A 126,516-nucleotide genomic window follows, 5' to 3' on the forward strand; every position below is an offset into this window, starting at 1 on the left:
ACAATCTACCCATCTGACAAAGGGCTAATATTCAGAATCTACAAACAACTTAAACAAATTTACAAGAAAAAATCAAACAACCCCATCAAAAATTGGGCAAAGGATATGAACAGATACTTCTCAAAACAAGACTTTTATGCAGCCAACAGACACATGAAAAAATGCTCATCATCACTGGCCATCAGAGAAATGCAAATCAAAACCACAATGAGATACCATCTCACACCAGTTAGAATGGCCATCATTAAAAAGTCAGGAAACAACAGGTGCTGGAGAGGATGTGGAGAAATTTGAATGCATCTATACTGTTGGTGGGACTGTAAACTAGTTCAACCATTGTGGAAGACAGTGTGGCCATTCCTCAAGGATCTGGAACTAGAAATACCATTTGACCCAGCCATCCCATTACTGGGCATATACCCAAAGGATTATAAATCATGCTGCTATAAAGACACATGCACACGTATGTTTATAGCAGCACTATTCACAATAGCAAAGACTGGGAACCAACTCAAATGTCCATCAATGATAGACTGGATTAAGAAAATATGGCAGATATACACCATGGAATACTATGAAGCCATAAAAAAGGATGAGTTCATGTCCTTTGTAGAGACATGGATGAAGCTAGAAACCATCATTCTCAGCAAACTATTGCCAGGACAGAAAACCAAACACCACATGTTCTCACTCATAGGTGGGAATTGTACAATGAGAACAATTGGACACATGTTGGGGAACATCACACAATGGGGCCTGTCATGGGGTGGGGGGAGTGGGGAGGGATAGCATTAGGAGACATACCTAATGTAAATGATGAGTTAATGGGTACAGCACACCAACATGGGACGTGTGTACATATGTAACAAACCTGCACATTGTGCACAAGTACCCTAGAACTTACAGTATAATAATAATAATAATAATTTTAAAAAATGAAGAGCACCAGAGAAGAAATAAATGAAAGTAAAATAAAACATCACTATACCTTGAAAAAAAAAGAACCATTGCTGGGGAACTAGAGTGGTTGTTTGGAGGTAGAAGACACTCTGGCTTTCGGAGTTGCCAGAGTTCTTGCTCTGGTTCTTTCTCATCTGTGTGGGCTGATGTTCCTTCAATATTTGAAGTTACTGTCTTTTGTATGACTTTTTTTTTTTTGCTTTTATCTTCTCTGATGTCCTTGGGGTTTGATTGTTGTACAAGGTAGGTTCAGTTGACTAGCTGAACTAGACAAACAAAGGTGTGATGGACGGCACCTGGAAAATTGGGTCACTCCCACCCTAATACGGCACTTTTCCAATGGTCTTAGCAAATGGCACACCTGGAGATTATATTCCATGCCTGGCTCAGAGGGTCCCATGTCTATGGAGCCTCACTCATTGCTAGCACAGCAGTCTGAGATCAAACTGCAAGGTGGCATTGAGGCTGGGGGAGGGGCACCCACAATTGCTGAGTCTTGAGTAGGTAAACAAAGCAGCAAGGAAGCTCAAACTGGGTGGAGCCCACCACAGCTCAAGGAGGCCTGCCTGCCTCCGTAGACTCCACCTCTGGGGGCAGGGCATAGCTGAACAAAAGGCAGCAGAAAACTCTGCAGACTTAAATGTCTCTATCTGACAGCTTTGAAGAGAGTAGTGGTTCTCCCAGCATGGAGTTTGAGATCTGAGAACGGACAGACTGCCTCCTCAAGTGGGTCCCTGACGCCCGAGTAGCCTATCTGGGAGGCTTCATTTCTGGGAGATTTTAGGGTGCCAAGGCTTAGCTCAGCACTCCTGGGTTACAGGCTCTAACTCTCAGGGACTAGTATCTGGCTCCCAGCTTTGTTCTCCTACCCTTTGAGGTTAGGAACGTGCTATGCTGATGGTAGTATAACTGTTTCCGATTGTATCCTGTTATAATGAGAGCAGATTTTTATTGAATTCGTGCAAATAACCATATTACCATAGAAATACTCATGAATAGTTTCCCAATTTTGGAGGGATCAAGTAGGGGTAAAAGGTAAAAATTTCTACCTTTATTCACAAAAGTGTACTTTACCAAATTGCTATAAACTATAAATAGCTGAAGAGAAAAGTTTCCTTAAATCTGCAAAACATTAAAGAATCAACAAGGTTTCAAATAATAGTCATAAAAATATCATCTTTATCAGTTATTTGATCTCACATAATTTTTTTTTTTCCTGTGGTGGACTATCATGATGAATATTTACTTAATTTTCATTCTGCTTGATTTGGGTTAGAAGTTGTACAAATCCATCAGTTTCTTCATTAGAGCCAGGTCTGTGCTATAGGTAATATTACATGCTTTAACTGAATAAATTCCTCTGGGAAAGCTGAGACCCATATATATAAAATAAGAAAATGGGCCACATGGTTACACGTCTCACTTAATTCCCTATGGTCATTTGATTTTTCAATTGATTGCCTTTAAACCTAGGTCCATGGCTTAAAACTATTTTACAAACTGAGATTATCATGCTACTATTAATTACTTTGTATTTTCCTTTTTGTGTTTTTACCTGTAACTTGTTAAATTTCTGCAGAAGTGCAATTCCTACAGAAGAATGCTGGCCCAGCACTTTGAGATTATAGCCATTATCTACAGAACAGACAAAATTAAACTTAACAGTAAACTCCAGGCAGACAGCCTGGGGACCACTTTTCTGAAACTTCCTTGTTGCCCAGATGTGGCTAAAAGAGTTTTGGCACTGAGTCCTAGTCACCGATCACTTCTTTCCAATGTGGGACCAGTCCAAATCAAATAGGGACAGCTTCATCTCAGCACCAAGAGACCTCAGTATTTATCTAAATGAGTTGAAAACTTATTTCTACACAAAAACCCACACATGGGTGATTTTAACAACTTTTTGTCATTGCCAAATACTGGAAACAACCAATATGTTTTTCAATAGGTGAATAAACATGGTGTTAAATCCATGCAATGGAATATTGCTTATTGTTAAAAAGAAATGAGCTGTCAAGCCATGAAAAGACATAGGAGAAACATGCGTACCAGTAACTAAAATAAACTAACCTGAAAAAGCTATATACTGTGTGATTCCAACTATATGACATACTGGAAAAGGCAAAACAATGATGACACTAAAATATTATAATTTTTGCCAAGGGCTTGGGGAAAGAGAGGAATGAATAGGCAGAGCACAGAGGACTTTTAGGAGATTGAAACTATTCTATATGATACTAACATCCTGGATACATATCATACATTAGCCAAAGCCCATCGAATGTGCAACACAAAGAGTGAACCCTATATAAGCTGGACTTTGTTGATGGTGATGTGTCAATATTGGTCTATTGATTGTAGCTATGAAACCTCATTGCTGAGAGTAACTAATTGTTGGGGAGGTTATCTGTGGGTGAGAGGAGGGAGTATGTGGGAACTGTGTCCTTTCCACTTAGTTTTGCTGGGAATCCAAAACAATCCTAAAAAATAAATTCTACTAATTAAAAAATCCCCACTGTAATCCACAATTCTAGCCAAGCTGTGGAGGGCTTAATGCTGATACTCTTCTGATCATTTTGATTGAGATGTGTGTTTTACAGGATGGGATGTGGGATGTCATTAAACTGGGAGTTGAAAAGCTGAAATTTTAACACACTTTTGCATTGGTGGCACTTTATCTCATTGGGTTACCAAATGCTCATTCCTAAAAAAAAAAAATTCAAAATTAGAGGTCCCTTCTATCTTGAACTTATCTATGATTCTTTCATTCTATCAATAGAAAGGTCTAGGCAGGAGACTCAGACTCATTTCATCAAAAGGTAGGAAGGCAAATCAGGGACACTCACCTCTCAAGGAATAAAATGATTGCTATAAAGAGAGCAATTGACCTTATTTTATCAAAAATAAGATGGTGTAGTTCTTCTAGAATTTGTAGGTATGGGAGTTAGGCAGTAACTCTTCACCCTGGGTGTAGAATTAACCAAGATCTAGACTCACTCAAGTACTAAAGGTTGTATAAAACTACACTCTCTGACCCCCATTTTAGTTGATTGGCACTGTAATTATTAACTAAATTAATATTTATTTTGCAAGTCACTCATTAGGCTGAATCGTGAAATATTGAAACACAGCACACAATCAGTCAATGTTAGCAAACCCAGTTGAATTGAATGTTTTATTTGGGAGAAAGGATGCAAGACTCAGAGGTTATGGGTTCCATAGCACCTGTAGACACCATGTCCTTGGTCAAGACACTGAATTTCTGAGGCCCAGCTTCCTCATACCTAAAATGAGAGTAGGCAAAAGTAATTGAGATAATAAAGGGAGTATGATGGGTATGAAAATTACATTGTAGGTACTTATATTTATGGAGTACATTTGATGTTTTGATACAGGCATACAATGTGTAATAATCACATCAGAGTAATTGGGGTCATGTCATGTGCCTACTGGTGGCAGACACATTCCAATTCCAATCTTTTAGTTATTTTCAAATATATAATAAATCATCATTGATTGTAGTCACCCTACTGTGCTTTCAAATACTGGGTCTTATTCATTATATATAACTATATTTTTACACTCACTAACCATCCCCACTATATCCCCCAGTTTCTGCTAACCTTCTCAGCCTCTGGAAACCATCATTCTACTATCTCCATGAATTCAATTGTTTTAACTTTTAGCTCCCACATATGAGTGAACATATATTTGTATTTCTGTGCCTGGATTATTTCATTTAACACAATATCTTCCAGTTACATCCATATTGTTGCAAATAACAGGATGTCATTCTTTCTTTATGACCGAATAATATTCTATTGTATAAATGTACCACATTCTTTTTATCCACTTATCTGTTGAATACACTCCAAATCTTGGCTATTATAAATAGTGCTGCAATAAACATGGGAATGCAGGTATCTCTTCAATTTACTGATTTTCTTTCCTTTGAGTATATATCTAGCAGTGGGATTGCTGCATAATATGGTATTTCTATTTTTAGTTTTTGAGGAACCTCCATAGGTTGCTAAAATGTTTTCTATAGAGATTGTACTAATTTGCATGCCCACCAACAATGTACAAGTGTTCTCTTTTATCCACATCCTTGCCAGCATCAATTATTGCCTATCTTTTGGATAAAAGCCATTTTAAGTGGGTTGAGTTTTAATGATGTTGAGTATTTTTTATATATCTGTTTGCCATTTGTGTGTCTTCTTTTGAGAAATTTCTATTCAAATCTTTGGCCCATTTAAAAAATAGAATTATTAGATTTTTTTCCCTATTGAGTTGTTTGAGCTCCTTACATATTCTGGTTATTAATCCTTTGTTAGATGGATAGTGTGTAAATATTTTCTCCAATTCTGTGGGTTGTTGCTTCACTTCATTGAATTTTTGCTTTGCAGAATCTTTTCAAATTTAATATGATCCCATTTGTCCATTTTTGCTTTGGTAGTCTGTGCTTTTGTGGTATTACTCAAGAAATTTTTGCCAAGATCAGTGTCCTGGAGAGTTTCCTTGATACTTTCTTTTAGTAGTTTCATAGTTTGAGATCTTAGATTTAAGTCTTCAATTTATTTTAATTTGATTTTTGTATATGATGAGCGATATGGGTCCAGCTTCATTTTTCTGCATATAGAAGTCCAGTTTTCTCCGCACCATTTATTGAAGAAAATGTCCTTTCGCCAGTATACGTTCTTGGCAATTTTGTGAAAAATGAGTTCATTTTAGGTGAGTGGATTTATTTCTGGTTTCTCTATTCTGTTCCGTTGGGTATGTATCTGTTTTAATGCCAGTACCATGCTGTTCTGGTTACTATAGCTCTGTACTATAATTTGAAGTCAGGTAATATGATTCCTTCAGTTTTGTTCTTTTTGCTTTGGATAGCTTTTTCTATTCTGGGTTTTTTTTCATTCCCTATGAATTATAAGATTTGTTTTTCTATTTCTGTGAAAAATGTGATTGGTGTTTTGATGGGGATTACATTGAATATGTGAAGTGCTTAGGATAGTATGGACATTTTAACAATATTAATTCTTCCAGTCCATCAACATGGAATATCTTTCCATTTTTTGGTGTTCTCTTCAATTTCTTTTATCAATGTTTTATAGTTTTCATTGTAGAGATCTTTGGTTAAGTTATTCCTAGGTATTTTATTTTGTGTGTAGCTATTGTAATGGAATTACTTCCTCTATTTCTTTTTCAAATTGTTCACTGTTGGCATATAGAAATGCTACTGATTTTTGTATGTAGGTTTTTTATCCTGCAACTTTACCGAATTTGTCAGTTCTAATAATTTTCTTGAGAAGTTTTTAGACTTTTCCAAATATAAGATTATATCATCTGCAAACAAGAGTAATTTGACTTCTTCCCTTCCAATTTGGATGCCCTTTATATCTTTCTGTTGTCTGACTGCTCTAGCTAGGACTTCCAGTAATATGTTGAATAGCAGTGGTGACAAGTAGGCATCTTTGTCATGTTCCAGGTCATAGAGGAAAGGCTTTCAGTTTTCCCCATTCAGTATGATACTAACAGGGGTCTATCATATATGGCTTTTATTATGTCGAGGTATGTTCCTTCTATCCCCAGTTTTTTTAGGGCTTTTATCATGAAGGAATGTTGAATTGTATTAAATGCTTTTTCAGCATCAATTGAAATAATCATATTGTTCTTATCCTTCATTCTATTGGTATATCACATTGCCTAATCTGTGTATATTAAACCATCCTTGCATCCCAGTGATAAATCCCACTTAGTCATGATACATGATCTTTCTAATGTGTTGTTGACTTTGGTTTGCTAGTATTTTTTGAGGATATTTGCATCAATATTTATCAGAGATATTAGCCTGTAATTTTCTTTTTTTGTCTGGTTTTGGTGTCAGGGTAATACTGGCCTTGTAGAATGAGTTTGGAAGTATTTCCTCCTCCTCTATTTTTTGGAATAGTTTGAGTAGGATTGGTATTATTCTCTTTAAATGTTTGGTAGAATTCAGCAGTGAAGCCATTAGGTCCTTGGTTTTCTTAACTGAGAGACTTTTTCTTAAGGCTTTGATCTTATTACTTGTTACTAGTCTGTTCAGGTTTTGGATTTCTTCATGATTCAATCTTGGTAGGTTGTATGTGTCTAGAAAATTGTCAGTTTCTTCCAGATTTTCCTATTTATTGGCATGTAGTTGCTCATAATAGCCACTAATGATCCTTTGAATTTCTGCAGTATCAATTGTAGTATCTTCTTTTTCATCTCTGATTTATTTGTATTTTCTCTCCCTTTTTCTTAATTTGGCAAAAGGTTTGTCAATTTTGTTTAACTTTTCAAAAAACAAATGTCTTGTTTCATTGATCTTTTGTATTGCTTTTAAATTTCAATTTTATTTATTTCCGCTTTGATCTTTATGATTTCTTTTTTTCTGCTAATGTTGGGTTTGGTTTGCTCTTGCTTTACTTATTTTTTAAGATGCATCATTAGATTGCTTATCTGAAGTTTTTCCTGTTTTGTGATGCAAGCAGTTATAGTCGTAAACTCCCTCTTTGTACTACTTTTGCTGCATTCCATAGGTTTTCATATGTTGTGTTTCCACTGTTATTTTTTTCAATAATTTTTTCAATTTCCATCTTAATTTCTTCATTCACCCACTGGTCATTCAGGAGTGTATTGTTTAATTTCCATGTATTTGTACAGTTTCCAATATTTTTGTTATTGATTTCTAGTTGTTGTTTTTTTTTTTTCTTTTTGAGATGGAGTTTTGCTCTTGTTGCCAAGGCTGGAGTGCAATGGTGTGATCTTGGCTCACCGCAACCTCTGCCTCCCAAGTTCAAGTGATTCTCCTGCCTCAGGTTCCTGAGTAGCTGGGATTATGGGCATGCACCACCACATCTGGCTAATTTTTTTATTTTTAGTAAAGACGGAGTTTCTCCATGTTGGTCGGACTGGTCTCAAACTCCTGACCTCAGGTTATCCACCCACCTCAGCCTCCCAAAATGTTGGGATTACAGGCGTGAGCCACTGAACCCAGCTGATTTCTAGTTTTATTCCATTGTAGTCAGGGAAGATGGTTGATACTATTTCAATTTTTGTGCCTATGTGTGAGAGGAAAACATTATGTTTCTGCCTATCTAGGACATGGAGCTGGTGCAGCCCAGTTGCCCTTTGCAGAGATATCAGTGAGTCTTACCAGGAGTTCCTCTCAGCCATACTCATCAAATCCCATGCCTGTGCTCATCACTGAGGTATTTATGGGCAAGCCAGCTTTGTCCAGCTGTGGCCCTGCATCCCCACAGAACAGGAAGCTCAGGGAACTGGGCACTCCAATGTCCAGCCTATCACCTGAAACAACAGAGAACATCTCACAGTAAACAAAGATCCACTACATACCCATCTGCTTGTGCCACAGCTGGTTCTTACCTGTAAGTGCCATCTACTTGCTTGTAAGTTGAGTCAGACAGTTTAATATAAAATCTGCTGACAGAGGGAATAAGGCTATAGAAGAAAATCCAAAAGAACTTACCCAATATACTCTACAGTCACACCCCATAGGAAGGGAGAGAAGGATAAGGGAAAATAAATAATAAGAAAAGGAAAAATTCTATCCACGGAAAAATAATTTCAAAAATTTAAAGTGGCATCCTCTCCACATGAGAAGGAACCATCATGAGAATTCTGATATTATGAAATATCTGAATTTGTAAACCATCAAAAGATCATGCTAGCTCCCAGAAATGAACCCTAACCAAAATGGGAACTCAGAAACGACATATAAGGAATTCAAAATATAGATTGCAAGGAAGATCAATGAGATTCACGACAAGTTGAAAATCAACACAAAGAAACTACTAAAGCAACCGGGGAAATGAAGAAAAAGATAAACATCTTTAAAAAATCAATCAAAATTCTGGAATTGAAAAATTCACTTAAAGAATTTCAGAATACAATGGAAAGATTTACCAAGAGACTAGATCAAGCAGAAGAAAGAATTTCAGAGTCTGAAGACCAGTCTTTTGAACTAACCCAGTCAGAGAGAAATAAAGAAAAAGAATTTTAGAAAATGAAGAAAGCTTTGAGAAATATGTGATTATGTCTAGCAATGAAACCTATGAATTATTGGCATTCCTGAGAGAGAAGATAAAGTAAACAACATGGAAAACATATTTGAGGGAATACTTCAAAAAATTTTTTTAAGAAAAAAAGCAACAAAGTCTCAACGACAGCACATCAGTATGCATCATAATTTACTGAATATCTCAAGACCACTTTTGAGATCTACCACTCAGAAAAAAATTCTTTTGAAAATATTACTGCTCCTTGACAATGCACCTAATCATGGCACCCATGAGCTCTGATGGAGATGGATCAGGAGATGTTCTTTTCATTACTGATGACACAACATTTATTCTGCAGTCATGAATCAAGTAGTAAATTCAACTTGTAAGTCTTATTATTTGATAAGTACATTTCAGAAGGCTATACCTGCCAGAGATACTGATTCCTCTGGTTAATGTGGGCAAAGTAAATTAAAAACATTTTGAAAAAATTAAGAACATTTGTAATTCATGGGAGGATTTAAACTATCAATATTAACCTGAGTTGGAAGAAATTGATCCCAACTGTCATAGATGACTTGGAGGGGTTCAAGACTTCAGTAAAGAAAGTAAATGCAGATGTGGTGGAAATAGTAAGAAAATTAGAAGTGGAGCTTGAAAATGTGACTAAATTGCTGCAATCTTATGATCAAACTCTACCGGATGAGAAGTTACTTGCTTCTTACAGATAAGCAGTGAAATTGTTTCCTTGACAATGAATCTACTACTGTTGAACATTGTTAAAATGACAAAAAAAGGTTTAAAATATTACATAAACTTTGTTGGTGAAGAAGCAGTGAGATTTCAGAGGATTGATTCCAATTTTGGAAGAAGTTTTACTGTGGATGAAAGGTTATCAAACAGCATCACATGCTATAGAAAAATCTTTCATGAAAGGAAGAGTCAATTAATGTGGCAAGCTTCATTGTTGTCTTATTTTAAGAAATTTTCACAGCCACTCAAAGATTCAGCAAGCACTACCATGATCAGTGAGCAACCAACACTGAGGTAAGACCCTCCACTAGCGACAAGATTATGACTTGCTGAAGACTCTAATGATCACTAGCATTTTGTAGTCATAAGGTGTTTTAAAATTGTTATGCACACTTTTTAGATGTAATGCTGTTGAACACTTAACCTACAGTATAGTGTAAATATAACTTTTATACATACTAGGAAACCAAAAAATTCATGTGTCCTGCTCTATTGAAATATTTGCATTATTGTGGTGGTCTGGAATTGAGCACATAATATCTTCAAGATATGCCTGGTGATCCTCATAACAAAAAATGTAGTTTTCCATTCCGTTTTGTACATTGTAGTCATTCTGTACTGTGTGTCTGTTTAATAATATACCTACCTCCCATATACCACTGAAGCACATTTTTTTGCTGTTCTATCATCTCCATTTCTTGGTGTGTATTACTTTATTCTATTATCTCTGACAATGACAGGGCAAAAAAGTTACAGATACAGCTATTTCTGGAGGTGACTGAGAGATGGGAGAAGCCATAATTTCTCAAGTGTTCTCTACTAAATTCTCTGAGATTGGCTCTTCTATTGGTTATTCTGAGCATGTCTTAACTTCTGCAGTAATGGAGAGAGGAAAACACTGTATTTTTTCCATCTTCTTGAACACCTGTGACCCTTGTCTCCTTGGAGTGAAATAACAGTCTTCTATTCGATGTGATGACTTTTTTGATGAAGGAACAGAATTACTAGAGTACACATTCAGGGCAACTAATGCTTTTGGAGTTTGTTTTGTTTTGCTAAAATTGCTCTTGAGGCAGCTGTGGTATAAGCAATAATGTACCACAATGCAAATCATAAGATCTCCATTCAAATCCGAGTTCCACCACATAACGAGATATGAGACACTAGATAGATCTCCCATTCCCCATTTGAAAAATAAAAAAATATTATTCTTTGCCTTCTAGTGCTTTGGAAAAAGCTTAATGATAAAGTAGTGAAAATTCTCTTTAGTTGCTTTCAGAAACTCTGTTATTGTCTTTTGAAAATTAAATTATAATGTGTCTTGATGTGGGTCTCTGAGGATACAGTCATTGGAGTTTCTTGAGCTTCTTTAATGTTTATATTCATAACTGTCATCAAATTTGGGTAGTTTTAAATGACTGTTTCTTTAAATATTCTGTCTATTTATCCTTTTTCCTCCTTGGATTTCCATAATGCGTATGTTGGTCTGCTTGATGGGCTCCCACAGATCCCTTAGGCTCTATTTAATTTTCTTTAATCTTCTTTTCCATCTGTTTATCAGGCTTGATACTTTCCACTGACCTATCTTCATGGTCTCTGATTCTTTCTTCTGCCTGCTCAAATCTGCTTTTGAATCCCACTAGTGAATTTTTAATCTCAGTTATTACACTTTTAAGCTCTAGAATTTCTTTTTGGTTTAATTTCAGGTTTTTTATCTCCTTATTAATATTTATATTTTGTTCATACATCTTTTTTTAAAACCTTTATCGTATCTTACTTTAGTTTGTGAACTCAAAATATCTCAGACAAGTCTCAGTCAATTTAGGAAGCTTATTTTGCCAAGATTAAGGACACACCCATGACACAACTTCAGGAGATCCTGATAACATGTGGTCAAAGTCGTCAGGGAACAGCTTAGTTTTATACATTTTAGGGACACATGAGACATCAATCAATATATGTAAGATGTGCATTCATTTGGTCTGGAAAGATGGGACAACTCAAAGTGGGGAGGGGAGTTCCAGGACATAGGTAGATAAAAGACAAACGGTTGCATTCTTTTGGGTTTCTGATTAGCCTTTCACTTAATACACAATTTACAGGAATAGTCGCTTATTCCTTAGAGTGGCTTAGTAAAACAATAAGGCAGGGGAAGCAATCAGATATTCATTTGTCTCACATAAACAGAGAGATGACTTTGAGTTCTGTCTGTCCCTTGTCCACAAGTGATTTTCTTGTGGGCAAATTGTGAGGGAGGTATGTAGCTTTTTAAGCTCTTTGTAGCAATCTTATTTAGGAATAGAATGAGAGGCAGGTTTGCCCAACACGGTTCCCAGCTTGACTTTTCCCTATGGCTTAGTGATCTGGGGACCCTAAGATGTATTTTCCTTTCACATTTTCCAGCTTTTTTTTTTTCTCTTGGAAAAAGCATTTCTCAAGAAAATGAGTCTCTAGTTTCAGGTTTTGTCTGATCTCTCATGGTTAGGACAATGTATTCCAAGATGGATAGGTCCCATATTATTAGGAAAGCTCATTTTTAACAGGTGGTAAAGTCTCACATTTTATAAAGAGAAAATCAGAAGAAGAAGGGAGAAAAACAACAACAAACAACAACAACAAAAAGGACAATCCTGGAAAATTGATATATTACCCTGAAGTCCATATGTTAGTAGGCAGGTATGAAAGTGGTTTATGTATGTAAATAGGTTACTGTCATTTTCTTCTGAAGTTTAAGTTGTCTAGCTTCAGTTTGCAGGACTTTAAGAAAGAATAGCTTAAATTTTAGTTGCCTCAAATAAGGAAAAAATGGGGAAAAAATGAAAGGAAAGAAGAAAAAAAGAAAAACATTATTTTAGAGAATTGTAGGCAGGAAAAATTCTCAAATTCAGCCCAAACTTTAGAAAATAATAAAAATTGAAAATTATTAGGCAAGACTACAATCTAAAAACAATTGTGCTATAGCTTATTGTGAAACATAATTTTTCTCTTTGTAGTCCCATTTTCACTAAAGACAAATCATAGGACAAATTCATTTGCAAAATAAGTTTTAGTCTTATACTTGGCCAGAGTATTTGCATAAAGTCAGCAAGAATAATTGTTTGCCATTTAGGCTCCTTTTTTTTTTGGTTTAAATTGGTTTTGCTAGAACTTTATTTCATAAAAAGTCTCAGATTTAGCTTTAATGCCTTAGGCCCAGCTTGTACCTGCAAATTCCTGTGTTAATTGGATGAATTCCTCACCTCAAGGTCCCAGGAAAATTTGGGGCTCCTGGGCTGTCAGAAAATGACATTCTTTAATTATCATGGGACAGAAACTTGTACAGTGACTGTGTAAACCAGGTATGAGGCCAGCTTTCCCAGGGGCACTTTTATTGGCTCTGCAAGTCAATTTTGATTCCTTACAAGAGCCTGTTTGTAGCTGAATGCATGCCATTCCAGTCAAAACCTTGTAAAATAACCAGGATCTCCAACTGTGTCCCGTTACAAAAGAAAATAAATTCTTATTAATCTTATGTAAGTAACTGTATTGTTATAAGTTAAGAATACTCATGGCTAGCTTCCAAGTTTTGAAGAAATCAGGTAGAAAGAAATATGCTCCAAATTTTGTTTATACTTTACTCAATTATTAAAAGCTGTATATAGCTCAAAAGAAAAGTTTCCTTGGCTCTGAAAAACAGACAAAGGATTAGCAATATTTTAAGCCAAATGTCATAAAATAATTATTTCAGTCTACTGTTAGTTCAGCTCATGCAGTTAACTGTTGTTTTGCTTGATATTCATGAATATTTCAGTTCTCCAAGGGAGTCTTGGAAGTTTTTCCTTTATTCTAGTGTCACAATCTCCAAAGTTATCAGAAACTTGCATTCAAGCACACTTGTCAGAGTCTTATAGCTGATTATAAAACCACCTTTTGAAAAGGATAAAAGTAAAACAACTGTGGATGACAAAAGTCTCAGAACAGTCATAATTAAATATACAATTGACAAGGAAATTTGGTTAATTCTATGGCATATAACAATTTTACATAATAATCAAAATTACTACTGATAACATATGCTAAGACATATCAGAAACACAGGAATTTCATAGAATTCTGGAACACATACTAGTAACACATTTATATAAATATAATCCAAAGAAGGCTAAACACCACTTTATATATGACAATATTTTCTGTATGATTTTATTATATCAAATAAGCCAAATATATCTCTTTTGGACTTCAGAGGACTAATATCAAAAAATTAATGAGGACCAAAGATAGAATTTGATTTTGGAAAGTTTGTTAAAAATAAAATGTTTAAGACACTTGATATCACAAAATAGGATCACAGGTCATTGTAAAATAAGTCATTCATTTAACCAAAGTGATAACTCAAAGATTTGAGAAAAAAAAGTTGAAAACCTTTATTCTTTGTGAGAGAAAATGTAATTTCCCAAACTATAAGTCCTAATAAAGACAGCATGAGGCCAGTTAAATTTGTTTTTCAAAAATTTATTAAAAATCTATGAAGTTTTGATCATCTTGACCATAAGATATATCCTTTTTTTTTTTCAAGATGGAGTCTCACTCTGTCACCCAGGCTAGAGGGCAGTGTCACAGTCTCAGCTCACTGCAACATCCACCCCCCTGCTTCAAGCTATTTTCCTGCCTCAGCCACCTGAGTAGTTGGGATTACAGGTATGCACCACCACACCTGGCTAATTTTTTGTATTTTTAGTGGAGATGGGGTTTCACCATGTTGACCAGGTCAGTCTTGAACTTCTGACCTCAGATGATCCACCTGCCTCAGGCTCCCAAACTGCTGGGATTACAGGCATGAGCCACTGTGCCCGGCCCATAAGCCTTTTATGTAACCTTTATAACCTTTTATTTAGGAGTGGGTTAACGCTGCAAGAAAACCTTGTTAATCTGACACAGGGCCCCATGTGCTGGTCTTGCCTTTGACATTAATGGTTAATTTATAGAGAAACAACTTATTTTTTCTCTCAAAATCGACCCTCACAATCTCATGTGCCCACCTCTTCCATGATAGTCCCTGCGCTTTGAGGAGTTGCATAGATTTAATTTCTGGCCTGTGTCTCACAAATGAAGTTTATTTTGATTGGTATCTTCTACTGGGTCTGAAGATGAGGCTTTAACTGGTTTCAGTGTTTAAGATTAAGCAAGACTTGGTGTCTGCCAGGCGAGGTGTCAGAGCCCCGGCATTGGAAAGTGGTGGACTTGTGGGTTGGTAAGAAGAATTTACCGATGACAGTATAGGGTTGGGAGCTAAAGGACAATTTGCATAATACATGATTACATTTGTAGACATTTTGGTGCCTTAATGTCAGCAGGGGTTGCATGAGTTTGGCATCATGCATTCTGGAGATGTGTAGAAATTCTAGTTACTTGTAAGTTAAAGTAAGTGAAACCAGGTGCCAATTTTAGATAATAGGGAAGCCCAATTACTTCTAAAATTCTTAGGTAAGGAGTATTAGTCTCCTTGTCCTTGAGGTTCTCAGGACTCTTCTGTGGCTAGGATCTCAAGAATCCTTTGTAGGAATGCAGAGTACCAGGGGTCTCTTACTTACTTTTCCCCAAAATAGGGAGACTCCCCAGGCTCCCAGATAATCCTGGTCCAGCAGGCTGCCTCACTTTTCTCTACTTCCTTCCTTTACATGTTTCTGGCAACTGCTCTGTTGAATTCAAACATCTCTTAGATGATCTATTCAATGTGTGATTATCTACTCATTATTTTGGTTACTTTTTGTGGAGGAAGTGAGTGCCAGATCTAATCAGTAACGTTGCAGCCCTTCATTTGTTTTTAAAGTTTGTTTGCTGTAGGCTGTCTCGGTGCCACTTATTAGCCCAAGGTATTAAAGTAAGGTCTATTCAAGACCTTAGTGAAGACTTTGCTGTGGCATGTGTGTTAAGTGTCTAATTTTTCCCACATATCCAGTTTTTAAATGTCTTAGTCTTTAATGTCTATCTCCCAAAAGGGAAAAAAGAGAAACATAAATAGGAGAGGGAAAAGGTGTCAGTCCTTTAAATACCCTGGAAGTCACTTGTTGGGGGAGCTTGCCAAGACTTGGGGGAATTGTAGCAATAATGGGTTCCCAATCTGTGTCTGTACCTAAGTTTTCAAAAGCAGCAGTCATCAGAGGACAGGTCTTCAATATTCAGAAGATAGGTTCTTTTTTGCCCATCCCAGCTCCTGCAAGCTGTGAATAAGCTGCTCCAGGAACATGTGTATAGCTTCCTGCCAGGGGTTGAAGTATGGTGCATTGGTAGGTGCCACTGTGCTAAGAACTGAAATTGACAAAATTGTTTTTTTTTGTATAGATTTTTTTTAAATTAATTTTTTTTTTTTTGAGACAGAGTCTCACTCTGTCAGCCAGGCTGGAGTGCAGTGGTGTGATCTCGGCTCACTGCAACCTCTGCCTCCTGGGTTCAAGTGATTCTTGGGCCTTAGTCTCCCAAGTAGCTGGGACTACAGATGTGCATCACCACACTGGCTAATTTTTTGTATTTTCAGAAGAGACAGGGTTTCTTCTTAAATCATTTTATTAAAAACTAGGACACAAAACACATTAGCCTAGGAGTATGCAAGGTCAGGATCACCAATATCACCATCTTCTACTGCCACATCTTGTCCCACTGTAAGGTTTTCAGGGGCAATAACACATATGAAGCTGTAATCGCCTATGTAACATTGCCTTCTTCTGGAATAACTCCTGAAGTACCTGCCTGAGGTTGTTTAATAGTTAACTTAAAAGAAAATGAGTCATAGAAGAACACAACACATTGAAATAACAGTAAAAGTATAGTATAGTAAATACATAAACCAGTAACAGAGTCATTTACTATAGTTATTGAGTATTATGTACTGTACCTGATATATGCTATATTTTTATACAACTGGCAGTGCAGTAGGTTTGTTTACATCAGTGTCACCACATACACATGAAAAATGTGTTGTACCAAGATATTATGATGACTATGAGTATCTAGGTGGCAGAAATCATCTTTCAGCTCCATTGTGATCTTTTTTCTGAGACAGAGTTGCACTCTGTCACACAGGCTGAAGTGCAGTGGTGTGATCTTGGCTCACTGCAACCTCCATCTCTGAGGTTCAAGCTATTCTCCTGCCTCAGCCTCCCTAGTAGCTGGGACTACAGGTGCCTGCCACCACAGCCAGCTAATTTTTGTACTTTTAGTAAAAATGAAATTTCACCATGTTGGCCAGGCTGTTCTCGATCTCCTGACCTCAAGCGATCCACCTGCCTTGGCCTCCCAAAGTGCTGGGATTATAGGTGTGAGCCACCATGCCCAGCCTCAGCCCCATTATAATCTTATGGAACAACATAGTAAATGAGATCACCTGTTGAACAAAATGTTGGTATATGGTGCATGACTGTATTAAAAGTATTGGAAAAAATCCCACCCATCTTGATTTGTGTATCTGGCAAAATTCTCCTTCACAAGTGATGGAGAAATAAAGATTCTCACACAAAAAAAACTGAGAAAGTTTATCTCTAGTTCCTGCCTTGCAAAAAATGTTAAATAAAGTTCTTCAGAGAGAAGAAAATGGTGTAAGTCAATCACTGATCTACATGAGGAAAGGAAGGGAGTTACTGAAGGAATAATAAAAGGAACATAACATTTTTATTTTTCTTATTGATTGGTCTAACAGACAACACTTTTTTCAAAATAATAACAATAACATGGCCCTGCAAAAGTGGCTCACGCCTGTAATCCCAGCACTTTGGGAGCCCGAGGAGGGCGGATCACCTGAGGTCAGGAGTTCCAGACCAACCTGACCAACATAGAGAAGCACTGTCTCTACTAAAAATACAAAATTAGCGAGGAGTGGTGGCACATTCCTGTAATCCCAGCTACTTGGGAGGCTGAGGCAGAAGAATTGCTTGAAGGCAGGAGGCAGAAGTTGCAGCGAGCCGAGACCATACTATTGCACTTCAGCCTGTGTAACAAGAGTGAAACTCCATCTCAAAAACAAAACAAAACAAACAAAACAGCAACAACAAAAATATATATTTGGTGATTACAGTTTATGGATAAATGAAATAAATGACAGTGATGATATATGAAAAAGGGAGGAAAGAAGTAAGAATATTTTGTTACAGGTAAGTGCACTACCTATGAAGTAGTATAGTGCTATTTTAATGTAGACTTGGGTTAATTGTAAACACATATTGCACATAATATGGGAACTACAAAAAAGTAAGAAAAAACAAGTAATATTAAGGAGAAAAAGAAAATAGAGTCATATAACATGCTCAATTAAAACCACAGAAGGCAGAAAAAGAGTTGAGGACAAAAATAGAAACAACAAACAAGGGCAATGAGTAGAAAACAGTAACGCATATATGGTAGATAATAGTTCAACTATATTAAAGTCATTTTAACCATTGGAAAGACAGAGACGGTCAGAGTAGATAAAAAAACAAGAGCCAAATATGTGTATATTGTCTATAAGAGACCCATTTGAGATATAAATATACATATAGATTTCAAGTAAATGAAGGAGAAAAATATACCATGCTAACACCAACCAAAAGGAAATGGGAATAGCTATATTAGTTTCAGATGAAGCCATCTCCAGAGTAAGAAAAAATTATTAGAGGTTAGGAAGAGTGTTATATAATGATAAAGAGTTAAATTCTCTGAGGAGAAATAATAAAGTGTATGCACCCAACAATAAGATGTCAAAATACATGAGGCAAAAACTGATAGAACTACAATGAGAAATAGATGACTCCACTATTACAGCTGGAGAATTAAACACTCCTCTATTAAAAATGGACAGATTCAGCATGCAGAAAATCATTAAAGACAGATTTGAACTGAATAGCACCATCAATCAACTGATTTGAATTGGCATTTATAGAATACTTTACCCTACAAAAGCAGAATACACATTCTTCTCAAGCTCACATAGAACATTCACCAATATAGACCACATTCTGGGCAACAAAACATATCTTAGGAAGTTTAAAAGAATGTGAATCATACAATGTCTGCTATGAGACCACAGTTGAATTAAACTAGAAATTGATAACAGATATTGAGCTGGAAAATCACAAAATACTTAGAGAGTAAACAGCACATTTCTTAATAAAATATGGGTAAAATAATAAACCTCAAGAGGGATTAAAATACTTGGAACTTAACAAAATAAAAATAGAACTTTAAAAAATTTGTAGGATGTAGTGAAAGCAGTGGTTAGAGGGAAACTTCTAGCATTGGGGGCATAAATTAGAAAAGAAAAGGATACAAAGTCAGTAATATAAACATCCACCTTAGGGAACCAGAGAAAGAAGGACAAATTATATCCAAAGAAAGCAGAGCAAAAGAAACAATAAAAGAGCAGAAATCAATGAAATTGAAAACAAGAAATCAATAGAGAAAATTAGTAAAAACAAAAGCTGGTTATTTGAAAATTATATCAATATATATCTAGCCAGCCTAACCAAGATAAAAAGGGAGAATACAGATTTTCCTATTGTCAAAATTAAAAGAAGAACCATCGCTATTGATACCATGGACATTAAAAGGATAATAAATGAATATTATAAAGAACTCCATGCCCACAGATTATATAACTTGGATAAAATGGGTCAATTCCATAAAGAAACAATCTGCTAAGTCTCACACAAGAAGAAATAGATAATTTGAATAGGCCCTTATTTATTAAGGTAATAAAATAAAAAATAAATAACCTCCAAAAGAGAAAACACCAGACCCATATACGTCCACTGGTAAATTCTACCAAACATTTATAGAAGAATTATACCCGTTCTCTACAATCTCTTCTAGAAGTAGTACCAGAGGAAATTCTTCTATTCTTAACTCATTTTATGGGGCCAGCATTACTCTAATACTCAAATCAGACAAGGACATTGTAAGAAAGCAAAACTATATATCAGTATATCTAATGAAAATAGGTGCAAACCTCAATAAAAGATTAGCAAATTGCATCCAATAGTGTAGAAAAACTGTATACACCATAACTAAGTGGGATTTATTTTAGAAATGCAAGAGTTACTCAACATATGAAAATCAAATATTTTACTTCATCACATTAGTTACTAAAGAAGAAAAGTCTCATCATCATATCAACAGGTGCAGAAAAAAAATTTGCCTAAATCCAGCACACATTCATGATAAAAACTCTCAGCGAACTAAGAATAGAGGAGGAACTTTCTCAATTTAATAAAGAATATGTGCAAAAAACCTACCGCTAACATCATTACTGGTGAGAAACTTGAAATTTTCTGGCTAATAACAAGAATAAAGTGAGATGTTCCATGAAACTACTCCTATTCAACATCGTACTAGAAACCCTTTTTAATGAGATAACAAGAAAAAGAAATAAAAGTGATACCAATCAGGAATAAAGAAATAAAACTATTGTGTTTAGATCTCATGATTGTTTATGTAGAAAATCTCAAAGAATCAAAAAACCTCCAAAAATAAAACAAAACAAAACAAAACAAAAAGAAAACAACAATAATGAAAAAACTCCTAAAAGTAATAAGCTATTGTAGTAAGGTTGCAGGATACAAGGCAATCAAATTCTTTTCTCTATATTAACAATAAATAATTAGAATTTGGAATTAAAAACATAGTATCATTTATATTAGCACCAAAAATATGAAGTCCCTAGGTGGAAGTCTGTCAAAATACATATATCACTTGAAGAAAACTACAAAACTCTGATGAAAGAAAACAAAGATATAAATAAATACACAAATATTTCATGTTCATGAATATGAAGACCCTTGTTAGTCTTTTTGATTTGATCTATAGATCAACACAATAAGAATCAAACTCCAGGAAAGTTTTATTTTTATTACTTTTTATCTTTAGATGCTAACAATCTGATTGTAAAGTTTATGTGGAGAGGCCAAAAAACCCAGAATAGCCAACGTTAAGGAGAACAAAGTCAAATGACTGACCTTACCCAATTCAACTTCAAGACTTACTATGAAGCTAATCAAGACAGTGTGCAATTGGTGAAAAAAGTCAAATAGATTAATGCAAGTGAGTAAAGAGTCTGAAGTAGATCATCAGAAATATAGTCAACTGATCTTTGGAAAAAAAGGAAGGACAATTCAATGGGAGAAAAATGGTCTTTTCAATGAAGACTAATGGAGTAACTGGAGATTCACATACAGAAAAATGAATCTGGAAATAGACCTTACACCTTTAATGAAAGTTAACTAAAAATATATTATAGATCTAAGCCAGGTGCGGTGGCTTATGCCAGTATTCCCAGTACTTTGGGAGGCTGAGGTAGGCAGATCACAGGTCAGGAGATCGAGACCATCCTGGCTAACATGGTGAAACCCCCATCTCTACTAAAAATACAAAAAATTAGCTGGGCATGGTGGCACGCACCTGTAGTCCCAGGTTGTCAAGAGGCTGAGGCAGGAGAATCGCTTGAACTCAGGAGGCAGAGGTTGAAGTGAGCCGAGTTGAGAGCCACTGCACTCCAGCCTAGGTGACAGAGTGAGACTCAGTCTCAGGAAAAAAAAAATAAATATATATATATATATATATGTGTATATATACATATATATATATACACACACATATATATATATTAGATCCAAATATAAAATGCAAAACTATGAATCTCTGATAGTATAAGATAGGAGAAAATAAAGATGACCTTGATCGGCAATGGTTTTTAAAATACTACAATGAAGGTATAATCCATGAAATAAAGAATAACTAAGCTGGACCTTATTAAAATTTAAACTTCTACTCTGCAAAAGACACTATCAAGGGAATGAGATGAAAAGACAGAGACTGGGAGAAATACTTTCAAAAGATATAACTGATAAATGACTTCTATCCAAAAATTTTTAGAACTCCACAATTAGAAATCAGACACCTTGATTTAAAAAATGGGCAACAGATCTGAAAAGACACCTCACCCAAGAAGAAATACAGATGGCAAATAAATATATGAAAAATGCTCGTCATTAAACGTCACTACGGACCTGCAAACTAAAACCCCAATGAGATACAACTACACACTTATACAATGGCTAAAATCCAAAACACTGATAAAACCAAATGTTGGCAAGGATGTGCAGCAATGAGAACTAAGTCATTGCTGGTGGAAATGCAAAATGATAAAGACACTTCAGGAGACAGATGGTCAGTGCCTAAAAAAACTAAAATATGTTTACCACATTATCTGGTACTTGTGCTCCTTGGTATTTGCCAAATAAGTTGAAAATACATTTCCACACAAAAATCTGCACATGGATATTTATAGCAGCTTTATTCATCATTGTCAAAAATTAGAAATCACCAAGATGTTCTTCAATAGATAAATGAATAGACAACGTGATAAACCTATACAATGAATGTTATTTAGTGTTAACAAGAAATGAACTATCAAGCCATGAAAAGACATGCAGAAACGTTATACATATGAGTAAGTTAAATCTTAAAAGGCTACATACTGTATGATTCCAACCGTATGACATTTTGGAAAAGGCAAAACTATGCCGACACTGCAAAGATTATTTGTTGCTAGGGCTTGCAAGGAAGGGAGAGAGAACACAGAAAGCACAGAGGTTCTTAGGGCAGTAAAGCTATTTTATGTGATATTACAATGGCACATGTCATTATGCATTAGTCAAATCCCATAGAATGTACAACACAAAGAATGAACCCTACATAAACTATGAGCTTTGGTTGATGATGATGCGTCAATGTTGGTGCATTGATTGTAACTAATGAGAGTTCTTGATTGTGAGAGAGACTGCGTGTGGATGCAGGGAAAGAGGCATGTGGTAATTATATACTTTCCACTTAGTGTTGCCAGAAACCCCAAACTGTTTCAAAAGCCTACTCTAATCCACCATTCTAGTCAAGCTGAGGTTTGTATTACTCAGTGACTGTGGAGGGCTTAATGTTGATACTCCCCTGATCATTTGGACTGAGATGTGAATTCTATGAGATTGGATGTGACATGTCACTGAATTGGGAGTTGAAAAACTAGGATTCTAAGAAAAAGTCTTGGCTGGGCGTTGCGGCTCATGCTTGTAATCCCAGCACTTTGGGAGACCTAGGTGGGTGGATCACAAGGTCGGGAGATCAAGATCATCCTGCCTAACACGGTGAAACCATGTCTGTACTAAAAATACAAAAAAAATAGCTGGGCGTGGTGGTGGGCACCTGTAGTCCCAGCTACTTGGGAGGCTGAGGCAGGAGAATGGCATGAACCCAGGAGCTGGAAATTGCAGTGAGCCGAGATCGCACCACTGCACTCCAGCCTGGGTGATCTGTCTAAAAAAAAAAAAAAAAAGAAAAAGTCTTATACTGAGGCATTGTGATTGTGATACTTTGTCTCACTGAGTCAATAATTGCTCATTTCTTAAAAAAAAAAAGCAAAGTTTAGAGTAGTTGATCTCAGATATCCTTTCTATCTACAAATTATCTATAATTCTTTCTTTCTGTAAACTGAAAGGTCTAGGAAGGAGCCTCAGCTCAGCAGGAGAGAGGAGGAGCTGAGCTGGGACCCCTACCTCCTGAGGAATGAAATGATTATTCTAAAGACAGCAACCGAGCTTATTTTACCCAAAATAAGGTAGTATATTTCTGTTAGAGTTTAGAGTTTCATGAGTCAGGGACCAAGTTATTGCTTTTCTTTGCCCTGTATAAAGGGTTCTCCAAGGCCTTTGACTTACCTAAGTACTAAATGTTATAAAACCAAACTCTTCTGACCTCTCAATCTAGTCAACTGGGGCTGTAATTATTAATGAAATTAATGTTTATTTTGAAAATCATTTACTAGACTGAATTACAAAATCCTGAATCATTGTACACTATCAGTAAATATTGGTGGACCCAATTGAACTGAATGTTTTGCTTGAAATGAAACCTTTGAGATGCAGGGCTTATGGGTTCTAGTCTCAGCTCTAGTACTAGCAGACAGCATGTTCTTGGCTAAGATACTGAATCTTCAAGGCTCAGCTTCCTCATTCTTGAAATGGGTCAATTTTATTGTAAGCAAAGGTAATTGAGAGATTCAAAAGGGACATGAGGTGTAACAATTCTCTGTAAATTGTTAGAATCCCTGTTAAAAATGACCAGTAAAGCATTGTGCAACTGTGTCTTGACATAACTTTATTTTTCTTAATAAAAGAAATGGAAATAACCTCACTAGGGAATTTAGAACAAATATGATGATATCTTTAAAGAAAATGGCTTTGCAGAAGTATTGACATTAGTGATCTAGTAAAGTGTATCTTTCTAGTTGTATTTAGATCCTCAACTCAGTATGTCAGCTCCTGTTAAGGTCTATACATTGTGGCAGTTCTGTGCTGTGGGTCCATTTAGTGATTTCCCTACCTCCCATCTTCTATTGCATCCACAACTGTGGTTTCTGTCCATAATTTCCTTTGCTTTCTGTGCATTATTACATCATTTCTGAAAATGAGAGACCAAAAACAATAGAAAGCAGCCATGTCTGGAGGTGACTGGGGGGTCGAGAAGCCCTAGTTTCTCAAACCCTTAGCACCAAATTCTTCCCTCAGTTACACTGAGCGTTTCACTTCTGCAGTGATGGAGAAGGGAGATCCCTTATTTCTTCTCATGAGCATCTCTGGTGCTGTTTGCCTTAGAGACAAATAAGGGGTTCTATTTAATGTGAAGCCTGTTTTATGAACAGAATAAATGTGATGTATATTCAGAATAACTAATGTTTCAAACTTTGTTTTATTTTGCTAAAATTGTTCTCAAGGCAGCTCTGGTGTAAGAGATAATACACCACGATGGGCATCAGAAGACCTCAGCTCAAATCCCAGTTCTGCCAGCTATGAGCTGTGTGTCACCAACAGGTGTCCTGTTCTCCCAGGGTCTCCCTTTTCCCATTTGAAAAATAAAAAATAACAATTCCTGCCTTCAGGAATTGTTTTTTTAGGGGGTTTAATGGTAAAGGTGTTTATATCTGCTGAGGTAATTTACTTGATATATGTTTGGTTATTTAAGATATATGAGTTATGTTAGCTATTTCATGTTTAGGCTGCTGTATTTTTAGTAGGCTATATTAAATATTTGAAAGGATTTCATTATAAAGAACAAAGTCTCCTAATCTTTGATATAGCATTGACATACTTTTTAAATATACAAGGCATAGAATACGGCCATTTCTGTTAAATCATAAATTCCCAACTGGTTATTAATCTAAGAATTCAGAATTTTGAGTAATTGCTTTTGCCTCAGATTATTTACTTCAGTGCTCTCAATTATGATGGTGCATTGGAACCATCTGGGTTAACATTTGTTTTTTATTACCAATACCTAGGCTACAACCAAGAACAGTGAAACTGGAATGTACAGAGTGGACACTGGAACGAAGGAGAACAAGACCAAAGGACATTTTATCTTTATCTCTATCAGTGGGTCAAAGTCCTTTCAGAAGGAGCATATAGTGGACCTAGGTGATTGGTCAATTTATCCATCAAAGAGGCACACACCGAATTAGCATGGAGTGTTATAAAAGGCTTGGAGTGCAAGCTCATGGTTGTCTTAACAAGAAGAGAAGGCTTCAATGGATTCTTTTGTGGTCCTTGTGCTCTGTCTCTCATGTTTGCTTCTCCTTTCACTCTGGAGACAGAGCTCTGGGAGAGGAAAACTCCCTCCTGGCCCCACTCCTCTCCCAGTGATTGGAAATATCCTACAGATAGATATTAAGGACATCAGCAAATCCTTAACCAATGTAAGTATGCTCCTTCAGTGGCTTGCAAACGGTAAGTAAATTCACCTGTATTTTTTAAATAAAGTGTATATCTAGAGGTACATTGTTACAAGAGGTAATGGTAAAGTAAAATACTTTGAAAGGCTTTTGTTGCCTTTTCCAGTCTGTCAGTGTCAGAAATAGTGGAATGAAACCATGTATTTTGTGAGTAGAGAAAGATTTGGGTCTTTGCATGTTAGATTCAAAATAACAAGTGTCAATAGTTTGAAAAGCTGTGTTCCTTCTTCATTTCATAACCATTTGCTATAATTTTTGGCTGAAGGTAAATGGTAAGGTATTGTGGGATCTGGCCAGCAGCCCGCAAAGCAACTGGGCTCCCTCTTTGTTCCCAGGTGGATCGGCAGGTTGAGAAATATTAGACACACACAACATAGTGAAAGCTGGGTCCAGGGGGGTCACCGCCTTCTGGTCCCATGGTGCCAAGAATGCACTGGATATACCAGCATTTATTATTAAGTTTAGTGAGGGTGGGGGTAGGTTAGTGAGGGATTTAGGGTCATTTGATTATGAGGTGAGATGGTCACATGGGGATGAAGTAATTCTTTAACATAACATTTGTATGTAGAAGTACAGTACATTTGTATGTAGAAGTACAGTATACGGAGATAAGAATGTACAATATAGTGTGTGCGTCAGTAATTTCTAACAGAGCCTTAAAACAGAAACACAATCTTTCCATAACCTATGATTAGCAAGATATTAATCAGCAGTAACAATTGCAACAAAAGCTGGTTACAAACAACCCATGGAAACAGGATGTGAAGCTAGACAACCAGTCAGACCAGAAATTCTCAGAAGGGAGTATGCCTTAACCCTAAAGAGGCCTAGAAGAGCCATGGCAAGATGAGGGCGTTTATAGCCCTATCTTATCCATATGGACAGGTGCCCCCCATGCGTCCATTTATAGGTTCTCCACAAAGGTCGCATTCCATTCCCAGAGCTATGAACATCTGCTTTTCTGGGACAGGAATCTTGGTGATGTGAAACTTCCTGACTGCATGTCCACTCATAGGCTCTCTGCAGGGGGAAGCACATCACGCGCTGTTGGCTCGTTCTGGCAGTCCAACCTGGCATTGTCTTTACACAATCCTGCATGCAATTTTGTATTTACAATAATCAGGAGCATTTCATCTTTTATTCCTTAGCAGTAGTTTCAGGGGGTCTCCCTACATCTCCCCATTTTCTCTGATTTAAATGAACCATAGCAATCATAGCTTGGCACTGATCACGATTGGATTGAAGAATATTTTTTCCAATTTTACACATGAACAATAAATCAATAGCACAAATTATACACAGAACAAAATTAATGATAGTGGATCCTCCCAAAGATTTTACCCATTGACTGGGGTTGAGATTAGATAATCCCTCAGAGATGTGGTCTAAAACTTCAGCACCGGGTAAAGCAGTTAAGTGTGCTTGAGAGGCCTCAAAAATTTATTCTTTTAGCTTGCTTATGTCTAAACTTAAATTATCTTCACTTCCTTGTAAATGGCATTTTACTGATTCCCAATTGTGAATAGAATCATTATATTGGAATGGAGGTATACAAAAGTCAGAAGTATTCCAATAACATTGCATTTGTAATCTATGTTCTAAACTCATAATTCTATCTCCCATCCATATAACAGTTTGTCTTAGATCATTAATTTGATTAGCCAATTTTTGATCAATACCTGACTGAGAATTCCGCATCTGAGTAGAACTTTTTTGCCATTTATCCACAAAATGAACAGTTTGAATAGATTGATGTAATGCAACTCCAGCAGTAGCAGCAGTCGCACTAACAGCAATCAAGTCCATTATTATTGCAACTAATGTAAAAATAAATCATTTACTCCTTTTAAGAATTTTCTGTGGAATATTGTTAATAACATGGATAGAGAGGGAAGATTCCCAAGGCCTATGTAAGGCTACAGGGAGCCAAATACCTTCTCTGGCTCTGACTATTAAAATACTATGATATTGATTAAAGGATGAATCAATACTAGTATACAAGTAAAAATTAACACAGGTCATTATGTCAGTTTCTGAACTAATATGCATCTTTCCTACTAATAACATATATGGTGGCTTAACACAACTTTTAAGTGGTATAGTTTTGTTGGACTCCATATAGATAGTATACATATTTTGAGGTGACAAGGTGGATTTACTTATAACACTTTCTCCAGCCCAAACTCTCATACCAGTCATAGCTATTGTTAATCTCTATAATTCTGAATGTTCAGGTCCTAAGTGGGGAATAATGAGCCTTGGCTTTAGAGGTGCAACTCCTGCCCCTTTCCGCTTAAGAGGAAAAAAGGAGTTAAATCTATGATATAATAGGGGAGAGTTGTCACTACTTTTTTGATAAGTAATATTATAGAGAAAATGTTGACAATCTTTGTGACCTTGAGAGCAATCATTAGTAATATGACCTTGGGAGCCCAATCAACAATGGTGTAGTGAGAAGAATTAAATAACACAGTTCCTTCTGAGTTAACACAATCTTTCCGTATTAATTTGTCAGCATTTGAAGACAAGTTGAGAGGACACAGAGGTCCTAAAGGCTTATATTGGGATGTGTGAATATAATCAGTGATTCCTGTTTTGATCTGCCTTAGAGGTTTTAATGAGAGCCCTGATACCAAATGTCCTAAAGGAGGGACAGAGTGACCAGATGGTAGTGTGACAACCCAAGTTTGAATATCTAATGAGAGACATCCATTAGTGGGTCCCAGGCACAAAGGTGGATACCTAAAACCTAAAGTGATATTGAAAGGGGTTCCTTCTTCTGAAGGTTGGGCAGGACAATGATCATCTATAGAACCAGGCATCCAAATACTATCATTAACATAGACCTCGATAGGAGTGTCCATCCATGTCATGGCTCGAATAAGAGGAGGAAAAAGAATATAGGCCCAATATGTATAGTTTTCAACAGTCTGTGGAGTGACAGAAGATAGAAGGATCAGTGTTATCAGGAGGAGGCAGAGGTTGAGCCGGACCTGGATCACTGGAGAAAAGTTGTTCAGGATGTCTGACTGGATTGTCTGTTGTAAAGGAGTTAGCTTGGTCATTTTCTTCTTTTTGATGATTGGATGTGTTAGTTGTTTCTTGCTGTGGCACTTTTTCAGCAAATTTCTCTGTCTCATTGTTGCATGCATTTTCAGGACACAATTTTAGGTGTCTAGCAGGAATCCAAACAGGAGATTGATGTTCACCTGGGGAAACACAAGCATAGACTCTTCCCCACATTAAAATAGAAGCTTTTGACTGTATATTAGATTGAACATCTTTCCACCATAGTTCTCTTCCTTGGTTTACCACAGGACGGTTACCAGAGAAATGTTTTTCAGCAGCAGTAACAGAACTAGATTTAGGAATATTAAGAAAATTTAATGTGAGCAATGCCAAGTTTAGTTGTATGTGAGGGGTGAACAACTCCTTATCCCCCTCTTTTGGTTTAAGTAATTGTAATTTTAAAGTTCTGTTACTTCTTTCTACAATAGCTTGGCCTTGTGGGTTATAAGGAATACCAGTAATATGTTTAATATGCCACTGATCAAGAAAAATTTTAAAAGCTTTACTGCAATAGGCTGGACCATTGTCTGTTTTGAGCTCACTAGGAATTCCCATAACTGCAAAACATGAAAACATATGTTTTTTAACATGAGATATGGCTTCTCCAGTTTGACAGGTAGCCCAGATGAAATTGGAAAAAGTGTCAAGTGTGACATGTACATAAGCTAATTTTCCAAAAGAAGGAACATGAGTAACATCCATTTGCCAGATAACATTAGGAGAAAGACCTCGGGGATTAACTCTGGGAGACTGTGTGTGTAAGACAAGAACCTGACATTGAGAATGGTGTTGTACAATTTGTTTAGCTTGTTTCCAACTGAGAGAATATTTATGTTTAAGACATGAGGCATTAGTATGAGTGAGTTGATGAAATTGTTCTGCATCTGTAATGGCTGGAGAAACTAGAGTATCACCTTTGTGATTACCACTGGCTAAAGATCCAGACAAGTTAGTACGAGAATGAATGGGAGTGATGAAAAAAGGGTGGTTTCAGTTTCTGACAGTTTTCTGTAACAAAGAGAACAAGGAAAACAGATTAGTGTTAGCAATATTTTTGATAGTAGCTGTTTCTATTGCCTTAGTGGCATGGATGATATATGCTAGTCAGAAACAATATTAAGAGGCTGATCAAAATCCTGTAATGCAGAGATAACAGCAAACAACTCGGCTTTTTGAGCAGAAGTGTATGGAGTAGAAATGACTTTATCTTTTGGTCATACATACCCTGCCTTTCCATTACGTGATCCATCAGTAAAAATGGTAACAGCTGTCTCTAGTGGTGATGAATGAGTAAGTTTTGGTAGAATCCAGGAAGTATTTCTTAGAAATTGAAAGAGTTTTGACTTAGGCAAATGGTTATCAATAGTGCCAATGAAGTCAGCCAGATTAGTCTGCCAGCACAAAGATGTAGAAAAGGCATTTTTAACTTCATTTTTTGAAAAAGGGACCACAATAATGTTTGGATCAAAGCTGGAAATTTTAGTGATACTTTGATGTCCTAACCCAATTAAAGTGGTTATTTGATCAAGATATATTGAAAGAGTTTTAGAGGCTGAATTAGGAAGAAACACCCACTCAACCAGAGAATAATTTTGTACTATAAGTCCCATAGGAGAGTGGATGGAAGGAAAAACTAAAAATTGTAAAGGCAAATTTGGGTCAATATGAGAGACTTGTGCCTCTCTCACTCTTCGTTCTACAGATGACAACTCTTCTTTTGCTGGCTCAGGTAGAGAGTGAGGACTGTTTAAATCTGTATCTCTTGATAAAGTAGCAAATAGATGAGATAAGGCATAAGTAGGGATGCCTAGGGTTGGTCTGAGATAATTGACGTCACCTAGTAATTTTTGAAAATCATTTAAGGTGTTTAAATTGTTGGTATGAAGTTGGACTTTTTGGGGCTTAATGGAGCAAGCCTCTAGTTGCATTCCTAAGTACAGAAAAGGAGTGGCTTGTTGAATTTTATCAGGAGCAATGTGGAGTCCTGCACTGGCAACAGCTAATTTTAAAGGGGTAAAACTGAATTAATTTATCTTTAGTGGGGGCAGCCATCAGTATATCATCCATATAATGAAGAATGTAATTATTTTTAAAAGTCTGTCAGATAGGTTGCAACACAGTACCGACAAACAACTGACAAATAGTAGGACTGTTAATCATTCCTTGAGGTAAAACTTTCCATTGATATCTAGCTGTGGGAGCTGAATTGTTAACGGAAGGTATAGTGAAAGCAAATTTTTCACAGTCTGACTTGTCTAAAGGAATATGGAAAAAGCAGTCTTTAAGGTCAATGATAATTAAAGGCCATTCCTTAGGAATCATGGAGAGGGAGGGCATACTGGGTTGTAATGCCCCCATAGGTTTAATAACTGCATTAACAGCTCTTAAGTCTGTTACCATTCTCCATTTTCCTGACTTTTTTTGTACAACAAACACAGGTGAGTTTCATGGAGACAAGGCGGGCTCAATAATGTTTGCTTGTAGTAAATCATTAACAATTTCAATTAAAGCCTCCAACTTGTGTTTGGACAGTGGCCACTGCTCTACCCAAATAGGTGATTCACACATCCATTGTAAAGGGATTGGTGGGGAAGGCTCAGCATTGACTGCACCTAAAAAGGGTATCCAAGTCCTGATTTATTAAGTTTTGGGGAGGGTTCGAAGGGCTCTTTAATTCCCTCTCTGTTAACTCCCAATCCTTTTCCAGGAACAAGATTCATTTTATACATTATGTTTTTGCTAGCTTCACTATGATTTGATAAAGGGATAGATACCTCAGCCCCCCATTGTTGCAGTAAATCACGTCCCCATAAATTTATGGGAATTAGAGTAATAAAAGGTTGAATAGTGCCAATTTGGTCATCAGGTCCTGCACAAGGAAGTATAAGAGAACTTTGGTATACATCAGATGGCGTTCCAACTCCCACTAAATTAGTTGAAGAGGGCTGTTTTGGCCAAGAGGAAGGCCACTGATTAGCAGCAATTATAGAAATATCAGCCCCAGTGTTGACTAAACCTTCAAACTTTTTTCTGGAAATTTTAATAGTACAGGTGGGACGATGAGAAGAAATAGCATTAACCCAATAAGCAGTTTTGTTTTGTTTAAAGGTATTTTCCACAGCTCCTGTGTGAGTAGCAGATTCTGCAGAGGGGCACAGTGCAGGGAGAAGTAGTAATTGAGCAATGCGTTCTCCTGGGTCAATGAAAATGGGAGATTTGGTAGAAATAATCAAACAGATTTCATCTGTAGTGTTGGCATGGATAAGGCCAGTATGAACAATTACACCTTTTAATGCTAATGAAGTTCTACCCAGAATTAAACCAGTATGATTTTTTTTTAATTTATAAAGAAGAAAAGGTTTATTTGGCTCACTGTTGTGGTATCTGGTTCAAGATTGGGCACCTGGCGAGGGCCTTAGGATGCTTTCATTCACGGTGAAAAATAAAGGCCCTTTAACTCCAGTAGGAGCAAGGACGGGTTGTTCCTCAGGAAGTAAAGGCAAAGGGAGAGTACTACATAAATCTATTGAGCCCCCTCCTGTGGTGGAGGCAGACAGGCATTGTACTGGGACAAGAGGAGGGGGTAATTGGCATTGGGTTGTGGGTATGGAATTTGAGGTAACGCCTGTGGCACTGTTTGCACTTGAGTCTGCGGCATTGCTGGTGCAGTTATAGGGGTAGCCACAGGGAGGGGGAAACGAAACCCCGGAGCCCCGAATGGGATCGGGGCTCGAGGCTGGCTCCTCCCCCCGATTCCCTGAAATGGAACGGGATTAAAAACAGTGTTGGCCACATTTAAAGGAGGCAACAGATTACCACTAATGTCAAATTTAGATCGACAAGAACTCATCCAATGTTTACCTTTTTTACATCGTGGGCAAATAGTAGTAGGTGTTTTTTGTAAATTTGGAGTTTGCGGAGTAGGTTGTTGGGATTAGCATTAAGTAAAGGACAAGATTTTTTAAAGTGTCCTACTCCCCTACATTTGTAGCAAGTACCAGGAAAAGTATTGGGCACACCTGTTGTAGGAACATTAGGAATAACAGCAGCTGCTTTTAAGGATGGGGTCATGGCTTGAGCCATGAGCACAGCTTTATGAGTTTCAGAACCAATACCATCACAGGCTCTAATGTAGGAAGGAATTATGGTATCATCAGGTATGTTTTGAGTTTTACGACGTAATGGTCGTATGGCAGCCTGACACTCAGTGTTAGCATTTTCAAACGCCATAAGTCGGATAACCACATCTCTTGCTCTAGTATCAGAAATAGCCTTTTCAGCAGCATCTGTGAGTTGAGCCACGAAATCAGGATAGGGTTCAGAAGGACCTTGTTTAATAGCACTAAAAGATAAAGGGGCCTTGCCTGTGTCTTGAATACATTCCCATGCTCATAAACACACTTGAGTAACCTGCGTTAGAATACGTTGATTATATTCCAATCGTTGAGCAGGAGTATTCCACAAATCACTAGTACCCATAAGCATATCATAAGACCTTTCAGTCTCATTTTCAGAATTTATAGAAGCTTGAATCACGGCCTCTTCTGACCATCATATCTTAAATTGTAGGAATTGAGAAGGGGTAAGAGATTAGAGAATCCCTCAGAGATACCGTCTAAAACTTCAGCACCGGGTAAAGCAGTTAAGTGTGCTTGAGAGGCCCCAAAAATCTGTTCTTTTAGCTTGCTTATGTCTAAACTTAAATTATCTTCACTTCCTTGTAAATGGTGTTTTACTGATTCCCAATTGTGAACAGACTCATTATATTGAAATGGAGTTATACAAAAATCAGAAGTTTTCCAATCACATTGCATTTGTAATCTATGTTCTAAACTCATGATTCTATCTTCCATCCATATAACAGTTTGTCTTAGATCATTAATTTGATTAGCCAATTTTTGATCAATACCTGACTGCGGGATCTGGCCAGCAGCCTGCAATGCAACTGGGCTCTCTCTTTGTTCCCAGGTGGATCGGCAGGTTGAGAAATATTAGACACACACAACATAGTGAAAGCTGGGTCCAGGGGGGTCACCGCCTTCTGGTCCCATGGTGCCAAGAATGCACTGGATATACCAGCATTTATTATTAAGTTTAGTGAGGGTGGGGGTAGGTTAGTGAGGGATTTAGGGTCATTTGATTATGAGGTGAGATGGTCACATGGGGATGAAGTAATTCTTTAACATAACATTTGTATGTAGAAGTACAGTACATTTGTATGTAGAAGTACAGTATATGGAGATAAGAATGTACAATATAGTGTGTGCATCAGTAATTTCTAACAGAGCCTTAAAACAGAAACACAATCTTTCCATAACCTATGATTAGCAAGATATTAATCAGCAGTAACAATTGCAACAAAAGCTGGTTACAAACAATCCATGGAAATAGGATGTGAAGCTAGACAACCAGTTAGACCAGAAATTCTCAGAAGGGAGTATGCCTTAACCCTAAAGAGGCCTAGAAGAGCCATGGCAAGATGAGGGAGTTTATAGCCCTATCTTATCCATATGGCCAGGTGCCCCCCATGCATCCATTTATAGGTTCTCCACAAACGTCACATTCCATTCCCAGAGATATGAACATCTGCTTTTCTGGGATAGGAATCTTGGTGATGTGAAACCTCCCTGACTGCACATCCATTCATAGGCTCTCTGCAGGGGGAAGCACATCACATGCTGTTGGCTCATTCTGGCAGTCCAGCCTGGCATTGTCCTTACACAATCCTGCATGCAATTTTGTATTTACAATAATCGGGAGCATTTCATCTTTTATTCCATAGCAATAGTTTCAGGGGGGGTCTCCCTACAGTAAGGAACATGTTTGTTATTAGAGATTTTATTAAATAAGTCCTCTACTATATTAGCCATGTGTTTTATTCAGAACAGCCATGAAAATTAAACTTCTCTGAAGAATTAATTTATGCCTGTTGTAAAGGAAACAACTATGGCTTCAGGACCAGCAAAAGCAGATAAGTGGTAGAAAAGAAGTTATAGACTTCCATTTTTAGATCCACAAAGTAGTGTTTTAATTATACTATAGCTACAATATATAAACCCCAAAATGACCTTAGCATTTAGTAATGGTAGGAAGAAGGTCAGAAGATGTATAAGTATTAGGGTTTTTTCTCAAGTGAAAGATGGTTTAGCAGTGTTAATATGATATGTGAACACCCCTCGTTGTGTAATAATTACCATATACAGAGAGTAAAGGGCTGCTATTAGTATATTAAGTCTTATAAGCATGATGGTATGATTAGATCAAGAGAATGATGCTGTAGTTATGAAGACTACTCCTACTAGATTGATGGTAGGGGGCAGGGCAAGGCTGGCAAGACTAGCTAGGAGTCATCACATGGCTATCAGGGAGAGAGGTGTTTGAAGGCCTTGTGTTAGTAGTATGGTTTGGCTGTGAACTCGTTTGTAGTTTGAGTTTGCAAGGCAGAATAATAGGGATGAGGTTAGTCTGTGGGCAGTTATTAGGGCAGTTGCACTGGTAAAACTTCAGGGGGTTTGAATGAGAAAAGCTATGATAACAAGTGCCATGTGGCTTATGGAAAAGTAATGAGTGATTTTAGATCAGCTTGGCACAGACAAAAGGAGCTTGTTATGATTATTTCTCATAAGGATAGTATGAGGGAGGAATAAGCTATAAACTCTGTTAGGGGGTTAAGAATTAAGGTGATTTGTATAATCCTATAGCCATCTAATTTTAGGAGTACTGCTGTGATGACTATTGACCTGGCAATAGCGCCTCTATGTGGGCTTTTGGGAGTCCTAGGTGGAGTCCATAGAGAGATATTTTTAGTATAAATGCTATGATGCATGCTAATCATAAAAGGCTATTAAACCAGGAAATTGTTAGTTCTTGAAGCTGGGTATTGGTCTTAAGGTGGACTCAAAAGTGCTGATAAATTTCTCAAGCATCAGTGTTTGAATAAGCGGAGTTTCAAATTTGGGTCTGCTGTACATTAGCTGTGAGACACTGAAAATGAATTTGTCATTCTCTGAGCTCAGTTTTTTTTTTTTTTTTGAGAGAGTCTTACTCTGTAGCTCAGGCTGAAGTGCAGTGGCACAATCTTGGCTCACTGCAACCTCCATCTCCCAGGTCCCCATTCAAGAAATTCTCCTGCCTCAGTCCCCCAAGTAGCTGGCATTACAGGCATGCACCACCATGCTCAGCTAATTTTTGTATTTTTAGTAGAGACGTGGTATCACCATGTTGGCCAGGCTGATCTTGAACTCCTGACCTTGTGATCCACCTGCCTTGGCCTCCCAAAGTGTTGGGATTACAGGCAGGAGCCACCACACCTGGCCGTTTGTTTAAAATAGAGTAAATAGACCTGCTGAATATGTTGATGTGAGTATTAATTGTAATCTGCATAGCAATTGTCTGACCATTGCCTTGAACATCATAGGCCATCTGAGTGGCAAGTATAATCATCATCGTGTTTCTATTTAAAATTCAGAAATATTTGAAGCCTGTGTGGCTGAATAAAAGCATACAAATACAATGAAAATATCATGCTAAATCAGGCTTAGCAAATGGACAAAATAGTGACTTCATTTGCTGTTATCTATATCTACTTTCCTAGCTCTCAAAGGTCTATGGCCCTGTGTTCACTCTGTATTTTGGCCTAAAACCCATAGTGGTGCTGCATGGATATGAAGCAGTGAAGGAAGCCCTGATTGATCTTGGAGAGGAGTTTTCTGGAAGAGGCCATTTCCCACTGGCTGAAAGAGCTAACAGAGGATTTGGTAGGTGTGCATGTGCCTGTTTCAGCATCTGTCTTGGGGATGGGGAGGATGGAAAACAGAGACTTACAGAGCTCCTCGGGCAGAGCTTGGCCCATCCACATGGCTGCCCAGTGTCAGCTTCCTCTTTCTTGCCTGGGATCTCCCTCCTAGTTTCATTTCTCTTCCTGTTAGGAATCGTTTTCAGCAATGGAAAGAAATGGAAGGAGATCCGGCGTTTCTCCCTCATGACGCTGCGGAATTTTGGGATGGGGAAGAGGAGCATTGAGGACCGTGTTCAAGAGGAAGCCCGCTGCCTTGTGGAGGAGTTGAGAAAAACCAAGGGTGGGTGACCCTACTCCATATCACTGACCTTACTGGACTACTATCTTCTCTACTGACATTCTTGGAAACATTTCAGGGGTGGCCATATCTTTCATTATGAGTCCTGGTTGTTAGCTCATGTGAAGCGGGGGTTTGAAGCTGAGAGCCAAGGGAATTTGCACATATTTGTGCTGTGTGTGTACAGGCATGATTGTGCATACAGTATGGGTATAAAAGGTTCATTTAATCCCATGTTCTCCTGAACTTTGCTTTTTTGCTTTCAAATAAGAAATGATGAATATAGATTTTGAGTTCATTTTTTGAAAGGGTTAAAGAGCAGTGTTTTTCCCATTACCTATTCCAGAACATGTCACCAGAGAATACTTGACAAGTCGACATGGTGGGAATGGCGCTATCATACCCATATGGAGCATGAACCAAATGGCATGTGCTTTTATTTAATTGGACTGTGTTTGTATGGTTGGCCTCACTGACTTCTCTGGGGTTTCTTTTAGGCCCATGCTTGCCATTCTGGCCAGTAATGACATTCTACAGTTTTTATTGCTTAGGCATATCTTAGTGCAGTTCTCATCAATTATTATTTCTCTGTAAACACAGCATTATTTAAAAAATAGTATTAATTATTTCTTGTTACTGTATTGATTTATATATTTTCAGTAAATACATCCTGTAGCATAATTCTGTGAAATACCCAAATGTCAATTTATGAAATGATTTATTTAACAAGATTTTACTTATTAGTAATAACTCTGTAATCTGCATTCCCTATGTATGATTTGGCTCTGTTTCAGTTTTGCTTATCTCTTTCCAACCATATTTATGAAATTTTCGCTTAGAAATTTATGTTAATTATTTTTTTTCCATGGCCAACTCTACTCATCTATGAAGTTTTACAATGAATCTGTTTATCAGCTTGGATACCAAATTACCTTGTTTTTAAATTCTGTTTTCCCAATGAAGTGAAAGACTGAAAATCAGATTTATCTGTGAATGACACACACAAACTAACAGATTTCCAACTGTTCAATGCCTGGCCATTCATTCAGAGTACTTTTGATTAAAGTCACTATTTAGGGCCTATAGATATCAGGGGAAATTCAGCCCCTGATGTTTCAATGTGAGTCCTTTTCTATTCTCCCTAAGTGTTGGCTGGTCTGAGAAATAAAGGAAAAGAGTACAAAAGAGAGAAATTTTAAAGCTGGGTGTCCAGGGGAGACATCACATGTCGGCAGGTTCCGTGATGCCCCCTAAACCACAAAACCAGCAAGTTTTTATTAGTGATTTTCAAAAGCGGAAGGAATGTGTGAATAGGGTGTGAGTCACAGAGATCACATGCTTCACAAGGTAATAAAATATCACAAGGCAAATGGAGGCAGGGCGAGATCACAGGACCGGGGGGGAAGTTAAAATTGCTAATGAAGTTTCAGCCACTCATTGTCATTGATAACATCTCATCAGGAGACAGGGTTTGAGAGCAGACAACCAGTCTGACCAAAATTTATTAGGCGGGAATTTCCTCTTCCTAATAAGCCTGGGAGCACTATGGGAGACCAGGGCTTATTTCATCCCTTATCTACAACTGTAAAAGACAGACGTTCTCAAAACAGCCATTTTAGAGACCACCCCTTGGGAATGCATTCTTCTCAGTGATGTTCCTTGCTGAGAAAAAGAATTCAGTGATATTTCTCCTACTTGCTTTTGAAAGAAGTGAAATATGGCTCTGTTCTGCTCAGCCCACAGGCAGCCAGACTTCAAGGTTATCTCACTTGTTCCCTGAACATCGCTGTTATCCTGTTCTTTTTTCAAGGTGCAGATTTCATATTGTTTAAACAATTTGTGCAGTTAACACAATCATCACAGGGTCCTGAGGTGACATTCGTCCTCAGCTTAGGAAGATGATGGTATTAAGAGATTAAAGTAAAGACAGGCATAGGAAATCACAAGAGTATTGATTAGGGAAGTGATAAGTGTCCATGAAATTTTCACAATTTATGTTCAGAGATTGCAGTAAAGACAGGTGTAAGAAATTATAAAAGTATGAATTTGGGGAACTAATAAATGTCTGTGAAATCTTCACAACTTATCTTCTTCTGCCATGGCTTCAGCTGGTCCCTCCGTTCAGGGTCCCTGACTTCCTGAAACATATAGATGTGAATTTGGGAGCTCTTTAACTATAAAGTTTAATATCTCAAAATAATAAGAGCTATTTATGACAAACCCATAGCCAATATCATATTGAATGGGCAAAAGCTGGAAGCATTCCCTTTGAAAACCAGCACAAGACAAGGATGCCCTCTCTCACCACTCTTATTCAACATAGTATTGGAAGTTCTGGCCAGAGCAATCAGTCAAGGGGGTATTCAAATGGGAAGAGAAGAAGTCAAATTGTCTCTGTTTGCAGGCGACATGACTGTATACTTAGAAACCCCATCATCTCAGCCCCAAAACTGTTTAAGCTGATAAGCAATTTCAGCAAGGCCTCAGGATACAAAATCAATGTGCAAAAATAACAAGCATTCCTATAGACCAATAATAGACAAGCAGAGAGCCAAATCATGAGTGGACTCCCATTCACAATTGCTACAAAGAGAATAAAATGCCTACTTACACAACTTACAAGGGATGTGAAGGACCTTTTCAAGGAGAACTACAAACCACTGCTCAAGGAAATAAGAGGTGACACAGATGGAAAAAAATTCCATGCTCATGAATAGAAAGAATCGATACTGTGAAAATAGCCATACTGCCCAAAGTAATTCATAGATTCAATGCTATACCCATCAAACTATCATTGACTTTCTTCACAGAACTAGAAAAGAATAACTTAAATTTCATATGAAGCAAAAAAAGAGCCTGTATAGCCAAGACAATCCTAAGCAAAAACAAAGCTGGAGGCATCATTCTACCTGACTTCAAACAATACTACAAGGCTACAGTAACCAAACAGCATGGTACTGGGAAAACTGGCTAGCCATATGCAGAAAACAGAAACTGGACCCTTTCCTTACACCTTATACAAAAATTAACTCAAGATGGATTAAACACTTAAACATAAAACCTAAAACCATAAAAACCCCAGAAGAAAACCTAGGCAATACCATTCAGGACATAGGCATGGGCCAAGAGTTTGTGACTAAAACACAAAAAGCAATGGCAACAAAAGCCAAAATTGACAAATGGGATCTAAATAAACTACAGTGCTTCTGCACAGCCAAAGAAACTGCATCAGAGTCAACAGGCAACCTACAGAATGGGAGAAATTTTTTGCAATCTATCCATCTGACAAAGGGCTAATATCCGGAATCCACAAAGAACTTAAATTTACAAGAAAAAAAGAAATATCCCCATCAAAAATGGACAAAGGATATGAACAGATGCTTCTCAAAAGAAGACATTTATGCAGCCAACAAACATATGGAAAAAAGCTTATCAACACTGGTCATTAGAGAATGCAAATCAAAACTACAATGAGATACCATCTCATGTCAGTTAGAATGGTGATCCTTACTAAGTCAGGAAACAACAGATGTTGGTGAGAATGTTGAGAAATATGAACCCTCTTACACTGTTGGTAGGAGTGTAAATTAGTTCAACCATTGTGGAAGACAGTGTGGTGATTCCTCAAGGATCTAGAACTAGAAATTCCACTTGACTCAGCAATCCCATTACTGGGTATATGCCCAAAGGATTATAAACCATTCTACTATAATGACACACACCCATGTATGTTTATGTGGCACCGTTCACAATAGCAAAGACTTGGAACCAACCCAAATGCCCATCAATGATGTACTGGATAAAGAAAATGTGGCACATATACACCATGGAATACTACGCAGCCATAAAAAAGGATGAGTTCATGTCCTTTGCAGGAACATGGATGAAGCTGGAAATCATCATCCTCAGCAACTAACACAGGAACAGAAAACCAAACTCCATGTTTGCACTCATAAATGGGAGTTGAACAATGAGAACACATGGACACAGGGAGGGGAACATCACACATGGGACCTGTTGGGGCATGGGGGGCCAGCAGGGGGACAGCATTAGGACAAATACCTAATGCATGTGGGGCTTAAAACCTAGATGACAGGTTCATAGGTGCAGCAAACCACCATGGCACATGTATACCTCTGTAACAAACCTGCACGCTCTGCACATGTATCCTGGAACTTAAAGTAAAATAAAAGAAAATTTAAAAAATATAAAGTTTATCGATCACTTGATTATAACAACTTCATTTCAGAGATCCTCCACCAAACAAGAAAACTTTTCCTATAATTTAATTTATTTAGCTATTAAATGATAGGCTGGGCCTAATCAATATCAAATTAAATAGGTTAAATTTGCAGGATGATTAGAGATGAGGGCATTTTGTTCCTAAAGAAGAAAATTCATTTTAAAAAAGCTACAGAAGAAAAAAACTCCACTTATCAATTTACACTTTCTTGTTTGCCTTACCTGGGATTTATATTTAAAATAAAAGTTTTTGGCCAGGCACGGTGGCTCATGTCTGTAATCCCACAACTTTGGGAGGCCAAGGCTGGTGGATCATCTGAGGTTGGGAGTTCGAGACCAGCCTGACCAACATGGAGGAACCTGTCTCTATTAAAAATACAAAATTAGCTGGATGTGGTGGCACATGCCTGTAATCCCAGCTACCTGGGAAGCTCAGGTGGAGAATCACTTGAACCTAGGAGGCAGAGGTTGCGGTGAGCTGAGATCGTGCCATTACACTCTAGCCCAGGCAACAAAAGTGAAACTCCATCTCAAAACAAACAAATAAACAAAAAACAAAAACAACAAACAACAACAACAAAGTTTTCATTTAATTTTTTAACAAACTAAGCTATGTTAATTTGATATTAGCTTGTTAACATAACAAACTAATAATATGTTAGGCATATTATTCATTTATATTTGTTTTCCTTCTCATAAAACACATTCTGCTTCTTACATTTATTTTCTTAAATACATGAATTCACCCACAGTCTCTTTGGTTCCTCTCTACTGGTTCAACACATGACTCTTTCAGCTATTCATTATATATAAAAAGCTTTGAAATCTCCAACTATTCTTGCCCTTTCCATCTCAGTGCCTTGTTGTCTACTGACTTTGCAGACTGATGTGATTCCCTCTGAAACATGAATTATTAGGTTTTTAGAAAATGTCTTTTTGTTCTTTCCAAAGTAAAAGACAAATAGGCTGGGAATGTAAATTTACGTTTGAACAACCATTATTTAACCAGCTAGGTTGTAATGGTCAACTCAGGATTAATGTAAAAGTGAAGTGTTGATTTTATGCATGCCAAACTCTTTTTTGCTGTTAAGGGAATTTGTAGGTAAGACAATTTCTAAACTACTATTATCTGTTAACAAATACAGTGTTTTATATCTAAAGTTTAATAGTATTTTAAATTGTTTCTAATTCTTTAGCCTCACCCTGTGATCCCACTTTCATCCTGGGCTGTGCTCCCTGCAATGTGATCTGCTCCATTATTTTCCGTAAACGTTTTGATTATAAAGATCAGCAATTTCTTAACTTGATGGAAAAGCTGAATGAAAACGTCAAGATTCTGAGCAGCCCCTGGATCCAGGTAAGGCCAAGATTTTTGCTTCCTGAGAAACCACTTATTCTCTTTTTTTTCTGACAAATCCAAAATTCTACATGGATCAAGCTCTGAAGTGCATTTTTGAATACTACAGTCTTGCCCAGACAGCCTTGGGGTGAATATCTGGGAAAGACGGTCAAACCCTTTATTTTATGCATGGGAAATAAATGCCTCAATATAGGCCTGATTTCTAAGCCCATTAGCTCCCTCATCAATGTTTTTTTCTGCTAAACTCCAAAGCCCTGTTTCTGTAAAGTACTTTGTTGACAGCCCTAAAGCGTGCTCATAGCACTCCATGGATATCCAGGCACTTTGGAGGCTCCCATTACTCACAAGACTTGTCCTTCAATTCACACTTTGTCGTATTATGTGGCAGAAATATCCTAATTTAAAAGACATTATCTCCTTCAAGGAGGGAGAATATTTGGGACCATAGAAGCTGCCAAGAAACACTGAATAGGGCAGGGGTGTTTGATATCTCAGTTGGGATCCTAGCTGATGAGATAGCTGGGTTAGGAATGACAAAATTATTGGTTTTATGGTGTATGAACCGTAAACAGACATCACACTTATACCCTGTGCTGAGTTGGCATGTTTTATTCTCTGCCTAAATAATAATTGTGTGATTTTATAGAAGTCATTTAAGTGCTCTGGTGCACAGTTGGAATTTGAAGTATCTTTGAGCCCCTCCCACTTCTAAAATACTAATTCCATTTCAGAGGCTGCTTGATAGAAATCAATATAGTAGGGACTAGCTTTGTACTATCAATCAGGTTGTCCAAATTCTTTTAACCTATGCTGTCATCTACAAAACGTGAATGTAGTAATTCATGCCATCTTATATTTCAAGATTATAGAGAAGAATTGTAAAAAGTAACAGAATTAACATAAAGATGCTTTTATACTATAAAAAGGAGGTCTGAGTCTAGGAAATGATTATCATCTGGTTAGAATTGATTCTCTGGTCAGAATTTTCTTTCTCAAATCTTTTACAATCAGAGAATTACTACATATGTACAATAAAAATTTCCCCATCAAGATATAGAATATATTTTATTTATATTTATAGCTGTAATTTACAACCAGAGCTTGGTATATGGTATGTATGCTTTTATTAAAATCTTTTAATTTAATAAATTATTGTTTTCTCTTAGATCTACAATAATTTTTCTCCTATCATTGATTACTTCCCGGGAACTCACAACAAATTACTTAAAAACGTTGCTTTTATGAAAAGTTATATTTTGGAGAAAGTAAAAGAACACCAAGAATCGATGGACATGAACAACCCTCAGGACTTTATTGATTGCTTCCTGATGAAAATGGAGAAGGTAAAATAACAAAAGCTTAGTTATGTGATTGCTTGTGAATTTGTGATTTGTTGACTAGTTCTGTGTTTACCAAGGATGTTTAACTGGTCAAACAGTAATGCTTGAGAAGCACTTTAAGTTTTTATTGTATGAATGAATAACAAAATAGACCACTAGCTAGACTAATAAAGAAGAAAAAAGAGAAGAATCAAATAGACACAATAAAAATGATAAAGGGGAGATCACCACTGAGCCCACAGAAATACAAACTACCATCAGAGAATACTATAAACACCTCTATGCTAATAAACTAGAAAATCTAGAACAAATGGATAAATTCATGGACACATACACTCTCCCAAGACTAAACAAGGAAGAAGTCAAATCCCTGAATAGACCAATAACAAGTTCTGAAGTTGAGGCGGTAGTTAATAGCCTAACAACCAAAAAAAGTCCAGGACCAGATGGATTCACAGCCAAATTCTACCATGGGCACAAAGAGGAGCTGATACTATTCCTTCTGAAACTATTCCCAATAATAGAAAAAGAGGGACTCCTCCTTAACTCATTTCATGAGGCTAGCATCATCCTGATACCCAAACCGGGCAGAGACATAACAGAAAAAGAACATTTCGGCCAATATCCCTGATGAACACCAATGTAAAAATCCACAACAAAATACTGCCAAACCAAATCCAGCAGCACATCAAAAAGTTTATCCACCATGATCAAGTAGCCTTCATCCCTGAGATGCAAGGCTGTTTCAATATTTGCAAATCAGTAAATGTAATCCATCACATAAACAGAACCAATGACAAAAACCACATGATTGTCTCAATAGATGCAGAAAAGGCCTTTGATAAAGTTCAACACCCTTCATGCTAAAAACTCTCAATAAACTAAGTAATGATGGAACATATCTCAAAATAGTAAGAGCTGTTTATGACAAACCCACAGCCAATATCATACTGAATGGGCAGAAGCTGGAAGGATTCCCTTTGAAAACCAGCACAAGACGAGGATGCCCTCTCTCACCACTCCTATTCAACATAGTATTGGAAGCTCTGGCCAGGGCAGTCAGACAAGAGAAAGAAATAAAGTATTGAAATAGGAAGAGAGAAAGTCAAACTGTCTCTATTCACAGATGACGTGATTGTATATTTAGAAAACCCCGTTGTCTCAGCCCAAAATCTCAAGTTGATAAGCAACTTCAGTACAGTCTCAGGTTATAAAATCAATGTGCAAAAATCACAACCATTTCTATACACCAATAATAGACAGACAGCCAAATAATGAGTGAACTCCCACTCACAATTGCTACAAAGAGAATAAAATACCTAGGACACAAACAAATGGAAAAACATTCCATGCTCATGGATAGGAAGAATCAATATCATGAAAATGGCCACTGCCCAAAGTAATTTATAGATTCAATTCTATCCCCATCAAGCTATCACTGCCTTTCTTCACAGAACTAGAAAAATCTACTTTACATTTCATATGGAACGAAAGAAGAGCCCACATAGCCAAGAAAATCTAAGCAAAAAGAACAAAAATTTCATCATCACTGGGTCATTAGAGAAATGCAAATCGAAGTCCCAATGAGGTACCATCTCATGCCAGTTAGAATGGTGATCATTAAAAAGTCAGGAAACAACAGATGCTGGAGAAGATGTGGAGAAATAGGAATGATTTTACACTGTTAGTGGGAGTGTAAATTAGTTCAACCATTATGGAAGACAGTGTGCTGATTCCTCAAGGATCTGGAACAAGAAATACCATTTGATCCAGTAATCCTGTTACTGGGTATATACCCAAAGGATTATAAATCATTCTACTATAAAGACACATGTGCATGTATGTTTATTGCAGTACTATTCACAATAGCAAAGACTTGGGACCAATCCAAATGCTGATGAATGACAGTCTGGATAAAGAAAATGTGGCACATATACACCATGGAATACTGTGCTGCCATAAAAAAGGATGAGTTCATGTCCTCTGCAGGGATATGGGTGAAGCTGGAAACCATCATCCTCAGCAAAACTAACACAGGAACAGAAAACCAAACATTGTATGTTCTAACTCATTAATGGGAGTTGAACAATGAGAACACATGGACACATGGAGGGGAACATCAACACCGGGGCCTGTCAGGGGGTGGGGGACTTGGGGAGGGATAGCATTAGAAGAAATACCTAATGTGGATGACAGGTTGATGGGTGCAGCAAACCACCATGGCGCGTGTATACCTACGTAAAAAACCTGCATGTTCTGCACATGTATCCCAGAACTTAAAGTATAAATATATAAATCTACCCAAGGAGAAACAGAATGCACATTCCAGCTGAAATGGAATCAATTACTGACAAATATGAAAACATAAAGTATGCCCTATGATGAAGATGGGTGTCATTATTGCACACAGTTTATTTGAGAATGGGAAAGAATGGTTTAACCTAGGTGGGTTTCCTGCATTCCTGCAAATTGAAATAGGCCATAAAATATTTGCAGTGAGAGTCAGAGGAGGGGTTTCAGATGGGTTGGAATGCTCTACATGGAGGTGCAGAGGTGGGTGATGGGAAAGAGTAGGTGGATGGAAGAGGGAAAGGAAGCCTTTATTGAGTGAGAACAAAAATGATTTGTACAGATAACAGTTGGAATTTAGTGTCTATCAGATAACGCGTAAACATCAATGCCGTCGTCATCGCACCATTGTTGAAAACGCTATTTTTTCCCCTATTGAATTGCCTTGGCAACCTTGTCAAGATCCAATTGACTATAAATGTGTGAAGCGTTTTTTTCTGTGTGCTCTCAATTGTACTCCATTGATCTATATGTCTGTCGTAATCCCTACAGTACACCATCTTAATTACTGTAGTATTGTATTAATATCAAGTTATTATATCAAATCAAGGAGTGTGAGTCTTTGTTGTTCTTTTTCAATACGTTTTCACTATTCTGGGTCCCTTGAATCTTCATATGAAATTTAGAATACACTTGTCAATTTTCTCAAAGGAGCCAATGGGGATTTTGACACGATTGCATTAAATCAGTAGATCAGGGAATTATGCCATTTTTAAAATTGAAGTGAAATTCACACAATATACAATTAACCATTTTAAAGTGTAGACTTGAGTGGTATTTAGTGTATTCACAATGTTGTACAACCACCAGCTTTCTCTGGTTTCAAAATGTTTTTATCACTCCACAAAAACATATCATATTCATTAAATAATCACTCCATTCCTCCAACCCATCATGTAATTACCTCTAATCTTCTTTCCTTTTCTATGGATTTGCCTGTTATGGATATATAAAGGACTCACAGCATATGTAACCTGTTATGTCTGAGTCCTTTCACTTATAATGTTTTGGAGGCTCATCTAAGTTGCAACATGTATCAGTACTTCATTCTTTTTTGTCGCTGAAATATATTTTATTTTTCCATGCACATATATCACAATTTGTTATTCATCTGTTTATGGACATTTGCATTGTTTCCAACCTTTGGCTCTTATAGATAATCTTGCTTTGATCATTTGTGTATGTTTCTTTATGGGCATATTTTCATCATTCTTGGGTATATTCTCAGGAGTTGAATTGCTGGGTCAAATGGTAATTTTATGCTTATCTTCTTGTATATAAGAGCCAAACTTTTCTACAGTGAATGTGGCATTTTATATTCCTTCCAGCAATGTAGAGGGATTTCTATTTTCCACATAGTTGCTAATACTTGTAATTTTCTGTATTTATTGAAGCCATCCTAGTGAATATAAAGTGTTATCTCATTGTGGTTTTATTTATTTGTTTATTTAGAGACAGAGTCTTACTCTGTCACCCAGGCTGGAGTGCAGTGACATGATCTCAGCTCCCTGCAACTTCCACCTCCTGGGTTTACACAATCCTCCTGCCTCAGCCCCCAGAGTAGCTGCGATTACAGGCATGTGCCACCACACCTGGTTAATTGTTATATTTTTGGTAGAGATGGGTTTTCTCCACTTTGGCCAGGCTGGTCTCGAACTCTTGACCTCAGGTGATCTGCCCATCTTGGCCTCCCTAAGTGCTGGGATTACAGGTGTGAGCCACTGCACCCAGCTCTCATTGTGGTTTTTAACTTGTGTTTAATGACCAATGATTTTGAACTTCTTTTAATATATTATTACCCATTTGTATATCTTCTTTGGATAAATGCCATTCAAGTACATTTTCTGTTTAAATTAATTTGACTTTATTTTTCTTTTTAAGCTGTTAGAATGATTTATGTATTCAAAACATTAAACTCCTACATATACATAATATGAAGATATTTCCTCCCATTCTATTGGTTGTCATTTCACATTCTTAATTATATTCTTGCTGCACAAAGTTTAATTTTGATGAAGTTTGGTTTATCTATTTTTCCTTTTGCCACTCTGGTATCAAATTTATAAATCTATTGCCAAATATGAAGTCATGAAGATTTACCTCTACATTTTATTCTAAGAGTTTTATCGTTTTAGCTCTTATATTTAAGTTTTTCCATCTGTTTTCAGTTATATTTTTCATTTGGTGTGAAGTAAGGGAGATCTCAGCTTCATTCTTCTGCATTTCGCTGTCCTGTTGTCTCATCACCATTTGTTGAAGAGACTCTTTCCTCGGGTTGAATGGTCTAGGCACCCTTGATGAAAGTAAATTTGCCATAGATCTTTAGGTTTATTTCGTGATTTCAGTTTTATTCCATTTGTCTTGATGTCTATCTTTATGCTAGTACCACACTGTTTTGATTATTACAGTTTGTAGTAAGTTTGAAGTTGGAAACTGAGTACTCACAGATACAGAAATTAAGTAGAAATTACTTAGGCAAATAGTAAGCATTTGGGAGTCCTCAGTAAGGTTTTTCTTTATAATGGAAAGCAGCCCCAAATCATTTTCTAACAAAGAGCAGCTTGTAAAATCGAGCTGCAGACATACACGAGGAAGCTGGAAGCTTGCACGAGTTAATGCTGGTAGTAAAGAACTACCTGTGACCAGGCAAGTTCAAAATGGCGGCTCCTTCCCCACCCACTATGTAAATGTCGCACCTGATTAAACCAATCTCTGGGCCATATGTAAATCAGACACTGCTTCCTCCAGCCTCCTTATGCAATCTGCTGTGGTCCATCTCCTTCCCCCTTTTCTGATGTCCCTCTCTTTCACAAGAAGCTGCTTTTTTCTCTCCTTTCTTCTATTATACTTTCTGCTACATAACCCACTCAGATGTGTCCGTGTCCTAAATTTTTCTGGGGCATGATGACAAACCTGAGGGTGTATATCCCAGACAACGTAGCTGCTTCATCACCATGTAGTTGCATATTAATTGAACAATCAACTTTCCCATTTCTGGAAAAAAGACCATTGGTATTGTGGTAGGGATTGCATGAGTTTTTAGATCACTTTGAGGAGTACTGCCATCTTAACGATATTAAGTCTTCCAATCCTTGAACATGAGATAGTTTTCAATTTATGTAGGTATTAGATATTCTTTTTTCTTCTGTTGCAAGGGTCTGGTTTAGTTTAAAAGGCAAGTTTATCTTAAATTTTGTATTTAGTTATGACCATTGAGGATTTTAAAATGATACCATATGAAATGCCTTCTTTTAAAAAAAATTTCAACTTTTATTTATTTATTTATTTATTTATTTTTATTATACTTTAAGTTTTAGGGTACATGTGCACTATGTGCAGGTCTGTTACATACGTATACATGTGTCATGTTGGTGTGCTGCATCCATGAACTCATCATTTACATTAGGAATATCTCCTAATGTTATCCCTCCCTGCTCTGCCACCCCACAACAGGCCCCAGTGTGATGTTCCCCTTCCTGTGACCATGTGTTCTCATTGTTCAATTCCCACCTATAAGTGAGAACATGCGGTGTTTGGTTTTTTGTCCTTGCGATAGTTTGCTGAGAGTGATGGTTTCCAGCTTCATCCATGTCCCTACAAAGGACATGAACTCATCATTTTTAATGGCTGCATAGTATTCCATGGTGTATATGTGCCACATTTTCTTAATCCAGTCTATCATTGTTGGACATTTGGCTTGGTTCCAAGTCTTTGCTATTGTGAATAGTGCCGCAATAAACATACGTGTGCATATGTCTTTGCAGCAGCAGGATTTATAATCCTTTGGGTATATATCCAGTAATGGGATGGCTGGGTCAAATGGTATTTCCAGTTTTAGATCCCTGAGGGATCGCCACACCGACTTCCACAATGGTTGAACTAGTTTACAGTCCCACCAACAGTGTAAAAGTGTTCCTATTTCTCCACATCCTCTCCAGCACCTTTTGTTTCCTGACTTTTTAATGATCGCCATTCTAACTGGTGTGAGATGGTATCTCATTGTGGTTTTGATTTGCATTTCTCTGATGGCCAGTGATGATGAGCATTTTTTCATGTGTTTTTTGGCTGCATAAATGTCTTCTTTTGAGCAGTGTCTGTTCATATCTTTTGCCCACTTTTTGATGGGGTTGTTTGTTTTTTATCTTGTAAATTTGTTTGAGTTCTCTGTAGATCCTGGATATTAGCCCTTTGTCAGACAAGAGGGTTGCAAAAATTTTCTCCCATTCTGTAGGTTGCTTGTTCACTCTGATGGTAGTTTCTTTTGCTTTGCAGAAGCTCTTTAGTTTTATTAGGTCCCATTTGTCAATTTTGGCTTTTGTTGCCATTGCTTTTGGTGTATGAGACATGAAGTCCTTGCCCATGCCTATGTCCTGAATAGTATTGCCTAGGTTTTCTTCTAGGGCTTTTATGGTTTTAGGTCTAACATGTAAGTCTTTAATCCATCTTGAATTAATTTTTGTATCAGGTGTAAGGAAGGGATCCAGTTTCAGCTTTCTACATATGGCTAGCCAGTTTTCCCAGCACCACTTATTAAATAGTGAATCCTTTCCCCATTTCTTGTTTTTGTCAGGTTTGTCAAAGATCAGATAGTTGTAGATATGCAGCATTATTTCTGAGGGCTCTGTTCTGTTCCTTTGGTCTACACCTCTGTTTTGGTACCAGTACCATGCTGTTTTGGTTACTGTAGCCTTCTAGTATAGTTTGAAGTCAGGTAGCTTTGTTCTTTTGGCTTAGGATTGACTTGGCGATGCGGGCTCTTTTTTGGTTCCATATGAACTTTAAAGTAGTTTTTTCCAATTCTGTGAAGAAAGTCATTGGTATCTTGATGGGGATGGCATTGAATCTATAAATTACCTTGGGCAGTATGGCCATTTTCACGATATTGATTCTTCCTACCCATGAGCATGGAATGTTCTTCCATTTGTTTGTATCCTCTTTTATTTCACTGAACAGTGGTCTGTAGTTCTCCTTGAAGAGGTCCTTCACATCCCTTGCAAGTTGGATTCCTAGGTATTTTATTCCTTTGAAGCAATTATGAATGGGAGTTCACTCATGATTTGGCTCTCTGTCTGTTATTGGTGTATAAGAATGCTTGTGATTTTTGCACATTGATTTTGTATCCTGAGACTTTGCTGAAGTTGCTTATCAGCTTAAGGAGATTTTGGGCTGAGACGATGGGGTTTTCTAGATATACAATCATGTCATCTGCAAACAGGGACAATTTGACTTCCTCTTTTCCTTATTGAATGCCCTTTATTTCTTTCTCTTGCTTGATTGCCCTGGCCAGAACTTCCAACACTATGTTGAATAGGAGTGGTGAGAGAGGGCATCCCTGACTTGTACCAGTTTTCAAAGGGAATACTTCCAGTTTTTGTCCATTCAGTATGATATTGGCTGTGGGTTTATCATAAATAGCTCTGATTATTTTGAGATACATCCCATCAATACCTAATTTATTGAGAGTTTTTAGCATGAAGAGCTGTTGAATTTTGTCAAAGGCCTTTTCTGTATCTATTGAGATAATCATGTGGTTCTTGTCATTGATTCTGTTTATATGCTGGATTACATTTATTGATTTACATATGTTGAACCAGCCTTGCATCCCAGGGATGAAGCCCACTTGATCATGGTGGATAAGCTTTTTGATGTGCTGCTGGATTCGGTTTGCCAGTATTTTATTGAGGATTTTTGCATTGATATTCATCAGGGATATTGGTCTAAAATTCTCTTTTTTTGTTGTGTCTCTGCCAGGCTTTGGCATCAGGATGATGCTGGCCTCATAAAATGAGTTAGGGAGGATTCCCTTTTTCTATTGATTGGAATAGTTTCAGAAGGAATGGTACCGGCTCCTCCTTGTACCTCTGGTAGAATTCGGCTGTGAATCTGTCTGGTTCTGGACTTTTTTTGGTTGGTAAGCCATTAATTATTCCCTCAATTTCAGAGCCTGTTATTGGTCTATTCAGAGATTCAACTTCTTCCTTGTTTAATCTTGGGAGAGTGTATTTGTCGAGGAATTTATCCATTTCTTCCACATTTTCTAGTTTATTTTTGTACAGGTGTTTATAGTATTCTCTGATGGTAGTTTGTATTTCTGTGGGATCGGTGATGATATCCCCTTCATCATTTTTTATTGCGTGTATTGGATTCTTCTCTCTTTTATTCTTTATTAGTCTTGCTAACAGTCTACCAATTTTGTTGATCTTTTAAAAAAACCTGCTCCTAAATTCATTGATTTTTTGAAGGGTTTTTTGTTTCCATGTAATTGAGTTTCCATTGTTTCCATGGAATGCAAAAATTCCATGTTTTGAGTGAGTTTCTTAATCCTGAGTTCTAGTTTGATAGTGCTATGGTCTGAGAGACAGCTTGTTATAATTTCTGTTCTTTTACATTTGCTGAGGTGTGCTTTACTTCCAACTATGTGGTCAATTTTGGAATAGGTGTGGTGTGGTGTTGAAAAGAATGTATATTCTGTTGATTCGGGGTGGAGACTTCTGCAGATGTCTATTAGGTCTGCTTGGTGCAGAACTGAGTTCAATTCCTGGATATCCTTATTAACTTTCTCTCTCGTTGATCTGTCTAATGTTGACAGTGGGGTGTTAATGTCTCCCATTATTATTGTGTGGGACTCTAAGTCTCTTTGTAGGTCTCTAAGCACTTGCTTTATTAATCTGGGTGCTCCATTATTGGGTGCATATATATTTAGGATAGTTAGCTCTTCTTGTTGAATTGATCCCTTTACCTTTATGTAATGGCCTTCTTTGTCCCTTTTGTTCTTTGTTGGATTAAAGTCTGTTTTATCATAGAGTAGGATTGCAATCTCTGCCTTTTTTTGTTTTCCATTTGCTTGGTAGATCTTTCTCCATCCCTTTATTGTGAGCCTATGTGAGTTTCTGCATGTGAGATGGGTTTTCTGAGTACAGCACACTGATGGGTCTTGACTCTTTATCCAGTTTGCCACTCTGTGTCTTTTAATTGGAGCATTTAACCCATTTACTTTTAACATTAATATTGTTATGTGTGAATTTGGTCCTGTCATTATTATGTTAGTTGGTTATTTTGCTCATTAGTTGATGCAGTTTCTTCCTAGCCTTGATGATCTTACAATTTGGCATGCTTTTGCCGTGGGTGGTACAAGTTGTTCCTTTCCATGTTTAATGCTTCCTTCAGGAGCTCTTTTAGGGCAGGTCCAGTGGTGACAAAATCTCTCAGCATTTGCTTGTGGGTAAAGGATTTTGTTTCTCCTTCACTTATGAAGCTTAGTTTGGCTGGATATGAAATTCTGGGTTGAAAATTCTTTTCTTTAAGAATGTTGAATATTGGCCCCCGCTCTCTTCTGGCTTGTAGAGTTTCTGCCGAGAGATCAGCTGTTAATCTGATGGGCTTCCCTTTGTGGGTAACCCGGCCTTTCTCTCTGGCTGCCCTTAACATTTTTTCCTTCATTTCAACTTTGGTGAATCTGACAATTATGTGTCTTGGAGCTGCTCTTCTCAAGGAGTATCTTTGTGGTGTTCTCTGTATTTCCTGAATTTGAATGTTGGCCTGCCTTTCTAGGTTAGGGAAGTTCTCCTGGATAATATCCTGCAGAGTGTTTTCCAACTTGGTTCCATTCTCCTCGTCACTTTCAGGTACACCAATCAGATGTAGATTTGGTCTTTTCACATAGGCCCATATTTCTTGGAGGCTGTGTTCGTTTCTTTTTATTCTTTTTTCTCTAAACTTCTCTTCTCACTTCATTTCATTCATTTCATCTTCCATCACTTATACCCTTTCTTCCAGTTGATCAAATCGGCTATGGAGGCTTATGCATTCATCACGTAGTTCTTGTGCCATGATTTTCAGCTCCATCAGGTCCTTTAAGGACTTCTCTGCATTGGTTATTCTAGTTAGCCATTCATCTAATCTTTTTTCAAGGTTTTTTACTTCTTTGCCATAGGTTCAAACTTCCTCCTTTAGCTCAGACTAGTTTGATTGTCTGAAGACTTCTCTCAACTCATCAAAGTCATTCTCCATCCAGCTCTGTTCCATTGCTGGTGAGGAGCTGTGTTCCTTTGGAGGAGGAGAGGCACTCTGATTTTTAGAATTTTCAGTTTTTCTGCTCTGTTTTTTCCCTGTCTTTGTGGTTTCATCTACCTTTGGTCTTTGATGATGGTGACATACAGATGGGATTTTGGTGTGGATGTCCTTTCTGTTTGTTAGCTTTCCTTCTAACAGTCAGGACCCTCAGCTGCAGTCTGTTGGAGTTTGCCAGAGGTCCACTGCAGACCTTGTTTGCCTGGGTATCAGTAGCGGAGGCTGCAGAACAGCGGATATTGGTGAACAGCAAATGTTGCTGCCTGATCGTTCCTCTGGAAGTTTTGTCTCAGAAGAGTACCCAGCGTTGTGAGGTGTCAGTCTGCCCTTAATGGGGGTGCCTCCCAGTTAGGCTACAAGGGGGTCAGGGACTCACTTGAGGAGGCAGTCTGTCCATTCTCAGGTCTCAAGCTTTGTGCTGGGAGAACCACTATTCTCTTCAAAGCTGTCAGACTGGGACAATTAAGTCTGCAGAATTTTCTGCTGCCTTTGGTTTGGCTATACCCTGACCCCAGAGGTGGAGTCTACAGAGGCAGGCAGGCCTCCTTGAGCTGCGGTGAGCTCCACCCGGTTCGAGCTTCCCAGCCGCTTTGTTTACCTACTCAAGCTTTGGCAATGGGGGGCACCCCTCACCCAGCCTCACTGCTGCCTTGCTGTTTGAGCTCAGACTGCTGTGCTAGGAATGAGCGAGCCTCAGTGGGCATAGGACCCTCTGAGCCATGCATGGGATATAATCTCCTGGTTTGCCATTTGCTAAGACCATCAGAAAAGCACAGTATTAGGGTGGAAGCGACCTTATTTTCCAGGTGCCTTCTGTCCTTGGCTAGGATAGGGAATTCCCTGACCCCTTGCACTTCCCAGGTGAGGTGATGCCTCACCCTGCTTCAGCTCAGGCTCCATGCACTGCACCCACTGTCCTGTACCCACTGTCTCACAATCCCCAGTGAGATGAACCCAGTACCTCAGTTGGAAATGCAAAAATCATTCATCTTCTGCATCGCTCATGCTGGGAGCTGTAGACTGGAGCTGTTCCTATTCAGCCATCTTGGCTCCAAATGTTCTCAACTTTTATTTTGAAGTGCACGTTCATGTATCTTACATAGGTATATTGTGTGATGCTGAAGTTTAGGGTACAAATAATGCTATCACACAGGTAGTGACACTAGTACCCAATAGGTAGTTTTTCAGCCCTTGCCTTTATATCTCTCTACCCTCTATAGTAATTCCTTGTGTATTTTTTCCATCTTTGTGTCCCACTTTTATATGAGAACATGTGGTATTTGGATTTCTGTTGCTGCATTAATTCTCTCAAGATAATGGCTTCCGGCTACATCTATGTTGCTGCAAAGACATGATTTTTTTTAATGGCTGCATAGCATTTCATGGTGTATATACACCACATTTTGTTTATGCGACACATGATTGGTTGGTTCTATGTCTTTACTATTGTGAATAGTGCAGGAATGGACATACTAGCACGTGTCTTTTTGATAGAACAATTTGTTTTCCATTGGGTACATACCCAGTAGTGGAATTGCTGCATCGAATGGTAGTTCTGCTTTTAGTTCTTTGAGAAATCTCCAAACTGGTTTCCATAGTGGCTGAACTAACTTACATTCCCACCAGTAGTATATAAGTGTTCTTTTTTCTCTGCAGTCTCACCAACATCTGTTATTTTTTGGCTTTTTAATCGTATCCATTTTGATTGGCATGAGATGATATCTCATTGTGGTTTTGATTTGCATTTCTCTGATGATTAGTGATGTTGAGTATTTTCTCATATGCTTGTTGGCCATGTGTGTGTCTTCTTTGGAAGGACATATGTCCTTTGCCCACTTTTTAATGGGGTTACTTGTTTTTTAACTTGTTGAATTGTCTAACTTCCTTATAGATTCTCGCTATTGAAACATTGTTGGATTCACAGTTTGCAAATATTTTGTCCCATTCTGTAGGTTGTCTGTTTATTCTGTTGATAGTTTCTCTTGCTGTGCAGAAGCTCTTTAATTAGGTCCCACTTGTCAATATTCATTTTGGTTCCAATTGCTTTTGAGGAATTATTTATAAGTTCTTTGCTAAAGCCTGTATCCAGAATGTTATTTTATAGATTTTTTTCCATCAGATTCTTATAGTTTGAGGTCTTAAATTTAGATCATTAATCCATTTCGAGTTAATTATTGTATATGGTTCAAGGAAGTGTTCCAGTTTCATTCTGCATATGGCTAGTCAGTTATCCTCATTCAATTTACTAAATAGAGAATTCTTTCCTCATTGATTATTTTTTGTCAACTTTGTTGAAGATCAGATGGCTATAGGTGTGTGGCTTTATTTCTGGCTTCTCTACTTCTGTTCAATTTGTGTTTTGTACCAGTTACATGCTCTCTTGGTTACTGTAGCTTACAGTATAGTTTGAAGTCAATGTGAAGCTTCCCACTGTTCTTTCTGTTTAGAATTGCTCTGGATTTGGGCTCTTCTTTGGTTCCATATGAATTTTAGAATAAAATAATATTGGTAGTTTGATAGGAATAGCATTGAATCTGTAGATAGCTTTGGGCAGTCTAGCCATTTTAATGATATTGATTGTTTCAATCCATAAGCATGAACTGTTTTTCCATTTGTTTGTGTCATCTATGATTTTGTTCATCAGTATTTTGTAGCTCTCCTTGTAGAGACCTTTTTGCCCCCTTTGTTAGTTGTATTCCTAGGTTTTTTCTTGTGGCTATTGTAAATGGGATTGAGTTCTTGATTGGCTTTCAGGATGAACATTTTTGGTGTTTAAAAATGCTACAGATTTTTGCATATTTATTTTGTGTACTGAAATCTCACTGAAGTTGTATGTCAGTTCCAGAGGTTTTTGGAAAGTTCTTTAGGGTTTTCTAGGTCTGAACTGGGTCTTCTAGGTCTGAGATGGGTCTTCTACTTCTACTAGTAGGAGATGGGCCTTGCAGTCTTGAAGACAGTAGAAGGATGGGTCTTATTTTTAATCCAACTTCCTACTCTTTGCCTTTTATGTGGAGCATTTAGACTTTATCTTCAATGTTAACACTGATATATGAGGTTTTGATTCTATTGTGAAGTTGTTAGCTGGTTGCTTTGTAGTTTCTATTGTGTGATTGCTTTATAGAGTCTGTGTGCTATATACTTCAGTGTGTTTTGTGGTAGCAGGTATTGTTCTTTCACTTCCATATTTAGAACTCCCTTAATGATCTCTTATAAGGCTGGTCTAATGGTAACAGATTTTCCTGGTACTTACTTGTTTGGACAAGATTGTATTTCTTCCTTGCTTTTGAAGCTTAGTTTGGCAAAATATAAAATTCTTTTTTGTAATTTTTATTAAAATGAATGTTGAAAATAGGCTGAGCATCCTTTTAGCTTGACAAGGTTCTCTTTGTATGTGATCTGATTTTTTTCTCTAGCTGCCTTTAAAATTATTTTTTAGCCTTGACTTTGGGCAGCCTGGTGAGTAAATGCCTTGGTGATGTTAATTTTGTATAGTGTCTCACATATATTCCCTGGGTTTATTGTATTTGGATGTCTACCTTTCTAGCAAGTTTGGGAAAATTTTCTCAACTTATTAGCCCAAATGTATTTTCTAGATTGTTTACTTTTTCTTCTCTCTCAGGAATGCCAATAATTCCTAGGTTTACTCCTTTTAAATAATCACATATTTCTTGAAGACTGTTCATTTATTAAAATTATTTTTTCTTTATTTTTGTCTGACTTGGTTAGTTCAAAAGACTGGTGTTCAAGCTCTGAAATTGGTCCAGTCTATTGATAAACCCTTCAATTGTATTCTGAAATTCCTTAAGTGACTCTTTCAATTCCAGAAGCTTTGATTGATTTCTTTTTAAGATGTTTACTTCTCGTTCCATTTCCTGGACTGCTTTAGTAGTTTGTTTGCATTAATTTTCGACCCTGCCTTGGATCACTGAGCTTACTTGCAGTCCATATTTTGAATAGTTTATCTGTCATTTCTGAGTTGCCAGTTTGGTTAGGGTTCATTGCTGGGGAGTTCATGTGATCCTTTGGAGGTTTTACAACATTCAGACATTTCATGGTGCCAGAAGTCTTATGCTGGTTTCTTCTTATTTGGAGAGGCTGCCGCTTCTGATTTTTGAAATTATTTTTGTGCAGATAGAATTGTTTTTCTCTCCCTATTTTTGTTCTTTCCTTTTTCTCTCCCCCTTCCTATGGGATGTGACTATAAAGTATGTTGGGTAGGGCCTTTGACTTTGATTCTATAGCTGTGTTCACTTCTGTGGGTAGTTTTATATTGGCCTGTGCAGTTTGACATACATGTCAGTAGATGGCACTTATGAGCAAATGCCAGCTGTGACTGGGACAACTTGATATAGCACAGCTTGATCCTTGTTTTCTGAGGGAACTTCTCTGTTTCCTCAGATAATCTGTTCATCTGTGGAATTCAGAGTAGTCTGGGCTCCCTGCTGAGCCCCAGGGGGATAAAGATCGGTGTCGCTGGACTGGGCAGTCCTGTCTACAGTTCTCCTAATGGCAGGCACTAGCACCAGCACTGAGAGACAACTGATTTTTGCATTGATCTTGTACCCTGAAATTATGCTGAAATCATTTATTAGCTCTACTTATTTTCTATCTGTATTGCATGAGATTTTTCTATATAGAGAGAATCATGTTTTAGTCAAATACACATGATTAGAATTTTTCCTTTCCTATTTGAATGTGTTTTCTTTCATTTCTTGCCTAACTGCTCTGGCTAGAACTTCCAATACTATGTTTAATAGTAGTAAAATGGATGTCCTTGTTTTTTTTCTTTTCTTTCTGATTTTAAGTTACAAGTTTTAGTCTTTCTCAATTTAGTATGCTTTAGCTTTGCAGTTTTCATAAATATGCTTTATTATGATAAAGGAGTTTTATTTCATTTATAGTTTTCCGAGTGTTTTTGTTATGATGGGTATTAAAAGTTGTCAATTGTTTTCTGCATCTAATGAGATGAACATGATTTTCTCTTTTATTCTGATATGGTGTAGTACACTGATTGACTTTCTTGTTGAACCACTTTTGCATTTCTGGGATAAATCTCACTTGCTTATTGTGAGATTTATTTTTATAATGTTTGTTATTATAATTTTTTAATTTTGTAAAAAAAATGTTGCAAAATACACATAACAAAAGTTTCTGTATTAATCATTTTAAGTGCATAGTATATTGGTATTAATTACATTCACATTGTTGTGCAAATGTCACTGCCATACATCTGTAGAATTCTTTTCATCTTGCAAAACAGAAACTTTATACCCATTTAATAATAACTCTTGGCCGGGCATTGTAGATCATGTCTGTAATCCCAGCACTTTGGGAGGTTGAGGTGGGCAGATTGGATGAGCTCAGGAGTTCGAGACTAGCCTGGGTAACATGGCAAAACCCTGTCTCTACCAACAAAGCAATCAACAAACAAAATGAAAGTAACATAATTTCCTCAACTGTGCAAACTAATTCATATTAATAATTCCATGAAATGTGTCCATAGTAACACAACAGCAGAAGATGGGCCTTGTAAAGGCGGCCCACCACATTCTTTGAGGTCTTTGTCAGTCTTATCTGCCAGAGACTGTGTAGACTAAGTGCAGTTAAAATTCCCATTCCCTTATCACTTGCCCTGAAATTTATCTGAAATCAAAGGGAATGGGTTGCCCAAAGAGAAGTGTCCAGAGACATGGATGATGCGACAAGAAATGTAGAACCCCACCCCCACCTCAAATGATAACTCTACATTTCTCCCTTCCACCACCCCATGGCAACCAACATTCTACTTTGTGTCTCTATAAAATCGAGTATGCTGGGTACCTCATAAAAGTGGAATCATTACATATTTGCCTTTTGTGACTGGTTTATTTCACTTAGCCTAATGTTATGTTCTCAGGGTTCATTCATGTTTTTGCATGTGTCAGATTTTTCTTCCTTTCTAAGGGTGAATAATATTCCGTTGTATGTGTAAACCAAATTTGCTTACCCATTTATCTGTTGATGGGCACTTGGATTATTTTCACCTTTTGACTTTTTGAGTAATGCTATTATGAATATGGGTAAACAAATATCTCTTTGATGTGCTGCTTTCAATTCTTTTGGGTATATACCCAGAAGTGACATTTCTGGGATATGTGGTAATTCTATTTTTAATTCTTGAACTGCCTTATTATTTTCCTTAACAGCTGCACCATTTTGCATTTCCATCAGTAGGACATGAGGGTTCCAATTTCTCCATATTCTCACCAACACTTGCTATTGTCTTTTGTTTTCTTAGCCTTTATTTATTTGATTTAATTATTTATTTAGTAATAATGTATAAATATTACAAATTATAGTAATGCAATGTATAATAAAATATTATATATTATAAATATATTATAAATGTATATTATATATCATATAAAAATTTATATTAGGATTGATATATTATTATAAATTTATAATTTATTATTTTAGTGGGCACAATAACTGTACATATTTATGGGGTGTACTGTAATATTTCAGTACATGTATACAATGTGTAATGATCAAGCAGAATGATTAACATATCCATAACCTCAAATATTTTTCGTTTCCTTGTGCTGGAAACATTAAAAATCTGCTCTTCTAGCTATTTTAAAAAGTATAATAAAGTGTTGTTAATTATAGTCACCCTATACTGCTATAGAATACTATAACTTATTCCTTTTATATAGCTGAACTTTTGTATCTGTTAACAACTTCTGGCTATCTCCCTTACTTCTCTACCTCTACTAACTATTCTGCTATTTCTTTCTTTTTTTTTATTGCACTTTAAGTTCTGGGATACATGTGCAGAACATGCAGGTTTGTTACATAGGTATACATATGCCATGGTGGTTTGCTGCACCCAACAACATGTCATCAACATTAGGTATTTCTCCTAATGCTATCCCTCCCCTAGCCCCCCAACCCCTCAACAGGCCCTGGCGTGTGATGTTCCCCTCCCTGTGTCCATGTATTCTCATTGTTCAACTCCCAGTTATAGGTGAGAATATGTGGTGTTTGGTTTTCTGTTCCTGGTTGAGTCTTGGGAGGGTGTATGTGTGAAGGAATTTATGCATTTATTCTAGATTTTCCAGTTTATTTGCATAGAGGTGTTTTTAGTCTTCTCTGATGGTAGTTTGTATTCCTGTGGGGTCAGTGGTAATATCCCCTTTATTATTTTTTATTGTGTCTATTTGATTCTTTTCTCTTCTTTGTTAGTCTTGCCAGCTGAGTTCAAGACCTGGATATCCTTGTTAATTTTCTGTCTCACTGATCTGTCTAATATTGACAGTGGGGTGTTAAAGTCTCCCATTATTGTTGTGTGGGAGTCTAAGTCTCTTTGTAGGTCTCTAAGGACTTGCTTTATGTATCTGGGTGCTCCTGTATTGGGTATATATACATTTAGGATAGTTAGCTCTTCTTGTTGCATTGATCCCTTTACCATTATGTAATGCCCTTGTCTTTTTTTTATCTTTGTTGGTTTAAAATCTGTTTTATCAGAGACTAGGATTGCAACCTCTGCTTTTTTTTGCTTTCTAATTGCTTGGTAAATCTTCTTCCATCCCTTTAATTTGAGCCTAGGTGTGTCTTTGTACATGAGATGTGTCTCCTGAATGCAGAACACCAATGGGTCTTGACTCTTTATCCAATTTGCCAGTCTGTGTCTTTTAACGGGGGCATTTAGCCCATTTACATTTAAGGTTAATATTGTTATGTGTGAATTTGATCATGTCATTATGAGGCCAGCTGGTTATTTTGCCCATTAGTTGATGCAGTTTCCTTATAGTGTCGATGGCCTTTACAATTTGGTATGTTTTTGCAGTAGCTGGTACTGGTTCTTACTTTCCATATTTAGTGCTTCCTTCAGGAGCTCTTGTAAGGCAGGCCTGGTGGTGACAAAATCTCTTAGCATTTGCTTGTCTGTAAAGGATTTTATTTCTCCTTCACTTATGAAGCTTAGTTTGGCTGGATATAAAATTCTGGGTTGAAAATTCTTTTCTTTAAGAATGTTGAATATTGGTCCCCACTCTCTTCTGGCTTGTAGGGTTTCTGCAGAGAGATCTGTTGTTAGTCTAATGGGCTTCCCTTTGTGGGTAACCCGACCTTTTTCTCTGGCTGCCCTTAACATTTTTTCCTTCATTTCAACCTTGGTGTATCTGATGGTTATATGTCTTGGGGTTACTGTTCTCAAGAAGTATCTTTGTGGTGGTCTTTGTTTTTTCTGAATTTGAATGTTGGCCTGCCTTTCTAGGTTGGGGAAGTTCTCCTGGATAATATCCTGAAGAGTGTATCCCAACTTGGTTCCCTTTTCCCCATCAATTTCAGGCACACCAATCAAACGTAGGTTTGGTCTTTTCACATGGTCCCTTATTTCTTGGATGCTTTGTGCATTTCTTTACTTTTTTTTCTCCAATTTTGTGTTCAGGCTTTATTTCATTAAGTTGATCTTTCATCTCTGATATCCTTTCTTCCACTTGATCGATTCAGCTATTGATACTTATGTATGTTTCATAAAGTTCTTGTGCTTTGTTTTTCAGCTCCATCAGGTCATTTATGTTCTTCTGTAAACTGGGTATTCAAGTTAGCCATTCTTCTAACCTTTTTTCAAGGTTCTTAGCTCCCTTGCATTGGGTTAGAGCATGCTCCTTTCTCTCAGAGAAGTTTGTTATTACCCACCAGCTGAAGCCTACTTCTGTCAATTCATCAAACTCATTCTCTGTCCAGTTTTGTTCCCTGCTGGTGAGGAGTCATGATTCTTTGGAGAAGAAGAGGTGTTCTGGTTTTTTTAATTTTTAGCCTTTTTGCACTGGTTTTTCCTCATCTTCATTGATTTATCTCCCTTTGGTCTTTGATGTTGGTGACCTTCAGATGGGGTTTTTGTGTGGACATCCTTTTTGTTGGTGTTACTGCTATTGCTTTCTGTTTGTTAGTTTTCCTTCTAACAGTCAAGCCCCTCTGCTGCAGGTCTGCTGGGGTTTGCTGGAGGTCAACTCCAGATCCTGCTTGCCTGGGTATCACCAGCAGAAGCTGCAGAGCAGCAAAGATTGCAGTCTGTTCCTTCCTCTGGAAGTTTGTCTCATTGGGGCACCCACCAGATGCCAGCCAGAGCTCTCCTTTCTGAGGTGTCTGTTAACCCCTGCTTGGAGGTGTCTCCCTTCAGGAGCCACGGGGGTCAGGGACCCACTTGAGTGTGTCCTTTAGTAGAGCTCAAGCACTGTGCTGGTAGATCTCCTGCCCTCTTCAGAGCCAGCACGCCAGAATGTTTAAGTCTGCTGAAGCTGCACCCACAGCTGTCCCTTCCCCCATGTGCTCTGCCCCAATGAGATGGTAGTTTTACCTATAAGCCCCTGACTGGGGCTGCCCTTTTTTTCAGAGATGCCCTGCCCAGAGAGGAGGAATCTAGAGGGGCAGCCTGGCTACAGCTGTTTTGCTGAGCTGCATTGGTCTCTGGCCAGTCCAAACTTCCCAGCTATTTTGTTTACACTGTGTGGGGAAAATTGCCTACTCAAGCCTCAGTAATGGCAGATGCCCCTTCCCCCACCAAACTCGTGCATCCCAGGTAAACTTCAGACTGCTGCGCTGGCAGTGAGAATTTCAAGCCAGTGGATCTTAGCTTGCTGGGCTCCATGGGGATGGGATTTGCTGAGCAAGACCACTTGGCTCTTTGGCTTCAGCCCCCTTTCCAGGTGAGTGAAAAGTTCTGTCTCACTGGTATTCCAGGTGCCACTGGGTTATGAAAAAAGTCTCCTCAGCTAGCTCAGTGTCTATGCAAATGGCTGCCCAGTTTTGTGCTTGAAACCCAGTGCCCTTTTGGTGTAGGCACCTGAGGGAATCTCCTGGTCTGCAGGCTGTGAAGACCATGGGAAAAGCATAGTATCTGGGCCAGAGTGCACTATTCTTCATGGCACAGTCCCTCACTGCTTCCCTTGGCTAGGGGAAGGAGTTCCCTGACCCTTTGGGGTTCCCAGGTGAGGTGACACTCCACCCTGCTTCAGCTTGCCCTCTGTGGGCTGCACCTACTGTCTAAACAGTCCCAGTAAGATGAGCTGTGTACCTCAGTTGGAAATCTAGAAATTATCTGCCTTCTTTGTTGATCTTGCTGGGAGCTGCAGACTGAAACTCTTCCGATTCGGCCATCTTGCCAGTCACCCCCATTATTGAGTTTCTTCAAGGTAAATATTTTGAATTCCTTTTTTGAATATTTGTTGATTTTATTTTCATCCAGTTCTGTTATTTGAGAGTTATTATGTCTTTTTGGTGGTGTCATATTTCTTGACATTTCACATTGTGTCCCTGTTTTGATGTCTATGCATGTGGTGGGACAATGGCTATTCCAGTTTCTAGAGTGGATTTCATAGAGAAAAACTTTCTCTGAAGTTGAGTGTTTGTGTGCAGGTGATGAAGAGTGGGTAACTCAGTTTTTGAATAGATGCAGTGTGATAGTATCTGTGTAGTTTCTCTAGCTGTGGTCAACATCAGCAATTCAGCAATAATTTTGGGTGCCTCAGTGGCCTAGGCTGTAGAAGGTTGCAGCAGTATCAGGAGTAGTGTAGGTTGTTAATGTCCTTGGTGTCAAAGTATTTGGGCGTGCTCCTATTTTTATTTTCCTAAAATTGGGGTAACTTAGCCTAAGGGATTCCTTTTGATGTCAGCTCTGACATGGCATACATGCAGTTGCATTGGTGCTGGGTTACAAGTACAGGTCCTTGAAATTGTCATAGAAGCATCATTCTAGACTCAGGGTCTTTTAATCATGTATTGTGACACCTGGGCCTTGGGGCGCAGGTTCACTCTCTGTGGCAGGGTTGAATGTAGATTGCCCACAGAGCCAAGATCTGTGACTCTGTAGCACACCCTAGCAGCTGAAGCCCACAGGCTGCGTTGTAGCTATGAGTCTGTTTCTGAGGGTGAGGTGCAGGACAATGCCCTGGCCTGACTCTGAGGTAAAAGTGGCGCTCTTTAGATTTGAGCCCAGCAAGTAGAATATGGCTACTATCATTAATAAGATAGGATAGGCGCATAACTGCTAAATAACCAAGCTCAAGTCAACAATTGGAAATGTTGATACTGGTTTGTGAGTGCACTGTTCTTAAGAGTAATTTTTAACATGACAAGCTTAGAAAACTGTATGAAGCTGATGTTACCAAGGGAGAGGACTGTCTTCATCTAGTAAGTAGACATGTTGAGAGTATCTAGTCTATTTCAGTGGTGTTGATTACACAATATTCAACATGACACACATCACTTGGAGAGTCTAAAAGCATCATTAATTTATTGCTGCTGGCCTAGGGACTGGTTAAAAAGTAATATGTTTTTTATATTGATGATCTCTTTCAACTAAGTATTCCTTATCCATTGCTTTCTTTCTCCTAACTTCCAAATTATGAGAACTCCAGTCTCTAAGCCTTGGCATATGCAGTACCCTTACTCTCTCCTTTATCCCCTGTGGCAATTAATCCCTTTATTCTCCATCTTCATCATTGTTCTTTCTCTTCACTTTGTATATTTTTGTTTATTCCTGCACTACTGCACCCTAGAACAAGTTGTCTGTTGCCTCCCATCTAGATTATAATAGTGTGGGCCCATCTTGTCATTGTAAACCCATTCTCTTCCTCTATAATTTATCCTAGGTTTTGCTGTCATATTGCTTTTTTAATATTTGTTTTTACAAAATTTCAACTTTATAATGAATCTGGGGTCAATATTGAGTCCATGTACCTTTCTGACAGAAAAATATAATTGCAGACTCTTGATTCAGGCTCACAGTATCTAATGATATGGCCCTAATTTACCTTTTCTATTAATTTAGATTGTGGTTGTCTACAGGTAATAATGGCTTTAACACATAATGTCTTTATTTACCTCAAATACAGGGATTCTCTTGGTGGGGCAATCTAGGATAATACAGCAGCCCCAAAGCAGCAGAGAGTCAAGTGCCTTCCTTTTTCCCACTAAATTTAGTATACAGACCTTCATTTTGATGATTAAATCCCAGGATGGGGTCTACTCTACCTCCTACTTCACATTTGTGTCTTGAATATGAAAGAGGAAATAGAGGAAATGGACCTAGAGACCTTCTGCTTATATATTTTCGTAAAAAAAAATATGCTGTGTGACTCAGCTAGCTGCAAAGAGCTTGATGAATGGAATTTTTAGGCAAGCATGGAATAAGGGAGTAGGAAATAAAGTTTGGGCAAGTTGGTCTACAGCCTCTGCTATACAAGCAGTATTTTTTTTCTAGTACTGTACTTTCCAGTTTCTATGTTGGTAACTATATAACTGTGAGTAATTTTGAATTCACTGTAATCAAATATGCTGGTAAATAATTTGTCAGATAATTGCATCAAATCATTCCTAGGAAAAGCACAACCAACCATCTGAATTTACTATTGAAAGCTTGGAAAACACTGCAGCTGACTTGTTTGGAGCTGGGACAGAGACGACAAGCACAACCCTGAGATATGCTCTCCTTCTCCTGCTGAAGCACCCAGAGGTCACAGGTATGATCACAGATGATAAGTTAATTAATTTTCAGAAAAGATTTTGGGAAGGTGTTGCTAGTGTCCTCCTTCCTGTTTCTCTTAGAGAAGCTTCATTATTTAAACTTTTGTGCTTCCAGCTGTAATCTGTTTCAAACTAATGGTGATTACAATGGGATATCTTGGCCTGGCATGGTGGCTCACACCGGTAATCCCAGCACTTTGGGAGGCTGAGGTGGGTGGATCCCTTGAGGCCAGGAGTTCAAGACCAGCCTGGCCAACATGGCCAAATCCCATCTGTAGTAAAAATACAAAACTTAGCCAGGCCTGGTGGCACATGGCTGTAATCCCAGCTACTTGAGGGTCTGAGGCACTGGAATCGATTGAACCCAGGTGGTGGAGGTTGTAGTGAGCCAAGATTTTGCCACTATACTCCAGTCTGGGCAACAGAGTGAGACTCTGTCTCAGAAAGAAAAAAAAAGAAAAAAAGAAAAAGAAAAGATAAAAGGGGCATCTTTGCACAGTAGAGGAAGATAACTGAGAGAAATGAAGACAGCATGGCAGTAGGAAAAGCAGCAGAACTCTGGTCCAATGTGTCTGGATTTATGGCAGGAAGAGACAAGATAAATTGGCCTGGGATTGCACGTTGGTTTTATTATGAGAAGGCCATTTTAAATAGCAAGTATATTCTTCAAGATAACTTTTCTCATTCTCAAAATTTCAGGTTCGAAAACTGGAAACTCTCCTTATTGAAGGATAAATGGTAATCCTAAAAATGTAGTGATCTGCCTGAGAAAATTCCTAGTCCAATAAGTACTCTAAAAAGTTAGATTCATAAGAAAGGTGATTCTGTTTACTAGAAGAGGTATACAAAGAATGTTCCATTTAGGCAGAATATGTACCTGAGACAGTTTCCATGAAACTGGTGTTGGGCAAAATAAGATTTTTTTGAGGAAGTCAATAATTTTATCTTTTATGAACAACTTTACTTTAGAAATTTACTTTTAAGGACTTTTGGTTATGCTGCAGATAAGAAATATTCTTTTTTTCTCCTATGTCAGTATCCCCCATTGAAATGACAATAACCTAATTATAAATAAGAATTAGGCTTTTTTTTGAACAGTTACTAGCCTATAGAGTTCTAGAAGATTTTTTGTCAAATTTTATTGTAGATTAAAGGGTACAAATACAGGTTTGTTACATAGGTAAGTTGTGTAACACTGAGGCTTGGGATCCCAGCTATTCCATCACACTGACAGTAAGCATATTACCCAACAGATGGTTCTTCAGCCCACATCTCTTCTCTCCCTCCCCCATCTAGTGATCCTCAGTGTCTATTGTTCCCATCTTTAAGTTCTTGTGTATTCAATGCTTACCTCCCACTTATAAGCAAGAACATGTGGTATTTGGTTTTCTGTTCTTGTATTACATTGCTTAGGATAATGGCCTCCTGCTTCATCTACAATGCTGCAAAAGACATAACTTTTGTTCTTTCTTATGGCCGCATAACATTCCATTATGTATGTACTAGTCTGTTCTCATGCTGCTAATAAAGACATACCTGAGACAGGGTAACTCATAAAGGAAAGAGGTTTAATGGACTCTCAATTCCACACGGCTGGAAAGGCCTCACAATAAGTCTCTGATAGAGACTTATTCACTATCACGAGAATGGCATGGGAAAGTCCTGCCTCCATGATTAAATTACCTCACATTGAGTCCGTCCCGTGACGTGTGGGAATTATGGGAGCTACAATTCAAGATGAGATTTTGGTGGGGACACAGGCTAACCATATCAGTGTATATTTGCTACATTTTCCTTATACAATCCACTGTTGATGGGCACATAAGTTGATTCCATTTCTTCACTATTGTGAATAGCACTACAGTGAACATATTGGGGTGTGTGTCTTATTGATAGAATGAATATTTTGGGGGCATATACTCCATAGTGGGATTGCTGGGTCAACTGGTAGTTCTATTTTAAGTTCTTTCAGAAATATCCAAACTGGTTTCCACAGTGGCTGAACTAGTTTGCATACCCACCAACAGTGTAAAAGCATTTCCATTTCTCTGCAACCTCACCAGCATCTGTTGTTTTCGGACTTTTTAATATTAATAATTGCTATTCTGACTGGTGTGAGATGGTACCTCATTGTGATTTTGATTTGCATTTCTCTGATGATTAGTGATGTTGAGCATTTTTTCATAAGTTTGTTGGCTGCTTGTATGTCATCTATTGAGAAGTGGCTGTTCATGTCTTTTGCCCATTTTTAATTGTTTTTTTGTTTTTTTTGCTTGTTGATTTGTTTAAGTTTTTTATAGATTTTGTCTGTTGATACATATTTAGATTTTGGATATTAGACATTTAGGTCCTTTAAGGTAGGAAGAGTACAGGAAATAGTCAAGAAGACTTTAACAAATTTCTAAAACACAGAGAGCATATAGAGGAATGATAAATCTGTACAGAGAGGGTAAACTTATAACCAAAAGGTCAGAAGAGAAAAATTTATCAAAGATGAAAAGTTAATCAGTGTCCCTTAAATCCTCCCAATATTGGTATTTAGAAGTACCAAGAGTCAAAGATGGCGGAGAATGAGGCTGAAAAAGGAGGCTCTCCCTGCCTACGTTTCCTCCACAACTCTTTTCATCAGGTAACTGATTTCCTCCCACAAGAAGAAGGAGGCTCACTCTCTAGAGAAACTGAGCTTAAGAAGCCCTGTACTCAGAGACACACAGCAGTGCCAGAAAAGGCATGAAGTGTAGGCTAGAAAGGCAGATTTGGTACTCATCCACTCCTTGAATTCAGACTCTTAGCTCTTTTATTCATCTTCCTTCCTAAAATTCAGCAGCTAGTTTTATCCTACAGAAAGGGAACTGATCTAGAGAAATGGCATTTTTCTTTTGCCATCTTAACAGACAATTCTCTTCAATGTCCAACAGAGTGAATGAAATGAAAACATATACTGCTAGATACAGGGTTATGGAATTTCAGGACATGAGAATTAAAGGGAAAATCACAAAAACTTTCAGAGCTGTACCAGGTTATATTGAAAGAATTAGAATTCAGAATTCTCAAGAAGAACTATTAATATTATCTTGTATATTAATAAAAATAGAGTGTTTTCAGATGTGCATGTTGGCCAAAAATTTTACCATTTTTCCTTTCTCAGAAAAATACTGAAGAATGTGCTTCATTCAAATGCCTGAAACCTTGTTAGAGAAAGTCCTGAGCTCCAGCAATCAGGAAACCTCGTGTAGGAGAATGAGAGTGTCAGGGAGGCTGCCTAGCACCAGATCTAGAAAACAATTACTTCAGAACAGACCTGGTGGATAATTCAGAAGTGAGATGAGACAGCAAGAACAAAAGAGATGTGACAGATTTTATGAGAGTTTCCAATAACTAAAAAGGAGTTTCAAACATCTGCCGGAACACTTGTAAATAATTCTAAGTTGGGAAATGGAAAATAACAAATTGAAATAAAGAGACATTGTTAAGCCCAGGAAAGTACAAAAATAAAATTTAATCATAGTTGTCTTACCAGAGAACCATATTTGTGTAGTCAGAATGATGTAAGCAATGAATACTGATATCATAAAAATTGTCATCTAAATATATTCTGGAAAAAGCAGTGTGGAAAAGTGAGTGTGTCTATCTGAGGGTGTGTTCAAATATGAGGGGAAGATGGAGATTAAAATTCTCAACTTTCATAATAAAAAATTATTAAATATAATCTACAAAAAGATAAGTAAGAATTAGAAACAGAGTATTTAAAAATGTGAATGTATGTTCAGAAGAAGCTGCTAGAATGTTCAAAATGGTGGATTTGGAAAGTGTGAGAATGAAGAGAATACCATCGTGATTTGTGACCCCTCCCACACACAGATGCACAAATACAGTCATATATATGCATAAATCTGATAGTATAATTTAACGTTTAAGCAACATATGTTATTTTGATATGAAATTAATCTGTTTTTCCAAGACAGTAATTTCATGACTAAATTATATGCTTACTTTATGTTTTCAAACATTTTATTATTTTTATTTGTATTAATTATCATATATACTAATGTATATGTATATACATATTTATCTTTTATCTTTTTTAATTTTTATGGGTACAAAGTAGGTATATATCAATATGTTTGGGGGCACATGAGATGTTTTGATACAGGCATGCAATGCGAAATAAGCATGTCATGGAGAATGGGTTATCTATTCCCTCAAGCATTTATTCTTTGAGTTACAAACAATTCAATTACACTCTTTAAGTTATTTTAAAACGTACCATTAAGTTATTATTGACTATAGTCACCCTTTTGTGCTATCATATAGTAGTTCTTATTCATCTCCACCTCCCCTCCCCCCACACTACCCTTTCGAGTCTCTGGTAACCATCCTTCTACACTTTATGTCCATTAGTTCAATTCTTTTATTTTTAGATCCCTCAAATAAGTGAGAACATGCTATGTTCGTCTTTCTGTGCCTGGCTTATTTCACTTAACGTAATGATCTCCAGTTCCCTTCATGTTGTTGCAGATTACTGAATCTCATTCTTTTTATGGCTGAATAGAACTACATTGTGTATATGTACTACATTTTCTTTATACATTTGTCTATTGATGCATATTTAGGTTGTTTCAAAGTCTTAGCTGTTGTAAACAGTGCTGCAACAAACAAGAGTGCAGATACCTCTTCGATATACCTATTTCCTTTCTTTTGGGTATATACCAAGCAGTAGGGTTGTTGGATCATATGGTCGCTTTATTTTTAGGGTTTTGAGGAACATTTAAACAGCTCTCCATAGAGGTCATACTAATTTGCATTCCCACCAACATTGTATGAGGGTCCACTTATCTCCACATCCTCACTAGCATTTGTTATTGCCTGTCTTTTGGATAAAAGCCATTTTAACTGGAGTGAGATGACATCTCATTGTAGTTTTGATTTATATTTCTCTGATGATCAGTGGTGTTGACCACCTTTTTGTATGCCTGTAACCCATTTATATATCTTCTTTTGAGAAACATCTATTCAAATCTTTTGCCCACTTTTGGATTGGATTATTAGATTTTTTTCTATAGAGTTGCTTGAATTTCTTATATATTCTGGTTATTAATCTCTTGTCAGATGAATAGTTTGCAAAATTTCTCTCCATTCTGTGGGTTGTCTCTTCCCTTTGTTGATTGTATCTTTGGCTGTGCAGAAGCTTTTCAACTTGATGTGATCCCATTTGTTCATGTTTGCTTTGAATGCCTGTGCTTGTAGGGTATTGCTCAAAAAATTTTTGCCTAGACCAATGTCCTGGAGATTTTCCCTAGTGTTTTCCTATAGTAGTTTCACAGTTTGAGGTCTTAGATTTAAGTCTTTAATCCATTTTGAGTTGATTTTTGTATATGGCAAGGGATATGAGTCCAGTTTCATTCTTTTGTGTAGGATATTAAATTTTCCCAGCACATTTATTGAAGAGACTGTCTTTCCCCCAGTGTATGTTCTTGGCACCTGTGTTAGTCTGTTCTCATGCTTCTAATAAAGCCATACACAAGACTAGGTAATTTATAAAGGAAAGAAGTTTAATGGACTCACAGTTCCACATGGCTGGAGAGGCCTCACAATCATGGCGGAAGATGAATGAGGAGAAATGTCATGTCTTACATGGTAGCAGGCAGACAGCTTTGCAGGGGAACTCACATTTATAAAACCATCAGATGTTGTGAGATTTATTCACTACCATGAGAAAAATATGGAGGAAACCACCTCCATGATTCAATGATCCCTACCTGGCCTCCCCCTTGACTTGTGGGGATTATTTCAATTCAAGATGAGATTTGGGGTGGGGACACAGCCAAACGATATCAGCCCCTTTGTCAAAAACGAGTTAACTCTAGGTACGTGAACTTGTTTCTGAATTCTCTATTCTGTTCCATTGGTCCATGTGTTTGTTTTTATGTCAGTACCATGCTGTTTTAGTTAGTATAGCTCTGTAGTTTAATTTGAAGTGAGATAATGTGATTCCTCCAGTTTTGTTCTTTTTGCTTAGGATAGTTTTGACTATTCTGGGTCTTTTGTGGGTCCATATACATTTTAGGATTTATTTTTTCTATTTCTGTGAAGAATGCCATTGATATTTTGATAGGAATTTTATTGAACCTGTAGATTGTATTGATAGTATGGGCACTTTAACAATATTGTCATGATTTTTTCCAATCCATGAACATGAAATATTTTTCTGTTTGTTGGGTCCTCTTAAATTTCTTTCCTCAGAGTTTTATAGTTTTCATTATAGAGATCTTTCAATTCTTTGGTTAAATTAATCCTAGGTATTTAATTTTATGTATGGCTATTTTCAATGGGATTATTTTTTAAATTTCTTTTTCTTTTTTTTCACTGTTGGCATATAACAACACTACTGATTTTTATGTTGATTGTGTATCCTTCAACTTTACTGAATTTGTTTATCAGTTCTAATAATTATCTTGTAGAATCTTTAGTTTTTCCTACTATAAGGTTATATCATCTGTACACAAGGATATTTTGACTTCTTCCTTTCCAATTTTGATAGCCTTTATATCTTTCTCTTGTCTGATTGCTCTTGCTAGGTCATCCAGTACTATGATGAATAACAGTGGTGACAATGGGCATCCTTGTTGTGTTCCTGATCTTAGAGGAAAGACTTCCCATTTTCTCCATTCAGGATAGTACTAGTTGTTGGTCTGTCATATAGCTTTTTTATGTTGAGGTATGTTCCTTCTATCTCAAGTTTTTTTAATGAATTTTTATCAAGAAGGGATGTTAAATTTTATCAAATACTTTTTCAGCATCAACTGAAATGATCATATGGTTTTTATCCTTCATTCTGTTGATATGATGTATCACACTGCTTGATTTGCACATGTTGAACCATTCTGGCATCCAAGGGATAAATCCCACTTGGTCATTGTGAATGACCTTTTTATTGTATTGTTGAATTTGGTTTGCTAGTATTTTGTTGAAGATTTTTGAATTAGTGTTCATCAGGTGTATTGGCCTGTAGTTTTTTTTTTTTTTTTTGATGTGTCTTAGTCTGATTTTGGTATCAGGGTAATGCTGGCCTCATAGAATGAGTTTGGAAGTATTCTCTTCTCCTTTATTTTTTGGAATAGTTTGAGTAGGGTTGGTATTAGTTCTTCTTTAAATGTTTGGTAAAATTCAGCAGTGAAGCTAGCCAGTCTTGGGATTTTCTCTACTGAGATGATTTTATTTCTCGTTTGATCTTTGTGCTGGTTATTGCATGTTCAGATTTTGGATTTCTTCCTGGTTCAATCTTGATGGGTCATATTTGTGTAGGGATTTGTCCATTTCTTCTAGATTTTCCAATTTATTGGCATATAGTTGCTCATAGTAACCACTAATTATTCTTTGAATTTCTGCAGTATCAGTTCTAATGCCTCCTTTTTAATTTGTTTTTATTTATCTGAATCTACTCTTTTTTTTTCTTAGTCTGGCTAAAGGTTTGTCAATTTTGTTTAACTTCTCAAAAGAGCAACTTTTTGTTTCATTGATCTTTTGTTTTGTTTTCTTCACTTAAATTTTATTTATTTCTGCTCTGATCTTTATTATTCCTTTTCTTCTACTAATTTTGGTTGTAATTTGCTTTTGCTTTTCTAATTCTTTAGGATGCATCATTAAATTGTTTGTTTGTCGATTTTCTCCATTTTTGATATAAGCTCTTGTAGCTATAAACTTCTCTCTTAGTACTGGTCTTGCTGTAACCCCTAGGTTTTGGTATGTTGTGTTTCCATTATCATTTGTTTCAAGAAATTTTTCAATTTTCTTTTTAATCTCTTCATGGGCCCACTGTTCATTTATGAGCATATTTTTAAATTTCCATTTATTTGTGTAGTTTCCAAAATTCCTCTTGTTATTGATTGCTGGTTTTATTACATTGTGGTCAGAGAAGATGCTTGATATTATTTCAGTTTCTTTGAATATTTTAAGACTTGTTTTGTGACCTAACATACGATCAATTCTTGATAACAATCCATGTGCTGTGGAAAAGAATATGTATTCTGTAGCAGTTGGATAAAATATCCTGCAAATATCTATGAGATCCATTTGATCTATAGTGCAGATGAATTTCAATGTTTCCTTGTTGATTTTCTATCTGGATGACCTGTCCAATGCTGAAAGTGGGGTGTTGAAGTCTCCAGCTATTATTATATTGGGGCCTATCTCTCTCTAGTTCTAATTATATGTCTTTTATATATCTGGGTGCTGCATTATTGGTTGCATATATATTTAAACTTGTTCCATCTTCTTGCCAAGCTGACCACTTTATCACCAATAGTGATCTTCTTTGTGTCTCCTTATGGTTTTTGTTTTGAAATCTACTTTGTCTGTTTTAAATATAGTAACTCATGCTCTTTTTTTCATTTCCATTGGCACGTAGTGTCTCATTCCATTCTTTTATTTTCAGCCTATGTGTGTCTTTATAAGTGAAGTGTGTTTCTTTTAGGCAACAGATTAATAGGTCTTGTTTTTCCATCCAGGTCAGTAACAGGTCAGTATGTCTTTTGATTGGAGATTTTATTCCATTTACATTCAGTGTTGTTATTGATAAGTAAGGACTTACCCATGCCCCTTTGTTATTTGTTTTCTGGTTGTTTTGTGGACTTCTCTTCCTTCTTTCATTTCTTCCTGTCTTCCTTTATTGAAGAGAATTTTCTCCACTTATATGTGTACAGATTTTTCTTAATGCCTGGTTTATGGCAGTTACACATTTGTGCATCTGTAACCATCCTCTCTTTAAGTTTGCATATACTTCCAGCACTATAATTTAAATTTATAATGATGTTTGGATACCTTCATGATTCATGTACCCCTGAATTGCTACAACAAGTGTGCCATTTTTCTCCTTTTCCATCAGTTTTTACTTGTGTCTTATCAGCTAAAGTCCAGGAAGAGATTGAACGTGTGATTGGCAGAAACCGGAGCCCCTGCATGCAGGACAGGAGCCATATGCCCTACACAGATGCTGTGGTGCACGAGGTCCAGAGATACATTGACCTTCTCCCCACCAGCCTGCCCCATGCAGTGACCTGTGACATTAAATTCAGAAACTATCTCATTCCCAAGGTGAGTTTGTTTCTCCTACACTGCAACTCCATGTTTTTGAAGTCCCCAAATTCATAGTATCATTTTTAACCTCTACCATCACCGGGTGAGAGAAGTGCATAACTCATATGTATGGCAGTTTAACTGGACTTTCTCTTGTTTCCAGTTTGGGGCTATAAAGGTTTGTAACAGGTCCTAGTGTCTGGCAGTGTGTGTTCTCCAGATTTATTATCTTTCTTCAAGATTGGTTTGGCTACTCTTAGGTGCTTATATTTCCAAATAAATTTTAAAGGTATTAGTTTGTCAATTTCCCAAAACCTTGGGCTGGAATTTCTGTCAGGGTGACACTAAATTTATAGGCTAGTTTGGAAAGAACTGAATCTTGACACGTTGAGTCTTTCCATTCCTGAATATAATTATGCTTCCAATTTGTGTGGGGTTTCTTTTATTTAACCAGGAATGTCGTGATTTTGTTGTCATGGCTTTCGAGTCTTTGGTTTTCCCTAGATAATTAATATTTTTGTTGTGGAACATAAATAGTTTTTATCATTCTGATGATGTTAATCTGTCAACTTTGCTAAATTTACTAATCACTATTCATAATTTATTTCTGGATTCATTGTAATTTCTGTGTACATTATACTGTATCTGAGTTAATATTGTTTTATTTCTTATTTTCCATTTCTCATGGGCTTAATGTCTCTTTATTGCATTCATTATTGCATTAGCTAGAATTTCTAGGAGAGCATTGAATAGAATTGGTGACAGTGGGGATCCTTGTTTCTCATTTCTAATCTGCAGGAAGCAGTGGAAGTTTTCCATTTCAATATTGAGAATGATGCTTGAAGTAGATTTTGGTAGATATTTTTTATCAGATTAGAGAAGTTTGCTGTCATATATATATATGTCATAATTGTGTGTAAAATCTTATCAAATCAATACTCTGCATCTATTTATATAATTGTGTGTTAGTCCATTTCCATTGCTATAAAGGAATATCTTTGACTGGGTAATTTATAAATAAAAGAGTTTTATTTTGGCTCATGGCTCTGCAGCCTGTGCAAGAGGCATAATGGGGGCAGGCATCTACTCCTAGTAAGGACTTCAGGTAGCTTTCAATCTTCGGAGAAGGTGAAGGGGAAGCAAGCATGTCACATGGCAAGAGAGGGAGTAAGAGAAAAAGGAGTAGAAGTGACTTTAAACAACCAGCTTGCGTGTGAACTAACAGAATATGAACTCACTTATTATCGTGGGAAGAGGTTTAAGCCACTCATGAAGAATTCACCCCCATGTCCTAAATACTTCTCACACCAGAACCCACCTCCAACATTGAGAATCACATTTCAACATGAGATTTGGAGGGGACAAATATCCACACAACATCAGATTATATATATTGGGCTTACATTTCTCACTAAATAGAAATAAGTATGCACATAGAGATGAACTGGCCTTCTTCATATTGTTTAGGACTTCAGTGTTTACATTCACAAGAGATTTGGTTTATAGTTTTATTTCTCAGAATTTTCAAGATTTTTGATATTAAGATTATGCCAGCCTTATAAAACTATGCAAGAAATGTTTCCTAATGTGAGTCTGTTTTTATTGCCGTTCCCTCTCCCCACTTTTCTTCTTGTGATCACTTAGTTGTATCTTTGAAATGCCTGATAACTTTTGGTTAAATACCAGATGGTATATGTAAGAAATTGAAGAATTGCAGAGGAGGTTTATATTCTTCAAAGAAAGATTCATTCCTCTCCCATCGGCAGTCATAATGACATGATACCTGTTGTCATGATTCAGAATTGGACATAATGTGAATCCAGTTGAAAATTGAGTGTCAGTGTTAGCTTAGCTCTCTGAGGTTCTCCTACCTTTGGAAGCTTGAGACCAATTTTTGTCTTGACAGCTTTGCAGTGCCTTCTATCACATGGTTTCTGTATTTATCCAGACACTCCAGTTGCCATCTCAAACCTACTCTTTTCCAATCAAAACCAATACATATTATTAGTAAAATAAAAAATAATATAACTGAAAGTTGTATTTTCAAGGGGAAAAAGCAATGAGACTTGGTAAGGTTGCAATTAATAATGTCATCTTTTGAAGAAGACAGAATTGATAATTTACTTAGAGATTATGGGGCTTACCCTAGTGGTCACTGATTTAGTACAAGAGAAAAGACTTCAATGCACTCTGTTTTCACAAACACAGGAGATAACCAGGAGACTTTCGCTTCTCAAAATTAGGGTCTGAGGGTAATGGTAATGAAACTTACTTCTCCTGTAACTAATTAAATGAGAAATATACTGAAGAATCAGGCAGGAGTTGCCAGTCTCCCCAGTTCACTGCATCAGCTTTGGTGACCTCCTGGAGGGGAACGCTGCATCTGATGAGCTTCTTCATTCCCCCCTATGCAGGGCAGCTCATGCTGTGCCTGACATCTTTTGAGCCCTGAGAAGCCAGAGCCCAAGGGGATTACCCATTGAATCCCTTCTTCGTGGAATAGCCCAGTGCAGAAAAAAACAGCACTGTGTGGCCAATTCTACCCTCTTTACAAATCAGATACATGTGTTCTTCTGCTACAGGCTGTATCCACTTATCTAGCTGGAGATGATAGTCTGAGACAGGAGTTGGCAAACTGTCTCTGTAATGGGCCAGATAGTAAATATTTTAGACTTTTCAGGCAATGTGGTTTCTGTTGCAATTCTTGACATCTGCTATTGTAGCATGATAGCAGTCACAATCTGCAAATGAATGAGGATTGATATGTTCCAATTTTTATAGAAACAAATGTAAATTTCCTATAAAATGTTTGTTTCAAAAATATTGTTTCTTGTTTGCATTTGTTCAATGTAAATACTTTTAGCTCACATACTATACAAAAACAGGTGGCAGGATGGACTTGTGCAGGGAGTATTTTTTATTGATGCCTAATATAAGACATCCCTGTCCAGTAGAATTTTCTGCAAAGATGTGCGATTGATTTGTGCTTTTATGTCATATTTAAAGAATATTTGTCAGCACAAGATTCCAAAGACTGGCTTTCAACTTTCCCAGAATTTTTTTGTTTTAGCTCTTATATCTAGATCAATGACATATTTCAAATTAATTTCTATTTCATAATATGAAGTAATAGTGGTCATGCTTCAATGTCTATAAACTTCTACTTATTCAAGTAACATTTGTTGAAATAAATCTGCTTTGGTATCTTAATAACATTTTAATATAGTACTTGTTTATAAATATTCAAGGGAATTTTTTAAAAAATGAAATTATAGACTATTTATATGAAAATTTAGGGGGTAGAATTTTTCCTAACATTTTTATTATAAATTTTTTTAAAATAAATAACATTACACACACATATGTATATGTACATATGGCAGTGTGTATACATATCTACTCTGATATCTGTCCATCCATCTATTTACACCTCAATACTTCAGTATGTATAGCACAATAACAATGGTTTCCTCCTACATAATAATAATAGCATTCATACTGTGGAGTTATTAATACAATAATATTATTTACTATACAGCTTTTACTTAAAATTTCCCAACTTTAAAATAATATTTTAATCACTTTTTTCTTGCAATTCACTCTCCAGCCAAGAAATAAGCACGTAGTTTCAGTATCCTGTTATTTTCATCTCCTGTAATCAAGAAGAGTCCATTTCCTCTGTTTCCTTTCAGTATGTTGATCTCTGTGAAGAGTTGAGCAATTAGTCATTTAAATTTTCCTGGGGCTCATTTTGGGTAATTGTTTTCTAAATATTATATTCCAGTTATGACTTTGGCAAGAAAACTACATAGTATTTTGAATATTCTGCTGAATCACAGTGGTGAGGCAGGGGCATATAATGTCACATATGCCATTATTGGTTATGCTAAGATCCTCACCTAATAAGTTGGAATCTGCCAGATCTTTCCATTGAAGGGGTTCTGCTTTTTATGCGTGAATGATGAAAATCTATGGCATGGTACTTCAAGACAGAACACCCTGTTTCCCAAGTCACACATCCAATAGTTTTATCTTTCATTAATGATCCTCATCTGACCTGATGATCTTGACCTGAATGGTTACAAATAGGTGATTTTTCTAATTTCATCATTCCTTCCGTATTTTTAAGCTAGGATTAATCTGTAATGAATATCTCTCCCATATCTTTAAATGAAGACAAACAAACTGCATGGCAATGACAAGAACTCAATAGTTTTATCCTTGCCACTACACTTGTTACCATCCCAGAAGATGTCATTTGAAATTCAATCATATGTTTATTCACAAATGCCCTGTGAACAGATACTGTGGCCATTTCCAATGTCAACAGAGACTTCAACTTTTAGTTATACTCTACACATAAGGTTGGTGAAAACTGAAGTGATGGAATAGAGAAGCAAGTGTGGACAGCCACTAGTGTCCAAGCTTGATGAAAAGGAGGACAGATTCAGAAGGTTGCACCCAAGTATCCAAGTACTCAGGACTTCAAATGTGATTGCAGGGCACTTTAGCAAGATTATTGTCATGGGCCTTAAGTTGATGACTCTTATTACTTGGTCTATCCATCTGGAAATGGTACTGCTCTTCTTTGGAACGGGATTTCCTCATCTGCACATCAAAAGATTTAACTACATGATTACCACTGTTTATTCAACCTTCATGACTTCTTTACAGCTCAGTTCATCTATGTCTCTTGTTTCTAGGGCACAACCATATTAATTTCCCTGACTTCTGTGCTACATGACAACAAAGAATTTCCCAACCCAGAGATGTTTGACCCTCATCACTTTCTGGATGAAGGTGGCAATTTTAAGAAAAGTAACTACTTCATGCCTTTCTCAGCAGGTAATATAAATTTATTTCCATTTGTGTTTCAGGGTACAAGATAACTTTTTTGATCCATTGGAACTTACATGTGCCTCCTCTGCAGTGGTACAATTACTCTTTGTACATGATCAAGAGCACTGTTCTGAATGCCTGTGTACACCCTGCTCATGATACATCCTAATTATTGGGCCAGATTAGTGGACTTTGGGGAGTTAATCCAATTCTTCCAAATTGAGAAAGCTGAAATATAGGTTGGTTGAATTCTGCCTCTAGGTACACCACTGAGGTACCCAAGAACTCCTTCTGGAAGATAAAACTAATTACATTTTCCTCACTAGCCATGAGGAAGTTATCTCACTCCAGAACTTCACTGAGTGTCTTCCACATGGTGTCCCTCACCCCCTAGGCTGGGCTTGTAGGATAAAATTATCCACAAACACAGAATAGGGTCTTAAAAGGCTCACTTCTGAGTTTGGAAAGCAGAGTAAACAGATCATTGTAGTTCAATAGGACTGAAGCTGTGATATGGAAAGAACAGGCTGTTGGGGGTTGGGAGGTAGACGGAAAAGCTGTCTGCTTCTTGTACTCTTATACCCCAAAGTGAGGCATAAGTAATATTTTAATAGCAGTAAAGACATTTGAGCTACCTCAAAGGAGGCAGAGAGGATGAAAAGAAGAGAAGACAGGGCTATTAAAGGAGATAATGAGCCACAGGAGCAGGACATTGGCTCTAAATAAAGGATATTAGAACCTTTGCCAAATGACCATGGATGGGATAAGGGGGACATTGGGAATGTAGCAGGATACTCTGCAGTGATGCAGAGCACCATGATGTTCCCCTAGTCATGGCCATGTATCTTGGATGTTGGATCTCCATACTTGAAATGTGTGTGCTGAGCATCTGGTGATAGAATCTCCTTCCTTTATTCTATGACCTTTAATGTCTGCTTTATATCTGCCACTGTAGATACCAAGACAACAAGAAAAGAAACCTTCCTTCAAGCATTCACATTTAGCACATGTATTAGTCCATTCTTACATTGCCTTAAAGAACTACCTGAGATTGGGTAATTTATGAAGAAAAGAGGTTTAATTCACTCACAGATCCACAGGCTGTACAGGAAGCATGGCTGGGAGACCTCAAGAAACTTGCAATCATGGTGGGAGGCAGAGCGGAAGCAAGCACATCTTTCCATGGCAGAGCAGAAGAGAGAGAACAATAAGGAAAGGCTACATACCTTTAAACAACCAGATCTCATGAGAACTCACTCACTATCATGAGAACAGAAAGGGGGAAATTATCCCCCATGATTCAATCACCTCTCACCAGGTATCTCCCCCAACATTGGGAATTACAATATGACATGAGATTTGGGTAAGGACACAGAGCCCAACCATATCGCACACTCATAAATAAATAAATAAATAAATCAGTAATTATTATTCTAGGTGATCCATGCTGTCTGTTTCTTCTGCCATAACAAAATATCCAAGACTAGGCAATTGATAAATAATGGAAATTTATTTCTCACAGTTCTGAAGGCTGGGAGTTCCAAGATCGAGGTGTCAGCAAGTTCAGTGTCTGATGTGGGCCTGTTCCTTACAGATAATGCCCCCTCTGTATCCTTATATGGCAGAAGGGCAAAAAAGGCAAAAGGGGAGAAATGGCTCCCTTGCATCTCTTGATGTTATTATTTTAGCAAGGACAGAGCCCTCCTGACTTATTCACTTCCTAAAAGGAGCCATCTCTTTAGTAATGTTGCTTTGGGATTATGTGTCAACATATGAAATTGGGGGAGGCATATTCAGACCATAGCACATTTTTCAATGGAAATATAAATATAATGTTGAGGAAACCCAGAGAAGGCAACATTTTCTTGCTCAAGGAAATGAGAAAGAGGGTAAAAAAGGAGATAAAATTTGACCTATGTCCTGACTGTGGTAATAGAAAAGTTCATCTTGGCTAAAAGGAGCAGCATGATATAAAATTTGAAACCTCATGGTGTGTTGGAGACTGATGATGACTGGCTATGCCTAGAGTTGACAGTATCGGATTTGAAGAGTGTAAGGAGTGATGTGGATCATCAGACTGGAAACAGAATGTGAGGGTCCAGATCAATCCATTGGGACCTTATCCTATAGGACATACAGGGAAGCCATTTAAAGTTTTAAAGTGAGAAGGTGACATGTTTAGACATGTGCTCCTGAAAGTACCTAGAGGAAAAAAATCTTTGGCTGCATATTGAGCCAGAAATACAAAGGGAAATACAGTATGTTAGCCTCCTCCTCTAAGCCCTTCTCAGTTCAACCCACTGGACAAGAAATGTATGTTTCTAAAGAAAGATTGATGAAGACATTTAAAGTCTCTTGAAAGATTTTAATAAAGTGCTTGGCATGTAGCTGGTACTCAACAAATATTTGTTGAATACAGGGTGCCTGTTAAGATCTGATATTAGGTGAAGAGTAAGTATGTCCATTCATTTTTCAGTTGCCTATCCATCCATCCATTCATCCATTTATCCATCCACTCATCCATCCATTCATTCATGCATGCACCCATCCACCCATCTATCTCTTCATCTCTCCTACGATTCACTGAACAGTTATTGCATATTCTGTTTGTGCCAGTTACAGAGACAGTGTTTGTCACTGTCACAGTTACGCATGAGGAGTAACTGCTCTCTGTGTTTGCTATTTTCAGGAAAACGGATTTGTGTGGGAGAAGCCCTGGCCCGCATGGAGCTGTTTTTATTCCTGACCTCCATTTTACAGAACTTTAACCTGAAATCTCTGGTTGACCCAAAGAACCTTGACACCACTCCAGTTGTCAATGGATTTGCCTCTGTGCCGCCCTTCTACCAGCTGTGCTTCATTCCTGTCTGAAGAAGAGCAGATGGCCTGGCTGCTGCTGTGCAGTCCCTGCAGCTCTCTTTCCTCTGGGGCGTTATCCAACTTTCACTATCTGTAATGCCTTTTCTCACCTGTCATCTCACATTTTCCCTTCCCTGAAGATCTAGTGAACATTCGACCTCCATTACGGAGAGTTTCCTATGTTTCACTGTGCAAATATATCTGCTATTCTCCATACTCTGTAACAGTTGCATTGACTGTCACATAATGCTCATACTTATCTAATGTTGAGTTATTAATATGTTATTATTAAATAGAGAAATATGATTTGTGTATTATAATTCAAAGGCATTTCTTTTCTGCATGTTCTAAATAAAAAGCATTATTATTTGCTGAGTCAGTTTATTAAACCTTCCTTCTTTTATGCATAATGTAGGTCAGAAATTAAAGAAAATAGAGTTCCAGGAGGCCATGCTGGTTCTCAAAATGATAAGGACAGAAACGACAAAGAGGAAGAGGGTAGGGAAGCTATTTTGGGTGAGTGTTAGAGTTACTTGAGGATTGGATTTGAAAGTGAGAAACTGTGTCCAGGGGCAGCTCTAACCTCTAGGGAAATATTCAGAGGATAAGTCAAAGGGTGGAATGGACATTAAATGTTAGAATCCTTATATCCACATTGGTGTTCCTTTTTTTTTTTTTTTTTTTGAGACAAAGTCTTGCTCTGTCACCCAGGCTGGAGTGCAGTGGTGTGATCTCAGCTCTCTATAACCTCCGCCTCCCAGGTTCAAGTGATTCTCCTGCCTCAGCCTCCTGAGTAGCTGGGATTACAGGTGCACGCCACCACACCTGGCTAATTTTTTGTATTTTTAGTACAGACGGGTTTTCACCGTGTTAGCCAGGATGGTCTCAATCTCCTGACCTTGTGATCTGCCTGCCTCAGCCTCCCAAAGTGCTGGGATTACAGGTGTGAGCCACTGCGCCTGGCCTGGTGTTACTTTGAAGTGTCATTACTTTATCTCTAAATAAAGAATCAGATTACTTTTATTACTTCATGTTTCCAACTTAGAATGATGTAATGAAGTATAAATACATGCTTTCATATCGCTGCTCATGTGTTCTATCATGCTTCTGTCTTCAAACATAAACAAAATTTCTTTTTGGTTTTTGTTTGTTTGTTTGTTTGTTTGAGATGGAGTCTTGCTTTTGTTGCCCAGGCTGGAGTACAATGGCATGATCTTGGCTCACTGCAATCTCCACCTCCAGGGTTCAAGTGATTCTCCTGCTTCAGCCTCCCAAGTAGCTGGGATTACAGGTGCCAACCCCCATACCAGGCTAATTTTTGTATTTTTAGTAGAGACAGCGTTTCACCATGCTGGCCAGACTAGTCTTGAACTCCTGACCTCAAGTGATCCACCCATCTCGGCCTCGCAAAGTGCTGGGATTACAGACATGAGCTACCATGCTTGGCTGGGCAAAATTTCTAAGAAGAATTACAAAGATTTAATCTTTCTCAGCTTCTCCTATATTATTTTACTTTTAACATAAGTGGGATGATAATTTTATGCTATGGTCCTAATATAATTAGCCTCATGTCATCTCCAAAGAATAGACAACTAAGTATCTTATGTTAAATTATATTCACCACTTTTCCTGTCTTCTACTTGAAATGTAAGAAATAAGAAGTAACATAATTTGTTATGCTTCTCACAGCTCATCTCCCAGAAGAAGTTACTTACATTTTGGAATACGTTTTAAAGATAATATGTGGATACAGGTGTACATGAACATCTATATATGTATGTGTACATTATGTGTATTTACCCATTTTATATATATGCATATATATATATATATACACACATATATGTAACTTATGCACACATACATATAGGGTTAAATGTTTATTACAATATTGGGCTCATATCACACATCTTGTATTAAAACTTGCTATTTTCCTATCAAGTAATATGGCAGCAAAACCTCTAAGGTGATAGAAACATAGGGAAATGATTCAGAGAGATAATAGAAGAGAAAGTGGAAATGAGTATTACATTAATGGGAAGATCCAAATGGAAATTATACATTATACCTTTCAACCTTCTTCATTGGGAAATGCAAATGTATTAATGTAGTGTTAGTAGAGGTGCTGGCAAACACCCCTAGGTGAGATAAATCAAGGAGATGTCAAGTCTGTTTTCTCCTGGAGACTGTAGTGAATAATCTGTTTTCCTGCCTATTTCACCTCCTAAAGGCTGCCTGCATTCCTTGGCTCATGAACTCTTCCTTCTTTCACTCCAAACACTTGCTTGTGTTGTCACATCTCCTACTCCTACTACTGACTCTTATTCTCACATCTCCCTTACATTAGAAATGCAAAATGCTTTTTCCCTGGTGTCACAAAGAAATAGCACTCGAACATAAATTTAATTTTCTCGGCAAGGCAATTTTTACTTTCTGCAGAAAGAGTGCTCCTTGCAGATGGAAAAATGGTGAGAGCACACCTGGACAGAGGAGGAGAACAGGTTATTATTCCTGATGGAGATAGCCTTTACTGCTGTGTCATTCCCCTATTGGCTAGGTTGGACTGCACAGTCTAAGCAATTCCAATTGGCTATTTTAAAAAAGAGCAGGAGTATGAGCCAGAGTGGTGAGGCATGTAGTTTGGCAGGAAGGGCAGTTACAGAACTGGTGGCTCAGGATGAGTCAGGATGGAGCAGGTGACCAGGGGTGAGTCATATCAAAGCAGGTGACCAGGGGAAGAGATGTGAACTACTGATTAGGACTGGTGGGAAAGTTGTTTACTGAAATTAGAAGGGAGGGGGCAAAGGGAACCAGGAAGTTAAACTTTAAAATGGAGAATCAATAACAGAGCTGAACATACTGACATACTGATTCTTTGAATAGAAACTTGGGGTTCACTATATTTAACAGTTCTTCATCTTGAATTTTTACAGTTCTTTCTCTTCAAACTTCCTTAAAATGTCTTGGCTTAGTTGTTCTGCATGATTCTCTAAAAGAAAAAGCTTCTCTGAATAAAGTGGAGGAGAATTAAGGGAGGTTTTAGTAAGTGCTGCCTGTATGAGTCTGTGAACCAGCCCACGGATGCATGGTATGACACAACACCCAACAAGAATGAATACGCCTACTATGGCTGTGAGAGAAGTAAGAACTGAGGCTATGATTTTTTTTTTCCATTTACTGAATGATTTTTCTAGGCACCTTTTAAAGGGGTCATTTACTGCTGAGTTTTTGGTTAACTCATTGGACAGAGCAGTTAGACCTTGCAATGCCTTGTTATACTTCCATCAGGGGCAGTATTGTTTGGGATGAAGGTACAATATTGAGTTTTAATCATGATGCAAACTCCTCCTCCTTCTGCTGATATAATGTCTAAGGCTATTCTATTTTCCCAAGGCATCTGGCTAGTAGCCCCTAATTGCACTGCTATTTCTTTAGCAGCATCTCTAGCGTAGTTAATAAACCACTGTTGATCATAATAGATGTAATTCATCCAGTCTACATTTTTATTAATTTTTACCCACGAGAATATTGACTGAAATCCTGAAGCTATTTGATCACGGGCTTTAAATCCATCTGGTTCTCCTCATTGAGCTCTAATAGCATTTACATAAACATGGGGGTCAAAGGACCCATATAAGGCACTTCTTCTTTTATGATTTTCTCTCTTTTTTTGTAATCATGTTGATGAAATGCTACAGTGAAAGGGATGGTGAATTGGACTAGAGCACAAGTGCTGCTCTAATAACTTGGCAGAGTATCCAGCAATAGTCCCCCATGATACCACCACACTTATGCTCAGGGATGAACAAGGACAGACTGACTGGTAAGCTCTTGGAAAGGCTTGGTTACACTGCACCCTGTTAAATCTTCAAGGAATGCTAACTTTTCCCCCTGCTGTGAAAGGAATGAGTTGAAGTTAACATCAGGGGCTGGAGGCCAGAAGGCCCTTGAGGGCTGACCCACAGGGCTCTTAACCTCAGAGAACAGCAGTAAAAGAGCCTTGCATGACTCATTGCCCCAGGCTGTGGGGTTCTGGAAGACAGCTACCATACAGCTCATGCCAGGTCCCTGAGAGGACCACCCAAGTGGAAAGGGAACAATCCGGGTCTCTGGTCTGCCTATTGCACAAGCGTTACAGTCACTTTTGTTTATCGTGCAAACAATATTTTATCCATTCCAGCCAAGCATTTGCATCCTGATACCCTGTTTCAATTGCTATAGTTTGTTTTAAATAGTTAACCTCTACAACAACTACTTTGGTTTTATCATTGGGTATATAACAAGAGAATGTTGGTTAGAGGAGAACTTAGGAGAGGGAGAAAAAGGTACAGGAAGTGAGGAGGCAATGAAGCACATTTCAAAGGATCCTGAGACTTCTGCTCCTATACCATAGAAATGGTTTAATGAAGGGGAAGAACTCTGGGGAGCAGAGATGGTAATCTGTACTGGATTACATTGGTTTAGCTGACAGTGGGGAGGGATAGCTCCTTTAGTAAAATGAATATATGGTTTTAAGAAACTGCAAGTACTAGTTAGTGTGGTCCATCCTTGCTCTTTAGTATTTTATAGAGCATTGAGCCAAGTGTGGCAGAGAAGCTCTGCTCTAGGAGGACAAGATTTCCAGTTTATACTAGAATCTTCATCAAACTCTTCTCAAACTAACTTATCCCAGTTAACAGATTTTTAGTCTGAGGAGAGCTAGGAAGGGTAAAGATAGTTTTCTGAAGTGGAGAGTTGCCTCTAACTTGGCAAATCTCCACAGGGTATAACAAGGCAAGCATCAAATGTAATAGTTTGAGGCAAAATTGACTTGGTTACATTAATAACTAGATAGTCATCAATAGAGCAAGGAAAGAAGAAGGAGTAACAGAATAGATGAAAGGAGTTAAATTTTTCTTATCTTTAGTTTGATAGGGTTTCCTCCGGGGACTATGGCCCATGACTCTGGAGGGGGCAGCACTTTCTTGACTTGGGTGTGATGGGTCCATCCTTTTTCTGCTGTCCAGACTGCCATTTCGGTAGTTAGGAGCACTAGGTAAGGTCCTTCGCCAGTTCGAGTTTTCCTTCTCTCTAACTTTTGACAATGATGTGGTCCCCAGGCTGATGCTGGTGTGCTGGAAATGCTAGGGGTGGCACCTGTGCTAAAAGACCTTTAGTTCTGAGGGAAGGGAAAGAGGAAGATAAACCAAGTATATAATTTCTGAGAAACTGATCTTCTGTTTCAAATGTAGAGAAATCAGTAGTAGAATGTAGATAAGGCAATCCATAAAGCATCTCATACAGGGCTAGGCCTATGTCTTTTCAGGGAGCAGTTCAGACTCTCAACAGGGTAATAGGCCTTCCTACTTCCCTTGATGAAGGTAGGTGTCAGAGATTATGATATTCCCATGTTATATCCAGTACCTGGGCTCGTTTCTTTTTTTTTTTTTTTTCAACCTAGGCTGGAGTACAGTGGCGTGACTTGGCTCACTGCAACCTCTGCCTCCCAGGTTCACACCATTCTCCTGCCTCAGCCTCCCGAGTAGCTGGGACTACAGGCGCCCACCACCAAGCCTGGCTAATTTTTGTATTTTCATTAGAGACGGGGTTTCACTATGTTGGTCAGGCTGGTCTCAAACTCCTGACCTCTTGATCCACCCACCTCGGCCTCCCAAAGTGCTGGGATTACAGGCATGAGCCACCGTGCTGAGCAACCTGGGCTCATTTCTTAATGACATGTGCAGTGAAATGAGTCCTATTATCTGAATCAATCTTTTCTATTAATCTAAACTTGGGTATAAATATTTTCAGCTAATATCTTGACTACACTATTAGCAGTTGTACTTGAAAAGGAAATAGCTTCTACCCAATGAGTAAGGTGATCTACTATTACTAATAAATACTTTAGACGACTAATTGGAGGCATCTCTACGCAATCAATCTGGATATTCTGGAATGGCCTTAAGCCTGGATTCCTTCCCCTGAGGGGTAATGTTTTTATAGCTTGTTTATTAGTTTTCCTACATGCTAAGCAACTATCTGTAACTTTCGCCAGGGTGTAAATTTCTATACCCCTATAAACTCTGAGAACTACATCACACATGCCTTGGGGTCCCCAATGGGTCCCTCAATGCAGTTGGAACAGGATTTCCCTCATAAGAGGTTTGGATAACAATTTTCTCTGGTTTAGCAATATCCTTTTTCCTTCTGAATTTTTTTTAGCACCTATTTTTATTGGTTTTTAGACCAAAGAAAGCCAAATGTCATTTTATATTTGACAATGCTTCCTGTATGATTTTATACCAGATAAGCTAAATTTTACCTTTATATTAGTGTGTTATTAATGTTAAACTCAATTTTTATAAAACCTTGTAGACATTATTTATCCAATTTTAATGTCTGACCATAAGGTAAGATTTTTACAGACTCTTTTTAACCCTTTATAATTTTTGTTAAAGAGCAGGTTAGTGCTTTAAAAAAAACTGTCATGCTTTTAATGTCCAGTTCACAGAAAAACTGTATGATACCCCTTTAACTTTAGCCAATATGTTTACACACAGAATTTCCTTTACAATTAACATTTCAAAATTTGCTTAAACCTTCAAAACAATTTTTTTAACCTTTTAATGTAGGTAAAAATTCACATTCTTCTGCCTCCTTATAACTCCTTTACCAAAAGTATGTTTTACTTTCCTTACACGCCTTGCACATAAACTGTTTCTTCAATAGTTTTACATTCAGGAGGCCTAATTACTTTTAAATTATACAACAATTCTTGCATAAATTCCCTTTTATAGCATTTTTCATGACTTTCACAGACAGTCTTTGACATGCCTCAACTTTCTGACTTGTAAACATCACTTTCTTTAAACAACCAGTTAATCTATTTTAGGACAAGAATTTACCATATAACATTTCTTTTACATAAATTCTCCACTCCCCCCCTTTTTTTTTGTCAAAGATGATAACTGTTCTTTTCCAAAGTGAACTTCCTTCATGTCCGGGCACTAGACTGCCTAAGGCCACAAGATTGGAAATTAGGATAATACATGTTACACTGTTAACTTGTAGCTAACTTTACTTCTGTTGAAAATCTTGTAAGTTTGGGATTTTAATTATCCTTTGCTATTAATAAGACTTCATTCAGTCTAAACTTTTTTTTCTTCCAAATGTATAAGCCACTTCAAAGGCATACTTAGAATTGGTATAGATGGTTCTTCCCTGGTTCTGTAAGTACTTCAAGGCTTGGCTGAGTGCAAACAGCTCACACGTTTGAGCAGACCAATTATTACGCAACTTTCCTAACTCCATTTCTACAAGAGTTTCCCTATCAATTACTGAATATCCATTGGGTCTTTTTCCCTCAATCACCCAGGTGGCACCACCTATAAATAAATAAGTGTCACCCCATCCTGAAGGGAGTTCCTCTTAAGTCTGGTTGGGCCTTTGTATGGTAATTAATTAAGATTTAGATCCCCTGTTAGGAAACCTGCTGGGTTAAGTGAATTATCAGTGGTTAATATTAAATCATACTTTTCTAACAGAATAGCATCATATTTTAAGATTCTTGAGTCAGTAAGCTACCTTTTTGCTTTTTTTGACTTGGGATAGTTCTGAATTGCTGAGGTGTGTTCACAATGAGGTTTCCTCTAAAAGTTATTTTTCTACTTTCTTCTGTTAGCAAAGCAGTTGCAGCTAAAGACTGAATGCATTTGGGCCATCTGCGGTTACTGGGTTAAGAATTTTTGATAGGAAGGCTATGGGTTGTCAGTGGCCTCCATGCTTTTGGGTAAGTATTTCTAAGGCTATGCCTTTGTTTACCCTGAAAACAAGATGGACTCGCTTCTTAAGGAGGGCAAAAATAGGACAAGGGCAGTTACTAATAGTTGTTTTAACCTTTCCACCTGTTGGATTTCTGGTAATTGCCAAATGAGGGGTTGGGCCCATCTTGTGTGAGCTCTTTGTATAAGGGTTTTGTTTTTAGGGCATAAGAGTCTATCCATAGATGACAGTACCCAACTAATCTTAAAATTTTCCAAGTGCTTGTTTAGTCTCTGGCAGAGGCAAGGATATGATGCCTTCAATCTGTTCAAGCTCAATTTGCTGTTTACCTTTGCTAATTAAATGACTTGTTCTAATATTTGACTAAATAAATTTGGAGACTGTAAACCCTTGGGGTAAGACTGTCTATCAGTATTGCTATTTTCAATTGGAGTGAGAGTCTTCTCACTCAAAGGCAAATAGGTCCTGGTTGTCCTCTGTGAATGGACAAGCCCAGAAAGCATTTTTTAAATCTATTATCATAACAATAGGGTGGGTAATTTGGACTATCTGATTAATAGCTCTAAGGTCTTGCACTAACTGGTGTGACCCACCTGCCTTCTTTACAGGCAGTAATGGAGTGTTATAGGGTCACGGGGAAGGCCTTCAATGATCAATTACAGGTTTTAAATTTACCCTGGCTTTTAAAGGAATAGGTACGTTGCTTTCACTTTATTACTCTTTCTCTCTCTCTTTGACTCTCTGTCTCTCTCTCTCTCTTTATAAGATTTTTTTTATCCTTCTAATATTTTAACATTAGGCCTAGGGGATTATTAGGGGGAATGTTATTGTTGTTAGCTTTATCCTTTACCTTACTTAGGGTATTTTCCATTTTTGGGGTGAGGCTCAATTTCCCTTACCAGAAATGTTTCACATTTTGGGGTGAGGCTCAATTCCCTTACAGGAAATGTCTTGCCTTTTGGGATGAGGCTCAATTTCCCTTACAGGAAATGTCTTGCCTTTTGGGATGAGGCTCAATTTCCCTTACTAGAAATGTCTCACCTCTTTTTAACCTCCTGACCAAGGAATACTTCACTGCCCCCCATGGATTTTCTTTCTTTAGTCCCAACTAAGGAATGCCTTACCACCCCTGCAGCTTCTCTTTCCTTGGTATGTCCCAATCAAGGAATGCTTCACTGCCCCTGTGTTTTTTCTTTCCTTAGTCTTGACCACCAAGGAAATACTTTACCAGCTCCTCCAGTGTTTCCTTCCTTGGCTTGTGCACGAGGTTGTCTGGTCCACGTAGTATGTGAGGATCCTTTACTCCAGGTCACCAGCCGGTTTCTTTCCGCATTGCTGAGAGTCCGGGTTTATTCAACACAGCAGGTGGGTCTCAATTCCTCACCCCTGAGGCCACAGCAATGAGGCAGCAGGGCACCTCCTTGGGAGAGAGGACTGGAGACTACCCCCAGAGGAGAATAGGTCTCTGTACGGGCCACCAAATTGTTAGAAATGCAAAATGCTTGTTCCCCCGTGCTGCAAAGAAATAGCACTTGAACATGAATTTAATTTTCTCAGCAAGACAATTTTTACCTTCTGCAGAAAGAGTGCTCCTTGCAGATGGAACAATGGCGAGAGCACACCTGGACAGAGGAGGGGAAGAGATTCTTATTCCTGATGCAGGTAGCCTCTACTGCTGTGTCATTCCCCTATTGGCTAGGGTCGGACTGCACAGTCTGTTGGACTGCACAGTCTAAGCTAATTCCGATTGGCTCTTTTAAAAAACAGCAGGAGTATGAGCCAGAGTGGTGGGGTAAGTAGTTTGGTGGGAAGGGCGGTTACAGAACTGGTGGCTCAGGATGAGTCAGGATAGAGCAGGTGACCAGGGGTGACTAGGGTCAAAGCAGGTGACCAGGGGAACAGATATGAACTATTTATTAGGACTGGTAAGAAAGTTGTTTACTGAAACTGGAAGCAAGGGGGCAAAGAGAATCAGGAAGTTAAACTTTAAAATGGAGAATCAAACAATAAGATAGATGCACATACTGACATACTGATTCTTTGAAGATAAACTTGGGGTTCACTATATTTAACACTAATGTAAAGACCCTTGTGATTACATGAAACCCACCAGCTTAATCTCTTTATGTCAAGACATTATTTAGCCTACCATATTATTATTATACCCACTTGAACAACCAAACAATTGCACTGTTGATCTGTTAAGTATCTTGTTCAAGGTCACACAGCTTTTTAAGTGTCAGAGCCAACAGTTGAACAAGGGCAATCTGACTGGAAAGTAGAAGTGGCTAACAACTTTGCTAATTCTCTGCATTTATTTTTATTGTTTATATTTCATCCCTAAAATACATGTTTCACATGAGCAGAGAACTTTATTTGGCTCACTAATGAATTCCAGACACCTGAAACGCTGTTTAGAAGATATTGGCTCAATAGATACTAGATAAATTAATGACTACTTAATGAATGAATGAATGTGGGCATAAAGGAGTGTGTGAATTTGTTTACTCTCTTTTAAAGCCAATGGGATGATATTCATAGAAATGTATATAAACACCTCCATCCTTCAAACAGTTTCACTTCTTGAGTATTAATGGATATCACTGAATGTATATATTAATTACTATATATACGAATGCTTATTTTATGATTATTCATAATAGATTTGAAACAAAATTTTACTGGAGGTTGTAAATAAATTATGATGGATCTTAAAAATGGAAAAGTATGCATAGTTACAAATGATTTTCATAATTATATAATGATGAAGTATTTATTGTATGGCAGACACTATTTTAATCATATGAAAACATTAATTCATTTCTTATACAATGAATTTGGTACAATTATAATTCATATTCATTTAACAGATAAGGTCATGGAGGAACAGAGATGTTTATTAATCTGTCCAACGTCACAAGGCAAATAAGTGACACAGCTGGAGTAAATAGAAGATCTGACTCCAGAGTCTGCTCCCAAACTCTACAGTGTGCTGGGTTTATTTCTGGGGAGTCTCATCTCTACAGTCCTTCTAGGCTCTGGCTCTGAGAGACATGGCCTCCCTTCTTCCACCTAAAGCTATCCTGATATCTATGTTCTCCTTTCCATTGCTCTTCAATGAATGCTATTCCAGATCTGGGTAGAAAAAGCCTTAGCTTCACAGTCCCTCAATAATAAGGAAATGGGCGTGTTTCCTTATCCCCCTTGCAGGATGTGTGACAGGGGTGTGGCTCACTTCCTTGGTGCTTCACTGCTCAAGGGAGCATGCAGATGGGCAGGTACAGAGGCTGTGGGGAGTGCTTTTTGGGCTCTGGCCCCATGGCAACATCTACGGGTGTCTGTGATTCCTGAAGCCCAAGTGGGCTGTGTTACAGTGTGCTTTTTCAGCTTTACTGTCTGCAGATGGCTTGTGTTAATCAGCTCAGTTAGACCCTCTGCCTTATCGCAAGGACATAGGGCTTTCTGTATCCTGGGTTCTTGCCCTAGTTACCGGAGAAAGCGGATCACATGTGGGTTTGGAGGATGAGTGCAAAGTTTTATTGTGTGGTGGAGGTAGCTCTCAGAGAGATGGATGAAGATTTAGAGGGAGATGGGGTGGGAAGATGGTCTTCCCCTGGAGTAGGGCTGGCCAGTGGCTGGACTCTTCTCCAATCACCCCCAGCTGAATTCCCCTTGGCGGCATACTACCTGTACCCCGATAACTTATGGAAAAATAAAAAAGAATAAATAAATCTGTAATGTTAAAAAATAAATAAAACTAATGCAACCTCCCCCACAGAAGAAAAGAGCACAGAGAACAACACAAGGGTTTATATAGTGCTAGTAATAATTTCTGTAACCATCCTCCAGAGAGAAATACCTCTAATTCATTGGATATCGGGTAGAGTGTTCAAAGCGTATTTCCTCAGTAAAAGGGAAAAAAATAATCCATAGGCCAACAGCTGCTCTGGTGTGCTCTAATAAAGTTAAATACAAACCTCAAAAGGATAAAACTGTTTTCTAGTAACTTAACTACATTTTGGAAGAACACACAAAAGTATTTAAAAGATCATACAAATTTTCTGCAGCCTTAACATAAAATCGCAATGGTTTTTGTCCAAATAAGAATTATCAGACATGCAAACAAAAGGGAAGATATGATAAAAAAAAAGTAATATATAGAAGTAGGTTTAAAAATTAAACAATGATTGAATTCATTACAAGGAAAATAAGATAGTTATAACTGACTATCTAGATTCCATATGTTCAAGAAAGCAGAGGGAAGACTGGCCATACTACTCATCAAAAGGGGATATATAAAAAAAACACAGAAAACCCAGAAAAAAACAATGCAAGGTCTGAAATGAAAAGCACACTGGATCGAATTGTAGATTAGAAACTACAAAAGAAATAAGTGAATTTGAAGACATAAGAGAAGAAACTATTCTAAATTAAAGGGGAAAAAAGACTGAAATAATAATAAATAAGTGGTGGTACAACTTCAAGTAGATGTAAAAATGTGCAATAATTGCTCATAAATGTGGATTAAAAAGTATGGAAAATATAATAGCTATATTTTCCCCAAAAGACAATCTTAAAAACAACCAAAAGGGATTTTAAATGTGGGCAAATGAAATTAACGTGTATGGTCTTTCTTAGTTCTCTTTTTGCTTTTTTTTTTTTTAAGGCACACAGTGTTAAGTTGTTATCAGCTTAAAATAATGGATTATAAGATAATATTTTCAAGCCCCATGGTAGCATCAAACCAAAAAAAAAAAAAATACAATGGAAACACAAAAGTTAAAAGCATGAAACTAACTTATATGGCCAGAGAAAATAACCTTCATTAAAAGGAAGACAAGAAGAAAAAGAAAGAAGGAAGAAAAGACCAAAAAACAAAAGCAAATAACAAAATGACAGGAGTAAGTCCTTACTTATCAATAATAATATTGAATGTAAATGGACTAAACTCTTGGATCAAACTTCATAGAGTGGCTAAATCAATTAAAAATAATCCAATGATTTGTGTCCTGAAAGAAACATATTTCACCTATAAAGACACATAGACTGAAAATAGAAAGATGGAAAAAGATATTCCAAGCCAATGAAAACCAAAAAAGAGCAGCATTGCTATACTTATATCAGACAAAACAGATTTTAACACTAAAACTATAAGAGACAAAGAAGGTCATTATATAATGTTAATGGGATCATTCAGCAAGAGGACGTAACAATTTTAAATATATATGCACCCAACACTGAGGCACCCAGATATATAAAGAAAAAATTAGAGCTAAAGAGGGAATTAGGCCCCAATAAAATAATAGGAAGAGATTTCAACTCCTCACTTGCTATATTGGACAGAATTCCAGACAGAAAATCAATAAAGGTACATCAAACTGAATCTGCACTATAAAACGAATGGATCTAATAAATATTTACAGAACATTTTATTCAAGAGCTACAGAATACATATTCTTTAGCACATGGATCATTCTCAAGGATAAACTATGTGTTAGGTCACAAAACAATTCTTAAAACATTCACATAATTTGAAATAATATCAAGCATCTTTTTTGGCTGCAATAGAATAAAACTAGTAATCAATAACAAGGGGAATTTTGGAAACTATACTTATACATGGAAATTAAACAGTATGCTCCTAAATGACTAGTGAGTCCATAAAGAGACTAAAAAGGAAATTGAAAAATTTCTTGAAACAACTGATAATGGATACAAAAACCTGTGGTCTACAGCAAACCAGTACTAAGACGGAAGTTTATAGTTATAAGTCCTACATCAAAAAGAGGAAAAACTTCAAATAAACAATCTAATGATGCATCTTAAAGAACTAGAAAAGCAAGAGCAAACCAAACCCAAAATTAGTAGGAGAAAAGAAACAATAAAGATCAGAGTAGAAAGAAATGAAATTGAAATAAAAAAATACAAAAGGAAAACTGATGGACCCAAAGGAAAATACTAAGAGAAACAGACAATTGGGATTCTCACAGTGGAAATATAAGTTGTCAACAATAACATCGGTACAAGACATAAAATGTAAACCTTGATGCATAAATACAGATTTTGGATAAGTTATTTTTTAAATATATATATATATATAAAAAAGACCAATGAAACAAAAAGTTGGGTTTTTTTTGAAAAGTTAAACAAATTTATGAACCATTAGCCAGACTAGGTAAAAAAGTAAGAAAATCCAAATGAATGAAATCAGAAATAAAAAAGGAGACATCACAACTGATACCAAAGAAACTGGAAGGATCATTAGTGGCTAATATGAACAACTATATGCCAATAATCGTGAAATCTAGAAGAAATAAACAAATTCCTAGACATATAGAATGTACCAAGACTGAACCATGAAGAAATAAAAAAGCATGAACAGACCAATAACAGGTAACAAGGTGGAAGCTATAATAAAAACTTTTCCACTAAAGAAAGTCCTGGGACCTGACAACTTCACTGCTGAAATCTACCAAACACTTAAAGAAGAATGAATACCAATCCTACTCAAAACATTCCAAGAAACAGAGGAGATGGGAAGACTTCCAAAGTCATTATATGAGGCTGGTATTACTCTGATACAAAAATCAGACAAAGACACACAAAAAAAGAAAACTATAGGTCAGTATCTCTGATGGATATTGATGCAAAAATCCTCTACAAAATACTAGGAAGGTGAATTCAACAATACATTACAAAGATCATTCATCATGACCAGGTAGGATTTATCCCTGGGATGTAAGGATGGTTCTACACACTCAAGTCAATCAATGTGATACATCCTATTCACAGAATGAAGCATTAAAAACAATATAATCATTTCAATTGATGCTGAAAAAGCATTTGATACAATTTAACATCGCTCCATGAAAAAAACCCTCAAAAAACTGGGGATAGAAGGCACATATTTTAACATAAAATCCATATACAACAGACAGACAACTAGTATCATGTTGAATGGGGAAAAACTGAAAGCCTTTTCTCTAAGATCTGGAACACAATAAAGATGCCCACTGTCATCATTGTTATTCAAGATAGTACTGTAGGTCATAGCTAGAGCAATCAGACAAGAGAAAGATATAAAGGGCATCCAAATTAGAATGGAAGATGTCAAATTATCTTTATTTATTTTTATTTTTTTCCATCAGTTATTGGGGTACAGGTGGTATTTGGTTACATGAATAAGTTCTTTAGTGGTGATTTGTGAGATTTTGGTACATCCATCACCTGAGCAATATACACTGCACCATATTTGTAATCTTTTATCCCTCACCCCCTTCCCACTCTTTCTCCCAAGTCCCCACAGTCCATTTCATCATTCTTATGCCTTTGCATCCTCACAGCTTAGGTCCCACATATCAGTGAGAACATAAGAAGTTTGGTTCTCCATTCCTGAGCTACTTCACTTAGAATAATAGTCTCCAATCTCATCAGGTTGCTGCAAATGCTGTTAATTCACTCCTTTTTATGGCTGAGTAGTATTCCATCATATATATATATATACCACAGTTTCTTTATCCATTCATTGATTGATGGACATTTGGGTTGGTTCCACAATTTTGCAGTTGTGAATTGTGCTGCTATAAACATGCATGTGCAACTATCTTTTTCGTATAGTGATTTCTTTTCCTCTGGATAGATACCCAGTAGTGGGATTGCTGGATCAAATGGTAGTTCTACTTTCAGTTCTTTAAGGAAGCTCTACACTGTTTTCCGTAGTGGCTGTACTAGTTTACATTCCCACCAGCAGTGTAGCAGTGTAGAAATGTTTCCTGATCACCGCATCCATGCCAACATCTACTGTTTTATTATTTTTTTGATTACGGCCATTCTTGCAGGAGTGAGGTGGTATTGCATTGCGGTTTTGATATGCATTTCCTTGATCATTAGTGATGTTGAGCATTTTTCATAAGTTTGTTGGCCATTTCCATATCTTCTTTTGAGAATTGCCTATTCATGTCCTTAGCCCACTTTTTGATGGGATTGTTTGTTTGTTTTTTCTTACTGATTTGTTTGAGTTTGTTTTAGATTCTGGATATTAGTCATTTCTTAGATGTATAGATTGTGAAGATTTTCTCCCACTCTGTGAGTTGTCTATTTACTCTGCTAAGTGTTCCTTTTGCTGTGCAAAAGCACTTTAGTTTAATTAAGTCCGAACTGTTTATCTTGGTTTTTATTGCATTTGCATTTGGGTTCTTGGTCATGAAATCCTTGCATAAGCCAACATCTAGAAGTGTATTTTTTGGGATTGTCTTCTAGAATTTTTACAGTTTCAGGCCTTAGATTTAAGTCCTTAATCCATCTTGAGTTGGTTTTTGTATAAGGTGAGAGATGAGGATCCAGGTTCATTCTCCTACATGTGGCTAGCCAATTATCCCAACACCATTTGTTGAAAAGGGTGCCCTTTCCCTATTTTAGTTTTTTGTTTGCTTTGTCAAATATTAATTGGCTGTAAGTATTTGGGTTTATTTCTGGGTTCTCTATTCTGTTCCATTTGTCTCTGTGCCTATTTTTATGCCAGTATTATGCTGTTTTGGTGACTATGGCCTTATAGTATAGTTTGAAATTGGGTAGTGTGATGCATCCAGATTTCTTCTGTTTGCCTAGTCTGCTTTGGCTATGTGGGCTCTTTTTCGGTTTGGTTTGATACAAATTTTAGAATTGTTTTTTTCTAATTATGTGAAGAACGATGGTAGTATTTTGATGGGAATTGCATTAAATTTGTAGATTGCTTTTGGCAGTATGGTCATTTTCACCATATTGATTGTACTCATCCAAGAGCATGGGATGTATTTCCATTTGTTTGTCTCATCTATAATTTCTTTCAGCAGTGTTTTGTAGTTTTCCTTGCAGAGGTCTTTTGACTTCTTGGTTAGGTATATTCTTAAGTATTTTATTTTATTTTTGCAGCTATTGTAAAAGGGATTTGGGTTCTTGATTTGATTCTGTGCTTGGTTGCTGTTGGTGTATAGGAGAGCTACTGATTTGTGTACATTTATCTTGTATCTGGAAACTTTGCTGAAATCGTTTATCAGTTCTGGGAGATTTCTGGGGAGTCTTTAGGGTTTTCAAGCTAAAAAATCATATCATCAGCAAACAGTGACAATTTGACTTCATTTTTACTGATTTGGATGCCTTTGATTTTTTTTCTCTGGTCTTATTGCTCTGGCTAGGACTTCCAGTACTGTGTTGAAGAGGAATGGTGAGAGTGGGGATCCTTGTCTTGTTCCTGTTTTCAGGGGTAATGCTTTCAACTTTTTCCCATTTAGTATTATGTTGGCTGTGGGCTTGTCATAGATGGCTTTTATTACATTGAGGTATGTCCCTTGTATGCTGATTTCACTGAGGCTTTTAATCATAAAGGGATGCTGATTTTTGTCAAATGCCTTTTCATCATCTAGTGAGATAATCATTTGATTTTTGCTTTTAATTCTGTTTATGTGGTGTATCACATTTATTGACTTGCATATGTTAAACCATCCCTGCATCCCTGGTATGATACCCACTTAATCATGGTGGATTATCTTTTTTGATATGCTGTTGGATTATGTTAGCTACTGTTTTGTTGAGAAATATTCTCAAGTGAAGTATATTCTTAAGTATTCTCTGGTGAAGTGTTCTAGAAGAGATAAACTGCATTTATGCTATGGAGAAAGCATAGTTCTTTAACTCTTTCTGAAAATGAACTCAAATCTTGTGTTCATGATTTCTGATTTGAAAACAAAGAAACAAAGTTGAGGCAAAAGGATTAAATTACCTTGTACACCCACACTGTATGCACCATTATGCCTGTATAAACACAGCACAGGCACACAGCAGCTCTCTTGGCTGTCTGCTTCAAATAATCCCTCCTCTACATCAGGACTGAAAACAACCATCTATAATGAAAGATCAGGTCACCATTGAAATGTTTCCAGCATTATCTGTGAAGATAGCTGACTGTTAAGGTCAGTGATGCAGAGTAGAGTCACCCACCCTTGGTTCTTCTCAACTCCTGCCTAAGACATTGGGCTTCGCCTTGAACATGCTTCTCCATTGCTCCTCTTCACCATCCTACAATTCCACAGCGTCATGAGCAAGAAGAGCCAGATCTCCTTACATCTCTTTCCATTGCTAAAAATGATCCTAAAAGGAAGGGAAACAAACGAGGAGGGAGATCCCAGGCAAGAAAGAGGAAGCTGATTTTCAACAGCCACCCAAATGGGCCAAGCTAAGTTTTAGGAGCTCTTCAAGTGTTTGTTTTCCATTCCCCTTCTGCCTCATTACTAATACAGACAAAGGCACACACACACTGACACACATGTACCAACTCCTTACTAGCTTTTTTTGGATACTGGGAAAATATCTTTTCCAGAAAACTCCTCTCCATGATCAATTAGCGCTTCCTTCACCACTTCATATCCACACAACTCCAGGACAAGCTTTATGTCAAAATACACAGTGAACACTGGGACATAGACTTTTGAGAACTGGGAAAGGAGTTGCAAATAATAATAATGTAAGTCACTACTTGGTTCATATACTGTGTCTAATTCAGACTGTTATTACCATTGCATTTTGTAAATATTTTATAGTAAACAATCTTAAATATTCCTGAAATTTATATATATATATATATATATATTTGATGATGATTACTATAGTGCCACTTATGGATGACCTACAGTGTGCCATGAAATGGCCCAGACAACTTGTAGACGTTAAAATTTCTCCTCACATCAATACACTCAGCATTTTTATTTGCCTTATTTTGCAAATAAAAAAACTGTGGTCAGAGAATCTCAAATTCATTTTCAGGGTCCTACAGGTAATATATAGAAGATTGACATTTGAATCTCTACTTATTCAGACTCTGACATTTGAGCAATTCATCAGTACCCCCAAGGTAATCCTTTTTTTGTGACTAACATTTATTGTAATTCGTAAGTAGCATCATTTTTAATACAGACATATTTCTATGAGATGAGCATTATTACCCCATTTTACAAAGGCAAGATTTTATTAATGATAACAGATGGTATTTTTATTTTATTTTGTTTTATTTTATTTTACTCTAAGTTCTGGGATACATGTGTTGAATGTGCAGGTTTGTTACATAGGTATACACGTGCCATGGTTGTTTGCTGCACCTATCAACCTGTCATCTAGGTTTAAACCCCACATGCCTTAGGTATTTGTCCTAATGCTCTCCCTCCTCTTGCCCCCCACCCCCTGACAGACCCCGGTGTGTGATGTTCCCCTCTCTGTGTCCGTGTGTTCTCATTGTTCAACTCCCACTTATGAGTGAGAACATGAGGTGTTTGGTTTTCTGTTCCTGTGTGAGTTTGCTGAGGATGATGGTTTCCAGTTTCATCTATGTCCCTGCAGAGGACATGAAGTAATCCTTTTTTATGGCTGCATAGGATTCTATGGTGCATATGTGCCACATTTTCTTTATCCAGTCTATCATTCATTGGCATTTAGGTTGGTTGCGAGTGTTTGCTATTGTAAATAGTGCTGCAGTAAACATACCTGAGCATGTATCTTTATAGTAGAATGATTTATAATCATTTGGGTATACACCCAGCAATCCCATTGCTGGGTGAGATGGTATCTCATTGCGGTTTTGATTTGCATTTCTCTAATGACCAGTGATGATGAGCTTTTTTTCTTATGTTTGTCAGCCACATAACTGTCTTCTTTTCTGAAGTGTCTGTTCATATCCTTTGCCCACTTTTTCATGGGGTTGTTTATTTCTTGTAAATGTGTTTAAGTTCTTTTGTAGATTCTGGATATTAGCCCTTTGTGAGATGGATAGATTGCAAAAATTTTCTCCCATTATGTAAGTTGCTTGTTCATTATGATGATAGTTTCCTTTGCTGAGCAGAAGCTCTTTAGTTTAATTAGCTCTCATTTGTCATTTGTGGCTTTTGTTGCCATTGCTTTTGGTGTTTTAGTCATGAAGTTTTTGCCCATGCCTATGTCCTGAATGGTATTGCCTAGGTTTTCTTCTAGGGTTTTTATGGTTTTAAATTTTACATTTAAGTCTTTAATCCATCTTGAGTTAATTTTGTATAAGGTGTAAGGAAGAGGTTCAGTTTCTGATTTCCTCATATGGCTAGCCAGTTTTCCCAGCATCATTTATTAAATAGGGAATCCATTCGCCACTGCTTGTTTTTGTCAGGTTTGTTGAAGAGCAGGTAATTGTAGATGTGTGGTGTTGTTTCTGAGGCCTCTGTTCTGTTCCACTGGTCTATCTATCTGTTTCTGTACCAGTACCATTTTGTTATTTAACAAATATTGAACTAAGATAGGGCATCAGTATACTTCTGCTTTTATTTCTGGGGAAAGAAATATTCTGTGTGACTAACCTAAGCAGCATACGATTTCATAAATGGAATTTGTAGGTCTGTTAGGAAATAAAGTTTGGGTCAACTGATCTGCAGTTTCTGCCATATCATACAGTTGTTGTTGTTTTTTTTTTCTAATACTATACTGTCCAGTATCTCTTTTGGCTAACTTTATAAAATAGTATGTTTTTAAAAATATAGTGTAATTAGATATGCTGGCACATAATTTGTCAGATAATTGCATGAAATCATTTCTAGGAAAAGGACAACCAACCATTGAAATTCACTATTGAAAACTTGGTGGGCAATGTACCTGATCTATTTGTTGCTGGAACAGAGATGACAAGTACCACTCTGAGATATGGACTCCTGCTCCTGCTGAAGCACCCAGAGCTCACAGGTGGGACCACAGATGATGAACACTGTGAATTTCAGAACAATGCTGAGAAGATGGTGCCAGTGTTCTCCATCCTGTTTCTCTTAGAGAAGCTTCATTCTTTAAATTTCTGTGTCATCAGCTGTAATCTGTCTAAATTTGATGACATGATTAAAAAGGACATCTTTGCACAATGGAGGAGGATGACTGAGATGAGTAAAAACAGTATGGCAGTAGCAAAATAAATGAAGCCCTGATGAAATGTCTGGATTTCAGCAGAGATAATTTGTAGTAGGGAGAGCCAGCATAAATTGGCCTGGTATTGAGTGTTGGTTTATTATGAAAAGTCCACTTTGAACAGTAGGTTCATTCTTGAAGATATCCTTTCTCATTTTGAAAACTCCATGCTCTGATGCTGGGGTAGGGAGATGAAAACAATTTTTATTGAAGTGTAAGTGGAAATTCTAGAATTGTACTAGTTATCCTGAATTAAATTCCAGTCTGGGAAGTAATCTAAAAGTTAGACACCTAAGAAAGGTGTTTCCATTTAAGCAGAGGCCGTACCTAAAGGAATTTTATTATGCCAGAAGTGTGTTTCATAAAACTGCTGTTTGACCAAATGGGAATATTTGGAAGGGGGGTTAATAATTGCATCTTTCACATACAATTTTTCTTTGAATTTATAATTTATCTTTAGAGTAAACTCTACATTTCCTTAGAATTTACATTTAAATAGTTCCTGCTTTGCAGCAGATAACATTCCTTTTTCCCTGTGTCAGGATCCCACTGAAATTTCAATAACTAAATTACAAATTAAAATTAGGCTGTTGAAGTAAAAAGAGAGGAGAATAGAAAATAGCCAATAAGTCTGGCAAATTTCTAGAACATGGAAAGACAATAGAGGGCTGACAATTGACACAGCATAGAGGATGGAGTTGTAACGTTAAGTATCAGCAGAGGAAGATTTATCAAGAGGAGATGCTAATCTATGTCACTATAATTCTCATAAGATTCAGTATTTGGAGGCACCAAGGATCAAAGAAGATAAGGAATGAGGCTGAAAAGGGAGGCTTTCCTGCCCAGGTTTCCTCCATAACTCATTTTATCAGGTACCTGATTTTTTCCCACTGGAAAAGGGAAGCACACTCTCCAGAGCAACTGAGCCTAAGAAGCCCTGTACTCAGGGACATTTTACAGGGCCAGGAAACTGTGAGGTATGAAGACAGCCACTATTTTCTGGAAGAGATTAAAGGTAATTGGTATTTTTTTTTTCTTAAATGTTTGGAGGAATTCAAGAGTGAACATAATTAGGGCTTATGGCTTTCTGTTTTGGAAGTTATTAATTATTGATTCAATTAAGCTGGTAAATAAAGGCTTAAGCAGATTATCTATTTTCTTTTGTCTGAGTTTTGGAAGATTTTGTCTTTAAGAAATTAATCGATTTCATTTAAATTACCGTGGTTGTGGGCAGAGAGTTGCCCATAATATATACTTATTATCCTTTCAATATCTAAGGTGTCAATAGTTATACCTCTTTTAATTTTGACGTTATTAAAATGTGTTTTCTCTCTTTTTACTCTTGGTGAAACTGGCTAGAGGTTTGTTAAATTTATTTTCAAAGAACAAGCTTTTGGTATCATACATATAGTTGGACCTTGTTTTTTATCCACTCTGATAGTTTCTGTCTTTTAGTTGGTATATTTAGTTATATTTAAAGTGATTTTGATATAGTAGGATTATATCTAACACATTTGTTGTTGTTTTCTACTCATTGCCCTTGTTCTTTTTCTGTTTTTGTCATCAATTCTTGTTCTGCCTTCTATGGTTTTAAATGAGCATTTTATATAATTTAATTTCTTCTTCTTAACACATAATATTTCAATATTTACTTTAGTAATTTCCCTAGAGTTTGTAATTTATATTTGTAATTAATCCAAGTTCACTTTCAAATAACACTACACTGCTTCATGGGTAGTGCATCTACCTGTATCAAAGTATTCTTAACTCCTCCCTCCAATTCCTTATATCATTACTGCCATTAATTTCACCTATCCATAAGCTATAATTACCAAATATATTGTTGTCATTATTATTTTGAGCAAACTACTATCTGTCTGACAATTAAGAATAAGAAAAATAAAAGTTTTATGTTGCCATCAATTACTCCTTCTCTAACATTGTTCTTTTCTTTATGTGGGTCAGTGTTTGGCTTGTATCATTTTCTTCTTTCTGAGGAAATTTTTAACATTTCTTGCAAGGCAGCAACTAAAGACAAATTTTCTCAACTTTCTGAGTGAGAGTCCTTATCTCTCCTTCAATTAAGAAGGATAAGTTTTCTGGATACAGAAAGCAAAGTGGGTGAGAATGTTTTCCAACACTAAATATTTTGCTTCGCTCTCTTCTTATTTGCATGAACTTTTAAGAGATGTTTGATGTAATTCTTATTCTTGTTCCTAGATAGCTAGGATGTTTTCTTCCCTTAGCTTCTTTCAAGATGTTTGCTTAGTCTTTATTTTCTTCATTTGAATATGATGTGCCTAGGTGTAGACTTTTGGGTACCTAACCTACTTGGTGTTCTTTGAGGCTCTTGGATCTGTGGTTTGCTGTCTGTCCTTAATTTTGGGAAATTCTCAGATATTACTGCTTCAAATATTGCTTCTGCAGAACACTTTGTTTTTAAATAAGCTTTTTCATTGAAGTAAAATATACATAGAAAAAGATGCACATTTTCTAAATGTACAGCTCAATGCACTAACATAAAGTGAATGTATTTATATAACCTATAAAAAAGAATTTTGTTTCTAAGGCATCCTCATTCTTTCTACTGCCACATCCTCTCATAAGGTATCCACTATCATTCTACAGGTTAGTTTTTAAAAATTTTGTTGCATTATACAGTCATGGTATACATGCTCATATTTCTTACATGGCTATGTTGTGTACTGGTGGGGACTGGGCTTCTAATGTACCCATTACCCAAATGATGAACATTATACCCAATAGGTAATTCACCAAACTTTGCCTCCCAGTCCATCATCCACAATTTTGGAGTCCCCAGTGTCTACAATTTCCATCTTTATGTCCATGTGTACCCATTGTTTAGCTCCCACTTACAAGTGAGACCATGTGGTATTTGATTTTCTGTTTCTGAGTTAGTTCACATAAGAAAATGGCCTCCAGCTCCTTCCAGGTTGCTGCAAAAAGCATGATTTCATTCTGTTTTTTTATGACTATCTGGTACTCCATGGTCTAAATACACCACATTTTCTTTATCCGAACAACCACTGATGGACATTTAGGTTGGTTCCCTGAATTTGCTATTGTGAATTGTGTTGTGAGAAAATGAATGAAGGTGTGTTTTTATATAATGACTTTTTTCTTCCTTTGGGTATATACCCAGTAGTGAGACTGCAGGATTGAAGAGATTGAATCTTTCCCCATTGCTTGTTTTTGTGAGGTTTGTCAAAGATCAGATGTTTGTAGATGTGTGGTGTTATTTCTGAGGACTCTGTTCAGTTCCACTGGTCTATATATCTGTTTTGGTACCAGTACCATGCTGGTTTGGTTGCTGTAGCCTTGTAGTATAGTTTGAGGTCAGGTGGCATGATGCCTCCAGCTTTGTTCTTTTTCTTAGGAATGTCTTGGCAATGCGGGCTCTTTTTATGTTCCATATGAAATTTAAAGTAGGTTTTTTCCAATTCTGTGAAGAAAGTCAATGGTAGCTTGAATGGGGATAGCATTGAATCTATAAATTACTTTGGGCAGTATGGCCATTTTCATGATATTAATTCTTCCTATCCATGAGCATGGAATGTTTTTCTATTTGTTCGTGTCCTGTCTTAATTCCTTGAGGAGTGGTTTGTAGTTCTCCTTGAAGAGGTCCTTCACATCCCTTGCAAGTTGTATTCCTAGGTATTTTGCTGTCTTTGTAGCAATTATGAATGGGAGTTCACTCATGATTTGGCTGTTTGTCTACTACTGTTGTATAGAAATGCTTGTGATTTTTGCATATTGATTTTGTATCCTGAGACTTTGCTGAAGTTGCTTGTCAGCTTAAGGAGATTTTGGGCTGAGAAAATGGGTTTTTTGAAATATAAAATCATTTCATCTGCAAAGAGAGGCAATTTGACTTCCTCTCCTTCTATTTGAATATCCTTTATTTCTTTCTCTTGCCTGATTGTCCTGACCAGATCTTCCAATACTGTGTTTAATAGGAGTGTTGAGAGAAGACATCCTTGTCTTGTGCCAGTTTTCCAAGGAAATACTTCCAGCTTTTGCCTATTCAGTATGATTTTGGCTGTGGGTTTGTCATAAATAGCTGTTATTATTTTGAGATACATTCCATCAATACCTAGTTTACTGAGAGTTTTAGCATGAGGGGTGTTGAACTTTACTGAAAGCCTTTTCTGCATCTGTTGAAATAATCATGTGGTTTTTGTCATTGGTTCTGTTTATGTGATGGATTACATTTATTTATTTATTTATTTTGAGATGGAGTCTCCCCCTGTTACCCAGGCTGGAGTGCAATGGTGTGATTTCAGTTCACTGCAACCTGCGCCTCCCAGGTTCAAGCGATTCTGCTGCTTCAGCCTCCTAAGTATGTGGAAGTACAGGTGCATGCCACCACGTCTGGCTAATTTTTTGTATCTTTAGTACCGATGGGGTTTCCCCATGTTAACCAGGCTGCTTGTGAGCTCCTGACCTCATGATCCACCTGCTTTGGCCTCCCAAAGTGCTGGGATTACAAGCATGAGCCACCTCACCCGGCCTACGTTTATTGATTTGTGTATGTTGAACCAGACTTTAATCCCATAGATAAAGCCAACTTGATCGTGGTGGATATGCCTTTTGATGTGCTGCTGGATTCGGTTGGACAGTATTTTATTGAGGATTTTCACATTGATGTTCATCAGGGGTATTGGCCTAAAAGTTTATTTTCTTGTGTCTCTGCCAGGTTTTGGTATCAGGATGATGCTGACCTCATAAAATAAGTTAGGGAGGAGTTGCTCGTTTTCTTTTGCTTGAAGCAGTTTTAGAAAGACTGGTACCAGCTTCTCTTTGTACCTCTGGTACAATTCATCTGTTAATCTGTCAGGTCCTGGGCTTTTTTTTGGTTGGTAGGCTCTTAGTTACGGCCTCAATTTCAGAACTTGTCATTGGTCTATTCAGGCATTCAACCTCTTTCTGGTTTACTCTTGGGAGGGTGTATGTGTCCAGGAATTTATCCATTTCTTCTAGGCTTTCTAGTTTATTTGTGTAGAGGTGTTTATAGTATTTTTTGATAGTAGTTTGTATTTCTGTGGGATCAGTGGTTATATCCCCTTTATCATTATTCGTTGTGTCTATTTGATTCTTTTCCCTTTTCTTCTTTATTAATCTAGCTAGTGGTCTATCTATGTTGTTAATCTTTTCAAAAAGCCTGCTCCTGGATTCATTGATTTTTTTGAACGGTTTTTCTTTTTCTTTTTTTTTAATTTTTATTTTATTATTATTATACTTTAAGTTTTAGGGTACATGTGCACAATGTGCAGGTTACTTACATATGTATACATGTGCCATGCTGGTGTGCTGCACCCATTAACTCCTCATTTAGCATTAGGTATATCTCCTAATGCTATCCCTCCCCCCTCCCCCCACCTCACAACAGTCCCCAGAGTGTGATGTTCCCCTTCCTGTGTCCATGTGTTCTCATTGTTCAGTTCCCACCTATGAGTGAGAACATGTGGTGTTTGGTTTTTTGTCCTTGCAATAGTTTACTGAGAATGATGATTTCCAATTTCATCCATGTCCCTACAAAGGACATGAACTCATCACTTTTTATGGCTGCGTAGTATTCCATGGTGTATATGTGCCACATTTTCTTAATCCAGTCTATCATTGTTGGACATTTGGGTTGGTTCCAAGTCTTTGCTATTGTGAATAGTGCCGCAATAAACATATGTGTGCGTGTGTCTTTATAGCAGCATGATTTATAGTCCTTTGGGTATATACCCATAATGGGATGGCTGGGTCAAATGGTATTTCTAGTTCTAGATCCCTGAGGAATCGCCACACTGACTTCCACGATGGTTAAACTAGTTTACAGTCCCACCAACAGTGTAAAAGTGTTCCTGTTTCTCCACATCCTCTCCAGCACCTGTTGTTTCCTGACTTTTTAATGATTGCCATTCTAACTGGTGTTAGATGGTATCTCATTGTGGTTTTGATTTGCATTTCTCTGATGGCCAGTGATGATGAGCATTTTTTCATGTGTCTTTTGGCTGCATAAATGTCTTCTTTTGAGAAGTGTCTGTTCATATCCTTCACCCACTTTTTGATGGGGTTGTTTGTTTTTTTCTTGTAAATCTGTTTGAGTTCATTGTAGATTCTGGATATTAGCCCTTTGTCAGATGAGTAGTTTGCAAAAATTTTCTCCCATTTTGTAGGTGCCTGTTCACTCTGATGGTAGTTTGTTTTGCTGTGCAGAAGCTCTTTAGTTTAATTAGATCCCATTTGTCAATTACGGCTTTTGTTGCCATTGCTTTTGGTGTTTTAGACATGAAGTCCTTGCCCATGCCTATGTCCTGAATGGTAATGCCTCGGTTTTCTTCTAGGGTTTTTATGGTTTTAGGTCTAACGTTTAAGTCTTTAATCCACCTTGAATTAATTTTTGTATAAGGTGTAAGGAAGGGATCCAGTTTCAGCTTTCTACATATGGCTAGCCAGTTTTCCCAGCACCATTTATTAAATAGGGAATCCTTTCTCCATTTCTTGTTTTTGTCAGGTTTGTCAAAGATCAGATAGTTGTAGATATGCGGCATTATTTCTGAGGGCTCCATTGTGTTCCATTGATCTATATCTCTGTTTTGGTACCAGTACCATGCTGTTTTGGTTACTGTAGCCTTGTAGTATAGTTTGAGGTCAGGTAGCGTGATGCCTCCAGCTTTTTGAAGGGTTTTTCGTGTCTCTATCTCCTTCAGTTCTGCTCTGATCTTAGTTATTTCTTGTCTTCTGCTAGCTTTTGAATTTGTTTGCTCTTGCTTCTCTAGTTCTTTTAATTGTGATGTTAGGGTGTCGATTTTAGATATTTCTCACTTTCTCCTGTGGGCATTTAATGCTGTAAATTTTCCTCTAAACACTGCTTTAGCTGTGTCCTGGAGATTCTGGTACCTTGTGTCTTTGTTCTCTTTGGTTTAAAGAACTTAATTATTTCTGCCTTAATTTCTTTATTTATCCAGTAGTCATTCAGGAGCCGGTTGTTCAGTTGCCATGTAGTTGTGCAGTTCTGAGTGAGTTTCTTCCTTTTCTTCTTTTTTTTTTGGCATTTCTGAACCATAAGGTGTTTATTATTATTATTATTATTATTATTATTTTATTATTATTATACTTTATGTTCTAGGGTACATGTGTACAACATGCAGGTTTGTTACATAAGTATACATGTGCCATGTTGATTTGCTCTACCCATCAACTCGTCATTTACATTAGGTATTTCTCCTAATGCTATCCCTCCTTCAGCCCCCCACTCCCAACAGTCCCTGGTGTGTGATGTTCCCCTCCCTGTGTACATGTATTCTCATTGTTCAGCTCTCACTTATGAGTGAGAACATGTGGTGTTTGGTTTTCTGTCATTGTGATATTTTGCTGAGAATGATGGTTTCCAGTTTCATCCATGTCCCTGCAAAGGACGTGAACTCATCCTTATTTATGGCTGCATAGTATTCCATGGTGTATATGTGCCACATTGTCTTTATCCAGTCTATCATTGATGGATATTTGGGTTGGTTCCAAGTCTTTGTTATATTGCCACAATAAACATACTTGTGCATGTGTCTTTATAGTAGCATGATTTATGGTTCTTTGGATATATACCCAGTAATGGGATTTCTGGGTCAAATGGTATTTCTAGTTCCAGATCCTTGAGGAATCACCACACTATCTTCCACAATTGTTGAACTAATTTACACTCCCATCAACAGTGTAGAAGCATTTCTATTTCTCCACATCCTCTGCAGCATCTGTTGTTTCCTGACAATTTAATGATCACCATTCTAAGGCATGAGATGGTATCTCATTGAGGTTTTGATTTGCATTTTTCTTTCTTTCTTTTTTTTTTTTTTTGAGATGGAGTCTCACTCAATTGGCCAGGCTGGAGTGCAGTGGTGCGATCTCGGCTCACTGCAAGCTCCACCTCCTGGGTTCATGCCATTCTCCTGCCTCAGCCTCCCCAGTAGCTGGGACTACAGGTGCCCACCGCTAAGCCTGGCTAATTTTTTTGTATTTTTAGTAGAGATGGGGTTTCACCGTGTTAGCCAGGATGGTCTCGATCTCCTGACCTCATGATCCGCCCACCTCAGCCTCTCAAAATGCTGGGATTACAGCATTTTGTGTGCGTGAGCCACCGCACCCAGCCTTGATTTGCATTTTTCTAATGACCAGTGATAATGAGCATTTTTTCATATGTCTGTTGGCTGCATAAATGTCTTCTTTGAGAAGTGTCTGTTCATATCCTTTGCCCACTTTTTGATGGGGTTGTTTGTTTATTTCTTGTAAATTTATTTAAGTTCTTTGTAGATTCTGGATTTTAGCCCTCTGTCAGATGGATAGATTGCAAAATTTTTCTCCCATTCTGTAGGTTTCCTTTTGAACCTGATGATAGTTTCTTTTGCTGTGCAGAAGCTCTTTAGTTTAATTAGCTCTCATTTGTCAATTGTGGCTTTTGTTGCCATTGCTTTTGGTGTTTTAGTCATGAAGTTTTTGCCCATGCCTATGTCCTGAATGGTATTGTCTAGGTTTTCTTCTAGGGTTTTTATGGTTTTAGTTTTTACGTTTAAGTCTTTAGTCCATCTTCAGTTAATTTTTCTGTAAGATGTAATGAAGGGACCCAGTTTTGGCTTTCTACATATGGCTAGCCAGTTTTCCCAGCACCATTTATTAAATAGGGAATCCCTTCCCCCATTGTTTGTTTTTGTCAGGTTTGTAATGATAAGATGGTTGTAGATGGACCTCTTATCTGAGGCCTCTATTTGGCCTCACTGGTCTATATATATATGTTTTGATACAAGTACCATGCTGTTTGGTTACTGTAGCCTTGTAGTATAGTTTGAAGTCAGGAAGCATGATGCCTCCAGCTTTGTTCTTTTTGCTTAGAATTGTGTTGGCAATGCGGGCTCTTTTTTGGTTCCATTTTAACTTTAAAGTAGGTTTTTTCCAATTCTGTGAAGAAAGTCAGTGGTAGCTCGATGGGGATAGCATTGAATCTATAAATTACTTTGGACAGTGTGGCCATTTTCACAATATTGATTCTTCCTATCCATGAGCATGGAATGTTTTTTCCATTTGTTTGCGTCCTTTTTATTTCATTCAGCAATGGTTTGTAGTTCTCCTTGAAGAGTTCTTTCACAACCCGTGTAATTTGGATTCCTAGGTAGTTTATTTTCTTTGTGGTAATTGTGAATGGGAGTTCAATCATGATTTGGCTGTTTGTTTGTTATTGGTGTATAGGAATGCTTGTGATTTTTGCATATTGATTTTGTGTCCTGAGACTTTGCTGAAGTTGCTTATCAGCTTAAGGAGATTTTGGGCTGAGACGATGGGGTTTTCTAGATATAAAATCATGTCATTTGCAAACAGAGACAATTTGACTTCCTCTTTTCCTAACTGAATACCATTTATTTCTTTGTCTTGCCTGATTGCCCTAGCCAGAGCTTCCAATACTATGTTGAATAGGAGTGGTGAGAGAGGGCATCCTTGTCTTGTGCCAGTTTTCAAAGGAAATGCTTTCAGTTATTGCCCATTCAGTATGATGTTGGCTGTGTGTTTGTCATAAATAGCTCTTATTATTTTGAGATACGTTCCATCAATACCTAGTTTATTGAGAGGTTTTAGCATGAAAGGCTGTTGAATTTTGTCAAAGGCCTTTTCTGCATCTATTGAGATAATCATGTGGTTTTTGTCCTTGGTTCTGTTTATGTGATGGATTACGTTTATTGATTTGTGTACGCTGAACCAGCCTTGCATCCCAGGGGTGAAGCCAACTTGATTGTGGTGGATAAGCTTTTTGATGTGCTGCCAGATTTGGTTTGCCAGTATTTTATTGAGGATTTTCATATCAATGTTCATCAGGGATATTGGCCTAAAACTTTCTTTTTTTTGTTGTGTCCCTGCCAGGCTTTGATATCAGGATGATGCTGGCTTCATAAAATGAGTTAGGGAGGATTCTGTCTTTCTCTATTGTTTGGAATAGTTTCAGATGGAATGGTACCAGCTCCTCTTCGTACTTCTGGTAGAATTTGACTGTGTATTCATCTGGTCCTGGGCTTCTTTTCATTGGTTGGCTATTAATTATTGCCTGAATTTCAGAACCTGTTATTGATCTATTCAGAGATTCAACTACTTCCTGATTTAGCCTTGGGAAGGTGTATGTGCGCAGGAATTTATCCATTTCTTCTAGATTTTCTAGTTTATTTGTGTAGAGGTGTTTATAGTATTCTCTGATGGTACTTTGTGTTTCTGTGTGTTCGGTGGTAACATCCCCTATATCATTTTTTATTGTCTATTTGATTCTTCTCTCTTCTTTATTAGTCTTGCTTGCGGTCTATCTATTTTGTTGATCTTTTCAAAAAACCAGCTCTTGGATTTATTGATTTTTTGAAGGTTTTTTTGTGTCTCGATCTCCTTCAGTTCTGCTCTGATCTTAGTTATTTCTTGCCTTCTGCTAGCTTTTGAATGTGTTTGCTCTTGCTTCTCCAGTTCCTTTAATTGTGACATTAGGCTGTCGATTTTAGATCTTTCCTGCTTTCTCTTGTGGGCATTTAGTGCTATTAATTTCTCTCTACACACTGCTTTAAATGTCTCCCAGATATTCTGGTACCTTGTGTCTTTGTTCTCATTGGTTTCAAAGAACATTTTTATTTATGCCTTAATTTCATTATTTACTCAGTAGTCATTCAGGAGCAGGTTGTTCAGATTCCATGTAGTTGTGCAGTTTTGAGTGAGTTTCTTAATCCTGAGTTCTAACTTGATTGCACTGTGGTCTGTGAGACAGTTTGTTGTGATTTCTGTTCTTTTACATATGCTGAGGAGTGTTTTACTTCCAATTATGTGGTCAATTTCAGAATAAGTGCAACATAGTGCTGAGAAGAATGTATATTCTATTGATTTGGGGTGGAGAATTCTGTAGATGTCTACTAAGTCCGCTTTGTCCAGAGCTGAGTTCAAGACCTGGATATCCTTGTTAATTTTCTGTCTCATTCATCTGTCTAATATTGAGAGTGGGGTGTTAAAGTCTCCTATTATTGTTGTGTGGGAGTCTAAGTCTCTTTGTAGGTCTCTAAGGACTTGCTTTATGAATCTGGGTGCTTCTGCATTGGGTGCATGTATATTTAGGATAGTTAACTCTTCTTGTTGCATTGATCTGTTTACCATTATGTAATGGCCTTCTTTGTCTCTTTTGGTCTTTGTTGGATTAAAGTCTGTTTTATCAGAGACCAGGATTGTGACCCCTGCTTTGTTTTGCTTTCCATTTGCTTGGTAGATCTTCCTCCACCCCTTTATTTTGAGCCTATGTGTGTCTTTGCACATGAGATGGTTCTCCTGAATACAGCACACTGAAGGGTCTTGACTCTTTATCCAATTTGCCAGTCTGTGTCTTTTAATTGGGGCACTTAGCCCACTTACATTTAAGGTTAATATTGTTATGTGTGAATTTGATCCTGTCATTATGATGCTAGCTGGTTATTTCATCTGTTAATTGATACAGTTTCTTCATAGCATCAATGGTTTTTATAATTTGGTATATTTTTGCAGTGGCTGGTACTGGTTGTTCCTTTTCATGTTTAATGTTTCCTTCAGGAGTCCTTGTAAAGCAGGCCTGGTGGTGACAAAATCTCTCTGCATTTGTTTGTCTGTAAAGGATTTTATTTCTCCTTCACTTATGAATCTTAATTTGGCTGGATATGAAATTCTGGGTTGAAAATTCTTTTCTTTAAGAATGTTGAATATTGGCCCTTACTCTCTTCTGGCTTGCAGGGTTTCTGATGAGGGATCTGCTGTGGGATCTGCTGTTATTCTGATGGGCTTCCCTTTGTGGGTAACCCAACCTTTCCCTCTGGCTGCCCTTAACATTTTTTCCTTCATTTCAACCTTGGTGAATCTGACAATTATGTGTCTTCAAGTTCCTCTTCTCAAGGAGTATCTTTGTGATGTTCTCTGTATTTCCTGAATTTGAATATTGGCCTGCCTTGCTAGGTTTGTGAAATTCTCCTGAATAATATCTTGAAGAGTGTTTTTTAACTTGGTTCTGTTCTCCCCATCACTTTCAGGTACACCAATCAAATGTAGATTTTGTCTTTCCACATAGTCCCATATTTCTCAGAGGCTTCATTAATTTCCTTTCATTCTTTTTTCTCTAATCTTGTCTTCTTGCTTTATTTCATTAATTTGATCTTCAATCCTTTAAAAGGATATCCTTTCTTCTACTTGATTGAATCAGCTATTGAAGCTTGTGTATGCTTCATGCAGTTCTCGTACTGTGGTTTTCACTTCTATTAGGTCATTTAAGGTCTTGTCTACACTGGTTATTCTAGTTAGCAATTTGTCTAACCTTTTTTCAGGGTTTTTAGCTTCCTTGTGATAGGTTAGAATATGCTCCTTTAGCTTGGAGAAGTTTGTTATTACTGATCTTCTGAAACCTACTTCTGTCAACTTGTCAAACTCATTCTCCCTCCAGTTTTGTTCCCTTGCTGGTGAGGGGTTGTGTTCCTTTGGAGGAGAAGAGGCATTCTGTTTTTTGGAATTTTCAGCCTTTCTGCTCTGGTTTCTCCCCTTCTTTGTGGTTTTACCTACCCTTAGTCTTTGATGTTGGTGACCTACAGATGGGGTTTTGGTGTGGATGTCCTTTTTGTTGATGTTGATTCTATTCCTTTCTGTTTGTTAATTTTCCTTCTACCAGACAGGCCCCTCAGTGACAGGTCTGTTGGAGTTTGCTGGAGGTCCACTCCAGACCCTGTTTGCCTCGGTATCACCAGCGGAGGCTGCAGAACAGCAAATATTGCTGTCTGATCCTTCCTCTGGAAGCTTCATCCCAGAGTGGCACTCATCTATATGAGGTGTCAGTTGGCCCTCTCTGGGAGGTGTCTCCCAGCCAGGCTATAAGGAGGTCAGGGACCCACTTGAGGAGGTAGTCTTTCTATTGTCGGATCTCAAACAGTGTGCTCAGAGAACCACTGCTCTCTTCAGAGCTGTCAGGCAGGGACATTTAAGTCTGCAGAAGCTGTCTGCTGCCTTTTGTTCAGATATGTCCTGCCCCCAGATGTTGAATCTAGAGCAGCAGTAGGTCTTGCTAAGCTGTGGTGGGCTCTGCCCAGTTCGAGCTTCCCTGCTGCTTTGTTTACGCTGTGAGCATAGAACTGCTGACTCAAGCATCAGCAATGGCAGACACACCTCACCACCGCCAAGCTCCAGTGTCCCAGATCAATCTCAGACTGCTGCGCTAGCAGCAAGCAAGGCTCCGTGGGCATCGGACCTGCTGCACCAAGCACGGGAGGGAATCTCCAGGTCAGCCAGTTGTGAAGACCATGGGAAAAGTGCAGTATTTGGGCAGGAGTGTACCATTCCTCCAGGTATGGTCACTCACAGCTTCCCTTGGCTAGAAAAGAGAAACCCCCCAACCCCTTGTATTTCCTGGGTGAGGCGATGCTCCACTCTGCTTCAGCTCACTCTCTGTGGGCTGAACCCAAAGTCCAACCAGTCCCAATGAGATGAACCAGGTACCTCAGTTGGAAATGCAGAAATCACCCATCTTCTGTATCAATCTCGCTGGGAGCTGTAGAACAGAGCTGTTCCTATTCGGCCATTTTGGAAGTGACTCTCTTGAGTGAGTTAAGCTGAGTTCTAATTTTATTGCACTATGGTCTGAGAGACTGTTAGTAATGATTTCCATTCTTTTGCATTGGCTGAGGAGTGTTTTACTTTCAATTATGTGTTCAATGTTAGAATAAGTGTGATGTGGTGCTGAGAAGAATGTATATTCTGTTGATTTGGGGTGGAGAGTTCTGAAGGTCTATTAGGTGCACTTGTTCCAGAACTGAGTTCAAGTCCTGAATATCCTTGTTAATTTTCTGTCTCATTGATCTAATATTGAGAGTGGGGTGTTAAAGTCTCCCACAGTTATTGTGTGGGAGTCTAAGTCTCTTTGTAGGTCTCTAAGAACTTGTTTTATGAATCTGGGTGCTCCTGGATTGGGTGCATATGTATTTAGGATAGTTAGCTCTTCTTGTTGCATTGATCCCTTTACCTTTATGCAATGGCCTTTTTTGTGTCCTTTGATCTTTGTTGGTTTAAAGTCTGTTTTATCAGAGACTAGGATTGCAACTCCTGCTATATTTTTGCTTTCCATTTGCTTGGTAAATCTTCCTCCATCCCTTTATTTTGAGCCTATGTGTGTCTTCGCATGTGAGATAGGTCTCCTGAACATAGCACACTGATGAGTCTTGACTCATTTCCAACCTGCCAGTCTGTGTCTTCTAATTGGGGCATTTAGCCCATTTACATTTAAAGTTAATATTGTTATGTGTGAATTTGATCCTGTCATTATGATGCTAGCTGGTTATTTTGCCCATTAGTTGATGCAGTTTCTTCATAGTGTCGATGATCTTTACAATTTGGCATGTTTTTGCAGTGACTGCTACCAGTTTTCCCTTCCATATTTAGTGCTTCCTTGAGGAGCTCTTGTAAGGCAGGCCTGGTGGTGACAAAATCTGTCAGCATTTGCTTGTCTGTAAATGATTTTATTTCTCCTTCACTTATAAAGCTTAGTTTGGCTGGATATGAAATTCTGGGTTGAAAATTCTTTTCTTTAAGGATGTTGACACAGGAAGGGGAACATCACACACTGGGGCCTATTGTGGGGTGGGGGGAGGGGGGAGGGACAGCATTAGGAGATATACCTAATATTAAATGATGAGTTAATGGGTGCAGCACACCAACATGGCACATGTATACATATGTAACTAACCTGCACGTTGTGCACATGTACCCTAAAACTTAAAGTATAATTTAAAAAAAGAACGTTGATCAGGAGATTGAGACCACAGTGAAACCCCATCTCTACTAAAAATACAAAAAAAATTAGTCAGGCGTGGTGATGGGTACCTGTAGTCCCAGCTACTCGGAGAGGCTGAGGCAAGAGAATGGCATGAACCCACGAGGCGGAGCTTGCAGTGAACCGAAATCGTGCCATTGCACTCCAGCCTAGGCACAGAGCAAGACTCTGTCCAAAAAAAAAAAATGTTGAATATTGGCCCCCACTCTCTTCTGGCTTGTAGGGTTTCTGCAGAGAGATCCACTATTAGTCTGGTGGGCTTCCCTTTGTGGGTAACCCAACCTTTCACTCTGGCTGCCATTAACATTTTTTTCTTCATTTCAGCCTTGGTGAATCTGACAATTATGTGTCTTGGGGTTGCTCTTCTCAAGGAGTATTTTGCGGTGTTCTCTGTATTTCCTGAATTTGAATGTTGGCCTGCCTTGCTAGATTGGGGAAATTCTCCTGGATAATAACCTGAAGTGTGTTTCCAACTTGGTTCCATTTTCCCCATCACTTTCAGGTACACCAATGAAATGTAGGTTTGGTCTTTTCATACAGTGCCATATTTCTTGGAGGCTTTGTCTGTTTCTTTTGATTCATTTTTTTTCTAATCTTGTCTTCACATTTTATTTCATTAATTTGATCTTCAATCTGTGATATTCTTTCTTCTGCTTGATCAATTTGGCTATTGATAATTGTGTATGCTTTATGAGGTTCTCATGCTGTGTTTTTCAGCTCCATCAGGTCATTTATGTTCTTCTCTAAACTGGATATTCTAATTAGCAATTCATCTAACCTTTTTTCAAGGTTCCTAGCTTCCTTGCATTGAGTTAGAACATGCTCCTTTAACTTGGAGGAGCTTGTTATTACCCACCTTCTGAAGCCTACTTCTGTCAGTTTGTCAAACTCATTCTTCATCCAGTTTTGTTCCCTTGCTGGCAAGTAGTTGTGATTCTTTGGAGGAGAAGATGTGTTCTGGTTTTTGGAATTTTCAATCTTTTTGTGCAAGTTTTTCCTTATGTTTGTTGATTTGTCTACCTTTGGTCTTTGATGTTGGTGATCTTCATGTGAGGTTTCTTTGCAGACATCTTTTCTGTTGATGTTGATGATATTGCTTTCTGCCTGTTAGTTTTCCTTCTAATTGTCAGGCCCCTCTGCTTCAGGTCTGGTGGAGTTTGCTGGATGTCCTCTCCAGACTCTGTTTGCCTGGGTATCATCAGTGAAGCTTGCAGAACAGCAAAGATTGCTGCCTGTTCCTTCCTCTGGAAGCTTCCTCCCAGAGGAGCTCCCACTAGATGCCAGCCAGATGGAGCTCTCCTGTGTCATATGTCTGTTGACCCCTGCTAGGAGGTGTCTCCCAGTCAGGAGGCACAGGGATCAGGGACCCACTTGAGGAGGCAGTCTGTTCTTTCAGTGAGCTTGAGCTGTGCTCTCCCACTGTGCTGGGAGATCAGCTGCTCTCTTCAGAGCAGGAAGGCAGAAAAGTTTAAGTCTGCTGAAGTGTGTCCTCAGCCACCCCTTCCCCCAGGTCCCCTGTCCCAGTGAGATGGGAGTTTTATCTAAAAGCCTCTGCCTGAGGCTGCTGCCTTTCTTTCAGAGGTGCCCTGCTCAGAGAGGAGGAATCTAGAGAGGCTGTCTGGCTACAGCAGCTTTGCCAAGCTGTGGTGGGTTCTGCCCAGTTCAAACTTCCTGGTGGCTTTGTTTATACTGTGAGGGGAATACTGCCCACTTCAGACTCAGTAATGGTGAATTCCCCTCCCCCCATCAAGCACTAGTATCTTAGGAAAACTTCAGACTGCAATGCTGGCAGTGACAATTTCCAGCAAGTGGAACTTAGCTTCTTGTGCTTTGTGGGGGTGGATTCCACTGAGCTAGGCCACTTGGCTCCCTGGCTTCAGCCGCCTTTTCAGGGAAGTGAATGTTTCTATCTTGCTGGTTTTCCAGGTGCCACTGGGGTATGAAAAATAACTCCTCCAGCTAGCTCAGTGTCTGGCCAAATGGCCACCCAGGTTTGTGCTTGAAACCCTGGGCCCTGGTGGTGTAGACTCCCGATGGAATCTTCTGGTCTGTGGGTTGCGAAGACCATGGGAAAAGCATAGTATCTGGGCCAGAGTGCACCATTCCTCAAGGCACAATCTCTCATGGCTTCCTTTGGCTAAGGGAGGGGGTTCCCCAACCTCTTGTGCTTCCTGGGTGAGGTGATGCCCCACCCTGCTTTGGCTCACTCTCCGTGAGCTGCACCCACTGTCTAACAAGTCCCAGTGACATGTGCCAGGTACCTCAGTTGGAAATGTAGAAATTACCAACCTTCTGCATTGATCTTGTTGGGAGCTGCAGACTGGAGCTGTTTCTGTTTGGCTATCTTGCAAATGTGTGGGTATTTTAAATGAGATTTACTTTCTGATATAGTTCTCATCTTGAATCTTATTGGTGTATACAAATTCTACAGATTTTTGTACCCCGAAAGTTTACTGAAGTTGTTAGTTAAGTCTAGAAGACTTAAAAAGGGGTCTTTAGATATTTCTAGGCATATGGTTCTATCATCAACTAGCAGAAATAATTTGAGTGCCTCTTTTCCAATTTGAATGTCTTTTCTTTCTTTCTCATTCTTGGTTGCTCTGTCTATAGCTTCCAGTACTATGTCCGGTGAGAGTGCTGAGAGTGGACATCCTTGTCTTGTTGTAGTTCTCAGGGGGATTGTCTTTACTTCTGCACATTCTATATGGTGTTGGTTGTGGGTTTGTCATAGATGGGTCTTATTAATTAGAAGTATGCTCCTTTAAAGCCTAATATGTTGTGGGTTTTTATCATAAAACAATATTGAATTTAATCCATTGCCTTTTCTATATCTACTGAGGTAATCATATGGTTTTTGTTTTTAGTTGCATTTATTTGGTGACTCACATTCATTCTTCTGTGTATGTGGAACCATTCTTGCATCCCTGGAATAAAATCCACTTGATGAGGATTTCTGTTTTCTTATTTGTTTGGTTTTTTTAAAAGTCAGCTTTTGTTTTAGATACAGGGGCTACATGTGCTGATTTGTTACATTGGTACACTGTGTGATGCTGAGATTTGGAGTATGGATCCCATCACCCTGGTGGTAAGCATAGTATCTGATAGGTAGTTTTTACCCCCTCTCCCACCTTTTAGTTGTCCATAGTGTCTATTTTTTCCCATATCTGTTTCTATGTATGCTCAATGCTTAACTCCCACCTATAAGTGGAAATGCTCATTATTTGGTTTTCTGTACCTATATTAGTTTGCTTAGGATTATGGCCTCCAGCTCCATCCATGTTGCTGCAAAGGACATGATTTCAATCTTTTTATGGCTGCATAGTACTTCATAGTACATATGTACCATATTTTCTTTATCCAGTCTACCATTAATGGACACATATTTTGATTCCATGGAATAGCATCACAGCATGCTATTGTGAATAATGCAGTGATGAAGATATGCATGCATATGTCTTTTTGATAGAATTATTTATTCTCTTTTGGGTATATACCCAGTAATGGGGTTGTTGGGTTGAATTGTGACTGCGCTTTAAATTCTTTGAGAAACCATCAGACTGATTTCCACAGTGGCTGGGCTAATTTGCATTACCACCAACAGTGTATAAGCATTTTGATGTGCTGTTTGATTTGGTTTGCTAATATTTGTTGAGGATTTCTGCATCTGTGTTCATCAAGAATATTGGCCTGTAGTTGTCCTTTTTTGTGTGGATGTCCTTGATTGGTTTTGCTATTAGGGTGATACTGGTTTCATAAAATGAGTTAAGGAGAAATTACTGCCCTTTCACTTTTTGGAGTAGTTTCAGAAACATTGGTATCAGCTTTCCTTTGTACAACTGACAAAATTTGGCTATGAATCCGCCTGGTCCTGGGCATTTTTTGCTAAAAGACTTTTTATGACTGATTTGATTTCATTACTCATTATTGGTATATTCAGGATTTCTATTTATTCCTAGTTCAGTCATGGGAGTTTGTATGTGTCTAGGAATTTATCTATTTTCTTTAAGATTTCGAGTTTGTGTGCACAGGTGTTCTTAGTAGTCTCTGATAATCTTTTGTATTTCTGAGGTATCACTTATAATGTCATCTTTATTATTTCTGATAGTACTTATTTAAATCTTCTCCTTATTTCCTGGCTAATCTAGCTGTAGTTGTCTATCATTTTTTTTTGTTCTTTCAAAGAACCACATTTTTGTTTCATTGATTCTTTGTATCATTTTTTGGGGGCCTCAGTCTCATTTATTTATGCTCTGAACTTTGTTATTTCCTGTCTTACTTAGTTCTGCTCTGATCTTTTTTATTTTCATTCTTCTGTTAGCTTTGAGATTGGTTTGTGCTTATTTTTCTAGTTCCATGATGTATGACGTTAGGTTAAGTTGGAATCTTTCTGTGTTTTTTGATATAGACATTTAACACTATAAACTTTCCCCTTAGCATTGCTTTTGCTGTATCCCAGAGGTTTTAGCATACTGTGTCTATATTTAATTTATTTCAAAAAATTATTTGATTTCTGTCTTAATTTCATTGTTTACTCAAAGGTCGTTCAGGAGCAAGTTGTTTGGTTTCCACATACTTGTTTAGTTTTGAGAGTTCCTCTTCATATTGATATCTAATTTTATTCTACTGTTGTCTGAGAAGACAATATGATTTTGATATTTTTTGAATGTGTGAGACTTCCTTTATGGCTAAGCATATAGTGGACTTTGGAAATGTTCTATGTGCAGTTGAGAAGAATGTATACTCTGCAGTTGTTTGATAGAATGTTCTATACATGTCTATTAGGTCTATATGGGCTATAGCCCAATTTAAGTCCAGAAATTCTTTGTTGATTTTCTGCCTCAATGATCTTCTAGTCATGTCAGTGTGCTGTTGAAGTCCCCCATTATCATTCTATTGCTATCAGTCTGTTTTGTTATGTCTGGTATTATTTGTTTTATGAACCTGGGTGCTCTGGTTTTGGATGCATATCTATTTAGGATATTTATTTTTTCTTGTTGTATTGAACCCTTTATCATTATAGTCCTTTTTTTATGATTGTAGGTTTAACATCTGTTTTATCTGATATGAGCATGGCTACTCTGGCTCACTTTAGTTTTCCATTTGCATGATATACCTTTTTCCCCCCTTTACTTTGAGTCTATAGCTATTTTAGCTGGTAGGTGGGTTTCTTGGAGGCAGCAAATGATTAGGTCCTTTTTTTTTTCAATTAAATTTGCCACTCTGTATCTTTTAGGTAGAATATTTAGGTCACTTACATTCAAGGTTAATATTGATATGTGGCCAGGCATGGTGGCTCATGCCTTTAATCCCAGGACTTTGGGAGGTCAAGGCAGGCAGATCACCTGAGGTCGGGAGATTGAGACCAGCCTAAGCAACATGGAGAAATCCCATCTCTACTAAAAATACAAAATTAGCTGGGTCTAATGGCACATGCCTGTAATCCCAGCTACTCGGGAGGCTGAGGCAGGAGAATCACTTGAACCTGGGAGGCAGAGGTTGCGGTAAGCCAAGATTGCACCATTGAACTCCAGCCTGGGCAACAAGAGCAAAACTCCATCTCAAAAAAAAATTGTTATGTGATGTTTTATTCCTGCCATAGTGTTGTTAGCTAGTTGCCTTTGAGTTTCAATTGTAAAATTGCTTTATCAGATCTGTGAGCTTTGTACTCATATGTCCTCTTATGGTGAGTATTCCCATTCTGTTTCCAAGTTTAGGACTTTTTTGATCAGTTCTTGTAGCACCAGGCTAATGGTGAGGAATTCCTTTAATGTTTGTTTGTCTGCAAATGACTATTTCTCTGTCATTTCTGAAGTTTAGTTAGGCATGATATGAAATTCTTGGTTGGCAGTTCTTTCTTTAAGAATGCTAAAAATAGTCCCTGATCTCTTCTAGCATGCAGGGTTTCTTCTGAGAAGTCCAGTATTACTCCAACGAGATTTTCTTTATGGGTGATTAAACATGTCTTTCTTGATGCTCATAGGATTTTTTTCCTTCGTGTTGACTTTAGATAGTCTGATGACTATATGCCATAGTGAGGTTCTTCTTGCAATAAATCTTCCAGAATCTCTCTGAGCCTCATGAATCTGAATGTCTCAAATTTCTCCTAAGACCAGGGAACTTTTCCTGAATCTTTTCCTAAACTAGGTTTTTCATACTTTTTAGTTTTTTTCCTTCTCCCTCTGGAATGCCAGTAACTTGTAGTTTTGGATGCTTTACAGAATTCCATATTTTTCAAAGGCATTGTTCACTTTTAAAACCCTTTCCTCTTTATTTTTGTTTGACTGGATTAATTCAAAAGACCTGTCTTCCAGGTCTGAAATTCTTCCACTTGGTCTAGTCTTTCATTAAACTTTCAACTGTGTTTTGTGAATCCTTCAGTGATTTTTTTTTAATTTCTAGAAGTTCTGTTTGGTTTTAAAAATGATATCTATCTCTTTTTTCATATCATGAATTGTTTTTCTGATTTATTTCTGTTGGTCTTTAACTTTCTCTTGGACCTCACTGAGCTTTTTAAAATCAATACCTTGCATTATTTATTTGGTATTCAAAGATTTTATTTTTGTTAGTATGATCCTTTGGAGGTGTTATAACACTTCATCTTTTCATACTTTTCGAGTTGTTTCTCTGCTTCCCTCTCATTTGAATGAGTTATTTCTCCTTCTTGTTTTTTGAATTAGCTTTTGTTTGAATAAAAAATTCTGCCCCTTAACCCATTCCCCATTTGCGCTGAGAACGCTCTCTGTTGGTCCTTGCAGCTGCAGCATTTACCCTGAGATAACACACCAGGTTTGGTATAAGAAATTCTTTTGCCATCTTTTAAACCTTACTGTGCTGAACTCTTACATCCTATTCAAGAAGGACAATCTCTAGCACTTGTTTCGTCATGCAAACTTCAGAGTCACATTGATAGAAAGAATGCTGGAAAAGCATCACAAGCAAGGGCAGCAACCTCTTCAAGGCCCTCCATGCTGTGATGATGTCATACCACTTTTCCTGTCTAGATGACATTTCCCCAAAAGCATACCACCAACATCAGGGAAACAGAATTGGCTGGTTGCTGCATCATTTGCTGCTCACACAATGACAAGGATGACAAGAAGATTCAGAAAGAAATGCAGTATATTTTTGTGGAATGTGATGTTCCACTTTGTGTTGTTCTATGTTTTGAAATTTACCACACAAAAAACCTATTAAATACTGATCTTTACATACATTTTTGTTACATTAGGATTAGAGACAAGTTCTGTTTGGAAACAACTCCAAGGAAAGTTTTTATATTTTATTTTCACATTCAAAATCAGTCACCTTTGCTTCAGCCTCAAAGAGAGTGTTTACATAAAATTAAATAAATGCTGGCAGTGAGCTGCACTTTTTTTGTCTAATGGGAAAAGATTTAAGAAGGTGTGTATTATGTATGCTATTTAGGGTCCTTTGGCTTTGTTTCTGGGTGCTTTCAGTGGCAAAGTGCTTGTAAAAGTTCCTTGGTTATAAATAGCCTTTGTATAATGGCTTTCCCAAATGCTGGTTGAAATAGTGCTGTACAGGGTATGTGAGCAGGTTCATTTCCTCCTCTGGGGCTATAGTGTGGAGGTCTCACAAAGTATATCTTGTTCCCCAGTGCTGTGCAGTTGTGTCAGCAGATTC

The 126,516-nt window shown here is 37.6% G+C and overlaps 1 protein-coding gene across 1 annotated transcript; it reads left to right on the forward strand.

Annotated features, from left to right (window-relative positions):
• The first annotated feature begins 25,176 nt into the window (after positions 1-25,176).
• On the forward strand, positions 25,177-84,414 carry CYP2C9 (cytochrome P450 family 2 subfamily C member 9). The gene is made up of 9 exons (XM_004049827.4): positions 25,177-25,497; positions 36,197-36,359; positions 36,531-36,680; positions 42,116-42,276; positions 43,446-43,622; positions 66,406-66,547; positions 75,457-75,644; positions 80,330-80,471; positions 83,155-84,414. Exons 1-9 carry the CDS (start codon positions 25,330-25,332, stop codon positions 83,334-83,336), a joined length of 1,473 nt encoding a protein of 490 aa, XP_004049875.2. The 5' UTR covers positions 25,177-25,329; the 3' UTR covers positions 83,337-84,414.
• The last annotated feature ends 42,102 nt before the right edge of the window (positions 84,415-126,516 follow it).

The sequence above is a fragment of the Gorilla gorilla genome, chromosome 8, assembly GCF_029281585.2.
Source record: "Gorilla gorilla gorilla isolate KB3781 chromosome 8, NHGRI_mGorGor1-v2.1_pri, whole genome shotgun sequence".
NCBI lineage: Eukaryota > Metazoa > Chordata > Mammalia > Primates > Hominidae > Gorilla > Gorilla gorilla.

Coding starts and splice junctions, on each gene's coding strand:
- CYP2C9 (XM_004049827.4), top strand. CDS start 25,330: ATGGATTCTTTTGTGGTCCTTGTGCTCTGTCTCTCATGTTTGCTTCTC. Junction 36,681..42,115: donor GGAGTTGAGAAAAACCAAGG/GTGGGTGACCCT, acceptor CTAATTCTTTAG/CCTCACCCTGTGATCCCACT. Junction 66,548..75,456: donor GAAGCACCCAGAGGTCACAG/GTATGATCACAG, acceptor GTGTCTTATCAG/CTAAAGTCCAGGAAGAGATT.